This window comes from Onychostoma macrolepis, chromosome 20, assembly GCF_012432095.1.
Source record: "Onychostoma macrolepis isolate SWU-2019 chromosome 20, ASM1243209v1, whole genome shotgun sequence".
NCBI classification, from domain to species: Eukaryota; Metazoa; Chordata; class Actinopteri; order Cypriniformes; family Cyprinidae; genus Onychostoma; species Onychostoma macrolepis.
The window spans coordinates 30,473,035-30,594,780 of record NC_081174.1 but is presented as its reverse complement, the minus strand read 5'-3'; the positions used below and the strand labels follow the sequence as shown (position 1 = coordinate 30,594,780).

Sequence of the window (121,746 nt, the reverse complement as noted above, 5' to 3'; positions counted from 1 at the left end):
AGCTGTTATTCTTCTCAGTGCGGGTCAGGATGAACCAATCACAGTCGTTTGTGATTTCCAGATTCAGATTTACCAGATTTAGATCACAATTAACCCATAAGAACCCAGACCAATTTCTCCTCATAGGAAAATTATGGGGCATATAAAACAGACCAAATGGACCACTTATAACATGTTTCTGCAGTTGTTTTTGAAATACAACCCCTCCTTCTGTAAGATCTGTAATGTTACATATATATGACATTGGGCGTTTATGATAAATTTATCATGTTACATATATGTTACATTGAGCGTTTATTTCTCAATTGAAACAAAAAAACATTTTATAATTTTTTTAGCTAAATAATTTTTTTCCTGTTTATTTGCTTTTCCACAACATATATCAAAACGATTACTTTTCTGGGAAGATAAAACTAAATCCTTTTTCAGAAGTAATATAGTTTTTGCATTTTATTTGCTTTGCCACAACATATTTCAAAACCCCATTAAATTTTACAAACACTCTTTTGTTACATATCAAAATTCTACCTTTTCAGGTACATGGTTTAACGAGAAATTAATTTTTAGATTTTTAGATTTTTTTTTTTTCAAACTCGAAAATCTGCAAACTAAATAAAAAATATTTTTAATTTGATTTGTTAAAATAGAGCATTTTTGAAGCCTAAAGTGGGCGGAGCCGACTGCCGCCATCTTGGAAGCGCGTCACTCCCGGACAATCGAAAATGGGCAAAAAGGCGGGACGTGGGTGAAGCTGAGCTGAAACCACGCCCGTCATGCAAAGACAAAACGCCATAATTTCGTTTTTGGTCAAAAATGAGTTATTGATCATTTTGGGACATTAATGACCTCCTTTATCATGTGTTAAGTATCATGGAGAAAAGCCCCGGAGAAACCAAGGCAGAACACAGTATAACATCAGTTACTATTGAAGGCCATTGGGGCCAAAAGGTGTGGTACTAACGCCTTAAACATATTTACGCGTTAACACGCGATTTACGTGTTAACGTGTAAACTAGACGTTAACGCGCGATTACATGTTAACGCATACCTATCTTATGAATAATTAAAATAAAATGAAGATGTGCATCAGCACATTAATATTCATAAAAAGGATTACAAGCTGTTATGACAGGCAGTGTCACCCAGTGGTGTGTCAGGCACTATAACCATCTGAGAAGGGGTGACAAAATATAGGATATGATAGCAACAAAAGACCTTATTTATATCTAAAACGGCGGCTCATTAACACAAGTTAATCTATGGTATACATCTCTCGTTGTTTTCATTACAAGTTTGAACACTATGAGGTCTTGGAAGTCAACAGCACTGCCTGCTCCATCTTCAGCAAAGAACTGCTCTCAATTGCTAAGGTGTGTGTGTATTATATACAAGAAAAGAAGTGTTTCCAGCCATACACAAGTTTAGTTCCTAGATTGAAGTAGACTCAATACACGTGCTTTGATGTTTTAAGTAAAAGGGGAAGGAGACAACAGACTCCCTATGTACATTTACATTTACATACTTGCATATCATTGCTCTTTTGTTGATTTTCAGGGGTTGAACAGTTATAATTTAAAAATACTTGAATACTAGTTGTGCTGTAACTATTATATGTAGCCCACTTATGCCTGAAAAGACATTAAATTAAAATGCATTAAAAACCACCAGTAGATGGTGCTAAAGCTCAATGCCAACACAAAATGACGCGTTAACACGCAATTACGCGTTTACACCTAAATCGCGTGTTAACGCGTTAATCCCACACGTTTTGGCCCCAACGGCCTTCCATACAGTTACCGCTCTTTGATTTTGTTTTTGAACCCTCAAATTAAGTTATGGTGCTCTGCATATGTTTGCATTCGTTAGTCAATACTGTGCCAGCCTGGAGTTATAAGGTATTCTGCCTTTGTTTTACTGTCCATTTAAGTCTGCCGCGTTTATTGTGTACTTCTATATCTGTTGGCACTTCATTAGACAAACAATTGAGAGAGATCGCGATCTAACAAACTGCTCCATATAACAAAGCACTGTAAGCAATAACGATTAAAACATCTAATTGCCAGATTCCCAGTGTCCTACCTATAATTATTTTCTCTGTACAAATACAAATCTTTAAAGAAGTTTTCTAAGTTTCACACTCTGGAGCAGAGCGGCAATCCACCTGTCACTCAAGTGGCCACGCCCTTAATTATGCAGAACTTTAAGGCTTAATATAATTTAAACGGATGAGTTATAAAAAATTCACCCCCCTCACAGTTGTCACGAAGGGCATAATTAGCTATATAGACCAAAATAATTTTTTGTACCAGGCTGTAAACTTGTTTTTTTCTGCTGTAAAGTTGGGCATTTTAACATGGAGAGTCTATGGGATTGACTCCCTTTTGGAGCCAGCCTCCAGCGGCCAGTCGATGAATTGCAGTTTTAATCACTTCCGTGTTGGTTTCACTAGAGGGAGCGGGAGGTTGCCGCTTGGTTGAAACATACCTTTTGTAACAAAAACACTGTAAAATGTGGTAACCAGACAGGACACCATTGTCACGTGACTGAACCCGGGCGTTCATGTCACTTAGGGACTTCCTGAGTTGAAAGTGAGGGATAATGCTTTAAAAACACCTTTTCAGATAATCACCAGTGTTTGTCACCGTGGGTTAAAACTATTTAGTGTCAACAAGGATTCTGCACATCTTGCAAAGCAAAACAAAACAGTAATTCGCTTAAGAAGTGTGTTGTCCAAATTCAATTCGACATGATAAACGGCAGGATCGTACCGACAAAGCATTTGCAAGCACAAAAGAATAAAACTGCTGCTGTTTGCTTCCCTCTGGAGGCGGATGTTGTTAAAAAGCATTATTTCAAATCTGCGTTAATGTTTAGTGACCGGCAGATGGCGCTATATGTTAACAAGAAGAGCGGAACCTTTACATCACACTTCCGGTGCAGTTTTGGCTCATATGACCACCTTTGTAGGGTTTTTCCAAGAAAGTAGTTCTTCGGAAGTAAGCACATTCCAGTACAGTCTCCTCCTGCTGTTATTGCACAACAGTGGAGTTACAGAAATAAAAGGCTTTTTCTTTTTCTCCAGAGAGTAATGCTTTCCCAGTAAATGTATGAAGGCACGAGCTGTGAGGTTAAAATATGACTGAAGTCGCTCATCAGCATCATTTCAACTTATTGTTTGAAAAAAATTAACTAAAGTTCAAGATTTTCCACATTTCTATAAATGATCTTGCTTCACAAAAGAGAAAATAACCTCCACAAACTGTTGCAACGAAGCCAGAAGCACATAATTCTCTGGAATATCATTATGTGGTGCAAGATTGACATAATAACAAATGACTGGAATAACCAAACCTGTTCATTAGAAACAGCTGTCAACATACTTTTGGTCATATACTGTATTTATAGTCAGTGACTAGGGATGAGTAATTCATTCTCTCTCTCTCAAAAAAAAACAACAAAAAGTATTTATTTGTTTGTTTGTTTATTATAAATACAACCTTTTGTTTTATTTATTTTTTAATTAATGTGGAAAAAACAAAAATATTTGGTATTTAATTATCTGAAATAAACTATTTATTTATTTCAGATTATCAAGTTAAAGTTTGTAATACTGAGTTTATCTTGGTTTGGTTCACGGATCAGAACTTTTTATTGAATTTAGAATTTTTTAAAATCCATTTGGAGAAAATGAACAGAAAACAAACAAATAAATAAATAGATACATGCATTTACAGCATATGCATCTCCATATAGCCTATAGTAAAACCATACTTTGATATCTATAGTCATACAACATGTTATTTACATGCTAAGGTACCACAAACAATACTATAGTGTGGTTAAACAAACAGATCAGGCATATGTTCCATTTATTTGTTCTTTGTTCTTTCAACAGAATCCGTCTTATGTATAATTGATGACTTGAGCGTTCAGCTGCCAGATGCCACAGCGAGCAGCCAGGTGACATCATGTGTTCAGAAGAGGAGCGTTATTACGCTTCAGAGAGAGAGCGAGAGACGGAGAGAGAGGAGGAGGAGTGAGGATGTGTTTCTTCACATTGAGACGACAGCATACTGTCACAACTCATGCAGCTCACACACACATGCCATCATCACACATACACACACATGTTCGTTTTTGTGAAAAGTGGGGACATTCCATAGGCGTAATGGTTTTTATACTGTACTTACTGTATGTGCTATTGTCCCTACACCAACCCTACATCTAAACCTACCCCTTACAGGAGACTGTGCATTTCAACTTTCCCCAAAAAAACCTAATTCTGTGTGATTTATAAGCGTTTTGAAAAGTGGGGACATGGGTCAATGTCCTGAAAAGTCACCTTCACCTTGTAATACCTTTGTCATTATACACATCTATGTCCTGACTTTTCACAAAAACGTGCGCACACACACACACACACCTATCTATCTATCTGTCCATCCATAGTTTTGCCTTGCAGTGTGGGTGTGTTGCAAGACAAAATATTTATTTCATCTCCACCCACTCAAGGTCACACACACACACACACACACACACACACACACACACGCATGTTTGTTTCTGTGAAGTCTGGGGACTTTCCATAGACTTCTATTACTTTTATTCTGACCAAACAATATTTTCTATCCCCTAACCCTAAACCTACCCCTTACAGAAAACCTGTTTGCATTCTTATACTTTCAGATAAGCGTCATTTACTATTTTTAGTTTTTTGGGGGGGTTTTTTCCTCGTGAAATATTTCAGGTTTTACAATCCTTGTGGAGACATTTCATCACACACACACACAGACACACCCATTTACACTCCCAGCCCCCCACTCACACTCTCTCTTTCTCTCTCACACACACAAACACAAACCTGTTCTGATCAGGCTTGTGCAACACCTGCATGTGTCAGAGGCGGAGACAGAGTGGGAGCTTGTGGTCTGTGTGTGTGTGTGTGTGTGTGTGTGTGTGAGAGAGAGAGAGAGCAAGAGAGAGACATAAGGTCAAGGGAAAGTGACAAACATTTTGCAATAGACATAAAGATCTTTTTTGCATAGCATAACTTCAACAGATACATTTAATGTGTGAATATGCATTGGATAAAATTTTGAATTTTTTTTTGTGACCCATTGCTTTAATAAAAAAAAAAAAAAAAATTGTCGTGTATATAGTTATTTAACACAGTGATTCTCAACATGATTTAAATGTATGTATTCAGGATGCATGAAATGCCATCTATGAAATTAGTCCTAGCAAGAGAATGGAATTGGCTATTTTATTCCAAACATGTTTAATAATCTAGATAAAGAATAAGTAAATCAATCAAGCATATCAGCTCCTGCTGGAAAGATTTTTATTTTTTTTAGTATTGTTATTATTTTAAATGTATAACTTTTCAACCATATGCATATAAGTATTTTTAACAGCACACTTGTTAATTATCATGCATGCAAATTTATGACCTCCTTTAATTTGAATAGCATGATACTTATACAATGCACATATAAAACCTGCACTTTTAAAACTGTTGAAATGGCCTGCAAGGTCTTGAAAATGAAATTAACCCTTTGTCCTTTAATCCTGAAGTCCAAGCTACCCTGAGATGATCAAATGTTCCATAACCAAAAGTTCTGGGTCTACAGGAAAGACGAGTCTTTCTCCTAAAAAGCCCTGCAGTCAATTTCTGTCATTGAGCTGCTCCAAATGAGCATGAATTGCCTCTGGCACCTGATTAAAGAAGCGGTAGACAGGTATGATAGAAATTGAACAGGTTAACACATGACACGGTTAATGCATGCACATTAAACTCCAACTATCAGATCTGATGGCTTGCACATCTGTTTGTCCTCTGAAGTGATTGTAGTGCAGTTTGAGTATATATGGGTGCGGTGTGTTTCTCTGAAACTCTGAGAAACTGCGCTGCATTAGTACTTTCCTCATGCACATCGCATCAATTAACAGACAAAGGCACCTTTGAAATGATTTCTTTCTACATGTTCTTGGTCAGATTTTGCAAGCTTCAGCAGTGCGTCATTGCACTGTTACTCTTTTTGGCATCATTCTTTTGAACCTCTATTTTAACTTTAAAATGTTTTATTATTTATTCAACTTTGAAATGTTTTGTTATTTATTTCAAATTATTATAAAATATCTAAATTCTTAGATTAAATGCTTAGGGTAAATGCTTATATATATATATATATATATATATATATATATATTTTTTTTTTTTCTTTCTTTTTTTAAATAAATTAATGTAAATGTTTAACATTTTGTATTTATAAACGTTTCCTATATTTTAAGTGTATTTTTAATTTAGTTTCTGTCACTCTTTTTATTTTTGAATTTTTAAGCAATTTTATATTTCAAAGCATATTTTATTTTAGTTTTTACACTGTCACTCTTTTTTTTTTCTTTTTTTTACATATTTCAGTTAAATACTTCTCATTTAACTTTTTTATTGTTTATTTTTAAATGATCCAAATGTTTAACATATTTAAAGTATTTCTGTATTTTAAGTGTATTTTTAATTTAGTATTTACTGTCAAAGTACTTCTCTTTTCTGTTTTCTAAAATTATTAAAATACTATTTAAAAAAAATCATTAAATTATCTAAATGTTTAACTTTTTATTTTATTTATTTTTATTTTTAAGCATTTAATAAATCTGTATAAACTTTGCTGAAGCATTTGCAAACAAAAAATAAAATAAAAATACATCAGTGATCGTGTTATACTAGTGCACATTAATGCAATCCTTTAATTTAATTGTAAATATTATGTAGGTGAATTATTGTTTATTGCATATAATAAAACACTTTTATTCATGTTAAATGCATGCACATGCATATGTTGCAAGGACACAATAATGACAAGTGTTATATACTTTCTTAATACATAATACTTATGCTTCAACAGTGCACATTATTTCTAATAATTTTTTCCCCTCCCTAATCTTTAATTGAAATAACTCACTCTGCCTCTGAGACTCATTGGCTTTAATAATGTGATCAGAACGTGCTGTTGTCTCTGTGGGTGTGAACAGTGTGTTAGTCCAGACATGCAGTCGTAGTATTTCACAGCAGGACGAGTGAATGAGTGCATCTGAACGTGCATACGGTCACAAACGCTCAGAGCGAGAGAGAGAGTTTCTGTCTATCAGATTCATGGGTTAACCAGCGCTCTGGGCACATTTCTGAACGTGTTTACTGCGTGTCTCGGCCTGACGCTCATTCCTCCACACACACACACACACACCGATCTCACCAAACCTCTGACTGTCACCAAACGTGTAATCAGAGGCAATCGTGAAAACAGTTTCTCAAGAACTGCACACGCTTATTGCATAAGAATGAAACTTGCAGGAAAGAGAAATCACTAATGAGAAACGGTTTCTCCTGAGTTATGATGTCTCCCGCTTCTCAGATGTTTCTCCTGAGAAAAAGACCCCAGTCATCTCACACATGTCTCCTATAATCTTACTGTGTCTGTGTGTTAACTCTAAAACTGCATTTCTCGGTATTATTGCATTTTTGACTGTACAAATGCAGATTTGAGGGAAAAGTTCACCTAAAAATTTGCATTTGCTGGATATTGACTCACACTCAGGCCATTCAAGATGTAGATGAGTTTCTTCTTCATCAGATTTGGAGAAATGTGTCGCTGCATCAGTGTCTCAGCAATGGATGCTCTGCAGTGAATGGGTGCCGTCAGAATAAGAGTCCAAACAGCTGATAAAAACATCACAATAATCCACACCACTCCAGTCCATCAGTTAACATCTGGAGAAGACAAAAGCTCAAAGCGTGTTTGTTAAAAAAAAAAAAAACATCAAGACGTTTTTTAACTTTTTTAACCAATGAGTCTATAATCCATAATAACGCTTCCTCTAGTGGAAAAGTCTATCTCCTGTTGTCTCTCACATCAAAATCCAGCCACATATTAGTTTAGAGCTGTTTTGGCTTGTAAATGCTGCTTGATCTGTGCAGATTTCTCTCCTGATTCAGACAAGACCACTTTTTTGCCAAAGGAAGCATTATTGTGGATTATGAACTTGTAGTTTAGTTAAAAGCATCTTAATGCTGGATTTATTTGAGCTTTTGTCTTCTCCAGATGTTAACTGATGGACTGGAGTGGTGTGGATTATTGTGATGTTTTTATCAGCTGTTTGGACTCTCATTCTGACGGCACCCATTCACTGCAGAGCATCCATTGCTGAGACACTGATGCAATGCAGAATTTCTCATCCTAATCTTGGATGGCCTGAAATTTTCATTTTTGAGTGAACTATACTTTAGTAACATGTGCTGATTAACACAAGCACATCGACTTGCTCTTCGCTCTAATAATTTTCCCAGAACGCCAAATGAGGCTGTCATTCACACACACTTGCACATGCAAACAAGTTCTGTCTTTTTTTCCCATGTTGCCTCCAGCGAGGGTGGAGATGATCAGAACGAAGCCTAACAGACGCACTTTCCTTTAAAACACACAGACGTGCTGCGACTCTGCTGATTTTAGTACAGTGAATTTCACAAAACCTGTTGTGAACATGTCTGAGTCACATTTCACCTCAAAACCAAAAGAAAACAATTATATTTTGCAGCTTAACAATTATAAAGAACTATGAACTATTATAAATTACACTAATGCAAATTATTGTATTACAGTAATCTATTGAGAATCATTATTAAGCATAAAATGACTGTGATTTTAACAGTAAAAAACTGTTAAATGGTTAACGGTAAGTTCCTGTAAAATTTACAGGGAAAAACCGTAAACTGACGTTCCCAGAATTCCCTGCGTTGCATTTCAAATTTTGTTTGAATTTGATGTTTTTTCTTATCAGTTATGTTTATTAGGGTTGTGTGTTACATACAGTATAATGTTGTTAAATTAATGTTTATTGCATATTTCAGTTTAATGAGTCTCACCATGATGGTGTTTAGTGCTTGTGTGAATGACACTGTGCACCTTCTATATGTGTTATTATTTAAAAGCTGCTTGTGATGGGCGTTGGTTCATCATGTGACTTTCTTATCACCTTCTGCATTTGGTGGTTATCAGTGTATTTCAAAGGTACAAAACAGATTTCAGTACTTCAATAGGTTGGTATATTAACATTATATCAGTTAATGAAATTATGGTATTTAACTGTAAATTTAAGTTAAAACCGTAAAACCTAAAATGTTGTTACCGTATTTTTTACAGTAGAATTCCAGCAACCAAAGCTGCCGTTTTTTTACCGTACATTTTACAGAATTGTTTTTACAGTGTATTTCACTCATTTCATATTTCACAGGGATTAAAATGTCAAAATGCAAAAAAAGTGTATTTGTTCGACATGCAAAGTCCTTGTTTCTTCTGATTTTGAGATAAAATATATGAAGCAACCTGTTTCTGTGAGTTTCAGGTATCTTTGTGTAGCTGTTGGGCATGAGACTCAGTTTAAGATGCTCGTATAAACTTACAGTTGGAATCATCTCAAATGTTTTATGACTAACAAATTGCCCTACGCGAAAGATAAGTTTTTAATCAGTGATACTTACACAAATCCCTTGCATTGTGCTGAGTAATCTGAGTCTCAACAGCATTAAAATGACTCAAGACAGAAGTGCGTCTTCATGCCATTTACATTAGACTGTACAGAGCCTTAAACACTCACTATAAAAAACTATAAACCTACTTAATACAGCAGAGAAGAAGAGTCTTACTTCAACACATTATGTAATGATATAGTCTTCCATGTCACAACCAAAGATGTGTTTAATAGCTGATGGAAGCTGCTTATTTTTGTTGAGACAAAAATGACAAAACACAACAAAATCAACTGCACAGTACTTCAAAATATAAACAAAAACTACATTGTAAACAAAAATCCTGTTGTTTCAACACAAAAATTCTGGAAGCTCTGGTTGCAAGAATAATTTTGTAAAAAAAATACAGTACATACTGTAAATTATCATTTGATTTGCGTTTTTTACCTCATTTTTTACCGCACATTTAACAGTGTTTTACTGTAAAAATGACATGAAATGTCCAGTTAGATCTTTTACAGTTTTTCTCCTGTGTGTAGTACGGGAACTTACTGTTAACCTATTAACAGTTTTTTCATAGCGGTTTTACAGTGTTTTACGATTAAAAATAACACTCTTTTTTATAGTGCAGTGATATATCAAAACTAACAGAAAATTACTAATAAATGAATAAATAAAACTGCTGACACATCACTCATCATAAGCAGCAGATGAAAAAATATATGTGCAATCTGTCACAATTAAAATAATCTGTCAATGATAAAACATCTACAATGTCTACCGAAAGATAAGCAGAATACACAGCTACTTCTGAATGCATGTCAATGGAGAAACAGGCTTTTTGCTATCATAAGTATGTAATTCCAGCATCTACCAGCAGGGCTTAACTAAGGCCATCGAAAATACTGCGAAAACACTAACCAGCCTGAGCCTCTGATCACAGCGCACAAAAAATAACACGTGAATTCATGTTTGCATGCGCTCAAATCTCTTAAATCTGTCTGGATTGGTGTATATGTGCAGTTTTAGAGGATAATGACTGATCTAATATGCAAATAAACCCAATGGAAACTGGCCTGTGCAGCAGCTTCACACAGCGACACTCCCTCACCACGCTTCATAAAAAACAAATGAGCAGCATGGAAATAACCTCTGGAAAACAAATGATCAACAATATAGACGAGACAAAGCAACTTTACAGCTAGGCAAAATTGCTAATTGCTAATTGCTAATTACCACTGCTTGCTCGTACTAGACAGAAGCTTTGTTCTAATCACTAAGCCTACTAAAAGGCTCGGCACAAACACCGGGACTGATCGCAGACAGGAAGTGGCATCCATACGAACATGCAGACAGGAAGTGACATGCAAAAGAAGTTTCTGTGCAAACATCCATAACATATAAGAAATGCACTGAAACCCTGTGCTGGTTTATAATTGTCTGTCTGGGGAAATCCTCCTGAAGTAGCTTCATTGTGTTGAGGGCAGCATGCGTGAATGTGTGATTGGAGGAAACTCAGGATGCAGTTGTGCTTTTTTCAGCAGGAAGTGAGTCAGAAAGACTCTTCTGATATGAAACGCTCTCCATTATTCTGGGAAGGAGAGAGAGAGAGAGAGAGAGAGAGAACGAGAGAACGAGAGAAAGACTCAGTGTGTTTGTGTTTTGTTCCCAAAAGCCTAAACTGATCATGTTACCTTTCACCTGATACTCTGGTTGAACTCGCCTCTCTCTGTCACACCATTGTTCATCATTCCCAAGATTCAAGCAGCATTATTAGTGTGGCAAAAGCAATGCATTGTCACATTGGGTGTTTCTTCCACTTTGGACACTTTAAGACATGTGGACTAATATAAAATCTCGCTTAAAGCACACTAGAATATTTTATTCATCTAACAACGGTGGATCTCCATCTCCACTTCATTTATTTTGTGGTGGAACATATTATAATTTGATAAGTGATCTGTAACTAATAAACAGTGTGTAAACCATCAGTTTCAGATTGAAATATCAATCATGCAATGTAATAAAACATGATAAATATTAATTAAAAAAAGTACTGGAACCAAAAACATCTTTAACAGCTTCTTTTTTTTTTTTTTTGACCATTTTGAATGTAATTATAGATCAAACCAAAAAATAAAAATGTTTTTCCACATAAATTTGCATGCACAGTTAATTATATGTTTTATGCATATTTGAAAGTTGTTTGAAGTTGCTATTAATTGGAAGTGATCAGTAACTAAGGATCAGTTTATAAACCATCAGCTTCAGGTGGAAATATATATTCTATAACCTATTGGAACCAAAAATAGCAGTGTTTTTAGTATTCAAGAGATTTATTAAATGCATCAGACTTGGAACTTTTTGGAACCAAAAACATACTTTAATAATGACTTGCTAAAATATTCAAAGTTGCCAAAGTTACAACCTGATGTGAAAAGTTTGCATTGCACTTTTTCTTTTTTGTTGACCATTTTGAGTTTTACTCTTACAAAAGCATTAATTGATTAAGTTTGTATTTCAGCTCACTTAAAGTACAAACATTCTGTAAATGATTTATGAATTCATCTGAGGTCATAAATCCGCATGCATGATAATAGCAACTATGTTTTTTAAAAAAATAGTTTTTGCATATTGTTGAAAAGTTAAAAACAGGTGCTTGATTAAAACAGCGTTTTCAGTATTCAAGAGCTTTATTAAGTGCATCAGTCTTTAACTTTAACAGTTTGCTTAAATATTCAGTGGTGCCAAAGTAAATGTTGGGAAAAGTTTGCATTGCAATTTTTTTTATTTTTTTTTATTTAATTACACTCTTATAGTTTAAAGTTTATTTAAGCACTTTTTATTGCAGCTGACTTAAAATGAGCTGCAAATGCATTAATGAAAACGCCAACATTCTGTATATAGTTTATGATTAAATCTGCATGCATGATAATAGCAAGTGTTTTTTTTTTTTTTTAAATAATTTTTTGCATATTGTTGAAAAGTTTAATACAGGTGCTTAATTAAAAGTACTTTTTTTCAGTGTTTTCAGTATTCAAGAGATGTATTAAGTGCATCAGTCTTTAACTTTAATGGTTTGCTTAAATATTCAGAGGTGCCAAAATGCATGTTGGGAAAAGTTGCATTGCACTTTTTTTTTTTTTTTAATTTAATTACACTCTAAATTTAAAGTTTATTTAAGCACTTTTTATTTCAGTTCACTTAAAAGGAGCTGCAAATGCATTTATGAAAGCGCAAACATCCTGTGTATGCTTTATGAATTCATCTGAGGTCATAAATCCGCATGCATGATAATTAGCAACAAGTACGTAGTTAAAATAGTCCAGTGCATGTCACAGTGCAGAATGTGATGAAGCTCTCTCTCAGGAACGCCTCTGGGCACGCGAGGGAGGGAGGGTTCAGTGGGTGTGACTTCAGATCCTAAACTTTGGCTCTTCCGCGCGGAGGATCTGGTCTGGACTGCTGGATTGATCTGAGCTCAGCTTCGTGTTGAATCTCCGCCGTTGTTCGCAGTCATGAGCACGTTCGGCTCGCAGCGCGGCCTCAACATGATGGGACGCCGCACCGGATCGCGCACCGAGCTCAATCCATACGCGCGCAGCGAGGTTCTGGTGCAGCGGGGGAATAATGGGTTGAATCAGGAGTATGTGGAGGGATACAGCCACAGCTTCTCCAGAGGCTCGATGAGCGCCGGCCAAGTGTGAGTAAACACCTGTTACTGGCGAGTTCACTTTCTTTCTTTTAACACTTTCATTATAGCGTCCATGTAACCTAGGCTACATAATAATTACAGTTAAATTAAATGTTTGCGTTAAAATGCACTATATGCAAATATAACATGGAGACTAATGTAATTTTTTTTTTTCTGATTGTTGTTTGCAAAAGTTTCAGCAAGTTATACAACAGCGTTAAATACAAAACAAACATAATGCAAACACAATGTTGGATATTTATATTGTTTAAAAGTATTTAAAAAAATACATGCATGTAAATATGTACATACAACATGGACACTAATTTAAGTATTTTATCGATTGTTTTTGTTTGCAAAAGTTTCACCACATTTTATACAGAGACGTTAAAAGCTTAAAAATTCAAAATAAAAAATAATGCAAAATGCTATTTAATTTAAACTATTTTTTTAAATATTGAGCAGTTTGAAAATAAATAAGAACTAATATGCAAATATAACATGGACACTAATGTAATATTTTTACATTACATTTTACATCCAGTTTACAGAAAATAACTGAAAGTTAAAAAATACAAAATAGAATTTCAAATAATTAAAACATAAATTTAATATTTAAAAAATAAAAAAAGAACTGGTATGCGAATATAACACGGACACTAATATAAAAATTTCAGCAAAGTTTCAGCAATTTTTATATAGAAAATCTAAAAGCTTAAAAATACAAAAATTAATGTAATACATAATGTGAAACAATCACATAATTTAAAAGGTAACACTTTACAATAAGGTTCATTAGTTAAACATTAGTTAATGTATTAACTAACATGAACTAACCATGAGCAATACATTTGTTACTGTATTTACTAATCTTCGCTAACGTTAGTTAATAAAAATACAGATGTTCATTGTTAGTTCATGTTAGTTCACAGTGCATTAACTAATGTTAACAAGATTTTAATAATGTATTATTAAATGTTGAAATTAACATCAACAAAGATTAATAAACGCTGTAAAAATGCAGTTCATTATTAGTTCATGCTAACTAATCTAGTTAACTAATGAACCTTATTGTAAAGTGTTACCATTTAAAATATTAATTTAATTATTCAAAACATAAGTGAAAAGAAGTATTTACCGGAAGTATTTAAAATACGTATTTAACAGAATTGAAAAAAAAAAATTAAAAAGCACTAGCATGCACATGTAACGTAAACAAATGTAAAGTTATTTTCTATGATTTGTTTTTGTATAAAAATTAAAAAATATTAATTTAATTATTTAAAACAGAGAAGTTAAAAGAAGAATTTAACAGACTTTTGTAAAAAAACAAAAACAAATACAGAGTAAAAACTAAAGTGTTTAGTGCAATCAAGGTGAAACTGTATCATAATACAAAAGAGGTTCAAAGGTTTATAATAGGCACATCAAAGGCTCTCATAAAGCTGCAGTCTTTTGTCAGACAGGTTGTGGTCAGGATGAGGTGTAGTTGTGTAAATGTAGGCCTCTGCTGGTCATTCAGTAACACAATCCCTGCTGATACTGCGCAGCTCCTTTGTTTCCGTTTCTGCACGAGTTTACATTGCACTTTCAGACGTGCGGAGCGTCCTGTAGATCTGCATGCTCAATATTTACAGGATCCTGTGGGAAAAGGCTCTGCCTGCCGTATCCAAGCACCCCGCACAAGTTAATGAGTCATTTGGCAGCTACTGGTCATAAACATGAATAACGACCCTGTTGTGCTTTCATATGTATATTCTCCATTCAAATCAGACACATCTGCTCATCTAAGTTTAAAAATGGCTGCTTTTTATTTGTTTTCTTGCCTAATGCTTATTTCTCGAACTTTTCACCAGAACATTTAATTCAGCAGAATGCTTAGTCAAGATATTATTGTAAAAGAATGCACCAAATAAAGTGTATATAAATGCAATTTATATAAATAAATAAAAATATATATAAAAATCAAATTAAAAACAAAAATAAAATGTATACATTTTTAATGTATAAAAATAATAAAGAAATGAATGATAAATTTTAAAAAATAGTTATGAAAATAATAAAAAAATATAAATGGTGATGAAAATAATTAATAAATAAAATATGCACCAAAATTAATTTATATAAATAAAATGTATATAAATAAAAATGAAATGTCTATATATATATATATATATATATATATATATATATATATATATATACTTTTTATTTTATGCATTTTATGTTAATGCATAAAATTATGCATTTTATGTATTTTATATTTAAAAGGCATTTTTCAATGGGAGCTGAACATTAAACTCTTTGTATAGATTATTATTTAGATAAGTGATCAATAACCAACGATAAGTTTGTAAACCATCAGTTTCAGCTGAAAATATGTAGCCTTTAATATACTGCAATATAATACAGTAAATATTAGTGAGGAACCAAAACCAGCCGTTTTTAGGAGATTTATTGTGCTGTTTTTGCAGGAGGTCTGCCCCGTCGGGTTCGACTGAGAGATTTCGCAGGGCGGCAGAGGAATGCAGCACTGTAAATCACTGAATAACAAGCTGTTCATAATTCACAATGAATCCGTCAATGTTCAGATGAGCTTCTGATAACATTCATGAGCCGTCAGTGAAGTACTGCACAGTCAGCAGTGAAAACCCTGTCTGTAATGCTGGTAGATGCTGATAGTTGCATGTAATTAAGAAGTGAAGAAGGTGGCAGGATTGATGTAATTGTTTGTTTGTTTTTTCCCATCAGCCCCAGCATGATGTCTGTGCAGCAGCAGATATCGTTACTACAGGCTCAGTGTCAGGATTACCTGGACAAAGCAGCGTTTATACTGAAGTCTGTGAGTATGAGGAATTTGATTTAGTCTCATGTCAGGAGTTGACAGGATCATAAATGAGCTGTAGATTTTCCCATGAGTCTGTTTGCTGCATTCTCTCTCTCTCACACACACACACACACACACACACACATACCTGACATTTCTCAGATAAAAAAACACTTTTGTCCCTGACTGAGTGACTTCAGAGAAAATGAAAGTGAAACACGTGTTTACTTCATGTGTTAAAATAATACTTTATTTTTAGTACTTTATTTAGACTTGTCAATTTTATCTATATAATTAAAAAAATTGTTATACTCACAGCAGTGGAAAAAAAAAAAAAAAAAGTTTTCCAAAATAATAATTTTTTTTTTTTTTGCCGCCATGTATGCAAACAATTCCAAATAAATCATGTAAAATATCAAAAGATATATATATATATATATATATATATATATATGAAAATTATTTACTTTACATGCAATTATCCTTATTTACTCACCGTCATGAGTATTGTATGACCTTTTTCTTCTTTGTAATGCAAAAAATATATCATGAACAAAAACAAAAGCAAAAAAGCATCATAAATAGCCCTGTGCATTATATTTTTTTATAATGATTTATTTATATTAAAGAATTGATAATGATATATATATATATATATATATGATATCATTTTACATTTACATGACGCTTTTTCAAAATCTAGCTGTGGTCACTTTCTCTTTCATTACTGCAAAAAAAAAAAAAAATCTTAGTATTTTTGTTTTATTTTGTATTTTGTTTTTGTCTTTTCCATTGCAAATATATAAAGACTCTTAAATCGTGATGGATTTACTTGAAAAGTAAAATGACATAGTATTAAGTCTTGTTTTCTGACAAACAAGATATTAAAATGAAGTGAGTTTATGCTTAAAACAAGAAAAAATATCAGTCCATGGGAGTCCATTAGTCCATGGCAGTTTTTTTTTTCTTGTTTTAAGCATAAACTCGCTTCATTTTTATCAGTTTTCAGAAAACAAAACTTCATATCTAAAGTCATTTTGCATCTCCAGTAAATGTATCATGATTTAAGAATGTTTAGATATTTTTACAAGACAAATTTTTTTTTTGTGGTGATTGTATGTAAAAGAGCAGCGTGAACATTTTTCAGAATATCTTCTTTTGCGTTCCACCGAAGAAAGTAAGTCATATGCATTTGGAACAAACACCATCTGATTCATTTTGTGTTCAAGAATCGAATGTTTCAAGTTTGTCAAATTTAATCTAGAAATCCACATATTTTCTCGTGCATTTTCTGCTGATTTCTTCAGTGTTGTAGACTGCTGGACTATTATTTGAGGTTACATGCAAGAGATTTGTTATTGAGGTAGCATTGATTTCAGATGTACAAACACGTCATTCAGACGGTCACTTCATGCCAAAGTGTGCCGTTATTATTGTTAATGATGACTAAACTGAATTGATGCTAGAGGACTGAACACAGAGTGTTTGTTCTCGAGTCAGAATGCCTAAACTCACACACTGAGCTGCTCAGATACGGCTGAGTGTTTGCATTTGTTGATCCTGGGCTTTACTGATGGCTGGTTTTCTATTGTTCCCGGTGTGTGTGTGTGTGTGCTGCAGGGTGGAGATGCCAGTGCTTTTGCTGAAGTTCAGAACTGTATAACGTGTGCTGCAGACATCACTGAGCAGCTCAGAGGCTTCGCTATGGACCTGAACCAGCAGAACCTGTCGTCTGAGAGCGTGGTGAGGAGGTGAGACACACGCCGGTGTTACTGTACCCGCTACGCATCTAAACACACATACTGTACACTACTGGACCAACCTTTCAAATAATTACCATTTTTAAAAAAAAGTCTCTTCTGCTCACCAAGGCTGCATTTATTTAATCAAAAATACAGTAAAATTGTGGAATATTATTACAATTTAAAATAGCTGTTTTCTATGTGAATATATGTTAAAATGTAATTTATTTCTGTGAATTTTCAGCATCATTACTCCAGTCTTCAGTGTCACATGATCTTCAGAAATCATTCTAATATGCTGATTTGCTGCTCAAGAAACATTTCTGATTATTATCAATGTTGAAAACAGTTGTGCTGCACAATATTTTTGTGGAAATAGTGCTGTAATATTATTATTTTTTCAAAGAAATTATTACTTTTATTTGGCAAAAGTGCATTAAATTGATCAAAAGTTATAGTAAAGACATTTATAATGTTTCAGAGGATTTCTGTTTCTAATAAATGCTGTGCTTTCTATTCATCTGTGAATCCTGAAAAATCAAATGTATCACGATTTCCACAAAAATATGAAATATTTTTGATTTCTGAAGGATCGTGTGACACTGAAGACTGGAGTAATGATGCTGAAAATTCACAGAAATAAATTACATTTGAACAGATATTCACACAAACAAACAGTTATTTTAAACTGAAATAATATTTCACAATTTTTACCCTATTTTTAATCAAATAAATGCAGCTTTGGTGAGCAGAAGAGACTTCTTTCAAAAATATGATTGACTCCAAACTTCTGAACAGTGTTGTATATGCAATGCATAATTCTGAATGTTTTGTCTTTAAGTGTCTTGTCTATGCACACCTCCGCTGTAACCTTATCTTCTCTCTGTGTGTCTGTGGACAGTGTGAATATATTTTCCGAGCAGATCCACGATCTCAGCATTGCTCTGAACAGTCCTGTGCTGCAGCAGAAGTGGGGCAGCAGGTCGATGCGGCGCAGCGTGAGCCGTGAAGAGCACAACCGCTGCTTCACCGAAGCCATGTCCTGGATCATTCAGCAGAGGGTAAACAGCCTTCACACTCTGTCTGAGAGCTTAGGACAGTGCCATACAGTCTCGCACAGTGTTTTATGCATGCAAGGGCCAAGTTTTCCATGTCAAACAGCACTGGTGGTTTTTGCAGGAGATAATATCTATCTGATTATAATTAAGTAGCATTGTAAACATTGCAATGACTTTAGTGTACTTTTTATGGGCTAGTTGATATCAACATCATCAAAAGACTGAAATACATATTATTTTTAGCCATTTCGGCTGGCTGCAACATCAAAAAGATAAAATGTAAAAAAATATATATATATTTTTTAATATAAAATATAAAAAACACATAAACAATAAATGAGTGCAAATAAACGTATAACTTAAAAATATAGATATTAAATATTTTTAAAATATATAAAAATAAAAAATGTGAAAAATATAGAAAATCTAAATATATACTATTGTTCAAATTTTGGGGTCAGTTTTTGGAAGAAGTCTCTTCTGCTCACCAAGGTTGCATTTATTTGATCAAAAATGCAGTAAAAATTGTGAAATATTATTACAATTTAAGACTGCTGTTTTCTATGTCAATTTATTTTAAACTGTAATTTATTTCTGTGATGTGCAGCATCATTACTCCAGTCTTCTGTCACAATCCTTCAGAAATCGTTCTAATATGCTGATTTGCTGCTCAGTTTCCAAATATTTTTGTGGAAACCATGATGCATTTTATTTTTCAGGATTCACAGTTGAATAGAAAGTTCAAAAGAACAGCATTTATTTGAAATGGAAATCTTTTGTGACATTATAAATGTCTTTACTGTCACGTTTGACCCATTTAGTGCAGTCCTTGATAGTTGTTTAATATTAAGTTATGTGAAGCAGGGTTTTCAACCAATGCGATTTTACTGTGGGCGGAGCTACTACTACAGCTTGATGTGCCAGAAATAGACATCAACTTAACAGCACACAGATAAGTGCTGCTCTGTGCAGTCAGGCCTAGATAAAGACACAGGGTGAGTGTTTGCCAGGACAGAGAGAGCGAGAGAAAATGAAAGAAAAACTCTGAGCAGATGAAATGAATCTTTAGAGATTAGAGCGTGGCGTGCTGCCAGAGAACACAATCCTGTACAGAGAAACTCAGATCAGACCCAGCATGCCTCTCTGTTCGCCACCGTTACTGTCTGTCTGTCCGAGTCTCTCCCACAAGTCCTAAAAGCCCAGAATTCCTCAGGCTCCCGCAGGGGTCAGTAACATGGCTGACGCTCCCTCCTATCAGGAGGTCACCGTTAATGAATCACAGACGCTTGCTGAAGAGCGCACTGATTTTGAGTGGGCTGGAGAAAAAAACCAGACAGCTAACAGGGAAACCTTTCAGAATGTTCTGTAACGTTATGAGCAGACAAACGTTATGTAATGTTAATAGAACATTTATCTGGTCTTTACTAATGTTCTCAAAATATTAGCACCAAAATGATATTTAAACATTATTAATGGATTTTTTTCTTTCTGAATGTTTTCGTTTGTCTAATGATTGTTTCAGAGAACATTCAAAAGTAACATGTCCATAATGTTACCAAAATGATAAACTGTTCCCTTAATGTTTGCGTATCCAGAAAACATTTTTAAAACTTTCAGACATAATGTATCCCAAACTAAATAAAAAAATAAAAATAAAAAGTTTGCATAAAAGCATTAAGTACATAAAGTGTTTATACATCATTCATGGGATGTTTTTTTCTGAGACATTTTAATTGGACATTCATCTAATATTTTTTTAAACGTTACTACTCGTTTCAGAATATTCAGAGAACATTCAAAAGTAACATTCGCATTATCTTTGCAAAATTCTAAAATGGAATGTTCCCTTAATTTTTGCATAAGCACAACACATTTTAAACATTTAAAAAGTGGATGTTTTGATTTTTTTAGAGAACATTCAAAAAACATTCGTAATGTAAAGTAACGTTCTCATAGCATTTGCAAAATTATGAAAATAAATGTTCTCTCAATGTTTGCGTAATAAAAAAAAACTGTTTAAGATGTTCAGAAAACATTCATTTTCATAACTAAATGTTGTCACAAAAAAAAAAGGTGTTTATACATTGTTCATGGAGTGATTTTTTTGGAATGTTTCAGTTGGGCGTTTGTCTAACATTTTAAAAAATGTTGCTACTTTATTTGGAACATTCGGAGAACATTCGGAGAACATTCAGTAACATTCATATAATGTTTGCAAGAATTCTAAAATGGAATGTTCCCTCAACGTTTGTATAACATAAAAAAAAAAAAATTTCAGAACTTGTTAGCACCAAAATAGTATTTATACATTGTTTTAATGAACTGTTTTAGTTGGACGTTTGTCTTACCAAGAACATTGTGAGAACATTCAAAAGTAATGTTCCTGTCATGTTTGCAAAATTATACAATGGACATAACAAAAACAAATAAATAAATAAATAAAAACAATTTTTAAACATTTTGAATGTTCCGAGAACATTTAGAAATAACGTTTTCATAACTAAATGGAACATTAGAAAAACGTTCTTAGAGTATATTTTTGTTAGTTGTTCAGGGTGTTTATTATAATACCAAACTAGTTTTAATGCAACAAAAACAAACTGTGTTAAATGTGTTGCTACTACTGCAACGTCATGTTTTAATCTGTGTGTGTGTGTGTGCAGAGGCTGATAGAGACGTCGTTGTGGGGAGATGATTTGATGGCCATCGAGCAGCAGATAGCCAATCACAGTGCGTTTCACAGCTCCATCCAGAGAAGTGTGGAGGTGGATCGAGCGCGAACGGAGCTGGTGAGTTACACACACAAACCTCCTCAATCAAACAACACAGACGTGACCTTTAACACACACACACACACACATCTGTTACTGGCTGCCATATCAGTGCTGGACTGCTTAAGTGATGGTCTGATTAGTCTCGTTTATCTGTGGCAGATTAATAACTGTCCATCTTTTCTACTGTGCATTATGATGCTCCTGGTTTTCTTTTAAGCACATAAAATTCAGGATTAGAGTTTGTAGTGAGATTTATTACATGATTAGGTCATATCTCACCTCATAATCAAAAACAAAACAAAACAAAGTGTGTGTATATATATATATATATATATATATATATATATATGTGTGTGTGTATATGTGTATTTCTTTTTTAAGAAAATTATTAATTTATTTAAATATTATAAAGAAAATTATTAATTTATTTAAATAATTTTTTATTGTATACATTTTTATTAAATATTTCATATAATATATTTTACCTAAAAATCTAAAGAAACAGAACAAATAAAACATGATATTTCACATGTGGGTGTCAATATGCAAAAATGTTTTAGATGTTATGTAATTTTTTTTTTTTTTTTTTTTAATGTTTCTTAAAATAATTGTACTAATTGTATTCATTTTTTTCAATTTCCTTTTTTTGTGTGATTTCATGTAATTTTTTTTTAACATTTAAGTTTTTCATGTGTGTGTAAGATAGATAGATAGATAGATAGTACATAGATTATACAGTACGTTATAGACAATATGTAATATATCTAATGTACGTATAATGCATCATGGCAGTATTTGCTGTATATTTTCACCTTTTTGTTGCTTTAGTTGCGAGGCAAAGACCAAAATGCAGAACAGACCAAATCCTGTCTCAACAAGCTGGAGCAAGAATGGGACAGTCTACAGGTGAGACCGGCTCAAATCAAATCCAGACTTTTAATTTCCCAGCATGTGAGAGAGTTATTAAGACATAACCTGTGCTGATCTTCAGAAAGCCTCGTACCAGCGGAGCGTCCAGCTGAAGGACCTGCGGAGCAGCATCGAGGAGATCTCCGCTCAGATCATGTGGGTGAACGACCGAGAGGAGGAGGAGCTGGTGTTCGACTGGGGCGACAAAAGCATCGACGTCTACATCCCTCAGAAACAGGAGAGCTTCTCAGTAAGAGCACACACACTTATTACTGACAACACGCTTGACTCCTTCATCAGTGTGTGTGAAAACAACACCAGAATGAGACAAATTGCCTTGGCAAATAAATAAAATAAGCTAAAGATTTTTCAATACGTTCAATCAAGTGATGAAAATGTTTTTTTTTTTATGTTTTAGTTAATGATAATAACCCTGTTCAGGGGTCTCAGCATAATAAAATCAGATGCCTGAAAAAAATGCAAAGTGCATTTGCATTTAATATGCATAGCAAGCACTCACAGAAAACATTAATGTTTTAAAGAAGCTGAAGAGTGAATAAACACCGGTAAACTGAGGCACTAGCAGGTTAATTAACTCGTCCAAATGCATCCTAGATGAGAGTAATCAGACATTTAACATTTACACATTACAACTTGTGTCATGCACAAATGAACTTAATTAACACACTTGACAGAATTGTAAGTCACACTGTGAATAATATTGTGTTACAACAGTGAATGCAAAGTAATATTATTATTATTATTATTATATCAGGAGCTCAGGCTTTTACAAAAATGCATGTTTAAATTAATCTATAAAATGTGTGAAAATATTTGATTTAATTTTTGCACTCATTTCCCATAAACTAAAATAAGTGTTTATAGTTGATGTGCTGGTGAAGCACTTTAAGCTGTGTTATATTAATGAAAAAACATATATGAAGTTTCACTGCTTATTTTATTTTAGAATTTAACATGAGAAAATATGGTGTAAATTTAAAGCACATTTCCATATAATGATCAAAAACTATGACTAAATAATTTTAAATATTTTAATTTAATTTTTTAATGCAATTTAGTTAGTAAAAATGAAAGCACTTTAAGAGCAGGTTTGTTTTTATTGAACAACATAACACCGTGCCGTTGGGTTTGTATTTATTTATCTGCGGCACCCTCTTGTGGACTGTGTTTACTACTGTAGTATTATCATGGATTTTGAATATAATTTAGGTTTTGGAGATACTTAAGTGATGATTTTTCTTCAGGTAACAAATTTGGGTTATAAAAACGTTGTGAAAATGTTGTCTCTAAATTTTGAAATGTATCAGTTTTCTTGATTATAACCGTATTTAAAGCTTATAAAAACAACTAACTTTATTTTCACCCAAAATATAACGTCTATAAATGAATATTTATTTTTTGTTATTTTTAACATTCTATCATGTTAATTCAACATTTATTTTTAATATTTTAAGATCGTTAAAATATCCAGTTTTCTTGTTATGATTATAATGTTACTTCAAGGTTACAAAATGTTTCTTACAATGTTCTACTACACTGAAAAAAACAAGTAAAACTAAATTTACTTTTAGTAAATTTTGCATGCAGATTTTTTAAGTAAAATTTAAATACGGAATTAAGTAAAATCTACTTAACTAAGTTATGTAAAATTAGCAAAGGAAATAAGTACATTTAACGTGGCCAGGTTGAGTTTGATGAGCAATTTCTACTTAATTATTTTAAGTTTACCCTGCAATACTCAAATACATTTCACTGTTTGTAAATATTTACTCAAACAACATAGCACTGAAAAAAAAAGCCTATAAAGCATGTGGTTAAGTTACAAGCACGTATGTAAGCAAGTAGACAGCTCGTTATTCTTTTTAAGGAAATATGTTGACTCAATATAATTACTAACTGAATGAACACAGAGACCTGAATACTTGACACATGATACACAATGACGGTGACAATCAGTGAATAGTGTTCGAGTATGAATGGGTCATTTTGAGTAAAAAATGAACTCCTGATGTCACAAAGCAGCAAGTTACTTATACTGATATTTACTTAAACAATATTTGTAAAAATAACAAACAATTCCAAGTAAAATATACTTATAAGTGCAAACTTTAAATTCTACAAGCTTAAATTGAGTACTAATATTGAATTTACTCTTTTATTTAAATTCTTGCCTGAACTAAATTATTTAATATAGAAATTACATTTGTTTTTCTGTAGTATTTACTTCACCACAAAATCATTTTTATCAGTGTAACTTTATTTTTACCCAAAATATAATGTTATATGAATGTTTTTGTAATATTCTAAGAACTTTAAAATGTCCAGTTTTCGTAATGTGACTAAAATATTATTTAAAGGTTACAAAAACATTTCTTAGAACGTTTATCAAGTACAAAAAACATAAGGATGATAAGAAAATGTCGTTCTAATATGTGACTCTGGAGCACAAAACCAGTCTTAAGTCGCTGGGGTATATTTGTAGCAATAACCAAAAATACATTGTATGGGTCAAAATTATCAATTTTTCTTTTATGCCAAAAATCATTAGGATATTAAGCAAAGATCATGTTCCATGAAGATATTTAGTAAATTTCCTACCATAAATATATCAAAACTTCATTTTTGATTAGTAATATGCATTGCTAAGAATTCATTTGGACAACTTTAAAGGCGATTTTCTCAATATTTAGATTTTTTTTGCACCCTCAGATTCCAGATTTTCAAATAGTTGTATCTCAGCCAAATATTGTCCAAACCATACATCAATGCAAAGATTATTTATTCAGCTTTCACCTGATGTATAAATCTCAATTTTAAAAAATTGACCCTCATGGCTGGGTTTTGTGATCCAGGGTCACATATGTTTAACAGTATATCAACTATTAAAAAGTTTATAAGAATGTTCCATGAAGGACATTTGTCCTAACATTAATATCACTTTTAAAAAGAGAGTGAAAGTTGTGAAAAATCCTGTTGACGTCTGTTGAATGTGTTTCAGAAACTCATGAGTGAACTGGAGCAGAAGGAGATCCAGCTGAACGTGCTCAAATCGAAGGTGGACGGTCAGCTGAGAAACAAACACCCGGCGTCCGATAAGATCCAGGTGAGCGCGTCTGGTGTGTGATACGCTCGTGAGGTGTTTTCAGCCGTCCTGCCGTGTTTCTCGCTCAGTCTGACTGTGTTTCTCAGGCTTACATGGAGACGCTGCAGACGCAGTGGAGCTGGCTTCTACAGATCACCAAATGCATTAACGTCCATCTGAAGGAAAACGCACGATACAGCCAGGTCAGATAGATGCTTTTTTGTGCATTTTTGATTGAGTGCCCTATTAAAAAAGTCATAGTTCAAATCTATTAACATATTTGCACTGTTATGGTCATTGGCCATATACCTCACTGTATAATGCACTTATGATGCATATTACAGTCGTTTTGCATTGAGTTGGTCTCTGCCCTACTACCTCATAACATGCACTATATGTCATAAAGCTTAATGTATATACACACATTCTATATTTGATATGTTATTTACTGTATTGTTATTTGCACTTCTGGTTAGATGCTAACTGTGTTTCATTGGCTCTGCACAATGACAATAAAGTTGAATCTAATCTAAAAATATTTGCTGACATATAACTCGAGACTTACTGATATAAAAATTATAATTAAACTTTATTTGGCATATTACTTGTGCACGAGGCACTTTTCTTAATATTAAGTCTAAAATGTGTTTTAATGTCACTTTTGATGAGGATTGTATGATCTTTGAATAATATGCAAAATATTTAAAGTGTACCTGAAGTATACTTCCACTTTAGCACAATAAAGTTTATCTTTAATTGTACTTCAGCACTACTTCTGCACAATTAAAGTGCATTAAGTATAAAATTAGTTGTTCCAATTTAGCAAGCTTTAAGTATAGCAGTTTAGTACCAAAAGTACAATTGCAGGACATTTTATTAAGTACATAAATCTAAAAATGTATTTGTAGTATACTTAGCATGACAGCAATGTATTTCAAATACATTTAAGTACATTTATTGTTCACTAGGGTGTTTATGCATCTTTATGCTCTGTTTTCCACAGTTCTTCAAGGAGGCGAGCGAAATGAACCTCAAACTGCAGAAAGAGCACGACAACATCCGCAAGAACTTCTCCTGCGATAAATCCACCGCTCTACACAACTTACTGGAGCTGATGCAGGGCCTGGAGGTGACGCTTCGGTGCGGTTTAACACTGTGAGCGCTGATGCAGTGCTGCAGCTTTACCAGTGTGTGTGTGTGTGTGTGTGTGTGTGTGTGTGTGTGACAGAAAGAGCGCGAGCGTCTGGCGGAGCAGAGGGAGATGGTCCAGCAGCTGGTGATCAAATCCAAGAGCATCGCCAGACTGAAACTCAGAAACCCAGATGAGAAGATCACGGGCCAAAATATCCTCGTGCAGGCGCTGTGTGACTACAGACAGGATGAGGTGACATTTACATGCATGCATATATATATATATATATATATATATATACACACACACACACACACGCACACATTTTTATAATAATGTATTTTTAAATTATCACAAGAACAAGTAAATAAAGAAAGAAAAGAAAAATATATATATATATATATTATTATTATTATTTTATTTTTTATTTACTTGTTCTTTTTAACTGGTCAAAAGTGTATAAATACAATTATTTTATGTTTTTGAAAAGGTTTCTTGCTCAACAAGGCTACATTTATTTGATCATAATATTTCTTTAATATTTTAAATATTATAATATTTTTATATTTCATGGAAATATTATATAAATAATACAATAACAGTGTAATGTTGTATAAAATGTATATAATATTATACTTTATAAATATAATGTTTTTGAGGAAAAGTTTAGGAAAGTTTAATCAAAAGTTTTTTAAATAGTTTTTATATTAATAATACTATGTATAGTTTTTTAATTAAATAATTTATAATTAAATAAATTAAATTAGATTAAATTGATCAAAAGTGACAGTAAAGACATGTATAATGTTACAAATGATTTCTGTTTCAAATAAATGCTGTTTTTTTAAACGTTCTATTCTTCTGTGAATCCTGAAAAATAAAATGCATCACAGTTTCCACAAAAATATTGTGTGTCACGACTGTTTTCAACATTGATAATAATCATAAATGTTTCTTGAGCAGCAAATCAGCATATTAGAATGATTTCTGAAGGATCATGTGACACTGAAGACTGCAGTAATGATGCTGAAAATTCAGCTGCGCATCACAGAAATAAATTACAGTTTACTATATATTACAATAGAAAACAGTTATCTTAAACTGTAATAATATTGTACAATTTGTACAATATTTGTGATTAAATAAATGCAGCCTTGGTGAGCAGAAGAGACTTCTTTCAAAAACATTACTGATTCCAAACAAATTTCTGTGTAAATTCTTCAATCAATCGATACAATTGAGTATCAATACTTTTACAAACAATTTACACAGAAAATGTGGCTCATGTTTCATAAATGATGCACAGCTGGAAATAAAGTGCTGTTCTGGTTACGCGTTTGTCAGCGTGTGTGTCTGTTGTCGTGTGCGTCTGCAGAAGACGATCCGTAAGGGCGATGAAGGGATCCTGAAGGATAACTCTGAGCGAACCACGTGGCAGGTGACGGGACCCGGAGGAATGGACATGCTGGTGCCTTCGGTCTGTCTGTTAGTGCCACCTCCAAACCCGCTCGCCATCAGCCTGGCCAGCAAGTGAGAAACACACACACACACACACACACACACACACACACACACACACTCACACACACACACACACACACACACACTCTCACACATGTTCGTTTTTGTGAAAAGTGTGGACTCTCCATAGGCGTAATGGTTTTTATACTGTACTTACTGTATGTGCTATTGTCCTACACCAACCCTACACCTAAACCTACCCCTTACAGGAGACTGTCTGTATTTCAGATTTTCAATACACTCCATTCTGTGTGATTTATAAGCGTTTTGAAAAGTGAGGACATGGAGTAATGTCCTGAGATGTCACCTTCTCCTTGTAATACCTGTTATACCCTCGTCATTATACACATCTATGTCCTGACTTTTCACAAAAACACACACACACACACACAATCTATAAATATAATGTTGTTAGTAATATAAGGTAATAACAATTACTATAGTGCCTCAACCATAAAAACTACACTACCAGTCAAAGGTTTTTGAACAGCACGATTTTTAATGTTTTTTTTAAAGAAGTCTCTTCTGCTCACCAAGCCTGCATTTATTTGATCCAAAATACAGCAAAAGCAGTAATATTTTGAAATATTTTTTACTATTTAAAATAACTGCTTTCTATTTGAATATATTTAAAAATGTAATTTATTCCTGTGATTTTAAAGCTGTATTTTCAGCATCATTACTGCAGTCTTCAGTGTCACATGATCTTCAGAAATCATTCTAATATTCTGTTTTGCTGCACAAAAAACATTTTTTATTATTATTATTATGTTGAAAACAGCTGAGTAGGATTTTTTCAGGTTTCTTTGATAAATAGAAAGTTGAGAAGAACAGCATTTATCTGAAATAGAAATCTTTTGTAACATTATAAATGTCTTTATAATCACTTTTGATCAATTTATGCATTTTGCAAAGAATAAATAATATATATATATATATATATATATATATATATATATATATATATATACTGACTCAAGCTTTTGAATGCTATAGTGTTACAAAAGCTGATCTTATGTGTATAATGTTTCAGATAAATGCTGATCTTTACATTTTTATATTCATTGAAGAATCCTGAAAAAATGTACTCAACTGTTTTAAATATTGATAACAATAATATTAATAATAATAATAATTAGAAATGTTTCTTGAACAGCAAATCAGCATATTAGAATGATTTCTGAAGGATCATTGAAGACTGATGCTGAAAATACAGCTGCGCATCACAGAAATACATTATTTGTTAAAATATATTAAAATAGAAAGCAGTTATTTTAAATAGTAAAAAATATTTCATAATATTACAGCTTTTGCTGTATTTTGGATCAAATAAATGCAGGCTTGCTGAGCAGAATTCCTTAAAAAACGTTAATAATCTCACTGTTCAAAAACTTTTGACTGGTAGTGTATTTTTGCAAGTGTTAGATATGATTTAGTTGCTTTTTTACTGTTTAACTGTGTTTGTTTGACGGCAGGAACTCTCAGTATTACGAGGCTATTCTAACCGTCTGGAATCAGCTGTACATCAACGTCAAGAGTATGGTCTCATGGCAGTACTGTCTGCTGGACATCAATCACATCAATTCACTCACCATCAGCATGGTAATTAAATAAATGTGTAAAATTGTCAAATATTATTATAATTGAAAACTTTTCTATGTGAATAGCTGTTAAACTGTAATTTATTTCTGTGATCAAAGCTGTATTTTCAGCATCATTACTGCAGTCTTCAGTGTCACATGATCTTCAGAAATCATTCTAATATTCTGTTTTGCTGCACAAAAACATTTTTATTATTATTATTATGTTGAAAACAGCTGAGTAGGATTTTTCAGGTTTCTTTGATAAATAGAAAGTTGAGAAGAACAGCATTTATCTGAAATAGAAATCTTTTGTAACATTATAAATGTCTTTATAATCACTTTTGATCAATTTATGCATTTTGCAAAGAATAAATAAAATATGTTTCAGATAAATGCTGATCTTTACATTTTTATATTCATTGAAGAATCCTGAAAAAATGTACTCAACTGTTTTAAATATTGATAACAATAATATTAATAATAATAATAATTAGAAATGTTTCTTGAACAGCAAATCAGCATATTAGAATGATTTCTGAAGGATCATTCAAGACTGATGCTGAAAATACAGCTGCGCATCACAGAAATACATTATTTGTTAAAATATATTAAAATAGAAAGCAGTTATTTTAAATAGTAAAAAATATTTCATAATATTACAGCTTTTGCTGTATTTTGGATCAAATAAATGCAGGCTTGCTGAGCAGAATTCCTTAAAAAACGTTAATAATCTCACTGTTCAAAAACTTTTGACTGGTAGTGTATTTTTGCAAGTGTTAGATATGATTTAGTTGCTTTTTTTTACTGTTTAACTGTGTTTGTTTGACGGCAGGAACTCTCAGTATTACGAGGCTATTCTAACCGTCTGGAATCAGCTGTACATCAACGTCAAGAGTATGGTCTCATGGCAGTACTGTCTGCTGGACATCAATCACATCAATTCACTCACCATCAGCATGGTAATTAAATAAATGTGTAAAAATTGTCAAATATTATTATAATTGAAAACTTTTCTATGTGAATAGCTGTTAAACTGTAATTTATTTCTGTGATCAAAGCTGTATTTTCAGCATCATTACTGCAGAAACATTTCTGATTATTATCAACGTTAAAAACAGTCGTGCTGCACAATATTTTTGTGGAAACTGTGATGCATTTAATTTTTCAGGATGAATAACAGATGAATAGAAAGTTCAAAAGAACAGCATTTATTTGAAATAGAAATCTATTGTCACTTTATAAATGTCTTTACTGTTGCACACAAAATGTGCATTATCAAAGCAACTAACCAACAAAATGATCAAAACTGCTAACGTTTCGTCTTTGTTTGTGTGCAGCTTTCCAAAATGGGTCCGGATGAGTACAGCAGCATCATCCGAAGTCTGGAGCTGCACTTCCAGGAGTTCAAGAAACACTCGCAGGGTTCAGAGCTGTTCGGGGCCGAAGACTACAAACACATCGAGAACCAGTATACAGGAGCCCAGCAGCACTACAGCAAACTGGTGGTGGATCTGCCCACGTACGGTCAGTGTGCAGCAGTCTTACTTCCATTACAAATATTGAGACAATCAAGATGCATTTACTTCAGAAGGAAAATTACTTAAGATATTAAATCTAGTTTTCTGAAAATGTTTCAAAATTAAGTGAGTTCATGGTTAAAATAATCTTTGAAATAAGTTGATTTTTCTTACAGCACTTTTTACTGATATTTTTCCTTGTATTAAGCATAAACTCACTTAATTTGTATTGATTTTTTCAGAAAACTAGACCTGATAGTCATTTTAGTTTCCTAGTAAATGTATTTTGGTTTAATAATGTTTGGATATTTTAAATGGAAAGCAAGTACTAAGAAAATATATATATATTTTTATTATTATTATTATTATTGTTTGCACAGATGCACAAAATGCAGAATTCAGAGGTCTCAAGATATTAAGATATTTATATCTTTTTCTTAAATAAACCTAACCAACAATTTTTGTTGTTGTTTTAAGCATAAATCTTGCAAAAATATATAGATTTTTAACATAGATTTATTTATATTTATATTACTAGTTAAAGTTTGGAGTAATTATGATTTTTTTTTGTTATCAAGGCTGCGTTTATTTGATAAAAATATTTTTATATAATATTTTATATAAATATTATGTAATATAAATAATTTAATAATGGTAAAATGTAATGTAATATCTATATAATATTAGATTATATAAATATAACATTTCTTGTTGAAACAATGATACACTAACATTCAAAAGTTTGTGGAAAATATTTTTTTTTAAAGGAAATTAATACATCTAGTCATTAATATTAATATCTCTGATATCTCTTATCATTTCCAGAAAAACATATCTAAGCTTCCTTAAAACAAGACAAATTTACTGATAAGCAAAACTGTGCAAGTAAGATATTAAGACTTGTTTTCACAAAATATATCTTGGAATAGATTCATTTTTAAAATTATTTTTTTTTTTTTTTTTTTTACAAATTTTTGTTGGTTAAAGTATAAATGTAAAAAGTTTAGTGAGGTTTATACTATAAAGAAAAAAACCTCGAAAACATTAATATATTATGCAATTTTGTTTTGCAATTCTCAAGTACATTTATATTTAGATATTTCTGGAAAATCCTGATAATAATAATTTATGATAATAATTTTTTTATTAAAATAAATAAAATGATAGATAGATAGATAGATAGATAGATAGATAGATAGATAGATAGATAGATGAACATAAAAATACTATAGAAGTTAATGGGGACCATGAACTGAATTTAGATTTTTGGGTGAACTGTCCCTTTACGTGCAGTTAATGCCACACTCTGAAGAATGTTTAGATATTTGTAATGGCAAACAAGTGAAAACCAATGAGGATCTGCTGTGTAACGTCCTGAATGTGTTGTGTTTATCGTAGCCACTCGAGGCGAGGGATCTGAATACGCGGCGGCCGTGAGCGTCAAACTGCTGAACGAGCTGAACACACTGCGACTGAAGCTGGACGGCGCAGAGTCGTCTCTCGTCACGTTCCTGTACATCGCGCTAGGAGAAGACGCGCCGGAGGAGTGCGGACGCCACATCGCCAGCACACAGGTGACAAACACATGAGTCCGGTGTCCTGACATTTCATCCTACCCGGCAGACATATCGCGTCATTTTTCTCACGCTAAACAACGATAATTACTGTATTTGCATTACTGTAAGGGGTAGGTGTAGAAATGATTAAAACAAGGGCTGTCAGTTTAATGCATTAACTTAATTTAATTAGTTATGAAAAAAAAACGCGATTAAAATATTTTAGCGCAGCCCCGCCCCCAGACCTGTACATCATCTTACATTTCATACAGTTGACTGTTGACAAATATGATGCAGGGCAACAACTCAATAAATGCAGTTATGCCTTAAAATTCTAGATATTGGGGCAAAAATGCTCCTGTATGAGTTTTTGTCTCATATTTATATCACATGATAAGCGATATCACACGAGTGCTGTTTGTCTGGAATATAATGAGTGCAAATGTGATTTTATACAACAGTTCAGTAAATATGAAGGTAATATTGTTATATTTTAAACACAATATTGTCTGGTTGTTGCTCGGTTTTCCAAACAAACCTATAAAGCGACAGCAGAATTGTTGTGCATCTCCGAGCAACACAGAGGTGTTTAGTTTCTGAATGAATCCGTGTTTTGAATGAATCGTGTGAATCAATGATTCAAAGACTCATTCATAAAGTGAGCCATTTACTACATTCCTGAATGAATCAGCCGTTTGAACGAATCGAATAAATGAAAGACTCATAAAGACATTTACCGCCACCTGCTGGCAGTTTTAGTTTCTTATATAGAGTATTCTTTCATTTAAAAAAGGGGGGGAAAACTTTAAAGGGATAGTTCACACACAAAAAAAGTTTAATTATGTCATCATTTACTCTTAGGCCCACTTTCTTTTGTGGAACATAAAAGAAGGTATTTTGAAGACTGTTGGTAACAAAGCTGTCCATTGCATGATCGACAAAAAAGTTTCTCAAATTATCTTCTTTTATGTTCCATAGTTTATGTTAGGCTAAACGTTTATGTTTAATAAATTTTTATGTTGAATCAAATAAAATATTTATTTCTGAAGCGACTGTTTGTAACGTCTAATTAATACTTTCTCATTTTACACACAAAATAGCTTTAAATAATCTTTTGGGGGTATTTTCACCGCCAAATGTAATTTGTGATTAATTAGATTACATTTTTTTAATTGACTGACAGCCCTAATTAAAACACAGTCTAATAAGTAGGAAAATTCATTTATTGTTGGTTTCCGTTGCTGTATCCCTTCAAGCCACAACCCTGAACAAAACATAATTACTGTATTTGCATTACTGCAGGGGTAGTTTTAGGGTTTGGGTAGACGTTAATAAACCATAATTTGACAGGTAGCATTCTTCGTTGAACTGTACTACCTACTGTTTTAATGGGAGGCAGCACAAATCAACAGCGCACCGGCGGAGAAGCACTGATCTCCGAGAGCCGTGGGTTTAACGCTGAGTGCTTGTGTGCAGGTCTTTCAGAAGAACGTGCAGACGCTGAAGGCCGAGTTTCAGAGCCTGAGACACAGCGTTGAGACCGAACTCAAAGACGCCGCGGACAGCGATAAAGCCAGATACCTGCGTGCACAGCTGGACTTCATTAACCAGAAACTAGCTCACATGGAGAACTACACTACTGCACACCTGCAGAGGTACACCACACACGAACATAAAAGCTGGATTTCACTGTAAGGATACAATGCTGTTCAAAGGTTTGGGGTCGGTAAGATTCTTAATGCAGAAGTCTCTCATGTGTGCCAAGGCTGCATTTATTTGACCAAAAATACAGTAAGAACAGCAATATTGTGAAATATTATAACATTATTATAATTACAATTTTAAACAAGAGTTTGCTTTTTGAATATATTTATAATATAATTACAATTTCAAATAAGTTTTCTATTTGAATGTATTTATATTTATTATATAATTGCAATAAAAATAAAATATTTTTATGTAGTATAAATATAACTATATATTATAATTACAATTACAAATAACTGTTTTCTATTTTATTTATTATAATATAATTACAACTTCAAATAACTACTTTACATCTGAATATATATATATATATATATACACACACACACACACACACAGTATATGATAATATATTATAATTTCTATTAATGTTTATTCATGTATTATTATTATTAGATTTACATATTATTATAATTACAATTTAAAATGAATTTTCTATTTGAATATTTTTTATATATTATAATTATATATTATTAGTATATTATAATTATTATAATTACTAATATAAGTACTACAATCTGTTTTCTTTTTAATATATTTTCATATATATTATAATAAAATTACAATTTAAAATTTTATATTGCTTTCTTTTGGAATATATTATTATTATTATTATTATTAAAATTTCAAACAACTGTTATGAACATTATGAATGGAATTGTATTGGATGCATCAGCTAAAATATCAGCTGCTGTGAAATATTAAATATTAAAATTCACAGCCGTCCTCCGTGTTCCTGACTGCTTCTCTGTGTTTCAGGTTGAATTCACTGAAGGCTCTGCTGAAAGATCTGCTGAAAGCTGAAGATATGGTGAAGGTTTATGAAGCTCGGCTGACAGAGAAAGAGACGGCGTCGCTCGACCCGGACGAGGTGCAGAAATACCAGAGAGAGCTTCAGGTAATTATGTTTAGATATTTCTGGAAAACAAGGCAAAAAAATACTAAAAATATTTTACTTAAAAATATTTATTATTGAATTATTTTTAAATTAATTAAAATTGTAATTTTTTTTTTAAAGGGAAAAATCAAGAAAACCTGAACGAGTCCTTTGTGTAGAGTCTTTAAGTGCAGTTAACTCTATATTATGACCTGTACTTTTTCTCCAAACCCAGAGTATGTGCAGTGATTTGGAGCAGAAGCAGGATTTGCGGAATTCACTGCTGGTCGATTTGAATAAAATCCAGCAGTTTAACGAACAGACGGATCATGGCGGTTACAGGTGCATCATCAACCTCTTGCAGTACGCCGAGCACGTCAACCTGCTGTCAGACCGCTGGAAACGCATCCAGACACAGATCAACAACAGGTCAGACGCTGCTTCCCAAACAGAACGGCTGGTTTTCCAGCTGTAGGCCTGAATGAACTGACTTACGAAGGTGTTTTCTCAGGCTGGACGATCTGGACGCCTACCTGCCGCATCTGCAGCGATACCTGCAGTCTAGTTCTCATCTCAGCGGCTGGATCGACCAAACCCAGCGACAGATCGAGTCTCAGCAGACCGTCAAGACCGATGACATCGCAGTTTACACACAACTCTTCAACCAACAGAAAGTGAGCCCGGAAAACATGTATTTGAGTAGAGCAAATCACTAAAAACAAAATTAGGATATTTTTTTTTAAATCAGGAAAGATTTTCAGATTTTCATCTCAGTTACATTTATGTTGTTTTAAGAATATTTCAGGAAAAAAATCCTGATAATAATATTGATTTTAATTAGTCCTGTCAAAAGATTAATCACGATTAATCGCATCCAAAATAAAAGTTCTTGTTTATATAACATATGTGAGTGTACTGTTTATATTTATTATGTATATAGAAATACAAACACATGCATGTATATATTTAAGAAAAATGTGTCATGTTTATATATTTATTTATATAAATTATATGAATATAAATATATATTCAAAATATATACTGCATGTGTGTGTATTTATATAAACATAATAAATATAAACAGTACACACACATATATTATGTGAACAAGAACTTTTATTTTGGATGCAGTTAATCGTTGACAGCACTAATTTTAATGCAATTATTTATTATATAATTATTTATATATGAATTATTTTAAATTATACAGTTGCTATTATTAAAACAAAAATTGAAATAAAAAATAATTTGCATACAGCCCTTAACATACAGCAGTTAACTCTACAATAAAAGCAAAAATCTTGTAATATTTTATGCAATTTTGCTTGTCAAGTATTTTTATGTTTTTAAGAAAAAGAAAGAAAGAAAAGCAGAAATTACACTGAGGATATTTTCCCTTAAAGAAAGTATGCTTCTCAGGTACATTTATGTTGCTTTGACTGTTTCTGAAAAACAAGGCAAAAAATCCTGATAATTTTTTCAATTAAGTTATTTAAATTATTATATAATTGTTTATAAATAAATTATTTAAATTATATATATATATATATATATATATATATATATATATATATATATATATATATATATATATATATATATATATATATATATATATATTATTTTATTTATTTGTTTTATTTTTATTTTTTACTTCAGTAGAGCAAATAATTAAAACAATCACCTGGAATGTGGAATCCACACGGCCCTGTTCATTGAGTTAAACCATTTATTTGATTTAACTGAAGGTTAACTTTCATAATGCTCTTTTCTAATGTGTGCAGGCGTTAAACTCTGATATAAAGGCGAAAAGAGAGCTGTTGGAGACGGTGCAGAAAGATGGCGAAACCTGCATAAATGCCATCAAGGTATTCAACCTACAGTTTCCTTTAATGTGCTGTTAGAGGAGTTTGTCCCAACCAATGATGACTATATAGTAATTAAAACACCAAATGATCATAATTTGAGTCGTTTCTGTCTCTGAAACGACTTTTCGGCTTATGTAACCCAGGCCATGCCTAATTAACACTTTACAATAAGGTTTCATTTATTTATGTTAGATAACATAAGCAAACAATGAAAAATACTTGTAAAACATTTATTAATTTTAGTTCATGTTCATTTTAACATTTACTACATAATACATTATTAAAATAGGAAAGGTTGTGTCTCTTAATATTATTTAATCTCTTAATATTATTATGATTCAATAGACCTAACAATGAGCAATTGTGTTTATAGCATGCATATATTTCAGATGGTTGCAACATTTTTCATTTTAGTTGTTAAAATTGATGTACTAAAATAACTAAAACTGAAATAAAAATGAATAAAAACTTTATGGACAAATATATAAGAGCTAAATAAATTGACAAAAAAACAACAAAATCACTAAAACTTGAACTAAAATTAAAATAGAAAATGTAAACAAAAACTGATTCGGATATTAACAAAAAATATAATAGTATCTCAGGGTTACTAAAATAACACTAACATTAACAAAGATTATTAAATACTGTAACAAATTTACTGCTCATTGTTAGGTGATATTAGTTAATGCATTAACTAATGGGACCTTATTGTAAAGTGTTAAGATAAATATTACAAAACTGTAAACAACATTATTGCCCAGCTCTGATCTGAACTGCGATTATTAAGATAATAATATCTTCATGCATCATCAATCGCATCATGACTTTCTGTAAAGCTGCTTTGAAGCCATGTGAAAAGTGCTATATAAACACATGTATGTAGTCATTGTTTTAGGCTACTGCTGTAGTTTGCAGACTTACTAATAATATTTGATTTCAGATCTGACAGTATTTTTTAATAATCTGAACTGTGTCTCTGTAGAACTATGAGCTTGAGTTGGTGGCCTACAGCGCTGGACTGGAAACTTTGCTTAAAATCCCCATCAAGAGGACTGTGCTGCAGTCACCATCGTCCTCCATTTCAGAAGAGGTACACCTACAAACACACAAGCATTACTGTTAATGCAGTGTTGTTTTATTATAGCATTCATTTTTTCATACTTGTCTTTGTCCCCCAGGTCTCTTCTCTAAATGCACACTACTTAGAACTGCTCACCCGTTCAAGCGATTACCACAAACTTCTTATGGCTTCCCAGAAGAACATGGAAGAAGTGAAGGTATATAAAGACACTTCGGTTTTTTATAATCATATTCAGTGCTAGGTAGTAGCTGATTACACATAATCTGGTAATCACAAAAATTAAGCTATTAGATTACATCACATTTTAAAATACTTGTAACTTTTTTTTTGATTACATGATTACATATTATAATATTTTTACTAAGTGTTTCATTTTGATTTTGTTGTTTCATTCATTTAAATTTATATTTTATGATTTAATTAATTATTAGCTTTTCATTAAACTCACAAACCCCCTGCAGTTCCTTCATGAACCGCAGTTTAAGAAACCTTGACTTAATGTAATGTTTAATGCACTTCTTGTTGTTAATAACAACGAATGGGATATGTTTTCTTATATATTTTCTTTGCATTTTTATATTTACATGGTACAAGTTTATCCCATTTAAATCAATGTGATAAACAAGTAATCTAAAAGTAATCAAAAAGTAGTCTGATTATATTACTTAAAATGTGTAATGTAATAGATTACGTTAGTAATTACAGTTTTTAAAAGTCTTTAAATGGTTTTAGGACTTTAACTTTGGCAAAATGTCAGTGTAAGGTTTCATGATGCTAGTTTTTATTCTCAAGGGACTTACCTGCTAAATATATAGTTATGTAGCACAAAATAATGTGTTTTAAAATGTTTTCTGCAGATCCGGAATACAAGGATTGAGCTTCTCGAGGAGGAACTTCAGCAGCTGCGAGATGCTATTAAGGATCACACTGCAACGAATGCCTCTTTACAGGAAGCTCTTCTGAAATACCAGCAGGAGCTGAATGAATCGCAGACACATCTGCTATCTCTGGAAGAGGTGAAGAGGACTGAGACTTTCAAGTGCATGGCCACACAAGAGAGCCTTGACTCTTCTACCGGCCGCCTTCAAGAGCTTATGGATGAAGTACGTCGCCTCAAACTCCAGTTGGACGAAATGGAGAGGAAGAAGAAAATCGTGGAAGAGCGCTACACATTTTTGCAGGAAGAACACGATGAAACTATGCGCAAGAAACTCAAGGAACTGGAGCAGGCCAGTTGGGCCAAGATGGAGCTGGAAAAGACGGTGTCTGAAAGGACCCGAGAGCTGGAGCGTCTGCGAAGGGAGTTGGAAGACGAGGCTCGGCGTGTCAAGGAGGGGCAGGTGGAGCTGACAAAGGTAAGGCAGGAGCACAACATAGAGATACGAGAGGTGAAACAGACCTACGAGTCTCAAATCCACGTTACTCAGACCAGCATGCAGAAGCTTTCGCAGCAGAAGGAAAGTGATGCTGCTTCCATGAGTCTGGAGTTTGAAAGATTAGAGGGAGAATCTAGGGAGTTGAAGGAGCAGCTGCAAAGGCTTCGTATCTCCCTCGGCCAGGAGGAGGCTCAGAGGAAGCACCTGGAAGAGGAGATCCAGAGACTTAGTGCTGTAAGTACAGAGGAAGGTCGAAAGAGGCATGAGCTGGAATCTCAAGTCCAGTTGTTGTCTAGCCAGAAACGTGAAGCGGACAACAAAACAAGGGAGGTACAGGAGAGCTCCAATCGGGCACTGCAAGAAAAGAGTAGTGAGATCAACCGTCTCACACGCCTTCTTGAAGAGGAGCGACGTCTGAAAAGATCTTTAGAGGCTGAGACCAGGCGACTCGAGGGGGAGTTGGCTGACCTCAAAACTAAGAATGAAAACTGTAATGTGGAGTTGGTGCAACTACGCTCTTCCCACCAGGAGTTGAGCCTCATCCGGGTGGAGCTGGAGGCCCATGCTCTTGAGAAGGGCCGGTCTGAACAGACTATTACGCGCCTCCAAACCCGCATTCAAGAGCTCCAGGAGGAACTGAAGCGACTGGAAAGTGAGTTAGAGAGGCAGCGGCAAGTGGTGGAAGAGGAGGCCAGCAAGCGCAGGAGAACGGAGGTGCAACTTGAAAAGAGCAGCCAGGCCATGCGGGAGTACACTACTACAATCACCACGCTGCGTAAGAGCCAGGAAGAGACCAATCTTGAGGCCAAGCATGTGGATGAAGAATGCAAGCAGCTGAAGGAGGCCCTGGACCATGCCTTGAAGGAGCACAAAGCGTCTTCTCAGAGCCTTACCACCTTGAAAGCCGAGATGAACACTTTGAAACTACAGCTGACGCAGGAGCAGGGGCGCGTCCAAGACTCCAACCAGCGCTACGAGGCCCTTCGTCGCAGCATGGAAGAGAAGACTTGTGCGTTAAACGTAGGCACTGCTGAAACTGAGCGTCTGCATAGGCTCAATGAAACTCTTACCAAAGATCGCCTCCGCCTGGAGGAGGAGTTGCGCTCTGTGCGTCTAGAACATGAGGAACTGCTCAAAAACAAAAAGCGTGGCGATCGGGAACTGACTGAGCAAATTGCAGCTTTGCAGAAACAGCTTGAGTCCAGCCAGCGTGCCGGTGCAGAGCATGACAGGCTTATGCGACAGCTTTCACGAGAGAGAGAAAAACTGCAAGTGGAGATAGAAAATGTACAAAAACAAGCCAGAGAGGTACTAGGATAACTAGAAACTAGAGTTCTCAAATTAAAATGCGTAGATTTAGCCAGCTGCATGCATCTCTCTCACGTTGCATCCATGCTATAAATAATTATTGTCTTGACATGCAAAATATGTCACGATAACAAACTGCCATATTTTTGCATGTCTTAATGTGCATGTTTGACCTATTTCTACACCACACCCTGCAGATTTGCATCTTAATACACATCTCTGTAGTTTGTCCTTTGCAAGCTTCCATGTTGCCTGCTTGTTTTGCACAACAGCATCCATTGCATACATGATCAACCACTTTCAAGACATATCAATCTAACCTCTATTGTTCATGGCACCCTTTGTGATTTTGATACTTTAGAACAGGTGTAGCAAACCCTGCACCTGGTGGGCTAGTATGCTGGGGTTTAGCTCCAACCCTAATCAAACACACTGGTCCAGCTAATCAAAGTGTTCAGAATTACTTGAAAATAACAGGAAAGTGTGTTGGAGTGGGGATGGAACTAAAATCTGCTAGAAGGTAGTCCCTCCAGGAGCAGGATTGGCTACAGCCATGTAATTAGCTTGAAAACCAATCAGTTCTGTTTTGTGATGATCAATGAATGATAAATCAACCTCATACAATATCAAATCATTGTACTATCTGAAAAATCATATACAGAATGATCATCTTAAATGATAATACAATAATTTTCTCTTTGGTCCTTTTGTTGCAGACTTCCTCTGTGATCCAAACATCCCAATATCAGTGCAGCAGCCTGGAGCAAGAGCGGGATGACCTCCTCAAGAAAATGGCCGCAATGGAACAGGATATGATGCGCTTGAAAAAGCTGGAAGACGAGCTAGCCCACATCAAACTCTCACTAGAATCGGAACTGCGACTCAAATCACAGCTGAAGGAGGACAATGAGAGGATCAAGAAGGATTTTACCCAATGGAAGACCAAATGCGCGACTCACGAAGAGCAGATTCGACAGCACAACTCGGATCGCTCCGGCCTGGAGAGCCAATTTAATTCTGTCAAGGCCGAGATGGAGAGGCTGAGGATGCAACTGAAGGAGACTGAAGAACGCTACAGGCTGCTCTTGCAGAACTTGGAACGAGAGAGGGCAGAGATGCAGGCGCTTCGAGACTCGCAGCAGAATGAGCTGCTGAGACTGCAGCGGAAACCAGATGGTGCTACCAAACACACTCAGACAAACCTAACGGATGCCTCCTCGTTGGTCTTCGAAGGTGTCCGCAAGAAGGTCACAGCGCAACAGCTGCATGACTGTGGTGTGATTGACAAGGTGACGTTTGAGCAGTTGATGAATGGCCAGCGGACTGTCGAGGACGTATCTGTTGACATCAGGCTCAATCTTAAAGGCACAGGAGCCATTGCAGGGCTTGCAGAAGGACCCAAAGGCAAAATGACCTTCACCGAGGCTAAAAAACAAAAGTTGATTTCAGACGAGAGTGGAAACATGTTGCTGGAGGCTCAAGCTGCCACAGGGTACATCATAGACCCCAAAGCAAATGTGAGGATGACTGTTGAGGAGGCTTGTCTGAATGGACTTGTGAATGAAGCTGACAAGAAGCAGCTGTTGACTGCAGAGGCCGCCTGCATTGGGTTCAGGGATCCCAAAACTGGTAAACTCTTGCCAGTAAGCCAAGCCATGAAAAAAGGAATAGTTAACCGAGAATCAGCTCTGCGTTACTTGCAGGCACAAGAGGCGGCGGGAGGCATCCTTGATCCCATCCTTAGCGTCTATCTTTCCAAAGATACTGCCATGGACCGTGACCTTGTTGATGAGGATCTTTATCAAGCTCTAAATGCCAAACCTGATTGCTATATCGATCCCGACACTGGTCTACGTGCCAGCTACGTTACCCTCAAGAAGCGATGCAAGGCTGACCTCAATACTAGCTTGCTCCTGCTTCCAGCTCCAGAGAAACCCATGACCGTACAGGGACTGCGCCATGAAGTTAGTGTATCAGATCTGGTGGATGCGAAATTGCTGCAACCTTCGGACGTAGATCATCTGAGAGAGGGCAAGATTACCAGCCAAGATATTGAACACAGGCTTCGGGCTTATCTCCGAGGGTCAACCTGCATTGCTGGGATTTATGACGAGGCCAACGACTGCACTTTGCCCATCTACCAGGCCATGAAGGAAGGGCTTCTGCGACCAGGCACTACCTTGGAGCTTCTGGAAGCCCAGGCTGCCTCAGGCTTCATTATTGATCCCATCCACAATGAGTACTACACAGTCGAGGAGGCTTGTAAGAAAGGACTGGTGGGTGTGGAGTTCAAAGACAAGCTTCTGTCTGCAGAGAGAGCGGTAACTGGGTACAAAGACCCAGGCACCAACAAGATGATCTCTCTTTTCGAAGCCATCGAACGTGGTCTCATAGAAAAAGGTCATGGCATTCGCTTGCTGGAGGCTCAGATTGCAAGTGGTGGCATCATTGACCCTAAACACAGTCACCGAATTGACGTTGATGTAGCGTACCAAAAGCTCTACTTTGATGAAGAGATGAACCAGATTCTAAAAGATGAGGGAGATGACACAAAGGGTTTCTTCGACCCAAACACAGAGGACAATCTAACCTACCTGCAGCTAAAGAGCCGTTGCATTCCAGATAAGAAGACAGGACTAGTGCTTCTGCCCCTTTACGATAAGAAAAAGATGCAGCAGAAGAACTCCACAAGGAAGAGACGAGTATTGATTGTTGATCCTGATAGTGGTAAAGAGATGACGGTGCGTGAAGCCTACGAGAAGAAACTCATAGACTACGAAACGTTTTTGGACTTGTCTCAGCAAGAATGTGAGTGGGAAGAAACAGTCATCACTGCTCCAGATGGCTCGACCAGTACAGCAATAATGGACAAGCAAACAGGCATTCAGTACGACTTGAAAGAACTGCTAGCTAAGGGAGTGATTGACCAAAATGTCCTTGATAAGTATCGCTTAGGAAATCTCAGCCTTACCGAGCTTGCAGATATGATCACCAACAAGACGAAGACCCTCAGCAAACCGCTCAGCTCCTCTGTCGCCTCATCATCTTTCACATCCCAGACGTCAATGAAAAGCCAGATAATTAAAACTGAAACTATTAAAAAAGTCGAGAGTATCTCCACTCAAGAAACCATTCAAGATCCATCCTCAACAAACTCCAAGCATATTTCCAGCATGTCAATCAAACTGACCCCATTAGTAGAAACGATTGAGGAACAGAATCCAGTTGGAGCAGTTTTTGACACAGAAAAGCTGGAGAAGATCAGCATATGTGCCGCTCTGAAGCGAGGAATCATCGATTCCATCACAGCGCAACGACTCCTGGAGGCTCAGGCTTGCACCGGAGGCATTGTGAGCCCTGAAAACGGTCGCCGTATTTCTATTCAAGAAGCGACCCGACTTGGTATCCTTGATGACGAAATGTCTAACAGGCTAAAACCTGCCCAGAAGGCGTATATTGGTTTCGAAGATGTGAAAACCAAGCGTAAGATGTCAGCCGCCGAGGCCGTCAAGGAAAAATGGCTGCCGTACGAAGCTGGCCAGCGCTTCCTCGAATTCCAGTATTTAACCGGCGGGTTGTTCGACCCAGAGCTTGGATGCAGACGTTCGCTTGAGGAGGCTTTGCAGCTCGGCTGGCTGGACATGAGAGCGGCTCAGAGGCTCCAGGATACGCGCCACCACCCCAAGACCCTCACCTGCCCCAAGACCAAGCTGAGGATATCCTACAAGGAGGCTCTGGAAGGTTGCATGACCGAGGAGAACACGGATGTCCGCATGCTTCCAGCCTCCACGGTTTCATCACGTGGAATCAGCAGCCCCTACAACCTCTCGAATCCAGGATCTGCCTCAGGCTCTCGAAGCGGATCCCGTAGGGGCAGCGTAGACTACAGCTTATCCCCCTCTTCGTCTTCCAGATACAGCAGCTTTAGCTACAGCAGAACCTCTTTCAGCTCCAGATCGCTCTCTTAAACAATCATTGTGTACTGTGCAATGTTATATAACACAATTATCCATCAAAGTATTTTAAGATAACAATATGAGAAAATCAGTAACATTTATTATTAGAAATGTGGATTGTGTTCTAAACGAATCAGCATTTTTTTACCACCTTGTCTGGAAAACTAAAAAAGAAGCAATAGCGTTTAGTGTTCCTTAAATCTATATTGAACGTATTAGCTGAAACAAAATATACACTTTTAATTTTGACTGCTTATTCACATTATGGGTTTTTTTCTGCTTTTGAATCTTATTAAACAGATAAAAGTTGTCTATAACACTAGATTTTGGGTATGGATGTAACTTTCCTGACTTGTTTTTACACTAATACTATTGAATTGCTGTATTGAATTTCAGTGCCTTCACTTTACCTTTGTACTAGCCTGAATTACTTTGTGAAGTTGATCTCTAACACTGTCTCTGACATTTTTCTTACGGTTTTATTGCTCAAATAAAGAAAGACCTCATCAAATCTATGACTCGTATGAAGAATTATTACTACGGTTTGATTTTATGTATAAAATTATATATTTAGGAGTTAAAGCAGAGTTATTTCATGCCTAAAACAGGCTTGACTTCACAATATTTACTTTTGAACAAAGATCAAATGCATGTTAAAGCAGAAATAAGGATCCTGTATTATGAAGATGTGAAGTTATTTCATGACTACTACCATCATATATTATTATTGTTTGTATGATTATTATTAAAGATAACTAATGATAATAAAAAGTGTTTACTAGCACCATGACTGACCTCTGCTAACAAAAGACTGTTTACAAAACATTGCAGATAAATCCTATTCAAGATCCTCTCACAACCACCCAGTAGTTATTTAACTGGTATTACTTAACTCTTTTGAAATGCTGCTTGCCAATATTAATTGCAATATTGCCTAGTTTGATCTCTTCAAATAATAAATCATAAAGTAAAGGGCGTTCTGGGTAATTCTAGAATTGGGGGTACATTTCGCGTCTTCCAGGTAAACCTTCTGTTATTTTTCAAAAACAAAAATTTCACTGAATCAGTTTTGAATAACACAATTTATATTAAGCTATCATCAAAACAATGCTTTTATGTATATTAAGGGACATTTTGTCTTGAAAATAATAACTGAAAGACTGCCACTACACCTATTATTGACCGTCTTCGCCTCCTGATTCATACATTCAGCTTGAATTATCATGAAATAATTAAGTCTAATTTTCATATTTTTGTGTTTACTCTATTAAAGTTACATAAACAATTGCATTAAATATCAAATTTTTGGAATATTTGTAATTTCATTAATAAAAAAAACAAACATTTTGTGTCTGTCCCTACGTTCTCGTCAACTCTGTTACCTCAGTTATAAAAAGGCATAAAAATCTTTAAAGCATTCATAGAAAAAACATGTGACTTGCACCAAGTGATGTCACATCCTCTGGTAGGAATCTTTGGAAAGCATTGATGTATGTCTTTATTCTTTATTCCCATTAATTTGTACAAAATGTTTAGGATACACCAATAGTAGATTAATTATTTGTCAAATCTGTTACTGTGATTTTGCAGTGAATCTCGCATTCACTTTTTAAAAACAATAATATGACGGAAATCTATAAAATTCAGTTTTAGACATGCTACGTGGTATCTGCTTTGAGGGTTAGCATCTTGAGCTAAAGCACAAAATGGTGGAAAATGTCAACTCTGTTATTGTCAACTCTGTTAGTTTTTTAAAAAAGTTTAATGATAACAGAGTTGACAATGAGTAACAGAGTCAAATGTTCCCAATCACATTTAAGTATTTTGCATTATTATTATGTTTATTTTGGATTTTACTGTAAATTATACATTTGTTTTACATCATTACAGGCTAAAGAAATTGAATTACAGGTAAATTAACCTCTCAGCAGCAGAAAGGCAAGGGCAACAGAGGGCACAGCGACATTCTGACCCTGTAAGGAAGGCAGAAAATAGACAGAGATAGACGGCACAAAAGGAAAAAAGCACTACTACTCAAAATGAATGTTTTGCTCTAATGTTTATGAAAACTAACATATGGTTACAAAGTAAATCTAACATTCTTGCAAACTGCTATTCCTTGAATCAAGAGCTCTGTCTTTTATTATGTCTATAAAAAACTTACATAGTGCACATTTAAATACTAAATAAAGACATATGGGCAGAAATTGCCAATAACTGATTTGCATGCCCAGGGTGAGGGAGCATCTATGTCATTTTATTTTCCAGATCTTTGGACACATTAAGTTAATTTTCAATTACATGAAAGATCTGTAATTCACATGTATTTTATAAAATTAAATAGTTGTTACATATAAAATGGTTTCAGTTTCAGAATCTGGCAGAAAATGTTGCTGTTTTTGGTCTTTTAACTACAGGTGGTCAACTCTGTTTTCTGATGTCAACTCTGTTACCATCAATGTCAACTCTGTTTGTTTAAAGTTTTGCTTTAAAAATGATAATTATATGTGTTTATTTGTTAACAAATTGCTCAGAAGCTAATTAGCCTCAATGGTACTACTACTACATGATATTTTAAAGAATTTAATTCGTTTTTAAAGCTATGATTAGAGAAAATACACACCATGCTGGCAACTTTTCAATTAAACGGGTTGATATTTTTACTCTAAAACAAAAAGTCTATATATTTTTAGGTTTAAAGTTGAATTAATGGATTAAGAGACAGATGTTCTTCTAGGGAGGACAGGGTTTTAAATTGTGTTAAATTGTGTAACTGTATATGTTTGACCCAATTTGTCTATAACAGAGTTGACCGATTTTTCGGATTTTTAGAATAAATATTTAAAATCGTACAAGTTTAAGATCAGCAAATATAGAAAATATTAAATTTAAAGTGTGTTCTATGAAAATAAAAAAGTTTAACCAAAAAAAAAAATCCTACTTTTTTGTTTTCTTTCTCAGCTTGAAATGTACCCGCAATTCTAGAATGACTTTGCATTGAAAAATTATTTAGTTATTGACTAATTATGTCAACAACAACAAAAAGTACCAGTAAAGCACTGTGTAAAGATGTTTTGCATTGAAAACGATAAGTTTTATGAAGACGTGGGTCTTTATTTTTACTGTTTAGTTCTAAAAATATTTTCCTAGCTTGCAGATCGACTTTAACAAAATAATTGAAAACTCTAGGATTAATGTTGTTTTATTGTGTATGGATGCGTGTGCTGTCATACAACATCAATCACGTACTGGCTGTATTCAGGATACCAAAAAAAATAACCATTTTAACATTTAGGTGACTTTAAAAAGGGGGATCTGAATGCATTAACCCTTATAACCGATTTTGGTCAATTTGGTCAGTTTACCCGGAAGAGATGTATTTAAAAATAGCATATAGTTCAATGTAGGTCTCACAAATTTTTGAAAAGTCATGAATTTAATTCAGATTTTGAATGCATTATTTGTCCAATCTTTGTTGGAGCCGACATAGATTTATAATGCCTTTTATTATGTCTATGGGAGTTGAGCCGCGTGCGCGCCTCCTGCAGGACACGCACGGAAGTACAACAACACGAGGACGTGAATTACTTCCGGGGTCACAGGACTGCAAACAGCCGCGTTCACAGACAGACACATTTACAATCTTTCATTTAAGAATTAAAGATGATAATTCCGCGTTCACGTATTGAATGTGAATTTTAGTCAGATGTTTGATTGATAAATTGTCTGAAGAGTCTCTCGGCTGATAAAAACCGCGGAGGCCCGCTGAGATCTGCGTTCTGAGGTAAATAAACGGTGATTTTTTAAATATTTAAAACATTGTTTATGATGAACACAGCAGATATGTCTTACATAAACTTACCGTGGCTCTTCTGTTGTAACACCAACTGTTGTATTTTGTGAAAATGTTAATGTTACCATTCAAAATAATCCAATTTATTGGCTAAGTGTTAAATTCTACTTTATTACTATTTATTATAACTGTAACGAAAACACTGTAGTATTATATCTTTTGGACACCTGCCATGAAAATACCATGGTAATGTATATGAATATGTAACCATTCAGTATCAATGCAATAGTGTGCAGTTAACTAATTTGATACCCTTGTTGTTTTTATATAAACTGTGACAGTGATCTGATCTAACAGTATTACAGTCATATAGTAATATGGTTGATATGGTAAAGTAGTATGAGTAAATCATGTTGTTTTTCTGTTGCAGCTTCACATCAGTGATCATGGCTGATGATCCTCAGAGAAACTTCCGCTCGGCGTATTATGAGAAAGTGGGTTTCAGAGGAGTGGAGGAGAAGAAATCGCTTGAGATCCTGATGAAGGACAATCCACTGGGTAAGAGCTTTATACAGCTGTGCAAATATTCCTTTTAATATTCATTCATTCAATAATAAAAATAACAGGTATTTTATTATCTGTTATTATTTTATATTACATTTTAATGTTGGTTTAAGTGTTCAGACGCATAACAGATTTGTACATATTTTTCCTTCTGAACCTATAATAGTAACAGTTATTATTATTATTAATTTATTTTTTTATTTTTTGCATTTTTAATGTTGGTTTAAGAGTTCAGTTAACTTTTAGAAAAGTTATTTTGTTCTTTTTAATAGTATTATAAAAAATAACAGTTATTTTTATCTAATAATAATAATAATAATAATATAAAAGAATTGTATCTTCTTGTTGTTATTAATTTATTAATTCATTTTTAATGTTGGTAATCATGCAAAATAGATTTTTACTTGTTCAACACAATAAATAATAATAATAATTGTTGTTGTTATTATTATTGTTGTTATTAATAATAACAAATTTCTAACATTTAGACACAACATAAAATAAGTTATTTTTGTTGTTGGTGTTCGGTAACCATGCAGAACAGATTTCTTTTGACACTATAATAATAACAACGAAAATGAATCTTTTTATTATTATAATTAATAACAATACATTTATATATTATTGATTATTTTTATTGTTGGAATGTGTTCATTAATCATATAGAATAGATTTACTTTTTTCAACACAATAATAAATAATAGCTATTATTATTATTATTTATTTTTAATGTTGGTGTTCAGTAACCATGAATAACATTTTTTTTCTTTTGACTCTATAATAATAGCAGTTGTTGTTTTTTAAAAATATTGGTTTAAATGTTCAATAACTATGCATTTCAGCTCAGTAATAAATAATAATAATAATAATAACTTATTATTATTATATACAGTAGTATGTATTTTTCATCTTTGTTTAGGTTTATGTCTAATTGTGAAATGCTGTGTATCTCTCAGTTGAGAATAAATGGCTGTGATATAAACTCACAGACGATCAGTGCTTCTCTCGCTCCTTCAGTCAGTTTTGTTGCTGTTGTTTTCAGATGTGGAGAAGTTGAGCACCTTCAGTCAGAGGTTTCCTCTGCCCTCCATGTACCGGATACACGTGTGGAAAGTCCTGCTGGGTGAGAACATGAATTATCATTTACATTCAGCAGTGACCAAAATGATTATAACACTAGTATTTTCAGCAGCTAAAAATGGTTTTAAGTCAGTTATTTCTATCTTTTGCTGTAGTGTATCAGTAGGAAATATCAGTTTAGATGTCCAAACATTCATTTAGCCATTAATTGTAATAATCCAGTGAGATTTTTGAGATTTTTTCCGATGTGCATGGAGGAATTTATTCAGTAAATGTGTTTCCTTCGTTGTTTCTGTGCATTTTTTAAAGTTTATCCTGCTCAAATGTGTGCATGAGCTTTTTATGCGCATTTTTAGGATTTATGTGCATAAAAACAGGTGGATGGAAACACAGCGTGTCTGTAGATCAGGCTGCTGAAGCCGTCTGTCCCATCGTCTGCAGGTATCCTGCCGCCCCACAGTGATTCTCACGCTCTGGTGTCTCGCTATCGTCTCGAGCAGTTCGAGGACGTCAGCGGCGCTCTGACAGCCATGCGCTTCATCCACGCATTCACCCCGACGACGGAGCTCTACCTGCGCATGTACCAGCTGGAGAGCAGACAGCTTCCCCGCAGGAGCGAGCTCAGGCCGCCGGTGAGGAGCTGCGGGATTGTGGGTAATCTGCACCTCAGGTCAAGTCAAGTCACCATTATTTATCTGTGACCTTGGAGCACAAAACCAGTCATAAGTAGGACAGGTATATTTACATATTTACGCTTTTGGAAGCAATCAGAATCAAGTGCTATGACAAGTCTCAGTTAGCTTAACGCACACACAGCAAGGGCTTTTTTTTTATTATATAGTAAATAAAAAGAAAACAGATAGAATAGAAAAAGAATAGAGCAAGCTAGTGTTAGATGCTTTTTAGCCGATTCTTGAATATATTATTTATTATAGTATATTTGTAGCAATAGCCAACGATACATTGTTTGGGTCAAAATTATCCATTTTTCTTTTATGCCAAAAATCATTAGGATATTAAGTAAAGATCATGTTCCATTTTGTAAACTTCCTACCGTAAATATATCAAAACTTCATTTTTGATTAGTAATATGCATTGCTAAGAACTTCATTTGGACAACTTTAAAGGAGATTTTCTCAATATTTAGATTTTTTTGCACCCTCAGATTCCAGATTTTCAAATAGTTGTATCTCAGCCAAATATTGTCCGATCCTAACAAACCATACATCAATGGAAAGCTTATTTATTCAAATCTTAATTTAAAAAAATTGACCCTTATGACTGGTTTTGTGGTCCAGGGTCACATATAGCGCTTTTTACAATGCAGATTATGTCAAAGCAGCTTCTCCTAAGATTAGTGTTTACTATTGTCCTTTTGCATTATGGACACTATTTTCCTATTTGAGACTGTAAAGCTGCTTTGACACAATCTGTATTGTTAAAAGCACTATATAAATAAAGGTGACTTGACTGTAATAAACATGAGCCGCGTCTGAAAGGTAAAGAGGGAGGTGTGTCTACAGTTTATAGCAATATCTTCAGTATTTCTCAGAGGTCGGGTTTCAAGTATAATTCGTTTGAAGTAATGGTGCTTCATATAACGTTATCCAGAGAAACAAGTGTTAATGATAAATCCCCTGTGATGTTTGTGCTGGCTGCTGTTCTCATGTCTCAGGTTTGATGGTTTTCTTCCAGGATGACGAGGATGAAAACTTCCTAGCTATCGGCAGAGCGATGGAGGAGATCGTTGACGACCCGGTCGACTGCTATTGGCTCATCAGATGTTTCATCAACCAGTTCAAGCTCAAGTTTGGAGACTCCATCCCTCACCTGGTACATGATTACCTGCTAAAGGAACAGCTAACAAAGTTTTTATTATTATTTATTAATTTATTTTTTACTCTGATAAATAATAACAGTTTCTTATTATTATTTATTAGTATGAATGTTTCAGATTTGTAGTGTTCAATAACCTTGCAGATGTATAACCACAGAAAATTAAATAAGATTTATTACTTTTGTAATGTAGTTATATCATTTTTTAATGATTATTAATGTTGATTTATTTAAGTGTTCAATAATTGTACTTTTTTTTTTTTAAACACTAAAATGCATACTAACCGCGATTATGCGTTATATTACTGTTATTATTCATTCATTTTTATGGTTATCAAATTTTGGTTTAGGAGTTAATAACCATGCAGAATAATATAGAATTTTTTTGTTCTTTTTGATGCTGTAATATCAGTTGTTTTTATCATTATTATTATTATTATTACTTTATTAGATATTTTGTTGGTTTAAGTAATAACCATCCAGAATAACATTTTGACAGAATAAAAAAAAACATGTATATAGTCTTATTATCATTACATGTTTTTATATGATTTTTAACTTAAGTGGTTTACTTTTTTCTTTAAACACTATAATAAATAATAACAGTTATTATTATTAATATTATTTAATTTGTTTTTTATGCATTTTTAATTTTGGTTGAAGTCTTTAACAACCATACAGAACAAGGTTTTTTTGACACTTTAATATTATCAATATTTTGCATGTTTTTTTTTTTTTTTTTAAGTGTTGGTTTTTGTGTTCAGGACCCATCCCGAACACATTTTTAATTTTTAATTTTTTGACACTATAAAAGGTAATAACTGTTGTTGCTGTTGTTACTATTATTTTATTTTTTTTAATTTAATGATTTACTTATTAATGTTGATGCAAGTGGTTATCTTTTCATTTGACATGATTATAAATGATAACAGCTGTTATTCTTATTTTAATTTTTATGATTTTTAATGTTTAAGTGTTCAATCATTTTACTTGTTTTCCTTTTAACACCAGATTCTTTTTTTTTGACACATTACTGAATAATAACAACAGTTATTATTATTATTTTATTGTATTTACTCACTCTCACATCTTTCCGTTCATATACGGAGCTCCAAAACTAACTTGTGCAACGGCTCATTGATGTAAAGTTTCTCTCATTTGTTTTGAATTAAAAGCACGGTCTCTGTGTTTCAGCCGAAGAGTTTGGAGCACTTCCTGTCTCAGGAGGACGCCGCTCTTCTGGCTCATCTGAAGACGTCTGGAGCTCTGCACTCGCTGCCGTACTGTCTCTGGTTCAGACGCTGCTTTGCTGGCTGTTTACCAGAGTCCAGCCTACAGAGGTCAGGACACAATGAAGGCCACTGCAGTTTACTGATTCCTCTCAAAAATACAGGAAAAATTGTGAAGTATTTTTATTATTTCAAATAGCAGTTTTCTATGTGAATATCTGTTAAACTGTAATTTATTCCTGTGATGCGCAGCTGTATTTTCAGCATCATTACTCTAGTCTTCAGCGTCACATGATCTTCAGAAATCATTCTAATATGCTGATTTTCTGCTCAAGAAACATTTCTGATTATTATCAATGTTACATGTTTCATTGTTTTTTGATTGGCTGATTGATAGACTGTGCTATGCTGTGATTGGTCGGCAGGGTTTGGGATAAAGTCATCAGTGGCTCCTGTAAGATCCTGGTGTTTGTTGCCGTGGAGATTTTGCTCAGCTATAAGATCATGCTGATGGGAATGAGTGACCCGGATGGAGTTTACAACTTCCTGTCTAACGTGAGCCGCAAACATCACTCTTTCAGTTACATATCAGGGCAAAAATGGGTTTGTTTACAGTAAAGAAATGTTCTAGATTCAATACATGTTAATTAAGGTACTTTATTAATCTTTACATAATGACCCTTTTCAAGTAAATTTTTTAATCTTTTAAAATCCTCCAGTAAACTCGTCCCATAGACTTTCACTAATGATTTTATAATTTAATTGATTCGTCGTCTTCTTCTTCTTATTATTATTATATCAACCACTGTTTTTTGAGAAACACTTAATTATATAAAATAACAGTATTTTATTTATTTTATTACTGTTATTATTATTAAATGAACTGCTGTTTTTTTTAAATTGAGGGACAACAAATATTGTTTATTTGTTTTATTTTATTAATTCAATTAACATTATTATTATTATTATTATTATATGGCTATCTGTTTTTAATTGAGCAAGTAATTACTTTATTATTTGTATTTATTTTATATTTTTATTTTATTATACTACATAAGATTATTTATTTTATTTGAACTACTGTTTTTAATTGAGGAACAAGGAATTATTTTAGTATTATTTCATATTAAATACTATTATTTCATTTATTATTATTATATGAAATGCCATTTTAATGAGGAACAATAGATGAATTTTATTATTTTATAATTGTGTTTTATTTTATTATTATTATATGAGGGACTGTTTTTTAATTGAGGAACAAGGAATTACTTTATTTTAAAATTGTATTTATTATATTAAATATCATTTTATTTATTATTATTATTATTATTATTATAATACTGCTTTTTTAAATTGAGGAACAGTTCATTTATTTTATTTACTTTATTAATTAATCTTATTTTATTAATCATATTAAATAACCTTTTGCCACAAATCATATTGAAAATTTTCTGGGTTCAATATTCTATTTATTCATATTAGAATATTGAACCTAGATAATTTACAATATCATTTATTACAGAAAATTCCTTTTTCTGTTGTTTTTGTGATTTGCCATTTCTTTAAGTTTTTGATGCACCTACATAAAGCTCTAAATGTTGCTAAAGCGCTTCTGATCTCTTGGTCTCTCTGTACAGATGCCGCAGGAGAACACAGACGCCATCGTCACTAAAGCCATCGATCTGTGGCACAAACACTGCGGGACACCCATGCACTCTTTATAATTCATCATTTCTGAGTTTGACATGTGACGGAGACTCAAAGCGCTCGGACGTGGACGACAGGAACGTCAGATGTGTGTGTGGTCGCTCTTTTATTAGGTTGGTTTACATGAGAATCTGCATACATCATTCAGGAGTGACAGTACGGTACATGACATGCCTCCCGCTCTCTTCCTGCGCTCTCTGAGCCAATAGCAGCAGCGGAAGAGAGAAACGCTAACGACTGGAAACAGAAACACATCAATCATTCAAAACATGACGACGTCTGCTCTTCTGTTTGTGTGTGTGTGTGAGAGAGATCGGCCAAACATACAGTCATTTTTACACCCTCACGTTGTTCCAAACCTGTACGAATTCATATGATTCGTAAGATCAGGAAAAGTGCTTAAAAATCCCTTTAATAAGCCTCATAGAAAAAAATAACGTAGGTTTGGAACAAATGAGGGTGATAAAGTCAGAAATATATATATATATATATATATATATATATATATATAATTTTTTGGTGAACTTTTCCTTTAATGCCCTGCCAATGTGTTCAGTATCAAAGTCAGTTAAAAATATTTATAAATAATATATTAACATAAAAACATCTCAGCACACATTGTTACAGTGGTAACACTTTACAAAAAGGTCTCATTTCTTTATTTATGAACTAACAGTGAGGATTTGTACAGCATTTACCGGTAATAATCTTTGTCAGTGTTTAATAAAAATACAGTTGATCATGATGAGTTCGCAGTGCATTAAGTAATGTTAACAAATACAACTTCATTTTAAAGATAGATTAGTAAATGTTAAAATTTACATTGTAATTGCATTTCAAGGAATTATTTTCTAATTTATTATTACTATTAATACTACTAAATAAAATTTTAATTTTTAAATTGAGGAATGAGGAGTATATTTTTTGTTCAATTTGAATAATATTGTCATTTCTTGTTAATTTCAACATTTTCTAATACATTTCTAATATGAAAAGATTTTATTTGTTAACATTAATTTGTTAACATTAATAGTTATTAAAAGAAATGTAAATATTAAATATTTTTACTAGTAAATTTTGAAATCAACAAAGACTAATTTATTAGTCATAATGTACTAGTAAAAAAGTAATTTATTAGTAATAAATGCAGTAGAATTAACTAAAGTTGGCAAATGGAACCATATTATAGATAACTTCGTTAACATGAACTAACAATTCTACAGCATTAGTCTCAGTTTGTTGATTTCAATATTTACTAGTAAACAGGTTATTTTTTTCTATTTTAATAACTGTATTAATGTTAATGTAATGTTAGCAAATAAAAACTTTATTGAAATTAAAAGTTGTATTTTTTATTTTGTTAATATTAGTATTATTATTACAATAAAATAAGCAATTTCCTGCTCCTTAAAACAACAACAGTTGTTCATGTAATAAGAATAAAATAAAATAATTCTTTGTAATACAATTACAATGTTAATTTCAACATTTAATAGACATATTTAAATTAAAAGTTGTTCATTAACATTAGTTAATATAATTAAAATAATTCCTTTTTCCTCAATTAAAGAACAATAGTTCATGTAATAATAATAATGAAATTATAAAATAATTCCTTGTAGTACACTTACAACACAAATTGAATAAATAACATGAACAAGTGTATTAATATTAGCTAAGATTAAATGTTGTAACAAATATTACTCGTAAGTTTATACATTAATGTTAACAAATGAGACCTTAATGTAAATGTTACTGTTACTATTTCTGTATGATCACTGTGAATAAAATACAAAAAGAAAACGAATGTAACACTGATTATTGTGATTCCCTTCACTGTTTTGGTTTTATTTTGGCAACGCGACGCCCTGTAAAGTGGGCGGAGTTTAAAGGGCCGCCCAACACTCAATCACATGACGGCTGAGCACCAATGAGTGCAAAATGAGACGAAGGAGGAACAAAAACCCGGTTTGAAAACACTCAACAGGACTCATGAACAATCAGTCACTCTGAACACGTTATTGCTCTGTCCTGTCACTCAACCGCAGCATCGCCTCCTGTGATTGGTCAGTAGTGTGGGCGTGGCAAACGTTGCTTTTTTGTTATTGGTTAAAGATGTTCTTGGGTTTTATGACTTATAAATAGCACAAACAGCAGCCAACATCATGGGTTTGACTCCCAGGGGATGAATGAACTGATAAAAAATAAATATTTAATAGCAATGGATAAAAGTGTCTAGCAGATGCATATAAGTTAAAAATAAACAGGAAATGTGGAAGTAAAGGAATAGTTTATCCAAAACTGAATAATTGGCTGAAAATGACACCACCCTCACTTGAGTTTGTTTCTTCATCAGATTTGGAGAAATTTAGCATTGCATCAGTGTCTCAGCAATGGATGCTCTGCAGTGAATGGGTGCCGTCAGAATGAGAGTCCAAACAGCTGATAAAAACACCACAATAATCCACAGCACTCCAGTCCATCAGTTGAAACAAATGAAACAAATCCAGCATTAAGACGTTTTTAACTCAAACCCTTGCTTCCTGCTAAAATATGAGTCCATAATCCATAATAATGCTTCGTCCATTGAAAAAGTCATTGTTATATGGACTCATATTTTGGCCAAAAGCAACGGTTTGAAGTTATAACATCTTCATGCTGGATTTCAGCTTTTGTCTTCTCAAGGACTGGAGTGGTGTGGAGTATTGTGGTGTTTTTATCAGCTGTTTGGACTCTCATTCTGACGGCACCCATTCACTGCAGAGCATCCATTGCTGAGACACTGATGCAATGCTACATTTCTCCAAACCTGATGAAGAAACAAACTCATCTACATCTTGTATAGCCTGAGGGTGAGGAAATTTTCAGCTAATTTTCCTTTTTGTCTCAACTATTTCTTGTAAGACCGTTAAATTTAGCGTGTAATAATGTGGTTTGCGCTCATTAGAAAAGTCGTTTCCTTTGTGTTCTCCGTTTTTGAAAACTAAAAGGACTGGTATAGTTTATCAGTTACAAGTAGAAAATCAACTACATCGTCTGCTGCATTAAAAACCATCGCCTGGAAAAAAAACAACAAAAAAAGAGAAATTCATGGCGAAGAGCACGTAATAGATCAGTTTTTGTCAAAATATACAGAAACATCCGCACACAGACAGATCGTCAGCTCGCTGGTATCCGCCGGGCCGCCGACGCGCCGCTGAGAGTCCAGCAGGATCAGCTCAGATCTGCTGCGAGTGATTCCTGATCAAAACCAGCAGCAGAGAGTCTGTTCAGGGTCCATTAGAGATGAACGGCTCCAAACCAGAGACAGAGAAGAGAGAGACCGAAGCGGCTCTACGGCCGATGAAACCTGCAGAGAACACACAGTAAACACGATGCCCATCCCACAATGCAATGTGCTTCACTTGACCATATCATTTAAACTGGAAGAACTTAAAGCTGCATTTTTAACAGCTGGAGTGCCAAGAGTGAAGTCGGTGAAAGGTTCGATTTTTGTGATTTGTTTTAAATAAAAGATCAAAAGGATTAATAATGCAGCTTTCTTTGATCATATTTACCATGGGTACCAACAATTCTGACCACGTGTGTGTGTGTGTATATATATATATATATATATTACTATTTACATTTTATTATTATTATTTTTTTATTACAGAGAGATAAATAGATATAGATAGAAAACAAGGAGTTCATTAGAAAGTTAAAAACACATACATACAGAAATTAAAATAATAGTAGCTTATTTCTGTATATTTATATTGAATTAAAATGCATATTTTAAATAAATAAATTGCTGGAAATAGACTAAAAAAAAAGCTTGATTCCTTTCTTATCATTATTAGGAATCAGTTAATAATATTGAATTAATTATTTAGACATTAATGAAGCACACAGAAGCCTAACAGACGACTCACCTGGTTAGATGTCGACTGGACTCGTGCACCTCCATCTCTGTGCTTTTGAACTCGTTGAGCTCTTTGCGTATGGCAGCCTGAGAGAGACACAAATCACACCAAACTCAGCCGTGCATCTGAACCGTCTGTCCATGTTTAGACAGGACCAAACGCCTTCACACTGCAAACATCAGACTCACAATCCCGTCTCCTGCTCTTGTTTTCATCCTTAAACTAGAAGCATTTATTTAAGCAAAAGCTCTCCTGAATGTAAGTGTGCTTTGCTCAGGGCTGAACGTTTTAGAAAAAGAAAAAAATATATTGAATTGTATTTTTTTTTCCCCTGATAAAATTGTGATTTATTTATTTTTACATTTGCTGTGCTTATTTTGAAAGGCTGCAGAATTTAAAAAAAAAAAAATCTAAATCACATTGTGACTATATATTAATATTATTACAATTACACAAAATAAGAAATGACTATTTCTTATTATATTACTATTATCTTATTATACTCTAAAATAAAACAATGAGAATTAAAAATTTGAATAAGAGTAATATATATATATATATATATATATATATATATATAGTGTAAAATTCAGTACTTATTACATATATAAATAATTATGATTATTATGATTTTCCTTATTAGAAATATATTACTACTTTATAATGCTATTGTACTGTAAAAAAATGCATTTGACAAATAAAATGGGAACAATTGTTTCATTTTATATATATATATATATATATATATATACACACACTTTTGCAGCATATATATATAGTTTTTTTTTAATGCAAAATTCTACTACTTACAATGTAACATTTATGCTTTAATTTTCAAAATAAAAGCTTGATTCTTTCACTATCGTCAGAGAAGCTCAGGGTGATGGAGATGAACCTTATCTGCAGCAGTGAGTCTGGTCCAGGGTTTGTCCGCGCGCCGGTCGTAATCCTGAGCTTCTGCCACTTCCACATAATCGCTGAAGCGGATGAGAATCTTGGCCTCTCTGAGCTCCTCTACGGTGGGCCTCTGACTCAACTAAACACACACACAGAGAAACACACTCCTGAAGATGTTGTGTAACTCGAATCTAATGTGTGCAGTGACCCAGAATAGTTGGTTGCTATAGGAACAGAGTCCGGGAAAAGCCAAAAAAGCTCTGGTTTGGGGAAAAGCTGCTCTCACCTTCCTGGAGAGCCGTTTCTTCAGCTCACGCTTCTCCTCCAGCTCCTCCTGCTCGTTCCGCGCTGAACACACAGAATCAGACACATTCACTCACAACATCAAGCTTTCCTCATCATACTCGTACTGGAGTCTGTGAGACGTACGTTTGAGGATGTTCCTCTGCTCCAGCTCTTCTGCTGACGGTCTCTGGCTCAGACGACTGGAGACAGACGCAAGAGACTCCGTTTAGATCATTTAAAAACATCCTGACCTGATAATAAAGCAATTTAATACTCAAAGACATTGCAATATTTTGCTGCTCAGTTCGCTTTAATTTCAAGTATAGCTCCGCCCAAAGTCAAATCTCATTAGTTTATAATTCCCTCCACAGCTGCATATTAAAATCAGGTATGTTCTCATTCAAGTTGTCTGATAAATATTTTGATGCATTTTTCCTTTTAAAGATATACAAAGGAATAAAGGCAAATTATACAAATATTAAAAATAACAATAATATCTGCATATATTAAAATATAAAACTGCAATTTATAGTACAGTTAATAATGAATTGAATTTAATTAATAATGTGACTGAGAAAATATATGCACAAAATTATGATTTCTATAAAAAATTTTTAAAAAAGGACCATAAATGCAACAAAACCATAGGATAACAAGGATCTGCAGTTTATGGAGATATTGCAACATTAATTAGCATTAAAAACTGTTACTACTATGACTGCATTTAGAAATACCTATTTTTTTAAGTTCTTCCGAGCAATATAAATTAAAGCATTGATTATGAAATCTAAAAGTCAATTACAAAACAAAATATAATGCATTCATATGCAAAAACAATTATTGACCTATTTTTTTTTTAAGATATAAAAGTCTCTAGTTTTAACTCGTTTGAATTGTAGCAAAATAATGACCAAGTTAACCAACTTTAGAGAACTGTGAATATGCAAATGTGGTGATAAATTACTGAAATATTCCATTTAAAGTAAATATTTTAGATCAAAGGGGTTTGGCTGATAACTGATTTTTTTTTTTGGCTTTTAGTATAATTCCAGTTCATTCATATATAATTTATTAATGATTTATAAATGAATGAATATTAATTTCAGACAATGAAAATATTTTCTGTATGGTTTTAGTTTTACTTTAGTTTCCCTGCACTATAGTAACCTGGGTTTGGTTGGTTGAGGGTGTGTGTGTGTGTGTGTGTGTGTGTGTGCGTTTTTGTGACAAATGAGGACATAAATGTGTATAATGACAAGGGTATGACAGGTATTACAAGGAGAGGGTGACTTTTCAGGACATTACTCCATGTCCCCACTTTTCAAAACGCTTATAAATCACACAGAATGGAGTGTATTGAAAATCTGAAATAGCAGACAGTCTCCTGTAAGGGGTAGGTTTAGGTGTAGGGTTGGTGTAGGACAATAGCACATACAGTAAGTACAGTATAAAAACCATTACGCCTGTGGGATGTCCCCACTTTTCACAAAAACAAACGTGTGTGTGTGTGTGTCTCCTCACCGGGTGAGTTTGGTGCCGATCTGCTGTCTGGACTCCAGCCGCTCCTGGTCGGACATCATGGGTAGGATGTTTTTATCCTCCAGTTCTCTCTTCGATGGGCGATTGCTCAGTTTGATCGCCAGCGAATCTTTCCGTAAGATCCTTAAAGCAAGTGTACCTGCGCGCACACACACACACACACACACAGATTAATTTCACATAAACACACACACATGTGTCACACTGTATTTCCCGCCAGATCTCATACTTGTAAACAGCGAGTCGTCGTCATCCTCCTCTTCCTCGTCCTCTTCCTCGTGTGTGCTGAAGGTGTGTGTGATGAGTGTGTGTGTGTTGGCGGGAGTTTGGTGCATTGAATCTCTGTTCTCCTTCTCCTCTTCCGTCTCCATCAGGACAGATGGCACCGCCTGCAGTACAGAGCTACACACACACACACACACACACACGGTTATTTTAGTACTATTTATATACCATTATAGTTCTTATGAATATTTTGAATTAGCTTTTTTATGTTTTCAGTTTTATTTAAATTTTTAGTTATATGTTGATCGTCGAATTTAAAATAGAAATCCACATTCGAATGCAAAAACGTTGCGCACAAATCGCACGAAATAATGACGATGCAAGTGTCATTGCATTTTAATGCTTTTTTTTTTTTGCCAATCCAGTTGAAGCCACTAGATGCGGCGCTGCTGTGTTATTCATTCAAAATATTGCGGAAAAAGAGAACATCAATGCAGAGAAGATGAGAAAACTGAAATCAAGCCGTTCACACAGAACGCGTACTTTTTGCATTTTCTTTAGGGACATCTATCAGCGTCGCACTCGCGTCTCACACAAGAGAGCTGCATGCTTAGAAAGCATGTAAAATTAATGCAAGTTCAACTTTTACAAAACATGTCTCGAGACTTTATGGTGTTTTCCATCCCACTGCATCTCATGTTTTTAAATGAAAAAAGTACTCTTTGTGATTGGCTTTCGTCCCTTTGTATTAAACTATGCATAAATTATACTTTTTTGTTTATAACTGTTTAAGCAACTTTTTATATTATATTAAATTGATTATATTTAGTTTATAAACATTATGCACTTTTTCACAGATGGTCATATTATTTTATTGCTTTAAATGTGATAATTTTGCTCGATGCGCCCTCTTGTGGCCTCAGGAGAGAAGCCAAAAGCTTTTTTCCCCCAGCTGAAATTATACCTTTACAATTCGAATATTGATAATATTTAAGTGCAAAATTTGAATTTATTTTTGACAGCCCTAGTGTGTGTGTGTGTGTGTGTGTGTGTGTGTGTCCTCACCTCTCGAGTCTCTGCATGGTGAGCGCGAGTGTTTTGTTGAGCTCCTCTATGATGCGGCTGGGCGGGTGCAGTGACAGCGGCAGTGTGGCGTAGTGCTGCGGGTGTGTGTGTGTGAGCGTGTGTGTGTGTGTGTGCGAGCCCTGGGACGGCAGGCATTTGAGGGGAAACGAGGGCACCGGCTCACATATCATCACTTTCTTTGGAGGCAGAGGCGGCGAGAGTCTGGCCAGTGTCTCTGGAGAGAGGAACAGACAGAGTTTAGTTCCCTGCGCCGGGGTTCATGGGAGACGGAGGAGAGGCGCAGGCGTCACCTGTCAGATGGTTGGGGATTCGGCTGTATGGCTTCGGCGGTAAGGCAGGAGGCTGCTTCAGCGACGACGGCCTCACGTGAGTGATGTCAGCGCTGTCGCTAGGCAACGGCACAGGCTTCACACAGGGCGGGCCTTGAGATGGCTTTGGGACGAGATCCGAGAGACACGCCACAGTCTCTCCAGACGACTGGACCTCTGAGAACGACACTGGAGCACAGAGAGACAACGGGACGACGTTTGCATTTCAAAAGTTTGGAAACATGGGTTTTATAAACAGAACCAAAATCAGCAAATCAGCATATTAGAATGATTTCTGAAGATCATGTGACACTGAAGACTGCAGTAATGATGCTGAAAATACAGCTTTATTCAGTATATATAATATATATATATTAATGCTGTCAAACGATTAATCGCATCCAAAATAAAGGTTCTTGTTTACATAATACATGTGTGTGCACTGTGTATATTTATGATGTATGTATATATTTAAGGAAAATATGTTGTTTATATATTAAATACATTTATATATAATATAAACTATATGAATATAAATATATACATGTAAATACATGAAAATATTTTCAAAATATATACTGTATGTGTGTGTGTATTTATATATACATAAATATACACAGTACACACATACATACACATATATTAAAACTTAAATAAAAACTTTTATTTTGGATGCAATTAATCGTTTGACAGCACTAATATATATTCCCCCTCAGATTTTTATTTAATATGAAATAAAATAAAATAATAAATAAAATATTTTTTTTTAACCTTTTTTATACACTACGGGTCAAAAAAAATGAATGTTAAAAAGTTAAAAGTCTCTCTTGATCATAAAGACTGCACTTATTTAATTAAAAATACAGTAAAAACTGTGTGAAATATCTGTGAATGTGAATATCTATTGAACTGTAATTTATTTCTGTGATGCAGCTGTATTTTCAGCATCATTACTGCAGTCTTCAGTGTCACATGATCTTCAGAAATCATTCTAATATACTGATTTGCTTATTATCAGTGCTGAAAATGTCATGCTGCTTCATATTTTTATGGAAACTGTGACGCATTTTATTTTTCAGGATTCACAGGTGAATAGAAAGTTCAAAAGAACAACATTTATTTAAAATAAAAATCTTTCATAATATTATAAATATCTTTACTGTCAATTTTGTTAAATTTAATGCATCCTTGATGAAAAAAAGTATTGATTTCTTTTTCCTTTCTGTTTATATACACACGCACACACACACACACACATATATATGTATATATATATATATATATATACACAATAATATAATTGAATATTTACTGCTCTTTTGTAATAGAAAGAACTTCCAACCCTTCAAGTGCATCTAGAATATCTTTTGAAACAAAACAGCAAAAATCACTCATTAACATAACGACCCTCATTTGCATATCAACACCTATTCAGCATTCAGTTCCTTGATCCCAATAAACATTAGTGTGAAATGTCTTAAAGGTACAGTATCAGAAATAGTCAGAAACACTTAACTACAGCCAAGTCAAACCGTGCAGAATATGAGAAGTGGAGAGTAACGCACCTGTCGCTGTGGTGTCTGCAGACTCTGACACTGGACTGATGACCGTCTGTCTGTCCAGATCACTCACACACACACGGCCGCCATCGACGCTGACCTCCTCTACTGACACACAGATCGAGACCTTCACACTCACTTATTAAAGGATGATCTACTTCTACAATCTGGAACTGGTTTGGTTATGGCAAAAAAAATCAGTCTAAGCCTTGAATAAATGTACTACAGCAGCATGTGCGCGATACAGTTTTGCATGTTTATGAGCCTGTTTACAACCAAAATACCATTCATTGACATGATTTTTCTCCAAATTAACTTAATTACACAGTTGAGTGTTTGAAACAACTTCTTTTTGTGACCAAACATGGTTTCATATCACAGAACGCAGCAGAAATCACACTATTTTATATTTCAACGTCGATTAGCATTGCATTGTAAATATACTTCATCCTTATAAAAATACCCAAGATTCCTTGAACACATTTAAACTATATATTGTCGCAATCGTGTGTTTATAGTCTTCAAGTTTCCTCAGTTAAAATTCTCTATCAGTGTTTTATTCAGGGATTTCCTGGAGCGTCTTCAGTGCTGTTACTTCTGCGATGCATGTGTGCAGTTTCTGCGCAAGAGCGCCCTCTGGCTTCCAGTATGAATTAAACCGTCATTACATTAAGTGTGAAATGTTCAGTAATGCTCACAACACCCTATTTTGGGTAAAACTAGGAAAGATAATACTTTTCTCTTTAAGATTCCCTGAATTATCGTCATATCGCAATAAATACCAGAAATGATCCTGATATATTTTTAAGCCCATATCGCCCATCCCTAACGTTCAGTTCCTGTCTGCTTGAACGGATAAAGTAGAAGAGCTCTTTTCTTACCTTTCTCATACACTTCCTTCAGCACGCCTCTCTTGATGAGCTCTTCTCTGCTCTGACGCGTCGACATCTTCCTCTCCAGCACTGCCAATCATCAACGAAACTGCTTAGAAATGAAAACAGTGCGTCTGCATCTGCAGCTGGATTGTTGTGCGTGTCTCGTACCTGCAGACGTCTGCTTGAACTTGTCGCTCTTTTTCTTTCTCCATTTCCACGGTTTGAAGAGTCGTCCCAGACTGGCCAGTTTGCTGCGTCTGCGGATCGGTGGCGTGTGCGTCCCGGGAACCAGCGAATCGGAGCGCATCGCCGCCAGACGCTCGGCACCCTCTGCTGAACACACAAAACACACACGGGACGTTTGTACCCCGGTAAAGCCTGACGTGAAAAAAATAACCTCGTTTTTAGAAATGGAACCGTTTACTGACACTTTAGGCAAAATCTAAAACAAATTGTTTGCATGTGTGTTTTATGTTCTGATACAGGCTTTTATAGCTCATATGTGACCCTGGACCACAAAACCAGTCTGAAGTCGCTGGGGTATATTTGTAGGGGTACACTGTATGGGTCAAAATTATAATTTTTTCTTTTATGCCAAAAATCATTAGGATATTAAGTAAAGATCATGTTCCATGAAGATATTACTGTAAATACATCAATACTTAATTTTTGATTAGTAATATGCATTGCTAAGAACTTCATTTGGACAACTTTAAAAGCGATTTTCTCAATATTTTGATATCACCCTCAAATTCCAGATTTTCAAATAGTTGTATCTCAGCTAAATATTGTCCGATCATAACAAACCATACATCAATGGAAAGATCATTTATTCAGCTTTCAGATAATGTATAAATCATCAATAATGTTGACACTTAAGACTGGTTTTGTGGTCCAGAGTCACATATAGTCTGATAATAGTGAGAATATAAAGACAAAACAGCTCAATTTTATTCAGAAACTCAAACGGAGCAAAAATATGCAATTTGGTGCAGATGCTGATATTTATATGGACAAAAAGTGATGAAATTCTGATGCTTGTAACTTACATCAATGAGATTTTTATAACAGTGCAGCAGATACTGACATAAAATGATCTAAATATCATCTATATCTCCAATAATATGTGCAATATATTGAAATGATGCAAACACATAATGCAATGCAATGCTGATTGAGAGATGAAGAAATAAACGCTCCTCAAAAGATCCTGATGATCAGATTTGAGACGCGCTGATGTTTCTAGAAAATGATTGATGGAGAATCAAGTAAAGCTGAGCTGCTTCAGTAAGTGTTCATCTGGAGATATGACTGTTATTCTGACGCTTACTTGATCAAAATCAGTCCAGATTTGAGACGAGAAGCTTCTACAATTACACTAAAAGAGCTTTTACTGGATAAAAAATTCATAAACTATCAATCAGACGACAGAAGACATGCAGCAGAATGTGTGTGACAGCAAAGTTTGAATCATACAGAAGCCATGGAAATAGGGCTTTATAGGGTTTATAGGAATAGCAGATGTGTTTTATCGTGCTTTTTAAGAGAAAAACTCATCCACATTTAATGCACAAAAACAGACAAAACATCTTGGGTTGAATGAAAGAGAAACAACATGAGGGTGAGTAAATGATGACAACTTTCACTCCTGGGTGAACTATTTCTTTAACAAACTAGTAAATCCAACTGTAAACATTTCCAGTAGCTGCAATAAGAGGTACAGTAAAAGTCAAGGTCTTAAATGAAACCTGAACGGTCATAAATCGAGTAAACGGGCCAAAAGAATTTAAATGGCTTTGGAAGAGAAGAAACGAAGCATTAGAAATGCCACGGCAGAGACCAAATACCTTTAGGATCAAGTAATTGGAAAAACTAACACAACTTCTTCAATAACCTTCAGCAGAAATTACTAAAACAGAACATTTTCGTGTCCTTTCCATTTTCTCTCAGATCACAAGTTTTCAGACCTTTTTTTTATTACTTTTTCCATTTGGTAACTCAATAAAATAGGGCAAAGACATACATTAACATTCATTTTCTTAGATTAAGGAAATTCAGAAGGGGGAAGACGACTGTCACATGCATAAAGTGTAAATTTCTAATCCCATCTTCTCACCCCAGGAGAGTAATCTTCAGATATATTTCACATCACCAGAGCGTTCTGCGCACATCTGCTCTCTAATAATCCACTGTTCATTTCACAGAGTGACTAATATGGTCCCTTATTGACTGTAAAGTGTGGAAAAAGCGCTCACTATGAGTCCAAGTGCTGTATCCGAGTCAGCAGGAATTATATTTTGGACACTTGTTTCTGCATTTATTGAGTTATTTACTTGATGGCAAGAAAATTAAAGGAAAAGTTACCCCAAAATTAAAATCTGCTAAAAGTGTGCTCACCCTCAGGCTATCCAAAATGTAGATGAGTTTGTTTTTTCATCAGATTTGGAGAAATGTAGCATTGCATCAGTGTCTCAGCAATGGATGCTCTGCAGTGAATGGGTGCCGTCAGAATGAGAGTCCAAACAGCTGATAAAAACATCACAATAATCCACACCACTCCAGTCCATCAGTTAACATCTGGAGAAGACCATGGTGGATTTAATGCTGGATGTGTTTCAGCTTTTGTCTTCTCCAGATGTTAACTGATGGACTGGAGTGGTGTGGATTATTGTGATGTTTTTATCAGCTGTTTGGACTGACGGCACCCATTCACTGCAGAGCATCCATTGCTGAGACACTGATGCAATGCAGCATTTCTCCAAATCTGATGAAGAAACAAACTCCTACATCTTGGATGGCCCGAGGCTGAGCACATTTTCAGCATACTTTCATTTTTTAGGTGCACAAGGACATTCAACATGCGGTAGTTAAGCCAAATTTAAAATAAACTTATAAAACTAGAATTTAATTCTCCAACAAAAGTGACTCTAACTGTATCCGTCTGGTCTAAACAGCACAACAGCTGCTCTGAAAACACTGGAAGCCTCCTCTGGGAAAACTGGAAGCTTTCTGAATCCATCGGCCACCCGAACGTCAGTGGCCCTGGTGTAAAAATAGGCTGGCGCATTAAAACAGGTCAGCAGGTAAAGGAACGAATGAAGCTTGTTTTTCCAGAAGGGCTTTTCTGCTGAAGGAGGCTGAACGTTCACTTCAGCTCTACATCTGACCGAAGAATGTAGGTCATCGGTTAAAACTAAGAATGCATGAATATAAGACAACAAAACGACCAAATCTGCATTTACCAAAAGTTCAATGCCAACATATTAAGTTCTATTACAGGGTTCATGAAATAATATAATAACATAAGAAATCAACAATACCACTGAGCAAAAAGTCTACAAATCACAGCAAATAAATATTGCAATAAACATATATTAAACACAAAAACTTATATAATTAATGTTTGATTATAAATTAATATAAAATATCTAATATTTATATGTAACTCGTGTATTTATTTCTTATTTTTATTTGACATTCATTTTATAAATATAATTTATATTTATTTAATATGATGCATCAGATCCTGTTGTTCATTGTAAATTAATCTGTGACTTTTATTTTTACTTACAAAAACATAATAACTACACTGTAATGTAAACGTACATGTAATGTCTTCATTTCTTAATTCAAAAACCCATGCAATATTTTACAGTAAACTTAGATGTTAAATTCATTATAATTTTTCTCTGTATATGGTCAGGTAGGAATTTACATTATTTTTCAATATTGTTACAGTGTATATGACACCAAGGTAACACTACAGTAGATGTTAACAGATCAGTGCAACAAAAGTGCAATAAATGAAAATTCTAAATATTATTAAGAAAGAAAATATAGCAGAATATATGAGAAATGCAGAAATGTTTATTTACCGTAATGCATGACCGTATGGCTGATATGTCTGTAAAGGACTATATATATATATATATATATATATATATATATATATTAAATAGATGTTTAAAACAATTTTTATCTTTTGTCCCCTTGAGGTTATGAAATGTGTCCAAGACCTATAAAGTTAAAGGAATGTTTATTATTGGAAAATAACTCATAAATCTGAATTTAAATGGATATTTACCATGGACTGACATCTCAACCGTACGGTAGATTTCATATAAAACATAATTAAAAAAAAAAAAAAATGCTTAAGGCTATTTGTGACTCTGGAGCACAAAAGCAGTCATAAGCAGCACTTGTATATTTGTAGCAATAGCCAACAATACATTGTATGGGTCAAAATTATACATTTTTCGTTTATGCCAAAAATCATTAGAATATTAAGTAATGTCCCATGAACATATTTTGTAAATTTACTACCGTAAATATATCAAAACTTAATTTTTGATTAGTAACATGCATTGCCAAGAACTTAATCTGGACAACTTTAAAGGCGATTTTCTCAATATTTTGATTTTTTGGCACCCTCAGATTTTCAAATAGTCGTATCTCAGCCAAATATTGTCATATCATAACAAACCATACGTCAATGGAAAGATTATTTATTCAGCTCTTATATGATAAAATCTCAATTTCAATACACTTAGGACTGGTTTTATGGTCACATTTATGAGATGTCTACTAATAAGAATTTAAAGTTAAATAATTTTTTTATTAACTTAGCTTCTTTTAGGGGACTTTAAGGGTTAAGGATTAACTAGGCCAAGATTACAATATATTTAAAAAAAAAAAAAGACAATTTTATTCTCCAGCACCGTTAAGCGCGGCTATCACTCACCGTCACGAATGTCATTCCCGCGGCTGCAGTTACTGCAGATGTGCTTGATATGACCGGAGATCACAAACGGAGTGTTGTTGTTACCGGGGGCGGTGGGCTGCCGCAGTTTGACCAGGTTAAAGGCTCTCCGTTTGCGCGGTTTCTCTGCGGACGACGACGATGATAACGAAGAGGAAGATGACGCGTCCTCCCGTAACCGAGATGTGATCCAGGTCCCGTGCGCTCCGGTGAATGCGGGACCCGCCATGGGCGCAGCGGCGGCGGAGGACCCGTGTCTATCTGTCACACCCCGGGATGGTGCGGATATCGAACGGAAGAGCGAGTTCATGAGCCTCACCGATCATCCCGAGCCGCGCGAACCGGGGTTATATCACCGACGCCACGCGCAAAACGTTTGGCCCACCTGAGTATAACCGTGTGTGTATATACATACATACACACACACACACGCGCGCGCGCGCGCGCTGATCCACTTCAGTGATTTCTTTAATAGATCGCCTCTTTAAACCCCCGTTACCGTTAACTCCTTAGCAACGTTCGCGCAAATTCAAGCGACTGGCGCAGATTTGTTTATCATGAGCGAACGGATGCGCCTCTCGGTAGCATCTCTTCAAATTCATCAACGTGACGCAATGCCGTTAAGTCCACGTAAAAATACGCGGACCGGAATTGACCGTTAACGGGAGCAAATTCGCCGATCCTACTACTGTGAGAGCTTGTCTTATGAATATTAATGACCTCCAACGTGACGTTCGTCCCTCAGGCCCATCCGATTGGAGGCTGCTGTGAAGTGGGCTACGATGGCTCTGGATGTTGAAGGCTTGGCTCATAAATATTAATGACGCAACTTGACACGGCCCACTTGATTGGAAGGCGCTGTTAAGCGATATTATGCTGAAGGCTACGCTTATAAATATTAATGAGGCAATGTGACGTTCGGCCAGTAGGATTTAAACAGCCGTGAACATCTATGGCTCTATTTTATTGTATTTTTATTTTTGTTTTTAACAATATTTATTTACATTTTATCGTTTCTAAAACATATTTTTGGTTATCAAGCACTAAGCCTTCACCATAGTATTATTTTCGCTGGCCACACGGTCCAGATCCAGACCGGATCTACCGAGAAACCCCGCCCACATCACCGTATTTCGAACGCTGTCGCACCGCTAGAGGCTGCGGTTACAGAAACCCGGACTAAAATAAAAATAATAACGGTAACCATTTTCCTAAACACCGTCTGTGTCCAAACCTATTGGGAAATGCTGCTTTATTTTAACATATATCCGTATATATCTTCTTAAAATCCTACTATAATTAGCGTGTAGATATTTAATAAATAGGTTATGTTATCTTTTGACAAATTATTTAACTGTTTAGTCGCCACAGATTCTGCCATTTAAAAAGTACCAACTGGTAACAATATAGTAGGCCTAGTGATGCAGTAACATGATTACTATACCAGTCATTACTAATTACAATAATATCAATATTGTACTCCAAGGTAGCCTACATAGGGCAAAAAAAAAAAAAAAAATGCATTCATATTTTAAAAATATATATATTTTTAAATGTATTTCAGAATATACAAAAAAGGGCAAACATGTATTTTCTAACATATGTTACAAAATATAATTTGAAACATTTTAGCAAGTATATATATTTGAAATATATAATGAAAATATTTTTAAATGCATTAAAATATGTATGTTTCAATCCAAGAAAATACATTTACACGTGTCACATTTGAAGAAAAACTGTTTTGTTTTTTCAATAATATGTGAACACAACATATTTGAATAAAAATCTTACTTTACAATGTTCTAAAAAATATATATATTAAAATATACAATATGTAAAAAATGAAACGTTATTAAATCAAATCAAAATGTAGTTTTCTTGCCCCTTTTCTTGCTATATGAAAGTTGAAACTAAATATATTTCCAATTTCAAAAATGTATTTCATTCAGCTTCACTGTTAACAACATATATTTAGCATTTATTTAAAAAAAAAAAAAAAATAAATTATATATATATATATATATAAAAATTTTTTTTTTTTTTTTCTGCATGGCAATCCTATGGTACTTGATTTAACCCTAATAAAATGAGCAGAATGCCTTAAAAACTGGTAATAAAGATAAATATTGGGTTAAATGCACAGCATCACAATCCGCTTCACTAAACTGGCCCCAGAACAGCCGCGGCTCTGAGGAACATGTACAGATGAAATATTATCCAGGATAAACTGAACCATGACTCTTATGCTGGAATGAATATTCTTTCTCATGCTTTCTATCCTAAAATCTCCAGCAGATGGCAATCTCTGGCACTAATCCTGTGTGTGTTTGTGAGAAAATTAACCCTCACGTGACTGATTGTGGCATGTGTAACTTTAATCATATGTTTGTGTGTGTGTGTGTGTGTGTGTGTGAATCAGGTGAATCTCACAAAATCAGGTCACATGCAACCCCAAAATCAAAAGAAACATGACAAATTAACAAAATTAAGCTATTTTAGGACCATTAGGATATTTTACATCTGCATTCACTAACTTCACACTCAAATTACTGCCATAAAAAATAGAAAAAAATATTTAATTAATATTAATGTCAAAACAGATTAAGGATATTAATGCACATGATCTTCTCTCTCCTTTCTTAATTACTATATTAAAATTAAGTCTATATATTGGGGGGGGGGTTGAAATGTGACCTTTATTGTGTATATTTTCTTATTTAATTTTTTTATCATCTTATTTTTATTTATTTACCTTATATATTTATCCTCAATTTATATTTTGTCAAATGTTGTTTGGGAAAATATATGAAAAAGCAATGATGAATTTAAAATTATCTTTATGTAATGTGACTTTTCCAAACAAGTAAAAATAATAAATATAAGCAAGAGAGAGAGAGAGATGTAAAATAACGTAGGTGTGATGTAAATAAATAAAAAGTGATGTAAAATAAAACTGTATTGAATTAGAGAATCACAAATAAGAATAAAAAAAAACAAAAAAACAGAGCAAAACATCCTGAAACATCTGGTGGGGATATGCAAAAAATAGACTTAATTTAACTTTATGCAAAATCATATATATTACCTTTTTTGGGTTAAAATGTGAAATTTACCCAATTACCTAGTATTCGTCCCTGGAAAAACTTAAATTAAGCTTCATTTACTAAATGACTACAAATGAATGCTAATTTCAGTAAATGGCAGTATTTAAAGCACAAAGCGAATGGTGATCATGATGATCTGAAGAGATGTGCAGCACAACCAGTGTTTTGTAACTCATCCTTCTGCTACAGAAGTCAGCTTGACGCATAGACAAATAGTTTAATCCATGATGTTATGCAACTGTATCCCTGTAACACACACACACACACACACACACACACACACACACATACATACAGCGGTAATACATCTGACATTCTAACACATGGTTCAGTGATTGGCTCATTCTGGGCAGATACACACACACGGATGTGGGGACGAGGCTGCAGGCAATGTGTGTGTGTGTGTGTGTGTGTGTGTGTGTGTGAGTATCAGATGAGTGTGTGTTGTGTCTGGTCTCAGTGAAATACTCTCACAGCATATTGATCTATCAGCTCATTCAACCACAAGAACAACACAGCAAAATATACTAGTGACACTTCAGCAGGGCTGTTATTTTAACTGAAACTAAAAACACTTTTATTTGAAATAAAGCTGAAAAAAATATTAGATGTAGAACTTCAACTTCAGAAATGAAAACTACTAACTAAAACTGAAATAAAAACATAAATCTAAATAGAATATATTTTTATATTTTTGGTTTGATTTAAATGTATGCTTGATTAATTTTGTTGTGCTTTTAAAGAATATATTCTATTTAGCTTTAATTTTTTTTATTTTAGTTTTAAGTTTCATAATTTGAGTTATTTCAGCTTTATTTCAATTAACAAAAACAATTTTAATAGTTTTAATAGTTCAACAAATCATAGAAATATAAAAAATAAAATAAAAATACAAATAAAATGACAAACACACAACAAAATTACTTAAACCTAAACTAAAATTAAAAAATAAAATACATTTTAATTAAAATTAAAATTAAAATACTATAATAAATGTAAAATATACATTAAAAATAATAATAAAAGTTAATTCAAAATAAATACTATAATAGTGTAGGAAATGACACTTCCCTAAAGAACACTGAGTGACTGGACACGTCCATGATTTAATGACCAGTGCTGTTATTAACTGAAACTATTAAAAGTAATTTTGGTTAAAGGGGTTATATGATTCGATTACAAGCTTTCCTTTCTCTTTGGGGTGTTACAAGCTGTTTGTGCATCGATAAGATCCCTAAAGTCGCGAAGACTAAAGTCTCAAAACCAAAGAGATATTCTTTATAAAAGATAAGACTCGACCACGCCCCCCTAAAACGGCTCATTCAAACACGCCCCCACATGTCTACGTCACAGTGTGGGAAGATTTGCAAAACACCGCCCAAATGTATACGCAAGTAGTGTTGTTGCTGCCACCGGCGCCATGTCCTGGAGACGCTGTGTTTCGTTGTGAAAGAGAAACTACTTTCTTTGGGCGTCCAAAAGAGGACACAACTAGAAATCAGTGGTTAAGTTGTATTTACAACACTGTTCCAGAACAGTTCAAACCAAATATTAGAGTGTGTGCAGCGCATTTTACGGAGGACTATTTCCTGAACCTGAGAGAGAGTAGCTGCCAGCTTTCCTCAAAGGCTGTTTCTATAAAGTGGGGCAATTCACAATAAAGGGCAATAAAGAGGCACAAAATCACTTTCACGGACTTTTAAATTAACTGTTCCCCCCTGGTGGAATGACCTGCCCAAATCAATCCGAGCAGCTGAATCCTTAGCCATCTTCAAGAATTGCTTTATTTTTATTTATTATACAATTAACAAAAGCAAAAAAAGGCCTCAAACACTAGCTTGCTCTATTCTCTATTTTTCTATAAAAAAACAACAAAAACCTTGCTATGTGTACTGCATTAAGCTAACTGAGACTTGTTATAGCACTTGCATATTATTGCTCTTTTGTTGATTTTGATTGCTTCCATTGTCCTCATTTGTAAGTCGCTTTGGATAAAAGCATCTGCTAAATGACTAAATGTAAATTCCAACTTTGCAAGAACAGACTGGTGCTTCTGACTCAAAGCCTGTAAGTATGTTTTCTTATTTAAAGAATTTGCCCCTGAGCTGTGTAGAGTACGGTACGGTAAGGGGTGTAACATTCCCGTCTCACGCTTGAGGTATTCGGGCCAATCACAACGCACCGGATAGCTGGCCAATCAGAGCACGCCTTGCTTCTCAGAACGATGAGCTTTGTAAAAATCGATGGATTTCAGAAAGACGGGGCATAGAGAAGCAACAATAATGTACAGTATGTGGAAAACAATGTGTTTTTTTAACCTTAAACCACATAAATACATTGCATTACACCAAATACACAAAATAATGTTGTTCTTTTTAGCTACGTCACATGACCCCTTTAAAACGAAATAAAGCTGAAATAAAATGAAAAACTTAAATTTTTTAAATTGAAATGTTGCCTCAGCAACTAAAATAAGTTAAAATTGAAGTGCTAAAATTACTAAAACTAAAACTGAAATCAAAATAATAAATACAATAATAATATAGAAATAATACTTCAAGGGACTAAAACACTAAGGGACCGGACAAGATCATGAGATTTTCAAACCTAAACTTTGTAAAATGTAAAAATGAACAACACATCTACAAATGAAATGATCTATAAAATAAAGTTTGAATGCAATGGTTTGACGTTTAATTGAAGGTCTGAATATCTGAGGAGCATCAGCGCTGATCTGCCTTGAAAACACTAATGAGATGAAACAGCTTCCAGCGGCTCTAACACACACACACACACACACTTTACACTTAATAGATTGATTGTGACAGGAAAACCAGCCTGTAGGTCACAGTGCCGTCCATCACTGCTTCACTATGATGTCATCACACTCACAATCATATCAGTGATGTCACACACTAGAAAAACATGCACTTACAAAAAAATGAAGTACTAAAACTAAAAATGTGCAGATTTCTCTCCAGATTCAAACCAGACCACGTTTTCACCGGAGGAAGCGTTATTATGAATTATGGACTCGTGTCATGTCTTTGTTCAGCTTTTGTCTTCTCCAGATGTTAACTGATGGACTGGAGTGGTGTGGATTATTGTGATGTTTTTATCAGACTCTCATTCTGACGGCACCCATTCACTGCAGTGCATCCATTGCTGAGACACTGATGCAATACAAACTGAACTGCTGGATTTGAGATCTGTGATGGAGATGTTCAGCAGTCGAGTTCTGATCGGTTCCTCACACAATCTAATGCACGAGTCCTACAGACGAGTAATAGAGTTCAAACAGAGTCGAACTGACCACCTACTTTCATTGCATGGAACATAAAGCTCATGCATTCAGCCTAAACATCTCCTTTAGTGAATTAATACAGTCATACAGGCTTGGATTGAGATGATGGCGACAGAACTGAAGATCTGAAATATAATGCTGCTAATATATACAAACCCAGCAGATGAACTAATGAGGTCATGTCTTGAGATCCTCAACCTCCTTAAGATGAGCGCATTGAACCGCATGACTCACCGCATCTACAGTGTGTGTGTGTGTGTGTGTGTGTGTTTCCCCTACACAAACATCTGCATCTTCAAAACACACCTCTGGAGCACTTTATACAACCCTGGTACCATGGTAATTTTTAAAGTACTAAAATTTAAAAATTAAAGTACTAAGTAAGCACTGTAGTATAGTATATGGGTATGTAATCATCCAGAGCCATGGTAATACCATGTTTTTAGACATTTTCCATAGTAATATTCCATAGTAACTTGGAGAAAATACGGTAAATAACATGGTATATGTCATTGCACCGTGGTATTTTTGAGGTAGCTTGGAGTTCTATGTAAATATAATGGCACATGTGTATTTGGTACTTTATTAAAGGTATTCTTTAAGTACTGTGACTTTCTGGCCACTGTACCATGGTATTCTTCAAAGTACTCTGGAGTAGTATGTAAATAGTACCATGTGGATATGCTAATCATCCAGTACCATGTTTGTTTAGGCATGTAGCATGGTAATACCGGAATGCTTTGAAGTACTTCAAAGTAAATTCACTAAATATAACATAGTATATAATGCACCATTTTTTATTCTTTACATATGTACCATGGTATTTTTTTAAATAGCTTGTATGTGCATATATGCAGTTAATCATTAGGACCATATCAAAATGCATACACCATTAAGTACTGTGATTCTTTGGCCACTGTACCATGGTATTCTTCAAAGTACTTAGGAGTAGTATGTAAATAATACCATTTGGATATATAGCAATCATCCAGTAAATACCACATTTTTGTAGACATGTACCATGATAATATAGGAATTCTTTGAAGTACTTTGGAGTATATTAAGTAACGGTATAATGCACCAGTTTTTATTCTTTACATGTACCATGGTATTTTTTTGAAATAGCTTATATGTGCATAATATATGTGCAGCTAATCATTTAGTACCATATCAAAATGCATATGCCATGGTAGATGTGTTAGTCACTCGTTATTAATATTTTGGACACCAATATGGTAAAGCACGTGTTTTAGACATTTGGGAATAGTGTAATATATCATGGTATTCCTTACTTGGAGTGCCAAGCTGCTACCATCCAATGATCATTCAGTACCATGGTATATATGACAGTAGCATGGTATTACCACAGTACAGCAGTGAACGCACACACTCACCTGTTTGTAGTGTGTAGGACAGCCTGGTTTCGGTCAGGTACGGTGTGTCGCTCTTGGATCGAGCTCTTCTGATGGGCCGCCGGTCCACATCCTCCTGCTCTGGCGCCGCCGCCGCCGCCATCAGAGCCGCGGGACCCCCGGTGCAGCCCCCGTTAACGGCGAGGGAGAATCACGGTAGAGACGCGGAAGAGGGGGGAGGGATGGAGACTCCTCCTCACTCCGTTAACCGATCAACCGACACGACACACGCGAAGCAGAAGCGCGCAGACCGTCAATCGCATCCCGCCCTGATGCAGCAGCAGCAGCAGCACACGGATGAACGGAAACATCCAGAGCGCGTGGAATCCTACTACCGTTACTAACCGGGATGACGTGTTCGGCACGGAGAGTCTGCACCGATGCGGCGGAGAGCGAGCCTCACGCGTTACACACGCTAGATAGCACGACACTCGCATGTAGATGTAGTAAACACCGGGAAAAACGGCATCGATGTCCGTGCAGCTGTGACATCACCGGCGCTGAACATTGATCCGGAGCACTTCACCTGTCTCCGGTTCCGAGCTGACTCACACTGAACCCTACAATAGAAGCCGACTCAAATTCACACGGGTTACCATTGCAAACTGGAATACACATGCAGAAATGTAAAAATATAAAAGAAACAAAAAAGCAAGAAGAGCAAACTTAAATGCAAGATGGAATTAACTACACACACATTTCCAAACGTATTAGGACACCCCTTTCTAATGAACTTTAGTAGTTTCCATGAGTACAAATCTTAATGTTTAAGCATATAATGATATTCTTGGGAGTTGTGTGCTTCTAATTTTATATCAACAGTTTGGACAGGACCCTTTTCTATTCTGACATGAGACCCTCTGTGTATAAGGCAAGGTTCAAACAGAAATGATTGATTGAGTCAGTGTGGAAGAACTTGACTGCTCTGCAGAAAACACCTCTGGTGTGACTTTAAATGCAGATCTTGAGCCAAAAACTCATCAGCAAACACCAATGACTTGTGCATATGGGATACAGTCATTTTAAACACTTCTAAAACTGTTGCAACAGAGATGGAAATATAATTTTTAAATACATGAATTATGTTTCCATCTTTGTTGCCACCGTTTTGGAAGTGCCTTTTTCTGTTCTAATGAAGGGGGTGTGCCAATACTTTTGTCCATATAGTGTATGTACAAGTCATTGGTGTTTGCTGATGAGTTTTTGGCTCAAGATCTGCAGAGCAGTCAAGTTCTTCCACACTGACTCAATCAATCATTTCTGTTTGAACCTTGCCTTATACACAGAGGGTCTCATGTTAGAATAGAAAAGGGTCCTGTCTAAACTGTTGATATAAAATTAGAAGCACACAACTCCTAAGAATATCATTATATGCTTAAACATTGAGATTTGTACTCATGGAAATTACTAAAGGAGTCAAACCTGTTAATTAGAAGGGGTGCCAATACTTTTGGCAAAAAAGTGTGTGTGTGTGTGTGTATATATACACACATTTCTGCAGTATTCTTAGTTTGCATGGTTATTCATTTTATTTCAGTGTGTTTTTATATGCCTACAAATTGTATTGTTTTAAGTAATTTGGAAAAATGATTAAATACCTTGGTAATTAAGGTGGTTATATGAGTTGTCAATCCACTTTTGAGAATCCATTTGTTAAATAATATAATGTTCAACCAATGGCGTGTGTTGCAGGTGGGGTTATCTATTTGTTCAACCAATGGCTGACAGGGGGCGTGTTCTGTTTATTTTTGCGGTTCCTTTTAGTGGCGAAATTACGTACTTCACTGTTACGTGACTTCTTAGAAATTCAGCTATCTAGAGATCACAATATTGACAAAAAGATGTGTTCCTGTTCTGCAGGACATTTGTGACACTGGACCACAAAACCAGTCATAAGGGTCAATTTTCCAAAATTTAGATTTATACATCATCTGAAAGCTGAATAAATATTCTTTCTATTGAACTATTTGAAAATCTGGAATCTGAGGGTGCAAAAAAATCTAAATATTGAGAAAATCGCCTTTAAAGTTATCCAAATGAAGTTCTTAGCAATGCATATTACTAATCAAAAATTAAGTTTTTATATATTTACAGTAGGAAATTTACAAAATATCTTCATGGAACATGATCTTTACTTAATATCCCAATGAGTTTTGGCATAAAAAAAAAAATCAATAATTTTGACCCGTACAGAGTGTATTTTTGGCTATTGCTAAAAATATACCCCAGCGACTGGTTTTGTGCTCCAGTGTCACATTTGTAAAAATGTACATGCGTAAGTATTTCTAAAAAAAAAAGCATTTAACAGACTTTCAAAAATATGCTCAGACACTTTTAATTTATAATTAAAAACACCTTCAAACACCTTCAATACTCATGTTAATATTACTATATTAAATGTTAATAAACCGATTTGTGTAATTTGATCAAACTAGCAGCAAAAAAGATTACATGATGTGTAATGTGTAGCATACTAATACGATTTGCATGAAAATGTGCTGCATAGTGTGAACAGCCCATGTAGAGTTTCATCTGTATATGAATCGGTGCATTAATAAAATTTTTAATTTAAATGCTCTGTTGTGGTTCACTGACTGTTTCTCCGGGATCACAGTATTCTTTAAGGAACTGAAAGTGAAAACATTGAAGGCGATGGAGAGCTTCCTCCAGTTCTTCTGATGGCGTCAGCACACACAGCCTAAAACACACACACACACACACACAGCGACAGGTTGTTGAGAGAGAGAGTGTGTGTGTGTGTGTGTGTGTGTGTGTGTCTGTTGCATGTCTGAAAAGGTCACAGTACCTCAAGTGGCAGCAGCTCTGTGAATGTGTGTGATCTTCACTGAACCCAACACACACACCTTGATCCTCCAACAACCTCCTGCTGTACAACAACCCCACTGACTACACACACACACACACACACACACACAAACAATGAGTTACTGCCTTTGGGAAAAAAATCACAGTATATCTCATTGTAATGTAATAGTGATGATTTACATTTGTGAACTCACATTGCATTCAAAATATACACTGTTTGTCATCATCATTCACTGGAAATCGAACCCATGACCTTGGAGTTGCAAGCACTGTGATACCGTTTACAGTTTTTTTCAACTGCTTGCACACAAAATCTTTACTTCTAACACAATTTCTGAAAGCTGGCACTCAAACAGCAGAAGCACACACCAAATCTGCAAAACCAAGAGATGTGATGCATTTTGCATTTTGTGTGCAATTCTTGGATTTGTGTGTAAAGTTTTGAAAAAAAAGAGGCAAAGTTTTGAAAATGTGTGTAAGCAGCTGAAAAAGTAGATGAATAACTAAAATAAAAATTAATAGAAAAAATAAATATAGAGACATATTTAAAAGTTTTATAATAAGTATTTAAAAGACATATTTAAAAATAAAAACAACAAATAACAAAAAAACTAAAACTATCTAAAATTAAGATGACAATTGAAAATTATAATAAAAAATATTTTAACATATTAATACAAACTATAAATGTTTCTTCCTTTTTTGCACATATTTTTCACTGTATGTAAAAGAGCAGCCTGCACATTCTGTCTAACGTCTCCTTTTGTGTTTCTTAGAAGACAGAAAGTCATACAAGTTTGGAATGAAATGGGGGTGAATTTGTATGATAAGGTGTGTGTGTGTGTGTGTGTGTGTGTGTGTGTGCACCTCTGAGTGTGTCGGCGCTGAGTGAGGAAGAGTCAGGTGTGGATAGATGAAGATTCCACTCTGAACTGACCGACAGCTGAATCCTGGAAGATCATTAATGAACTCGACAGCTCTGGAGACGTTACACTTCAGAGTCATCAGCCGAGACGCCACCTCCTGAACACACACACACACACACACACACGCTTAAAAAATACATATACAAATACATATTTCAAATACAACTATTTGAAAATCTGGAATCTTAGGGTGTAAAAAAATCTAAATATTGAGAAAATCTCCTTTAAAGTCGTCCAAATGAAGTTCTTAGCAATGCATATTACTAATTACTAAGTTTTGATATATTTATGGTAAGAAATTTACAAAATATCTTCATGGAACATGATCTTTACTTAATATCCTAATGATTTTTGGCATAGAAGAAAAATCAATAATTTTGACCCATACAATGTATTTTTGGCTATTGCTACAAATATACCCCAGCGACTTAAGACTGGTTTTGTGCTCCAGGGTCACATATTAATTACACAATAAATAATGTTTGATCACTCCTTTGCAGTTGTGTGGTAATACAGAATTTATTCCATTCCAAATAATTACATGTATAATTCAAAATAATCATAATAAATAATTAATAATCATAATTAAAATCATAAAAAAACAATGCTTAAAAATAAATCATATTATGAAAAGGCAAATATTATAAATATAAATCATATTATTAAACAATGCTACTGCAGGAACTTCAAAAACAGCTCAATCAATAAGATTTTATGTTTTATAATGTGTGTTTTTTATGGAAGCATGAAAAACAAGGTAATTGCAGCTTTTTATATCACAGTCAAAATTGTGATGTAAATTCAGACTTGCCAGAAAAAGTCAGAATAAACTGTGATTCACAAGAAAAAAACGGTTAATTGTGAGATGTAAATGCAGATTTGCAAAAAAAAAAATTGTGAGACATGAACTGAGATTCACAATTTTAAAAAAGTCTGAATTGTGAGATATAAAATAACATTTGTGAGAAAAAAGTCTGAATTGTGAGATATAAAATAACATTTGTGAGAAAAAAGTCTGAATTGTGTCATATAAGTTTGAATTGTGAGGGAAAGTGTCTGAATTGCAAGATATAAACTCAGAATTGTGAGATATAAACAGAATTGCAAGAAAATAAAACAAATTGTGATATAAACAGGTTTACAGAAAAAGTCCAAATTGTGAGCTATAACTCAGAATTGCGAGAAAAAAAGCACAAATAGTGATATAAACTCAGGTCTATGAAAAAAAAGTCAAAATTGTGAGACATAAACTGAGATTTACAATAAAAAAAAGTCTGAATTGTGAGATTAAAAACTGAGATTCATAAGAAAAAGTCTTAGTTTATGAGATTTGTGACCCTGGAGCACAAAACCAGTCTTAAGTCGCTGGGGTATATTTGTAGCAATAGCCAAAAATACATCGTATGGGTCAAAATTATCGATTTTTCTTTTATGCCAAAAATCATTAGGATATTAAATAAAGATCATGTTCTATGAAGATATTTTGTAAATTTCTTACCGTAATTGTATCAAAACTTCATTTTTGATTAGTAATATGCATTGCTAAAAACTTCATTTGAACAACTTTAAAGGAGATTTTTTTCAATATTTAGATTTTTTTGCACCCTCAGATTCCAGATTTTCTAATAGTTGTATCTCAGCCAAATATTGTCCGATCCTAACAAACCATACATCAATGGTTTATTCAGCTTTCAGATGATGTATAAATCTCAATTTCGAAAAATTGACACTTAAGACTGGTTTTGTCGTCCAGGGTCACATATAAAATCACATTTGAATTGTGTCATATATATTTGAATTGTGAGGGAAAGTGTCTGAATTGCAAGATATAAACTCAGAATTGCAAGAAAATAACACAAATTTTGATATAAACATTTTTACGAAAAAAAAAAATTCAAAATGATCTCACATTTGCGAGAAAAATTCCAAATTGTGATATATAACTTAGAATTGCGAGAAAAAAAAAAGCATAAATAGTGAGATATAAACTCAGAATTGCAAGAATTTAAAAAAAAAAAGGATTTATGGCAGAAATGAGCTTCCATAGTTTTGGCACGTACCTGTGTGTATAAACTGTAGGAAGGTTCTCCAGGACGGGGCGGATCAGCCATGACATCCAGAGCGATCTGACCAATCACAGGAGGGCACAGATCTCCCATCAGAAGAACCTCAGCGTATAACATTACAGCTTCATCAACGTTCACCAGCTCCATATACCCCGTCCTGAAACCACACCTGCTCAGACACAAACACTGAATGAGCAGACCTATACTGGAGACGTCACTTTTACTGTTTTTAAGTTTAATTAAATCAGAAATGTTTCATGTGACACTGAAGACTAGAGTAATGATGCTGAAAATACAGCTTTGATCACAGAAATCAATTACAGTTTTCCAGATATTCACATAGAAAACACATATTTTAAATCATAATAATATTTCACAATTGTTATAGTATTTTTGATCAAATAAATGCAGCCTTGGTGAGCAGAAGAGACTTCTTTGATGTTCATTTATTATGTTCATTTGATTTTATTATCCCCGATATAAGGAAAGATTGATTTGAAAACTGACTCTCCCATGATGCCGTTGGAGAGCGAATGCAGCGAGGCCAGCTGAACTCCATCAGAATAAGGTTCGCCCATCTCAGCCAGAACACGCTTATAGGACACAAACTCTGAGCCGTCCGCAAAAACTGTGTCCTGATAAACCTGAGATAGAGAAAATATCATTATTATACCAAGAAAAAAACATGACTAAATAATGAAGATTAAATCCTAAACACTTTCCTCATCGACCAACAAGAAAAGCTCTTCATCTGCAGCAAAGCGAATCACATCCTGAATGCACTCTCTGCTCTGAACATGACCTGGAAAATCCACATATATATGACAATTTATCATTTCACCAACAAAAACAACCACAGTATTAGCATAGCTCTTCATTACTATCATGACACTATAATATTCTGCCTTGGAGTATCATGTACATCACAAAGTATCACAATTTGAAGTCATTTTAACACTTCGATCAAACCTTTAATCAGAGGATTAGCACCTGTAATTAATAATTCAGTTTTAGATGGTTAATTAATCTCTGTTCTGTGTGCATATCTCTATTAGGGCTGAGCAATACAGATTAAAAATTACCCTAAATATATTGCAGCTTTTTAACAGTATTAGATGCATAATTTATATATTTACTGTAAAAGCTAAAACAGTCATTGCTGACTAGTGCATTGTTGTTATTGCAAAATATTTATTGTAAGAATTAAAATATTTAATTCAAATAAATTGAATCTTTTTTTACACAAGTTTACTCGAGAGTTTTGATTCAAGACTTCATTGATTGAAATCGATCATTTGATTCTGATTCTGATCACCAAATTGCAAGAAAAAAAGTATGATTTTATATATATATATGCTAAAATATATATGATAATATACGATATAAATATGATTCGCAACTCTGAGAGGAAATGTCTGAATTGTGATATATAAATTCACAATTGCGAGAAAAAAGGCTTCTTGTGAGATAAAAAGGTGGAATTCCACGTTTACATTTTTTTATTTGACATTTTTATTTCAGAAAAAAACGGTATTGTGACATATAAAAAGCTAGTGTATATATGAGTGTATAATCAAGAAAAAAGAAAGAAAGAAAAAGTTTAATTTAATTTGAAAAAATATTTTTAAAAGGTTATTGCGACTTTTTATTCTCACAAATTCTGGGATATCTTCAAATTGCAAGAAAAACTGTCTGAACTGTGAGATAAAATGTCACAGTTAAATACAATTATTAATATAAAGCTTCCATATCTAACACTGTTTTTGCTCCTGAAATTTAAATCAGTGCTGCTGTCAAAACATCTTAACATAACAATTATGAAACCAGAAGAATCACAGTATTTTCACAGTAGTGCTTCATATTAAATCACCCGCAAAATCATTATGAATATATTGTGTATATATTGCCCCGTACCTGTGGGGTTGCCAGGGTTACTGATGTAAATCGCCAGTGGAAAGCACCGCCCTCTCGACGCCTGAATGGCTCTGTTTAGCTCCGCCCTCCCAAAGCTCCACCCACTCTGCTCTCGCAGCTGATAGGTCACCGGAACCACACCCATTCTGTCCAGGAGGCGTGTCAGAGTGTGAGGGGCGGGGTCTGGGATCATAACCGCAGACACACCCTCTGATTGGCAGAGCAGCCTCAGCATCGCCTGCATTCAGTTCAGTAATGATATGAGCTTGATGAACTTTATCAATGATCAAGGCCATCAGCAGTAGATCTTTACTCCACAATAAAAAGATTTTCTACACTGAAACATGCCTCTAATTACCCACAGCTAAAGTTATAATATAAGTGATTTTGGCTTGTACCATCAAAGCTCTCTGGGTGTCAACAGTGATGAAGACTTGCTCTGGACTGGACGGCACGCCTCCGTCCCGCAGAATAATAGACTTTGCTATAGTGTTTCTCACATGCATTGATCCACAGGTATCTGTGTATGAACCTGACAAGAGAAGTGACCAGACAGCCAATCAGATGCGAGTCTCACAGGTCACATGACAGTTTTAGCAAATATTAAAAATGCAATATTAAAAATGAAAATTATATATACACATATATACACGGACACCCAAATTTAGTATCATTTTATAAATATTACTGTTTTTGTGTCACAGAATGTAAGTTTAAGAGGTTTTCAGGCGAGAATGTGCTTGTTTAAAGTTCAAATATGCAGTTTGTTAATAAAGAAAACCTCTATTTGAAAATTAGCTTCAAAGTTTTCAGACATGTGAGCTCACCTCACCTCGGCCAGGAATTGTTTTTGGGAATCTTCTGGTTTTGGGTAAATCTAACAGGCAGTCTTTGGTCTCATTAATCTACTATTTGTTCCAGAGAAGATAGTTTTGGCAAAATCTCATGTTTATGTAAATTCAATGCTGTATATCAGAGCACTGCCTTTGTACTTTTGACTGAATTGCCTAGCAAATTTATGATGGCCGTTGTTGTTTATTAAATATTATTATTTAATAAATAATATTTTATATAAATATTATTTTAATAATAGTGTTTAGCATTGAGAAACGGTTCGTATTCGTGATGGTGATTTTAGTTTCATTGTTCCGCCATTACATGGCGACAAGAGACTGTTTTTATGAGTGAGTCAGCAGTAAAGAATTTTATACTGAAAAATAAATGCAAACGGAAGTTGTTTTTAGTCTCAACAACAGACTGATGCAGCGAACAAACGCACTGAGCAGCGCTGTCATCAGAAATCACTCTTAACAGATGAAGGGATATTAATGATACGACAAAGATAACGCTTTCATCAGCGGACATTCAAACTAATGTTTATTATTAATAGAATGAATAATAATAGAATGAATGCTGTATCAGATGCCACTGATAGCACACATAAATCACAGAGACGTCTATCTGACGTCTGCATTTATGACTGCAAGGCATATTTTTTAGAGTGTTTGCTCATTCAATTCAATTCATCGATTCAATTCATTGCTCATCTGCAATATGTGTATAGGACGTTTCCTATCAGATGTCAAATAGATGTATATTAGATGTCTTTAAGATGTTTATGATTTAGAATGTAACTGTATGTAAAACTGACATCTGAAAGACGTCTGTCAGACGTTTGTACCCAGCAGATGCTTTCCACATCAAGAGATCTTTAACAGACATCTTGCAGACGTACGTGTGCTATCTGGGGCAGGTAATCACACTCTCTCATAACACTCTGCATAATACAGTGAGATTTTAATATAGTAATACAATAAGATTCCAATGAGCAACTCAACAATCCTTTGTTACTATTTCTAAAGTGACGTGTTGGAATTAGTAACAGAGGCTTGGGCTCAGCTGTTACACTGTCAACTTTAGATTTGAATCCGTGGTGGAAGGAGGTAGTTCTGCACAAAAGAGATCTTTTAAAGACACTCCGTTGTTGTTGTTTATGTATTTACACACTCATGCCATCGAACTGTTGAATAAATGCAATTTCACACTCGTAGACATGAGACATGGCTGCATATCAGCACGCTGTGATTACCTACAGCACTCGGCCTGCGACCGAATCACAGCCGTGCCGATACACAGTCTACACAGACACCGTCTCACGTCTACTCATGTGATATTGCTTATATATATATATATATATGCATATATATACACACATACAGTCATGGACAAAAATATCGGCACCCTTGGTAAATATGATCAAAGAAGTCTGTGAAAATTAATCTGCATTGTTAATCCTTTTGATCTTTTATTTAAAAAATTCACAAAAGTCTAACCTTTCATTGGATAATAAGAATTTAAAATGGGGGGAAATATCATTATGAAATAAATGTTTTTTCTCTAATACACATTGGCCACAATTAACGGCACCCTTTTATTCAATACTTTTTGAAACCTCCATTTGCCAGTTTAACAGCTCTAAATGTTCTCCTATAATGCCTGATGAGGTTAGAGACACCTGACGAGAGATCAGAGACCATTCCTTCATCCAGAATCACTCCAGACCCTTTAGATTCACAGCTCCATGTTGCTGCTTCTTCTCTTCAGGTCACTCATGTTCTACAGGGTTCAGGTCAGAGGACTGGAATGGCCAGCAGAAGCTTGGTTTTGTGCTCAGTGACCCATGTTTGTGTTGTTTTTGAGGTTTGTGTTTGGATTATTGTGCGGTTGGAAGATCCAAACATGGCCCATTATAAGATTTCTAACAGAGTCAGTCACTTATTGATTTTTTATCTGTTGGTATTTGATAGACTCCATGATGCCATGCGTCTAAACAAGATGTCCAGGAGCTCCAGCAGAAATATAGGCCCACAACATCAAAAATACAGCAGTATATTTCATTGTACACATGGGGTACTTTTTATCCCTGTGTTCACCAAACCCATCTTGAGTGTTTGCTGCTAAAAAGCTCATTTTTTAGTTTCATCTGACCATAGAAGCCAGTTCCATTTGAAGTTCCAGTCGTGTCTGATAACTGAATATGCTGGAGTTTGTTTTTGGATGAGCGAGGAGAATTTTTCTTGAAACCCTCCCGAACAACATGTGCTGATGTAGCTGATGTTTGACCTTTTTTTAAGGTTTTCTGACCTGAGACTCAACTATTTTCTGCAATTCTCCAGCTGTGGTCCTTGGAGAGTCTTTATCCACTCAAACTCTCCTTCTCACCGTGCATTAGGACAATATAGACACACGTCCTCTTCCAGGCAGTTTCCTAACATTTTATGTTGATTGGAAATTCTTAATTATTGCCCTGATGGTGGAAATGGGAATTTTCACTGCTCTTGCGCTTTTCTTAAAGCCACTTCACTAATTTGTGAAGCTCAATTATCTTTTGCTGCACATCAGAAATATATTCTTTGGTTTTTCTCATTGTGATGGATGATTAAGGAAATTTGGGCTTTGTTTTCCCTCCTATTTATATTTCTGTGAAACAGGAAGCCATGGCTGGATAATTTCATGTTCATAATCACCCTGGAGTGCTCAAAATTGTGAATATGAATGAGAATATACTTCAGAGATATTTTACTCATAAGAATTTCTAGGGGTGCCAATAATTGTGTCCAACGTGTATTTGAGAAAAACATTTATTTCATAATGATATTTCCCCCCATTTTAAATTCTTATTATCCAATGAAAGGTTTTTAAATAAAATATCAAAAGGATTAACAATGCAGATTAAATTTCACAGCATGCTTTGATCATATTTACCAAGGGTGCCAATATTTTTGGCCATAACTGTATATATATATATATATATATATATATATATACACATATACTGTATATATGTATACATACACACACACACACACACACACACACACACACACACACATATATATATATATATTACAAACTACATTAAATATCAAATTAATTAGAAATTATAATATGTTAATTAGAAGTTATAAATATAGCATATTATATAATAATTAGTTAAAATAATTAAAATAAATAAAATAATTATTTTATAATAATATTTAGACATTCAGATTGATGGGCCAATCTCAAAAAAAGAAAAAAGATATATCAATATAAAATGTAGCCTGTATATGCGCTGACAATTTTCCATAAACACACAGAATCTTTACCGATACTGCCTCCATCAAAGTGACTGAGGAGTTTCTGAGCTCTGAGACGAGCGTCAGGAGGAAGAGCATCACCCTGCAGGATTCTGGGATACACACATCCAGCTGTGACCTGCCAGACACAAGAAATCAATATCAAACACCATTCGCTCACTTCTCTAGTGTGACGTGTTTCAGGATGTACAGTAGCCTACAGCAAGAAAAAAGCAATGTGACTTGATTCAAAAGCAAATGTGCTTTCAGAAGCAGAGTGCATTGTTACATTTTGATGAAAGATTATGAGGAGAAACATTGTGTTCATTATATTAACGAGCAACTGATGAATCATTCACAATAAAGCAGCAATGTGCATTGAAGTCAATAGAGTCGGTTTTGTTCAGACGTTCTGTTCCACAAAACCAGAGTGCAGGTCACATTCTGTGCTCTTCTGCAATTTAGTCAGTGATCATCTATGCTCAATATGTCACTTATTTAAGAAACAATGAACAACTTGCCTGACCTGTCTCACAAAGGTTACTGGCTTGATTCCACTGCTGTGAGGGTCTCCAGAACTCAAATCCAGAACCTTCCTGAAGGACCCGTTCATATTCATCCCCTGCCAAAGGAGTGATGTGATGTTAGCAGGGGCCTTATTTAGTAGGGACATTGAGTGAGTCATTTACGCTGGAACCGCTCTGATTGATTCAAACTTGTGACTTCGATCATTCAGTTCAAGTGATTCACTTGCAACAAATACAAATACACACTAAGGCACTTCAAAAGAGACAGACTTGTAGATGTTTGTGAAAGATGTTTCCTCTGTTTTGAAGGGATGATCATTTTTAAACCCTATTTATTGCATCAAAATGTTATCAGCTGTTTATTATTCATGCAACAATACATATTACTGTTATAGTTTTTATTAATAACCATTGCTATATAGCTGATAACATTGTCTAGTGCTCTTATGAATGTTTTTAGCATGATTTGTGAAAAATGAATGACATAGCATAGACTTCTTCATAGCTTGTGTATTTAATTTCATTCTGTAACCTACTTGTTCTACAGATCTGTGTACTACTGTTAAATACTACTGTTTTTGACAGTGTTGATAACATTTCTGACAGATAACATCATGATATTGCGTTTCCCTTACCGAATGTGCTATCCTGTCAGCAATAACCTGTCCATTTGATTACTGTCAGTTTAAGTGCCAGATATTGCTATTAAAACAAACAAACAAAAAAACCCATAGATAAATATATAAAAATAAACAGAAATTATTTAAAGTATTTTGCAATTAAGATAAGATAAAGATATCGGTGACCCTAAACTGCATCGTCCTACTTTATTAACTTTCTAAAGTGGAAATGACAAGTCCAAAAACGCTTATAATTGCTGGATCTGGCAACACGGAGGCTGCGCCCGCGCCTCATTCACTCCATCAGCGTCTTCAGCGATCATTTTCATTTTCAAATTTTATTTTTGAACATGAAAAATTTACTGAGGTCTCATAGCTGGCTACAGGCATGCATATAGTGATGGGTGAACCTCAGAATCAGTTAAAGTTTAACCATTGCATTGCAAAATGATTCACTGTTTTGAAGCGCTCCAATCAGATCGTAGCGAATCATTTGATTCAATTCGGGACTTCAGAGAAAATATCACGAATCATTTGATTTAGATCGGAACTTCAGAGTGGCTTCGTGAACCTTTTAATTCAGACAGTAACACATTGAATATACACATAACACACATATTCACAACTTTGAAAAAAAACATTATTTTTACAGTGTGGATGACAACTATTGAATCATTTGTGTGTGATTTTACTAAATAAAGTTAAAAAAAAAAAAAAAAAAACATTATTATTATAATAAATATATATAGGTTTAATGTTAAAATCATCATCATCATTATTAGGCTATTAACTTATTATTAATTGGATTTTAGGATGAACATCCAAAAGTTGATACTGAAATGAACTCTGAGTCATCAGAAGTATAAAATAATAATATCTGTGTGCATTTCAGCCTTGATATGTCATAATACATACAGTATGTAACAAACACCAATATGTACATAACTAATATTAAATGAAGAAAAGTCAATCTTTAAATACAAAATAGATTACAGAGATTAAAAAAGATAATTTTAAGACATTTTAAAATGTTTTACTGTAAAATAGAAACAATTAAAATTGAGTCACATTTTGTTTTCACATCCAGTTCTCACTATTAACTCTGACTTTTTCCTCAATAAACTCCTAATTACTGCTTCTTAATAGTTAGTAAGGTAGTTAAATTTAGGTGTAGGGTAGAATTAATATGCTCATGCTGAATAAGGCATTAATAAGTACTAATAAACAGTTAAAATGCTAGTAATATGCTTGCTTATAAGCAGCCAGTTAATAAAGAGAATTGGTGCCTAAAGAATTAACTAAAATTGTCGTATTAAAGATTTCCCTAAAAAATCTTTTCTGTCCAAAAACAGTATTTCAGATTACAATTTCACTGTATCTTACAGAAAAAGATTTTTACTGTATCTTTTTTCCATTTAAATCACAATAATTTGTTTATATGACTATTTAGTGTGTATTATTTTACCTGCTCTTCCTCGGCTGAAGGTTGTCTGGTTTTTATCAGATCAGACATGTCTTTAGATGTCTTCCGGTCGGCAAACAGCTCAGTGTCTCTCCTCTCATGCAATATATGGCAGATTTCAGTCCCTGTAACTCTCAGTCATGTTTTATCCAGCAGTATAAGCAGCACATTCACACGGCACTGTGAGCAGAAGTGATGCACCATTTTCATCTTCCTTTGGTAGTTTCAGATTACCTGGATTTACTCAGTTAAACATTTGCACAGCAGTTCAAAGAGAATCACACAATCATGTAAATAAGTCACATAAAAATACCTTTATTAGTCTGTAAAAATACACATACACAATGTGCAAAAGCCAATATACACAAGCGAGTGTGTTTGGCTCCCTATTAAGTGGGAGGTTTACTGTAGACTTGATGGTGTTCGTCTTGTTTTGTCGGGACACTGGATTTTGTAGCCCACTCTATACGCCTGCAGATACACACGCGCCTGGTTTATCCTACAACCACAGAGAACACATCAAATTCATCAAAAGTGGCAGTAAAGACATTTATAATGTAACAAAAGATTTCCATTTCAAACAAATGCTGTTCTTTTGAACTTTCTATTCATCTGTGAATCCTGAAAAATAAAATGTATCACAGTTTCACAAAAATATTGGGCAGCACAACTGTTTTCAACATTGATAATAATCAGAGATGTTTTATTGAGCAGCAAATCAGCATATTAGAATGATTTCTGAAGATCATGTGACACTGAAGACTGGAGTAATGATGCTGAACATTCACAGAAATAAATTACATTTTAACAGATATTCACACAGAAAACAGCTATTTTAAATTGTAATAATATTTCAGAATTGTACAGTTTTTACTGTATTTTTGACTTGAGAAGAAAATACTTTTTTTTTTAAAAACATGTAAAAAAATATTACCAACCCCAAACTTTTAAATGGTAGTGTAGAGTTCAGATGAACATATGTGGAGTTGAAATCACTATATATTGTGAAATGCACTGTTACTGTGATACAGGGTTGGAAATTAATAGAGGCTTGATGCAAAAGTGCTAACAAAAATAACAAGAAATTTAAAAATATGGGGATAAAAATAAAACATGAAAATGTGTAATTACAGCATTCTATTTTGATCTGCTTGTTTTGCATCAAAGATTTATTTTTTGCGTTTTTAGCATGAGCAAACACACGGTTCAAAAATGCTTATGCAAATATAACTTCTTTACATAAAAGTTAATTTCTGACTCATACCGTGACAGATTCTGTTGATGTGTGTGTGTGTGTGTTTGACCTGTATTTAGTGCAGAGCTGGACTCCCAGCGGTCCGCAGCGGTCCACGTAACTCTCCCGAAAGCCCTTCCTCACGGCGCGGGCCATACTGACCACCGTCGTCACGACGGGACACACGCTGAGAGAGAGGAGGATGAGACTGCGTTCTGTACTTCACTAACATGTGTGTGTGTGTGTGTGTGTGTGTTCTTACAGTTTCTCACAGCGGATGCCGCTCGTCCCCGTCACACACACACAGGTGTTCAGAGGCCCGCAGACGCTGCCATGCTGACAGGGAGGAACACACGGCGTAGTGACAGCTACACACACACACACACACAATTACATGAACACATCACTGAACATAAACACAACAGGATGAACAGGAGAATCACTGCAAACTGAACTAAACAAAGGAATCTACAGAAGCTAATGTTAATGTTATGAATTTCTGTTAGGCTGCTTTGAAACCATAGAAGTGAATAAATTATATTGAATAATAATTTTGTGAGTGACTTATTGATGATTATTGAAAATGCAAAGTCGGCAACACCTAAGCTCCAAAAGTATCAAAGAAATTTTTTTTTATAAAAAATTCACATAGAGTGTAACGTTTCGAGCACACAGGCTCTTCATCAGACAAATGAACAACACTGATATGCCTCTATTTATACATGTGAACAAAAGGTCACATGACCTAACACAATATAACCAAAATAATAATAATAATAATAATGAATAAACCAAAATAAAGAATTTTTTAATGTGAGACAGGCCAGATCACAGCAGATTCATTCATTGGATTCCGGTGTTTTCATGTCTGATATAACCTCTGAGTCACGGGATAGTAACGGTGGTACATCTGTAGAGGACTATAATTCTAGTGAATTACATCGGACTGGTTTTAGAGGTAAATCCACTTTTGTTCCTTTCAAGAATAGAAATGCCTCTTTGGACACTTATTGTAGGCTTGTAGAAAGTGATGTTGTATCTATATTCAAATCTAAAAAACAATATAAACTTGCACATAATTTGACCAAGGCACAACTGTCGCAACTGGAATCACTTAAAAAAGATTCGTCTATAGTGATTCAAAGTGCTGATAAGGGTGGAGCAGTGGTGATTTTAGATCGAAAAGATTATGAATTTGAAATTCAGAGACAACTTTCTAATTCGGCTCTCTATAAAAACTTGAGTACGAATCCTTTGGCGCATTTTAAGACATCTGTATACAATACTTTACAACTTTTTGTAGATTCACATCAGCTGACCAAAGATGAATACGAATATATGCGTGTTGAATATCCGATTACACCGGTATTATACACGTTACCTAAAATTCACAAACCGTACAGGGCAATCCCTTCTGGTAGACCCGTAGTTGCAGCAATTGGGTCACTGACAGAGAGAATTTCTGCTTTTGTTGATTTCCATTTACAACCTTTAGTCATGTCTTTACCTTCTTATATTAAGGACACGATGGATTTTATTGTACTTATGAATAATGTGAAATTACCTGACTATCCTGTTTTTCTAGTCACCATGGATGTTGAATCGCTTTACACCAATGTTCCATTTCAGGGTGGGTTAGAGGCTATGGAATTTTTTCTTGATCAACGTCCGGGTCAGGTACCAAGTACTACGTGTCTGAGTGATTTGGCAAAATTGGTGCTTTCACATAATTATTTTCTGTTTGGGTCAGATTATTATTTGCAGATTTCAGGGGTTAGCATGGGTTCCAAGATGGCCCCAAGCTTTGCATCCCTATTTTGTGGGATGTTTGAACATCAGTTTGTGTTAAACCCTGGGGTAAATTATTTTTTGAGACACATTGTTCTATGGAAACGTTATATCGATGATGTTTTTTTAATATGGAGTGGTGCTGAATCTGAGTTACTGGAGTTTCATAGTTTGGTAAATAATAAATGTAGTGCGTTGAAATTTACTATTGAATTTCATCAAGAGAAAATGAATTTTTTAGATGTGCTTGTTCTTCGCACTGCATCGGGCATCGAAACTACTTTGTATCGTAAACCAACTGACCGTAACACCATCTTGCACGGACAATCTTATCATCCTGTGTCATTAAAGCGTTCGTTACCAATTTCACAATTTAGTCGTATTCGCCGTATTTGTAGCAAAGATGCAGATTTTCAACAGCAATCACAAATCCTATCGGAGAGATTCAGAAAACGATCATATCGAGAAGAGTGGATCCAGTCTGCAGCGAGTCGTTTTAAAGATGTATTGCAACAGGAGAGTCTTGTTAAAAAAACTAAAAAATGTAAACGTCGGGTTAATTGTTATATTCAATATTCGCCTGTTTCGAAGGACATTCATCATGTTTTATTGAAACATTGGCACATCGTAGAGCGTGATCCCGGTCTCAAGAAGTGTTTTGATGAACCACCTCGTTTAGTGTATAAGAAAACACCCAGTCTTCGTAATATTTTGGTCAGATCTGATTTGAAACCTGCTCCTCATTTCTTGAATAAAATACCGTATGGGAATTATAGATGTGGCAACTGTCAACAGTGTAATTTCACATATAAGATACTTTGTCCCCGAGAGGTTTAAATGAGGACTTTGATATTCGTCCATTTCTTTAAATATGGAATGCCTATTCAATTATGTGGCTTTTTATACAGCTCCAATAAAGGTTTTGATGGTATTGGTTGAATTTATGTATGTAGGCAGGTATTAATTAATGTTGTTGTATTGTTTATTGAGAATTGTATTTTATTATTTTTCTTTGTTGTTGTTTTTTCTTTTTGACTGCGGTTATTTTGGTTTATTCATTATTATTATTATTATTATTTTGGTTATATTGTGTTAGGTCATGTGACCTTTTGTTCACATGTATAAATAGAGGCATATCAGTGTTGTTCATTTGTCTGATGAAGAGCCTGTGTGCTCGAAACGTTACACTCTATGTGAATTTTTTATAAATAAATTTTTCTTTGATACTTTTGGAGCTTAGGTGTTGCCGACTTTGCATTTTCAATATGCTTCTACTTGTTTTTTAGTCGAGCACCCATTTGAGATAGATGTGCGTGCTGTTGTTTGCTCTTTTTGACTTATTGATGATGTCATGATGATGGAGAGAATGATGTCACGTGCCTGTCTCACAGAGGCTTCCAGTAAATCCATCCACACACTGGCATCTGTTGAGTCCCACACACACACCACCGTTTCTACACGCCGACACACACCTGATGGGTTCTGCGGAGGAAAACACACACACACACACACACACACACACACACACACACACACACACATGAAACACGGATATAATTAGTGTTTGTGATCTTAAAGAAATTTTAAAAGCTTTTGAAAGAAGTTTGTTTCTGCTCAAGGCTGCATTTATTTGATCAAAAACACAGTAAAAATCTGAAATATTATTAAAATTTAAATAGCTGTTTTCTATGTGAATATCTGTTAAACTGTAATTTATTTCTGTGATGCAGCTGTATTTTCAGCATCATTACTGCAGTCTTCAGTGTCACATGATCTTCAGAAATCATTCTAATATGCTGATTTGCTGCTCGAGAAACATTTCTGATTATTATCAATGTTGAAAACTTTATTTTTGTGGAAACCGTGATGCATTTAATTTTTCAGGATTCACAGATGAATAGAAAGTTCAAAAGAACAGCATTTATTTTAAATAGAAATCTTTTGTCACATTATAAATGTCTTCACTGCCACTTTTGATCAATTTCATCCAGGGGTCATCAAACTTGTTCCTGGAGCTAATCAAGGTCTTTCTTGGTATCGAATAAAAATCTAATTTTAATTGAAATGTTTCCAGGTCAGTTTGGTTATTAAGATTAGCTTAATTTAAAAACAAATGCAGTCTAATTCAGTCCTCTTTTTAAACTTGTGTGTGTGTGCCTACCATATTTTGAGGACAAATTTCTACCCAGAAGTGAGCTAAGCCTACAAAATCTACCAAAACCTCCTTTTTTGGGGAATCCACATTTGTAAAAACAGGATAAAAAAATGCAGATAGTTTTCTCTTAGAGTTAGCGTTTGGGTTAGGTTAGGATTTATAATAGCTGTAAATAAGAGATGTATGGAGTGTTCCCATATGGATATCAAAGTAAAAGAGAAAAAAGTGTGTATTTGTTCACCGATCTGACAGCGAGCTCCTGTCCATCCGTCTGAGCAGCTGCAGGTGTTGATGTCCACACACTTCCCTCCATTCACACACGGAGGAGAACACAGCGCTGCAAACACACACACACCTTCAGTACACATCTACAGAAAACAATGCTTCAGATCACACTCACACACACACTCACGGGTGAGACACTGCGGGCCGCTGTAGTCGGAGGGACACTGGCAGGTGTTTGGAGCGACACACCGTCCACCGTTCGCACAGGGCAGCTCACACACGGCTGAAACACACACACATCAGCATTAGTGTGTGTGCGTGTGTGAGAGAGTGTGTGAGATGTGGTCAGTGTTACCTGTGTGGCAGCCGTCACCCGTCCAGCCCGGACGACACAGACAGACGTTCCACCTCATACAGGATCCTCCATGAGCGCAGGGTGGAGAACACATGGCTGAAACACACCACAATAAATACATAAAACATGCGCATGCATGAATGGAAATTAATTTTAAGGCACTTTTATTAAAAAATTTATATTTTTATTCAACAAAGATGCATTAAATTGATCAAAAGACATTTCCAATGTTACAAAACATTTCTATTTCAAATAAATGCTGTTCTTTCTATTAATCTGTGAATCCTGAAAAATAAAATGCATCACGGTTTCCACAAAAATATCGGGCAGCACAACTGTTTTCAACATTGATAATAATCAGAAATGTTTCTCGAGCAGCAAATCAGCATATTAGAATGATTTCTGAAGATCATGTGACACTGAAGACTGGAGTAATGATGCTGAAAATACAGCTGCGCATCACAGAAATAAATTACAGTTTAATATATATTCACATTGAAAATAGCTATTTTAATAATATTTCATAATTTTCACAGCATGTTTGATCAAATAAATGCAGCCTTGTAAAAATAAGTGATTTCTTTCAATAACATTTTTTACATTCATCCATTTTAGACAGAATGTACAATGTATTTTAAAAATGAATACCCATAATGCAATGCAGGCCACTTCAGAAAAAACTGTCTGTCAGATGTGTAAAAGAGTCAACATATTAGCTTAGAATAATATAATAATAATTATATGATATTAGCATAAAAGTAATAGTAATAATAATAATAAAAGGTAAAAAAATAACTCATTTTGCTTTAAACTCAATCACACGACACATTACCTGAGCATCCTGGTCCAGGATATCCCGCCGGACAGTCGCAGGTGTTTGGAGCGACACACACTCCAGAGTTCAGACAGGCAGGTTCACACAGCGCTGGAAAATGATGTACGGTCGTGAGGAGGGTTTTCTGGTTGATCTAGTGTTATTGTGTCTGTGTGTGTGAACGGCTGTGACTCACGTTGGCATTTTGTTGGGTCGTCTTTACGTAACTCAAAACCTGAACGACAGCTGCAATTAAAACCACCAGCGTGATTCATACACACCTGCTCACAACCACCGTTAAAACTCACACACTCGTCCACATCTGCAGACAGAGACGCAGAAAAAAGTTAATCAGTATTTAATAATAATAATAACAATTATTCAAAATATTAAATTAAAACTTCTCTTTTGCTGATAATCAGTTGAAATACAGTCACACAAAACGATTTTTCTCAGATTTAGGCAATTCATGTGGATCACATATATAAAAAGAATTCCCCGTGTTTGGTATTGAAAAATATATGAGACAGTCAATAGTTTTTTTTTGTATGTTTTACCGATGCAGGTTCTTTGGTCTGCGCTGAGCTCCCATCCTGCTCTGCAGCTGCACTGGATGCGACCCTCAGCACCCAACGAACAGATATGATCACATCCACCATTCCTCAAGGCACATGAGGTCACATCTGCCAAAACAGAGGCACACATATGCATGCATGCATTAAATGGATGGAAAATGTGAGACAGGTGAAAAATGCATACATGTAAAGGATAAAAAGTGTCTGTATACAAAACTTAGAAAATGCATGCACGCAAAGAATAAAAAATGCATGCATGAAAAAGATAGAAAATACATCCATGCAAAGGATAGAAAATGCATGCACGCAAAGAATAAAAAATGCATGCATGCAAAAGATAGAAAATACATCCATGCAAAGGATAGAAAATGCATGCATACAAAACTTGGAAAATGCATGCAAGCAAAGAATAAAAAATGCATGCATGAAAAAGATAGAAAATACATCCATGCAAAGGATAGAAAATGCATGCACGCAAAGAATAAAAAATGCATGCATGCAAAAGATAGAAAATACATCCATGCAAAGGATAGAAAATGCATGCATACAAAACTTGGAAAATGCATGCAAGCAAAGAATAAAAAATGCATGCATACAAAAGATAGAAAATGCTTGCATACAAAAGACCAAAAATTTATGCATACAAGGAATAGAAAATGCATGCAGGCAAAAGACAGGAAAAGAAAATGCATAAAAAGGACAGAAATAAGGATTTTCCTACATTTTTTTAAATACAAGAGCTGCTTATTAAAATTATTTATGCAAAACAATAAAAACATACTTTACAACACACACACACACACACACACACGCGTATTACGTACTGACGCAGGTGGTGTTGTGGTGGTCTAGCAGCAGAGGGAAGGGACAATGACATTCATGACCCCCTGGTGTGTTTGTGCAATCGTGAGAACAGCCTCCATTCTGTAGTTTACATTCGTCTATGTCTATAAAACACACAGAGCTGTGAATGAGAGAACATCCACTCTAAAACAAAAAACAGACTTTTTAACTGGCCATAATTTGAGGTGACAGTACACTGACCCACACAGCTGCGTCTGTCGATGTGCAGCTGATACCCGTGCTGACACAAGCAGAGAAACGAACCCGCTGTGTTTGTGCAGGTCTGTTCACATGTGTCATTACTGCTCACACACTCGTCCACATCTACACACACACACACAAACATGTGCAATGATTATTAATTTCATTACGCACTGGTTAACTGTCCACAAATATGTTGCAAATGTTTTGGTAATACAAAATATACAGGTAGATGTCATGCTAATAAAGTACATGAACTGAAATCAAAATAAAACCAATGAAATCCAATGGAAGAGCAGAATTAAGTTAAAATTAATTTAAGTGACTGAAGTGAACTAATTTGTACTAAACTGAACTGAATGGAACTAAACTGAATTAATATGAACTGTAGCTGAACTGGAATGAATTAAACTTAACTTAACTAAAGTGTACTGAATTGAACTTAAGTGGAACTATACTGAATTAACCTAAACGGAATTAAATTCAAATTAAGTGCATCAAAAATTAATTAAACCAAATTTATTTGCCTAAACAGAAATCAAAAGCATTATGCTGAATTTAGTTGCAAGTTGAATTAAACTAAAAGGAACTAAACTGAATTAAGATGAACTTTAATCCAGAATAAAGTAAACTGAACTGAATTCAACCTACTGGAACCAAATTGAATTAAATTTCAACTGAATTGAACTGTAATGCATTGAAAGTCCAAAACTGAATGAGTCAAACTGAATTAAATTCAACTTAAGTAACTGAAGTGCACTGAAATGAATTAATAGAACTGAATTAAACTGAATCTAACTGTCACAAGTGAAATGAATTGCATAGTACTAAATTTAATTCTGTACTAATTTTTGAAAACAGAATATTTAAAAACAAAATCAAATTCAAAATATTAACAAAAATGATTATAGTATATCAATGATACTAAAATAACACTAACGGTAGCTGAACTGAAATAATGTAAACTGACCTGAATTCTACTGGAACAGAACTGAATTGCATTAAACCAAGTAAAAAACAAAACAATTTGCATTAGAAATCACATTAAAAGGCTGAAATTCTGAAGAAAAAAACTAAATATTCATTATCAAAAAATGCAATAAATAAATATATAAAATCCTTTAAAAGTAAACAAAAAATAATTAAAGGCGTCATATGACGATGTTAAAAATAACATTATTTTGTGCATTTGGTGTAATGCAATGTGTTTACGCGGTGTAAGGTTTAAAAAACACATTATTTTCCACATACTGTACATTATTGTTGCTCCTCTATGCCCCGCCTTTCTGAAACATGTCGATTTTTACAAAACTCATCATTCTGAATAGCGCAGTGTGCTCTGATTGGCCAGATACCCAGTGCATTGTGATTGGCCGAATACCTCAAGTGTGTGATGGAAATGTTACGCCCCTTACCATATTTGGAAACACACAGCCTCTCCACGACACGGCGGCAACAATACTACAGCGACAATAAAAGTTAAGTCTTCTTTCTTTGCGTAAACATTTGGGCGGTGTTATGCAAATCGTCCAACACAGTGATGTAGATTTGTGGGGGCGTGTTTAAATGAGCTGTTTTAGGAAGGCGTGGACGAGTCTTAACTTTTAGAAAGAATATTTCTTTGGGTTTGAGACTTTAGTCTTTGCTACTTTTACTTTACGAACAGCTTGTAAAAGACAAAGGAAAACTTGAAATTGCATCATATGACCCCTTTAATTCATTAATAGATAAATACATTGTCATAGCTTGATTTACATGTATCTGAGGTGTAATAAACAAAACCTGAACCTGAAATGAAATTAATTACACCCAAGCTGTACTAAAGTGAACTGAATGGATTTAAATGCTGGTCTGACTGAACTCAGTGAGGCTGAAGTGAATCAAACTGAAGTGAATCAAAATGAAGTGAATCACACTGAAGTGAATCAAACTGAAGTGAATCACACTGAAGTAAATCACACTGAAGTGAATCAAACTGAAGTGAATCACACTGAAGTGAATCAAATTGAAGTGAATCACACTGAAGTAAATCAAACTGAAGTAAATCACACTGAAGTGAATCAAACTGAAGTGAATCAAACTGAAGTGAATCAAACTGAAGTGAATCACACTGAAGTGAATCAAACTGAAATGAATCAAACTGAAGTAAATCACACTGAAGTAAATCAAACTGAAGTGAATCACACTGAAGTGAATCAAACTGAAGTGAATCACACTGAAGTAAATCAAACTGAAGTGAATCACACTGAGGTCTCACACCTGTGCAGTTGTGCAGATCTGCAGAGATTGCGTATCCAGCGCTGCAGACGCAGCTGTACGTCCCCAGCTGATTCATGCAGTCGTGTTCACACATTCTGTTATCCTGAGCGCATTCGTCCACATCTGAGCAAAGCACAGTCACAAGCTTCTTCATCATCATCATCATCATCAGAACATCACTCAGACTGCATGATGCGGATCTCAGACTGACCGTAGCAGGAGTGTCCGTCTCCGCTGTATCCCTGCAGACACTGGCAGAAGTACGAGCCGATGATATTCCCACAGCGAGCGTTAACATCACAGCCGTGATCCCCGGTCAAACACTCGTTTATATCTGGGTGGATACAGCAATAATCAGACTCAGAGTGAGCTTAGTGTCCTTGAGATACTATTACAGTCTTTATTTATAGTTTGGATTAGTTTTTTATTTTCCATTTTCTATTTTTTGTTACAATTTTTGTGCTTGTTATTTTTAGTAGCTTCTGTTTGAAGTTTTTATAAAATTGTATTTCAGTTTTAGTTTGTTTATTTCTTTCAACATTTTATTTCAAGTAACATTTTTAGTTATAGTTAGATATTACTTATTATTTAATTATTATTCATTTAAATATTAATGCTTTTATTATAAATATTATCTCAATAACTCAACAACACATTTGCATTTGCCCAGTTCTTTGATGTTGGTTATTTATTATTATTATTATTATTAATGGCCACTAGATATGCAGGTGAACAAATACAAATACAAACAAATACAGGTAAACAAATACAATAATTTATCTTTTTAAGTTTTTTTTTTTTTTTTTTTTACTGTTTATAAATTGTTCATAAATTTAAATTTTACATTTCAATATTTAATTTTAATTTAATTTTCCCCCACATAAAAGTTTGGAAACCGTGCATTAGATGGAAGTGTGTGTGTGTGTGTGTGTCACTCACCTGCGCAGTGTGTGCCGTTGCCACGGTAACCGCGCCGACACACACACCTGTAACTGCCCAGAGTGTTTTCACACTCGCCTCGACCGACACACACATGCTGCTCCTCCACACACTCGTCCACATCTGAGAACAACGTCAGCATCTGTTCATTATATACACACTCAACACTTTTACAACACACACTAAACTGAGTTCAATCTATCGAATAATGCAGGTTAATTCAGCATGATGTTAATGATGTCAACTGTAAGTCATGAGGAAACAGAGGTGAGCTTTCAGAGAGATGAGGAACTGCAGCAACTACCTTCACATATAAGAAAACCTGGACACTGAGCACCTGAGAGACACACAGACAGGCTGAGAATATACAGTAATCAAGCCACTGGTTAACAACAGCCAAAGCTTTACTGCAGCGGATGCACATCAACACAAACATGTGACTGAAAAAGTAAAAAAGTTAGCAAAGGATTGTGCATCCTGAGAACAAAGAAAACATCTTATTAATAGGCTGAAATGATGAAAAAACTTTATAAAGTGATTGTCACATAAAGAATTCACAAATCAGAACTGTCTTTTTTTTTTTTTTATAAAATCAATCAATCAATACATTTATTTTAAATTAATAAATCTAATACATTTATTAAATTACATTAAATTAATTTATTTTTCACACTCGTGATTAAGATGTATTACAGGTGTAACAAAACCATTGAATTAATATATGATTGCTTCACCTGACATTTTTAAGAGTCATTAAATCACAACTTTTATTATAAAAAGAGTAAATGTTTTCAAAAACACATGAACCAACAGGAAAATATTTCATTTCTAATATCTAAGCACAAGGGTTATTACAGTAAATTATCCTAATCAAAAACCATAAAACAATTTTTGTTACTTAAAATAAACTTTAACTGAAATAAAATAAAACTTTTTTTAACTGTACAAACAAATGATAAAATTATCAATTTATTATAAATAAATTATTTTATTTCATTTAGTTGCCAAGGAAACAGTTCTCATTTTTGTAGAATAAATAAATAAAAAAGAAAACATAAATAAAAATAATAAAAACTGTACAACACACTAAAAATTTACCAAAACTTTAACTAAAACGAAAACAGAAAATATTCAACATAATTTATATTTTTTTAATTATGATACCAAAGTAGCCCTGCTTGGCACATGCATGTAAACTAGGATATTTAAAAGATTTCTCTTTATGATAGTTTCTGGTGTGATTCTAGATTCAGACACAGAGCAAAGCCGGTTAAAGCTATGATCGCAGACTCGTACCGACACACGCGGCTCTGTCCTCTCTGAATCCGGCCTGACACACACACGCGTAACTGCCGTCTGTATTCACACACACGTTACCCAGCTCCCTCCGGCAGCTCTCCTCGAAATTACACTCGTCCACGTCTGCAGAGACACAGAACCGGCTTTAAACATTCACCTGATATTGCACTGCATTACACAATTAAACTAGAAAAAACCCTGCACTGTTCCATAATCGACTCATTCGTTACACAGAGTTACTGATAGATGTTCAACAAATAAACAGGCAATATAACTAGAAATAATTCTCAGTTATTTGACAATTGCATGTATTTCTAAATGTACTCATTAACTAACTAGTTTGCAGGGTTATTATAACAACTAAAACCACGAAAAAACAGTTTCACTACTTGAAATAAAAAATTAGACATTACCTGACATAATATAAAATATTTAAAAAAAGAAATAGACATTTAAAAACAAAAGAAAAAAGAAAAACTGTAAAGTCACAACAGAAATTGTGACAGACTATTTCTTATTTTCTTTTGATTAACCATTACAAGGTCCAATTAAAAAAATGAATACTGAAACATAATAATAGATCACAATAAGATCCATAATATGCATTTTGAAAACAGGGTGAATTTTATTTCATGCCAACTTTAAAATTAAAATAAAAACAGAATATATAAAAAAAAATAATTATTTGGTATTTCATACCCAAGGAAACATTTCTCATTTTCATGGATTAACTATAATAACTAATAACTAAAAGCAGAACCTAACAGTTGTTGGATGACTATTCAGTTTGTCTGACCATCCCTGAATGAAACACACAGACACCGAACGCACCGACACAGCTGTGTCCGTCGAGCGCCAGCACGAATCCCGCCGGACACGAGCAGGTGAAAGACCCCGGTGTGTTTGTACACACGGCTCTACTTCCACACGCCTGCAGACCTGTTACTGCAGCTAACACACACTCATCCACATCTACAACACACACACACACACACACAACAACACAGTGTTTAAACTCATAAACCCAGCTGAAAATAGATAATGTTAAAGGAGTAGTTTGCTGAAAATGTGCTCTGCCTCGGGCCATCCAAGATTGGGATGAGTTTGCTTCTTCATCAGATTTGGAGAAATGTAGCGTTGCATCAGTGTCTCAGCAATGGATGCTCTGCAGTGAATGGGTGCCGTCAGAATGAGAGTCTGATAAAAACACCACAATAATCCACACCACTCCAGTCCATCAGTTAACATCTGGAGAAGACAAAAGCTGAAACATTAAGATGTTTTTAACTAAAATACGAGTCCATAATCCATGAAAAACACTTCCTCCAGTGAAAAAGTGGTCTAGTGTGAATCAGGAGAGAAATCTGCACAGATCAAGCAGCGTTTACAAGCCAAAACAGTCCAAAACAGCTTTAAACAAATATGTGGCTTTTTTCACTTTTTCACTTATGGACTCGTATTTTAGTTAAAAACATCTTAAGCTTGTTTCAGCTTTTGTCTTCTCCAGATGTTAACTGATGGACTGGAGAGGTGTGGATTATTGTGGTGTTTTTATCAGACTCTCATTCTGACGGCACCCATTCACTGCAGAGCATCCATTGCTGAGACACTGATGCAACGCTACATTTCTACAAACCTGATGAAGAAACAAACTTTCTCTTGCTGAGAAAGTTAAAGTTAGTAATGTTTAAGTGTGTTTCACAGGATTGTGTTTGTATGATGTACTCCTGCACACCTTGACATCCCTCCACACTCATCAGGTAACCACGGAAACAGCTGCACAGGTAGGATCCAGGTGTGTTTGTGCAGTTGGCATGGTAACCGCAAGGCCCCGGGTCGCCCTGGCGACACTCATCAACATCTGAAAAATGAGAAAAGTATATTTGACATAATAATGTATTATTTATCAATTAGTATTCATAATACATTCAGTGATTACACTCATTAATAAAGTGTGTTTGACCTGGTAATGAAGGTTTGTGTGTCGTTTCACTCAAGTTGCCAGTGGTGAATGTAACTTCAATCTAAAAGCAAAAAATTTTAATTAAAAAATTTTAATAAAAACAAAAAAATATAAAAATAGTAATGAAAACTATAAGAGTATCTCAATGACCATGACATTTCTCCCCAAACCATCTTTACTGTAATGCATGGAAAAAATACATATGAAATAAATATCAAGAAGTATTTAATGATTAATAAATAAAATATTAAAATAATTAAATTTACAAATTGCAAAGAATACTTTACGTATACACAAGAGTGGTATTTATTGTACTGAATTTAATGTATTCTGATTTAAATATAAAAACAATTTATTTGTGTCAGGGCCTTTTAATTACTGTAATAAAGGAGAATTATGAATGTAATTGTGCTTCATTGTCATGAAATAGTGCATAAAAAGGTTATTAATACACTATTTGGGAGGTAAAAGTTGTAAAAATAAGAATATATGCATGTAAAAGGGGTGACGTCCACCCTGAATCTCACCTGGTCTGTGGTCTGCTGTGTGTCGATGTGTTTCAGAACTTCATTCTCTTCTTGTTCAGCGCTGAGAGTCACAAACAACATGAGAAACACTGACAGAAACCGCCTGACTGACATCCTGCAGAGGAACATCATTCATTCACAATCTGAGACACCAGAACCATCAAACATCTGAACAAATGCAGCAGAAGAACCCATAAACACACTTCAAAGGGAGCAAGAGTTCAGACAAAGAGCTCCATAAAGCTGCTGCAGGTTTGGGGGTCGAGCTGCTGTCAAGCCCAGACATGAAGCAGACAGACATCATCTTCTCTAACAAACAACACACACAACCTCTAGACATTATATATATGCATATTTGTCATGCAAACACAGTTCTGACTCTTTGGAAGTCGTGCAAACAATTTAGGACACAAGTAGTTGAGTAATCAAAAACACAGGTTACACTTTTTGTTACATTGCATTACAAAGCTGCAGTAAATGCATTACAGCTGCACTCATGAAATGATTCGCACAGCATAAAGAAAACAGAAAAACATGCCACAACAGAAATAGTCAAAATCCTTTCTGCGTATAAATGATTATAAATGATTTCACTTAAAAACACACCTGGAACAGCGGAGATCTCGCGCGGCACAACAGCACGACGATCTCTAAACGACTCTTTGACTGACTCGGGAATCACGACTCCCGAATGAATCTTGAAGGAGTTGTTCAGAAGTGAGTCCCGCGCCGTGTTCCGTTTAAACTAAACTGTAGTTTTAACATTAACACCGCTATCTTAAGGCACAAAAAACGCAATGCAAATTTCTTAATGACGGAGTTAAACGTTTTTTTTTTTACTGATTCGTTCATTTGAATCGAATAGACGAGAATCTTGAATCTTGACAATCACTCCCGCGGAGTGAAATTGATTCCACATCCTGCAGTTTAACTCTTTCCTGTCCATTCATGGACAAAATCGGTACAACATAGAAATAAAGAAAGAAAAATAATCCTAAATACGGTTTTATATTGTTTAAATGTTCTTTCTACCACTTATATGTAAATACAATGAAAGAAATGTTATCTAAATTGCTATCTATTTGAGTATATACTGTATCCATCTAAGTATCTAACCAGCAAAAATCAATCTGAATATCTATACATTAGCGCCGTCAAACGATTAATCGCATCTAAAATAAAAGTTTGTTTACATAATGTGTGTACTGTGGATTTTATTATGTATATATAAATACACACATACAGTATATATTTAGAAAATATCTACATGTATATACAGTGGGGCAAAATAGTATTTAGTCAGCCACCAATTTTGCAAGTTCTCCCACTTAAAAAGATGAGAGATGAGAGAGGCCTGTAATTTTCATCATAGGTATACCTCAACTATGAGAGACAAAATGAGAAAAAATCCAGAAAATCACATTGTAGGATTTTTAAAGAATTTATTTGCAAATTATGGTGGAAAATAAGTATTTGGTCAATAACAAAATTTCATCTCAATACTTTGTTATATACCCTTTGTTGGCAATGACAGAGGTCAAACGTTTTCTGTAAGTCTTCACAAGGTTTTCACACACTGTTGCTGGTATTTTGGCCCATTCCTCCATGCAGATCTCCTCTAGAGCAGTAATGTTTTGGGGCTGTCGCTGGGCAACACGGACTTTCAAGATTTTCGATGGGGTTGAGATCTGTAGACTGGCTCGGCCACTCCAGGACCTTGAAATGCTTCTTACGAAGCCACTCCTTCGTTGCCCGGGCGGTGTGTTTGGGATCATTGTCATGCTGAAAGACCCAGCCACGTTTCATCTTCAATGCCCTTGCTGATGGAAGGAGGTTTTCACTCAAAATCTCACGATACATGGCCCCATTCATTCTTTCGTTTACACGGATCAGTCGTCCTGGTCCCTTTGCAGAAAAACAGCCCCAAAGCATGATGTTTCCACCCCCATGCTTCACAGTAGGTATGGTGTTCTTTGGATGCAACTCAGCATTCTTTCTCCTCCAAACACGACAAGTTGAGTTTTTACCAAAAAGTTCTATTTTGGTTTCATCTGACCATATGACATTCTCCCAATCCTCTTCTGGATCATCCAAATGCTCTCTAGCAAACTTCAGACGGGCCGGACATGTACTGGCTTAAGCAGGGGAACATGTCTGGCGCTGCAGGATTTGAGTCCCTGGCGCAGTGTGTTACTGATGGTAGCCTTTGTTACTTTGGTCCCAGCTCTCTGCAGGTCATTCACTAGGTCCCCGTGTGGTTCTGGGATTTTTGCTCACAGTTCTTGTGATCATTTTGACCCCACGGGTGAGATCTTGCGTGGAGCCCCAGATCGAGGAGATTATCAGTGGTCTTGTATGTCTTCCATTTTCTAATAATTGCTCCCACAGTTGATTTCTTCACACCAAGCTGCTTACCTATTGCAGATTCAGTCTTCCCAGCCTGGTGCAGGTCTACAATTTTGTTTCTGGTGTCCTTTGACAGCTCTTTGGTCTTGGCCATGGTGGAGTTTGGAGTTGGACTGTTTGAGGTTGTGGACAGGTGTCTTTTATACTGATAACGAGTTCAAACAGATGCCATTAATACAGGTAACGAGTGGAGGACAGAGGAGCCTCTTAAAGAAGAAGTTACAGGTCTGTGAGAGCCAGAAATCTTGCTTGTTTGTATTTTTTTTTTCTCATTTTGTCTCTCATAGTTGAGGTATACCTATGATGAAAATTACAGGCCTCTCTCATCTTTTTAAGTGGGAGAACTTGCACAATTGGTGGCTGACTAAATTTTTTGCCCCACTGTATTTATATTAATATAATTAAATGTATATATAAATATATTTAATATATAAACATAACATTTGTTCTTAAATATATACATGCATGTGTGTCTATTTATATATATGTAATAAATATACACAGTACACACACATATATTATGTAGAAAAAATACTTTTGTGTTGGATGCAATTAATCATTTGACAGCACTACTAAACATCTATCCATTAAATATAGCCTATATCTGAGTATTTATCCATCAAATATCTACCTGAATATCTATATCTTAATATCCATCAACTTGAGAGCTTCTCTCAGAAGGAAACAGATTCATTTCCAAGCAGCTATAACAAATTTTGTATTAAAATTTGACAAGGAGCATGCAAATATCTAAAGTACATCCACAGCGGTTCTGCCACCGGTGTGGCTCGCCAAAAACACCAGCAATAGATCCCAGGATCACAAACACACAAAAGCACTCTTTTTAAACAGTGCCAATGTTGACTGCAATTCTCCTCTGCATCATACATGTGACCCTGGACCACAAAACCAGTCATAATGGTCCAGTTATACCTCATCTGACAGCTGAATAAATAAGCTTTCCATTGATGTATGGTTTGTTAGGATACATTTCGAATGAATAAAGAATTCAAGTTCATCTGTAAAGCACACGAAGCTATCGTTTGACTTTATAAACTTTTATTTCGTGCATGATTCGCATGGATCTGTTAACTGAATGCAAAGTGTGAATTATAGGAGAATTCGGTGTCATTTGTCAATTAAATTCTTAGAAATATTAAACGTAATGATAACCATTCAACACTCAAAATATGAGAAAACAGAAAAACGGATAAAAATTTTCAAAGATCAAGAACAACGTTGTATCCTTCGATGCTGATAGAAGATTTGTTGCAGGTAGGCATTGCATGTCCTTTTTCAGATTTATAAAATATTATTCTTTGTATTTCCACGAGAGAAATACATTACGCGAATAACTTTCTGTTGTGTCGTGATGATGAGCGTATGCACTCACTACAAGTTGCTAAATGAACTGCTGCACTGCCAAACCATTTACTTAAATATTAAATTAAGAAATTACATTAAAATTCAAAGTAATCACTTTGGTAATCTAAAATACTTTTCGGATGTAACTGTAATTTGATTACCACCTATTTAAAATGTAATTATAAACGAAATACAGTTACTCATATTTTGCATTTTAAATACGTAACGCCATTACATGTATTTCGTTACTCCCCAGCTCTGCATATTACTAATCAAAAATAAAATTTTGATATATTTACGGTAGGAAATTTACAAAATATCTTCATGGAACATGATCTTTACTTAATATCCTAATGATTTTTGGCATAAAAGAAAAATTGATAAATTTGACCCAAACAATGTATTGTTGGCTATTGCTACAAATGTGCTACTTATGACTGCTTTTGTGCTCCAGGGTCACATACCGTATATCTTTAAAGAGATGTGGTGATTATAAAAGACAGAGACCAAGACAAATACATTTGAGCTCTTTTATTAACTGATATTCATCCAGCAGCAGTAGCATGTGAGTGTTTATGTGTGTGTGTGTGTGTTAGATCTTGTTGAATGCAGCAACATCCACACTCTGAACCTGCAACACAAAACAAACACGATAAGCTTTACATGACACTTGAAGACTAAAGCATGCAGTTTATGGAGACGTTACTCACGTAGTCCTCAAACTTGGTGATCTCCTCCTCCAGGAAGTCTGTTCCCACCTTGTCGTCCTCCACCACACAGTTGATCTGCAGTTTCTTGATGCCGTAACCCACAGGAACCAGTTTGGAGGCTCCCCACAGCAGCCCATCCATCTGCACCGACCGCACACACTCCTCCAGCTTCGCCATGTCTGTCTCGTCATCCCACTGCCAACACCAGGGAAAAAATGATTAATGACCTTGAGAAGCCTGCCCAGAAAGATCGAGGGCATTTTAAAAGGTTTTAAGGTAATTCAGTTTATCAGACAAATGGATAGACTGTCATGCTGTCGCTAGGGTATTACAAATGCATGCTTAGTGGTTGCTAGGGTGTTCTCTGCGATTGCAAAGGTGCTGTTAGGATGTTCTGCATAGGGATGTAACGATTCACTCAACTCACGATTCAATTCACGATTTAACAAAATGAGATTTAAGACAAATTATAAATGAAATGTGTCCTTTTATTATTGCTTGGACAAAATGCTGCACGTTTCTTTGTGAAACTTAAATACAACACTATAATAATATACTAATATAGCACTTGCATATTATTGCTCTGTTGTTGGTTTTGATTGCTTCTATTGTCCTCATTTGTAAGTCGCTTTGAATAAAAGCGTCTGCTAAAAAACTAAATATAATGTAAATTTAAATAACAAAACTAAACTGAAATTTTAAAACAAACCCCAAATCAAATAAATAAGTAACAGAAATAAAAGAAATCTCTTCATATAAACAAAATAAGGCTTTGTCTGTGCTCTTTCCATTTAAAATTAGAGGCAACCACTGCATTTTAATCATGATCCAAACAAAGATGCTGCATACATGCAACACGAGCAGTTTTTAATCTAAATTAGATTGTATCATTTCGAGATTTGAAGCAAAAACAGAATGGTTTGGCTTCAGTTTTGTGAAATTATACATAAAAAATATCTGCATGAAACCGAAACAGCAGACGAGCTGAATGAGACGCAGATTCACTCTCTGCCAGCAGGTGGCGCTTTAAGCGTTTCCTTGGTTTCCGCTGTAAACAAAGCAGCGCTGCAATTATGAACTTTAATATGCATTATACAGAGGCAAGATGAAAAGAAAAAATACCATCTAAACTTTTCTAAAGACAGTAAGTTCCCCGCAGACACACATTCATATAAACTCCCACCCCTAATTGAATCGCGATTTGTTTAGCATCTCAATCGATTTGAATTGTCACATTTGAATCGATTTCCAACCGTCTCGCAGTTAATCGTTACATCCCTAGTTCTGGTTGGTTGCTAGGTTGTTTTAAATGGTTGCTAGACAATTGCTAAGGTGTTCTGAGTGTTGTTAGGGCAATGCTAGGGGTTTTGGATGGTTGCTAGACGGTTGCTAGGGATTTGCTAAGGTGTTCTAGGTGGTTGTTAGGGCACTGCTAGGAGTTTTGGTTGGTTGCTAGGGTATTCTGGAAGGTGTTTTATGTGGTTGCTATGTGTTACTGGGGTGTTCTGGGTAGTTGCTAGGTGGTTGCTATGGTGCTCTAGATGGATGGTAGGTTAGTTGAAGTAAAGTAACTGAAATAAAGCTGAAGTAAAACTTAAATATAAAAAAAACTACATTTAAATGAAAATTAGAAATAAGTTAAAATTTAAGTTAAAAAGAGTCTTTAAAAATAACTAAGAACTAAAACTGAAAAAAGATTAAACTAAATGAAAAAAGATCAAGCTAAAACTAAAAATTAAAATTGAAAATACAAAAATAAAAGTGAATTGAAAATATTAATAAATGCTAAATATTAATAAATACCAAATTATTGGTGCTGAAATAACACTGATTGCTTTTGGGTTTTGTGGTTGCTAGGGTGGTTCCAGGTAGCTGTTAGGTTGTTTCTATGTGGTTGCCAAGCGGTTGCTATGGTGTTCCAGGTAGGTTGCTAAGCGGTTGCTAGGGTGTTCCAGGTAGCTGTTAGGTTGTTTCAATGTAGTTGCTAAACGGTTGCTAGGGTGTTTCAGGTAGCTCTGTTAAGTTGTTTCTATGTGGTTGCTAAACGGTTGCTAGGGTGTTTCAGGTAGCTCTGTTAAGTTGTTTCTATGTGGTTGCTAAACGGTTGCTAGGGTGTTTCAGGTAGCTGTTAAGTTGTTTCTATGTGGTTGCTAAACGGTTGCTAGGGTGTTCCAGGTAGCTGTTAGGTTGTTTCTATTAGGGGTGTAACAATAAATCGATTAATCTAATGCATCACAAAAATCGATTCTGAGCTTAGTTTTAACAGCAGATGGCACTGCATGCTTTAGAAACAGCTTGCTTTCAGTTCCTTACACACACACACCACTTGAACTTAAAATAATCATTCATAAAGTTCAAAAAGGTTGAAGCGAATTACAAGAGTGTTCACAGTGGGTTGTGTTTACATTAATCTTGCATCATAAAAGCAGAGGTGCAAGTACATTTAACCACTCAGTAGAACTCACAAGCCGACTTCTTCGTGAGCATTTGAGTGTGCAGTTAAAAACTAGCCTAGAGCGCCATCTGCTGTTAAAAACTAAGTTCAGAATCGATTCAAGAGAGAATCGTGATGCATTAGGAAAATCACAGAATCGGTCCATTAATCGATTTATCGTTACACCCCTAGTTTCTATATGGTTGCTATGCAGTTACTAGTGTATTCAGGATGGTTACCTGTTTGTTTGGGGAAAAATCCAATTCAACAAACACAAAACAAAACAAAAAAAAAACATGTGAATTCCCTGCTGCAGACACTTACCGGTTTGACGTCTAACAGGATGGATGATTTAGCGATGAGGGCGGGTTTTTTGGCCTTTTTGGCGGCGTATTCCTGCAGCCGCTGCTCTTTCAGTCTCTCGGCCTCCTCATCCACCTCTTCATCGCTGCCGAACAGATCGATGTCGTCCTCATCCTCGTCCTCCTCCTCCTGTTTCGGCGGAGCGGGCGGGGCTCTCTGAGGAGCGGCGGGACCGGTGCCGTTAACGGCCGGCGCTGTCGTCCGCTTCTCCAGTGCTGACACACGACTCTCCATCTTACTGAGAGCAGAACGCAGCTCCTGCACCACTGAGAATCACAACCGGAGCAATTAAGCAAGTGATTGCAGAAGATTAGGCAACATGTAATTAAATGACAGCTCATATGCAAATATTATGACATCACTGCTGTTCAGTTTGAATGATGAATATGCTATATTATTTGTCCACCTCCGGATGTCCAATATTATGTTTTATTTTATGTGAGGTTTGCTACAACTAAATCCAATGGATTGATTAATGATTAAGAGAGATAAAGACAGAATAGATGCTTAATGTATGCAAACAAGTTTATTATCATTAACCAAAACTAAAAAGAAATAAAATTCTTTATATATATATATATTTATTTTTTTGAAATATATAAATATCAGCTATAAAAATGAAACTAAAAAAGAAATTATGTGATGTAATTAAGCTGAAGAACTTTTGAAATTAACTTAAAATAAGACAAAGACAAAAACTAAACCAAAACTAAAATAAAAACAAATTAAACCTAAACAGTAATATTTAAAAAGAACAAACAAAAAATTTAACTAAAATTAAAATGAAAACTGAAAATAAAAGCAAATTTGAAACATTAATAATAACTATAATAGTATATATATAAAAACTACAATAGTAAATGAAAAATACAGTAAAACATTACTAACTTATACTAGAATTAAACTGGAAACTGAAAATAAAATAATTAAAAACTATAAAAGTACAGAAATAAACTATAATAGTAATAGTAAAAAACAGTAATAAAAAGCACATAGTAAAATTACTAAATATTAAACTAAAATTAAAATTAAAACAAAATAATAAAAGCAAATTCAAAATACTAACAAAACCTACAATAGTACATAAACATTACACTGCATGCAAACATTTAAGATGTTATTTAATTTTAAAAATGTGCATCATTTATTTTTATTTACACACTGGATTAGTACTGTCCTGGTAAAATCTGAATAGTGAATGATTTTCAAGTCTTTTGAGGCTTTTCTAGTCTTTAGTGAATGCTTCTTTTCTTAACGTTGTTCATTAATTCTTTCTCAAAATTTCATCATAAATGGAATCAGAATGCGAATTACGATTGTTAAATTCTTTCTGATTTTCCATCCTGACGCAAATGCAAACGCAAAGCTATGAGAATCTGTTCAACGCACCTTTGTGTAGACTCTGGTTCTCCAGGTCCAGGTCCTTCATGCGTGCCGCGAGCTCCCCGTAATCAGCAGCGCCGCCTCCGCCACTCTACACACACACACACACACACACACACCAGAGTTCCCATCAGCCCCTGCTCTGATACACAACCGCCCAGTGAGAGAATCAAGTCTACTTACAACTACATATTACACACACTAACCAAACAAACAACTACAGTCTGTTACTACACTAACCGCTACACTATTTTAATGTACCACACGACACACAACATAGATTTTGCTATTTTGTCAGAACATGCAATGTTTAGATTTTATATTTGAAGTTGGTTCAGTAAGTTTAATTTGTTTCTGTGAATCACTTTAAAATGCCTCCATGATTCAAAACTGCTTCAAAAAAGTCAGTAATTCATTTGCACCCTAAATCAAATGTTCACGGATGTTTCTGTAGGTTTGTAGGCAAATATTTTTGTTTATAACTATGTATTGGTATATTGATGCATGGATTCCCAAACCTTTTTGTCAGCCCAGTCCATTTGAGCTCAAAAATTTACTCCCTAAAATTTTCCAATAAATCCCTAAAAGTTTCAATAATTTTTCAACACATTCACGTGTTCATGGTTCTCTGATGTTGTTTATTGGTCATATGACATGCAGTTAAACTAATTCAATATTTTAGCTATTTTTTGGTGTTTTATTTTGATTGATTTTAATTTTAAAATGTATTTATTTTGATTTGACATTTTCTATGATTTAAGTAATTATTAGGTACATTTTTTAATTATATTATAGGTTTTATTTTGATAATTTTAAAATAAAAACAATTTATTTAGATTTTTTATTTAGGATTAAATTATTAATTGAATTATAAGTTTTCATTAACTTACAATCTCCAGTTTAGAAATTTGTATTGGTGTGTATACATTAAAAGTAAAAATAAACAAATAAATATAAATAAATACATTTTACATTTAAAAACAATAACAAAATAAATTCAGTGTGAATACATAAATATAGTACAGTCTGTAATATCATACAAACCAGGGTTATTAGAGTTAAAATGAAACCATAAAAATGTGTTACTTATTAGCTGTTAAAACAGTTACTGAAATAAAATACTTAAAAATTTTTTTTTTTTTTAAATTTCAGCAAACATTTATCATTTTAAGTTTAACGTGTACTAAAATTTTGTATGAAATAAAAAAACTTAAAAAACTTAAAAAAAAAAAAAAAACTGAAATGAACTAAAAATTTAAAAAAAACATTTTTTTTTTATGAAGAATTCAAAACATTAACAAACTATTATAGTATTGCAATGACACAAAAATAACACTGATACAAACCTGACAACAAAGATGCAAGTGTTTCTCTCGTTTATGGTCTCGTTTCACAGCAGAAACATTAACAACAAACGCATGCATCACAGATTTCTTGTGAAACTTTCTACAACAACATGCATGCAAGCATGCACAATGATCACGCGCTGGCCGGCTCGGGCGTGAGCTGCTTTAGTGTGTCACACACACACTTACAGGAGACGAGCGGTGGGAGGGGTTTGATATTTTAGGGGCGGAGCCTCTACTTGGCTGCAAGGTTGTCTTCAGCTACAGGAGAGATCATTTATGAGGAAAGTGCAGATGAAGGAAGAGAACAGATGATTTAGGAGATAGAAGCTGGGCTCTGTTCTAAAACCTAGTGAGCTGCCTATACAGACAGCATATCAGAGACACACTCTCCACGCTCTCTGCCTATGTAGGCAGCAGACAGCAAGACAACTCACTAGGCTTTCAGAACAAGAGTAGAGCTGCACGATTAATTAAAATAAAAACACTAATAAACTGGCTGGTGTCAAGAATATAAAATCTTTATGGGCTTCCTGTGTTTTTCTGCCAAAATAAAAGCTTAATGGTTTGAAAACATATGAAAAAAAAAATATATATATATATTTTTAAAGACAGGCGACAGCTGCTGTACAGTAAAATAAAATTATTATTAGAATTATTATTTTTATTATGTTTTCTTAAATGCTCCATTTTTTATTTTACAGTGAATTACAATAGTTGTATTTCTTATTTTAATATTTTTACTTAGTAACAACAACAACAACAACAACAATAATAATAATAATACTTACTGATATGTAATCAGAAATGTTTTGGGAAAATTGTGCATATTTTTATTTTAATATTTTTTTTATTTAGTAACGACCGATAACAACATTTATTATTATATTTCTAGACAGCCATTTTTGTACAGTAAAATAAAATTATCATCACTATATCATTTTTCTTAACTACTCATTTTTTACAAATAGTTTTAATTTTGTAACAACCACAACATTATTATTATACAGTCATACTGATATATAATTAAATTTATTTGCTCATATTGTATAAACTCTTCAAACCTGCAGCTTTTCAAAAAAATCATAATAAATAAATAAATAACACGGCAATTCGATTTTGTCCCAGAAATCGTGCAGCCCTAGAAGAGAGCTAGATTGCACGGTTCAAAGAGCAATGGTAGGGTTTTTGCTCGACTCACCCCAGCGAGGGATTTCTGGATGTTTTCTCGTGCTCTTGCGATGTCCTGAAGGATGCTGTTAGCTCCAGTGTCCTGAGACGAGAGACAGAGACAAACCTCAGCGCGTGTGTGTGTGTGCTGGTATAAAAACTGTGTTTCTGCAGCTTTAAACAGTGAAATATCGCTAGCAAAGGTGAGGGCAGTTCCCTGGGACTGTGGGAATGTATACACTGAATGCAAACGTAAGTCTCTTTGGATAAAAGCATCTACATGCTGTAAATACTGATGCAATAGTTCAAGTGATATATTTATTACTTGTTTGGGCTGCGTGGGTCCGTTCATCTGCTCATAAAATTGCCGTTCCGCTTCATCATAACGTGGCTTATCGAACCAGATCCTCTCTTGCGCCAAACACTCTGCTGCAGTCATCCTGCAAAACACACACGAGACCTGTAACAACCTCACTAAACAAACACCTTCAGTGAACTGATAAAGGACTGGATGTGATTTGCTATCTGTTTGGCTTTGATGAAAATGAAAGGATGTTTCAGAATAAACTACGGTGCGCAGCAGTGTTGGGGAGTGAATTTATATGCTAATGGTTATTATTATTATTATTATTATTATATTTAAATAAAGCTAAAACAAACAAAAAATATTGTTAGTTGAAATAAAATGTACTCTGTTATTTGTCAAGGCAACATTTGTTATTTTCATTAAGTTTAACTTGGTGTACTAAAATAACAAAATTAAATAATAAAATAAAAGTGAAATAAATAAAAACTATATGGACATGCAAAACAAAAAAATTAATAATAATAATTTAAAAAAACCTAATTAATTTCAAATGAGAAACAAAATAATTTTTTTTTTTTTAATTCCGCCGAAGTAATGGTTTATCATTTGAAAAATGAAAATAAAAATAATCTTATTTAAAATGATTTTACTGTAAAATTATATTACTTTCTTATTTTACAACTTTACAGTGAAATAATACTTGTTTTAATATTTATTTACCAACATTAATTTTTATTTGCATTATTAAGTTTAATCATTTTCTTTCAGATACCTGCTAAAACAACATTGCTCATTTTATTTTAGTTAAACTTAATGTACTAATATAACAAAAACTAAGCAATTAATAATTTTTTTTTTTTAAATTGATTAAAAAAAAAACGACGTGGATATTAAAGAAAAATAAAACCAATTATAAAGACAAAACAAAAATACACAACAAAATGATTAAAATGAAAATGAAAAATACATAAAAATTAAATCTCAGTGGTTTAACATTTGAAAATGAAAATAAAATAAATAAGTTCAAAATGATTAAAAACTACAGGCCTAATAGTATCTCCCCAAAACTGGTGCATGGACATAACACTACAAATAATATACGTATGTTAATGCAACCATGCAAAAATAACAAACAACAAAAATGACATCGACCAAACAAATGAAGAAACCCAAATAATACAAAACAGAATTCAGACAAATGACTCTTCCAAGCCAACACAACGGACAAACACAGCAAGAATGAACGTGTAAAAAGAGACCAAAGTAAAACTAAAAAGAACGGCATGAGAAAAATGCGCGATGACATGAAGATGGTGCACAAAAGAAATAGAAAAGTTTGTTAATAGTTTACATGTGAATGCAATGGATGAGACTGATGGTTACCTGAGAGTATGTCATTTTAAAGTGATATTTTACCAATTCTGTCATTTACTGAACTTTATGTCGTTCCAAACTCGCATGACTTTTCGCCATGAAACACTTACGACTGCGATTCGTAGGAGGTTCAAGAAACAAAAGTAATGCAGGTTTGGAGCAACAGGACTGTTAAAATGACTTTAATTTGGTGGTGAACGAACTAATTGACTACAGTGTGTGAGCAAAGTGTATTTTCTCGAGTATCGAGTCATACTTCTGCTTCTGGCTAGAATGGTTTATAGATGTTTTGACGGATCTCGCCGCAGCTTCTTCATAGAAACGAGTCTCCGACTCCGCATAGCGACCGCGATCTAGCCACACCCTCTCGCTGTCGGCATGCAGGAAATAGCAGTGCGCCGCTCCCTGATTGGTGGTGATGTCATTGGATTCCCGCCGATCGCAAACCACAGGCTTTTTTTGCGCGTTATTTCGCCGTTTGGAGTTGGACTCGTCGCCGCTGGTTTCAGAGTTGGTGAGTGAGTTTCGGCCGTTCAGGTTCTGATAGAAAGTCGCCTCGGCTTTATCAAAAAGAGGCTTCTGTAGCCACACCCCCATTGGAGGT

General features: G+C 34.5%; 6 protein-coding genes across 11 annotated transcripts in view; 2 read left to right on the top strand and 4 right to left on the bottom strand.

The window, feature by feature from the left end:
* The first annotated feature begins 12,955 nt into the window (after nucleotides 1-12,955).
* Nucleotides 12,956-45,690, top strand: dspb (desmoplakin b). Its single transcript, XM_058755987.1, has 24 exons — nucleotides 12,956-13,226; nucleotides 15,969-16,059; nucleotides 17,665-17,795; nucleotides 18,688-18,847; nucleotides 21,508-21,633; nucleotides 22,447-22,524; nucleotides 22,610-22,777; nucleotides 25,547-25,651; nucleotides 25,738-25,833; nucleotides 26,634-26,759; nucleotides 26,859-27,014; nucleotides 28,138-28,292; nucleotides 29,759-29,885; nucleotides 31,204-31,390; nucleotides 32,782-32,957; nucleotides 34,416-34,594; nucleotides 35,466-35,604; nucleotides 35,819-36,012; nucleotides 36,095-36,257; nucleotides 37,368-37,451; nucleotides 38,437-38,544; nucleotides 38,633-38,731; nucleotides 39,393-41,219; nucleotides 41,936-45,690. Exons 1-24 carry the CDS (start codon nucleotides 13,042-13,044, stop codon nucleotides 45,185-45,187), a joined length of 8,112 nt encoding a protein of 2,703 aa, XP_058611970.1. The 5' UTR covers nucleotides 12,956-13,041; the 3' UTR covers nucleotides 45,188-45,690.
* A 3,051-nt stretch (nucleotides 45,691-48,741) lies between these two features.
* tbc1d7 (TBC1 domain family, member 7) lies at nucleotides 48,742-55,458 on the top strand. The gene is made up of 8 exons (XM_058756293.1): nucleotides 48,742-48,959; nucleotides 49,399-49,526; nucleotides 50,575-50,655; nucleotides 51,054-51,244; nucleotides 52,308-52,445; nucleotides 53,643-53,788; nucleotides 54,103-54,232; nucleotides 55,318-55,458. The coding sequence occupies exons 2-8, from the start codon at nucleotides 49,415-49,417 to the stop codon at nucleotides 55,402-55,404; spliced, it is 885 nt and encodes a 294-aa protein (XP_058612276.1). The 5' UTR covers nucleotides 48,742-48,959; nucleotides 49,399-49,414; the 3' UTR covers nucleotides 55,405-55,458.
* Nucleotides 55,459-55,474: 16 nt separating this feature from the next.
* phactr1 (phosphatase and actin regulator 1) lies at nucleotides 55,475-79,259 on the bottom strand. 3 transcript variants are annotated; one of them, XM_058756295.1, is made up of 13 exons: nucleotides 78,631-79,259; nucleotides 66,235-66,399; nucleotides 66,073-66,153; nucleotides 65,198-65,299; nucleotides 63,615-63,821; nucleotides 63,304-63,538; nucleotides 62,243-62,415; nucleotides 61,996-62,152; nucleotides 60,619-60,674; nucleotides 60,476-60,537; nucleotides 60,188-60,328; nucleotides 59,302-59,378; nucleotides 55,475-58,736 (listed from the first exon to the last, which is right to left on the bottom strand). In XM_058756295.1, the coding sequence occupies exons 1-13, from the start codon at nucleotides 78,749-78,751 to the stop codon at nucleotides 58,721-58,723; spliced, it is 1,593 nt and encodes a 530-aa protein (XP_058612278.1). In that variant the 5' UTR covers nucleotides 78,752-79,259; the 3' UTR covers nucleotides 55,475-58,720. The 3 variants fall into 3 exon arrangements, with proteins under 3 accessions (XP_058612278.1, XP_058612277.1, XP_058612279.1); XM_058756294.1 differs by lacking the exon at nucleotides 78,631-79,259 and adding an exon at nucleotides 70,808-71,534 and having other exon boundaries at nucleotides 65,198-65,296; XM_058756296.1 differs by lacking the exons at nucleotides 55,475-58,736; nucleotides 78,631-79,259 and adding an exon at nucleotides 70,808-71,535 and having other exon boundaries at nucleotides 59,298-59,378.
* A 1,708-nt stretch (nucleotides 79,260-80,967) lies between these two features.
* gptl (glutamic--pyruvic transaminase-like) lies at nucleotides 80,968-93,282 on the bottom strand. Of its 2 annotated transcripts, XM_058754851.1 has the most exons (12): nucleotides 93,111-93,239; nucleotides 91,661-91,727; nucleotides 91,025-91,120; nucleotides 90,529-90,637; nucleotides 86,779-86,912; nucleotides 86,381-86,618; nucleotides 85,191-85,268; nucleotides 84,974-85,112; nucleotides 84,461-84,635; nucleotides 82,342-82,497; nucleotides 81,455-81,555; nucleotides 80,968-81,346 (listed from the first exon to the last, which is right to left on the bottom strand). In XM_058754851.1, the coding sequence occupies exons 3-12, from the start codon at nucleotides 91,115-91,117 to the stop codon at nucleotides 81,217-81,219; spliced, it is 1,353 nt and encodes a 450-aa protein (XP_058610834.1). In that variant the 5' UTR covers nucleotides 91,118-91,120; nucleotides 91,661-91,727; nucleotides 93,111-93,239; the 3' UTR covers nucleotides 80,968-81,216. The 2 variants fall into 2 exon arrangements, with proteins under 2 accessions (XP_058610834.1, XP_058610833.1); XM_058754850.1 differs by lacking the exon at nucleotides 91,661-91,727 and having other exon boundaries at nucleotides 93,111-93,282.
* A 120-nt stretch (nucleotides 93,283-93,402) lies between these two features.
* si:ch211-221n20.8 (fibrillin-3) lies at nucleotides 93,403-108,997 on the bottom strand. Its single transcript, XM_058754849.1, has 22 exons — nucleotides 108,891-108,997; nucleotides 108,488-108,593; nucleotides 108,285-108,399; nucleotides 107,758-107,818; nucleotides 107,530-107,655; nucleotides 106,626-106,766; nucleotides 105,792-105,917; nucleotides 104,496-104,618; nucleotides 103,768-103,890; nucleotides 103,557-103,679; nucleotides 101,298-101,420; nucleotides 101,078-101,200; nucleotides 100,236-100,361; nucleotides 99,875-100,000; nucleotides 99,697-99,789; nucleotides 98,865-98,960; nucleotides 98,697-98,792; nucleotides 98,526-98,621; nucleotides 97,510-97,611; nucleotides 94,604-94,709; nucleotides 94,412-94,528; nucleotides 93,403-93,606 (listed from the first exon to the last, which is right to left on the bottom strand). The coding sequence occupies exons 2-22, from the start codon at nucleotides 108,586-108,588 to the stop codon at nucleotides 93,510-93,512; spliced, it is 2,340 nt and encodes a 779-aa protein (XP_058610832.1). The 5' UTR covers nucleotides 108,589-108,593; nucleotides 108,891-108,997; the 3' UTR covers nucleotides 93,403-93,509.
* Nucleotides 108,998-112,571: 3,574 nt separating this feature from the next.
* Nucleotides 112,572-121,746, bottom strand: part of eef1db (eukaryotic translation elongation factor 1 delta b (guanine nucleotide exchange protein)) — a 12,001-nt gene continuing 2,826 nt past the window's right edge. The window contains exons 1-8 of one of the 3 annotated variants that reach the window (XM_058756837.1): nucleotides 121,399-121,746; nucleotides 119,787-119,901; nucleotides 119,493-119,564; nucleotides 118,481-118,552; nucleotides 116,952-117,036; nucleotides 115,524-115,828; nucleotides 112,766-112,960; nucleotides 112,572-112,686 (exon numbers count right to left, since the gene is read on the bottom strand). The exon at nucleotides 121,399-121,746 is cut by the window's right edge and continues 457 nt beyond it. In XM_058756837.1, coding sequence (XP_058612820.1) covers nucleotides 112,648-112,686; nucleotides 112,766-112,960; nucleotides 115,524-115,828; nucleotides 116,952-117,036; nucleotides 118,481-118,552; nucleotides 119,493-119,564; nucleotides 119,787-119,901; nucleotides 121,399-121,746 — 1,231 coding nt within the window. In that variant the 3' untranslated portion in view covers nucleotides 112,572-112,647. The remainder of the gene's footprint in view (nucleotides 112,687-112,765; nucleotides 112,961-115,523; nucleotides 115,829-116,951; nucleotides 117,037-118,480; nucleotides 118,553-119,492; nucleotides 119,565-119,786; nucleotides 119,902-121,398) is intronic. The other 2 variants (XM_058756839.1, XM_058756838.1) reach the window with 2 other exon arrangements.

Coding starts and splice junctions, on each gene's coding strand:
- dspb (XM_058755987.1), top strand. CDS start 13,042: ATGAGCACGTTCGGCTCGCAGCGCGGCCTCAACATGATGGGACGCCGC. Junction 18,848..21,507: donor CCTGGATCATTCAGCAGAGG/GTAAACAGCCTT, acceptor GTGTGTGTGCAG/AGGCTGATAGAGACGTCGTT. Junction 22,778..25,546: donor AGAAACAGGAGAGCTTCTCA/GTAAGAGCACAC, acceptor AATGTGTTTCAG/AAACTCATGAGTGAACTGGA.
- phactr1 (XM_058756294.1), bottom strand. CDS start 71,135: ATGAACTCGCTCTTCCGTTCGATATCCGCACCATCCCGGGGTGTGACA. Junction 66,400..70,807: donor CGGGAATGACATTCGTGACG/GTGAGTGATAGC, acceptor TTGTGTGTTCAG/CAGAGGGTGCCGAGCGTCTG. Junction 65,297..66,072: donor GAAGGAAGTGTATGAGAAAG/GTAAGAAAAGAG, acceptor GTGTGTCAGTAG/AGGAGGTCAGCGTCGATGGC.
- gptl (XM_058754850.1), bottom strand. CDS start 93,158: ATGTCTGATCTGATAAAAACCAGACAACCTTCAGCCGAGGAAGAGCAG. Junction 90,638..91,024: donor CAGTAACCTTTGTGAGACAG/GTCAGGCAAGTT, acceptor TGTGTCTGGCAG/GTCACAGCTGGATGTGTGTA. Junction 81,556..82,341: donor CAGCGCCGACACACTCAGAG/GTGCACACACAC, acceptor GTGTGTGTGTAG/TCAGTGGGGTTGTTGTACAG.
- tbc1d7 (XM_058756293.1), top strand. CDS start 49,415: ATGGCTGATGATCCTCAGAGAAACTTCCGCTCGGCGTATTATGAGAAA. Junction 52,446..53,642: donor GAGACTCCATCCCTCACCTG/GTACATGATTAC, acceptor TCTGTGTTTCAG/CCGAAGAGTTTGGAGCACTT. Junction 53,789..54,102: donor CCAGAGTCCAGCCTACAGAG/GTCAGGACACAA, acceptor ATTGGTCGGCAG/GGTTTGGGATAAAGTCATCA.
- si:ch211-221n20.8 (XM_058754849.1), bottom strand. CDS start 108,588: ATGATGTCTGTCTGCTTCATGTCTGGGCTTGACAGCAGCTCGACCCCC. Junction 101,421..103,556: donor AGATCTGCACAACTGCACAG/GTGTGAGACCTC, acceptor GTGTGTGTGTAG/ATGTGGACGAGTGTGTGAGC. Junction 101,201..101,297: donor CGACAGACGCAGCTGTGTGG/GTCAGTGTACTG, acceptor TGTGTTTTATAG/ACATAGACGAATGTAAACTA.